Genomic DNA, 111365 nt, shown 5'->3' on the forward strand with positions numbered 1-111365 from the left:
GCGGCCTTACCACAACCGGCGGGTTTGGGACCAGGTCCGGTTCAAGTCCCCTCTTCGGGGGGTGCGGCTCCAGGATGCAAGACTTCAGATGACAGGCCTGCAGTTACTACGCAGCCCTCGGACAAGCCGACTCAATCAGTTAGGCGTTCCACGGCCTCCAAGGATCACCGATCTTCAAAGTCATCTTCGGCGCAGCGGAGCCGGGAACGGAGCCGGGCTCGTAGCCGTTCCCCACGACCTGCACGTCTCCCTACGGGTTCCGTGGATCGGCAGCGCAGACCTTCTATTGACGCTTCAGAGGGTTCTCGACGGGACCGTCCACGGTCCGGTTCACCAGTGAATTCTGTTTCGGCGGATCGATTAGCCTGTGCTCGAGTGCTTCGAGACTTTGGAGATGCAGCGCCTACAGCGGTTTCCGTCATTGATGAGACTGAATCTTCTGATCATATGAATATGAGGGATTGCTTGGCGGCAGTCTATGACATGTTGCCGTCCTTGCCACATCCACCAACGCCGTCCAAGAAGGGACCGACACCGATGATAGCGACTGATGTCCCTCCGGAAGATGTGGTGATCCGTTCCTTGGCTGCCGGTACACTCGTATCCGAGGTGGCGACGGATTTAGACCGCACTTTTAAAGACACAGCGTCTTTCGTCGCCTTCCCGACTTGGGGTCACCGTATGTATCCGGTATTTGACATGACCTTTACAGATGTAGCTCCGTCCTTGGATGAAGACGTTCACCGTCTTGGGAAGTCGTCAACCGTGGATTTGACAGACAAACAAGTACAAGCCATGGATACTGCCCAGAGACGTTGCTTGTTTGTATTATCTTACTTGGACGTTTTCCTTGCGGCGATGGCCACCCAGGCAAAAGATGCACGGTGCTACGCGCTATTTCAGCAATCAGCGCAGATGCTAGCTTTCCTGACGTCTTCGGTGACTTCGATGTCCTCGATGTTAATGCAATATCGTCGCCAGGCTTATTTAAAGAAATCCACTTTGGATTTTCAGCATAAGAAGGAGCTGTTAGCTCAACCGTGGTCAGCAACTAAGCTTTTTGCAGGCAAAATTTCTGAGGTGGTGAAGGCCAATGATAAGGACCAACAGTCGACAGCAACTGTCAAAGCGTTGCAACTTATTTCAACATTGGAATCTACAAAGCGGAAGTCTACATTCACACCACAACCACCATCTAAACGCTGGAGAGGTTCCTTTCGAGGTCAACCTTCTCGAAGGTTTCCGGTCAGACGACCATCCGGTCCGCCAGCTCGGACCCAGGGGAAGCCTGGTCGACGTTGACGCCAGCCAACAGATCGTGGACTGCTCAGATTGCTTCAACCTACGCCTGCCCCTGATTTTGAACCAGAACAACGATTCGGTTTTGACGCTTCCGGTGTGTACCACACCGGTCGAAAGATCCATGGTCGGAAGTCGACTTCGCCGTTATTGGCGAAACTGGCAGACACTTTGCCAAGATCCGTTTGTCACGTCGATCTTGAAGACAGGGTATCGTCTGCAATTGTCTGCCATCCCTCCATTGACCACTTCACCTCGAGAACCGCGGCATTCCGTTGCGCAAATCAAGGTTCTACAGGAGTCCGTCAACAAGCTGGTGGAGAAGGGAGCCGTTCGCAGCATTTCGGAAGTACAATTAACACCCGGATTTTACTCGGACATCTTTCTCGTACCAAAGAAAGATTCTCCAGAGCTGCGAATGATTCACAACTTGGCGGTCTTCAACGACCGCTATCTGTCTCCTCCTCCGACCTTCAAGATGTTAACGTTGCGAGATATCATAGCCGTGATCAGACCGGGGGATTGGCTTGCCTCGCTAGATCTCAAGGACGCCTACCTGCACGTTCCGATGCATGCCGATTTCCATCACTACCTACGGTTTGTGCTACAGGGTCGGCATTACGAATGGAAAGTCCTGCCCTTTGGGATATCCATAGCGCCATGGCTGTTCACCAGAATCACGACTCCGATGTCACGCTTCCTGCATCGCAGAGGTATATCCTTTTACCCATACCTCGACGATTGCCTGATGAGGTGTCACAGCAAGACAGGGCTGACTGCACATGTTGCCTTCATCATGGACTTTCTCAAGCAGCTGGGTTGGATTATCAACATCGAGAAATCTCGACTGGCTCCCACACAGTCTCTACAGTTCATAGGCGCTTGGCTTCGACCCGACCTGGGCCTCGTTCAAGTTCCCTTAGACCGTTGGGAGAAGATCCAGACCATGATTGTCATAGCCCTCACCGCTCCAATGACCTTCCGCGGTTGGCAGAGTCTCCTGGGTCTCCTCACTTCTGCCCAGGATTTGACACTCAGAGGTCGTCTCCAGTTGCGGCGCTTGCAGATGTTTCTCAACCCGTTTGTTCGTTTCAACAATCCGGACTTGATCATCTCACTTCCAGACGATCTACGCTCCAGCCTGCAGTGGTGGCAGCTCCGATCGAACGTCTTAGAAGGTGTCTCTATGCGGGCCTTCATAGCCACTCATCACCTATTCGTCGACGCGTCACTGGAAGGTTGGGGAGCCCATCTAAGCAACCAGACTACTTCAGGGCTGTGGTCTCCCGTCGAACTCGGACTCCACATCAACCTGTTAGAGTTGTTGGCAGTCTACTACGCTATCCTTCATTGGCGACAGATGTTGACGGAAGCCTCTCTCATGGTGGCCACAGACAGTACGACCGCGGCGGCTTACATCAATCGTCAGGGCGGAACTCACTCCAGCAGTCTGCTGCAGTTGACTTATCGTCTCTACAAGCTGGTCGACGAAATTCCGTTGCAACTTCGGGCTCGTCATATTCCAGGGGTTTGCAATGTACTAGCCGACACTTTGTCCCGGCCGTCGTCTCCACAGCCGACGGAGTGGATGCTCCATCCGGAAGCGTTTCGATGGGTGTGCGACAGACTTTGGACACCAAACATCGATCTTTTCGCCACACGATTCAACCATCAGCTGAGGGTTTACGTGTCTCCGGTGCCGGATCCCGAAGCTCTGGATCTCGACGCATTGGCCATCAGCTGGGAACAGATGGACGCGTACGCTTTTCCTCCACCAATCCTCCTTCCAAGGGTGCTTCAGAGGTTTCAGCTGTACCATTGTCGCCTGTTGCTCATTGCTCCGATGTGGCCATCCAGGATGTGGTATCCAGATCTAATACGTCTTGCCGATCCACATCCTTTACCGCTGCCAGACTGGGATCATCTGTTGCTGCATCCCACGTCAAGACTGTACCATCCACGTCCGCAGTTGTTCCAACTGCACGCGTGGACTTTATCTCCAAGAGTTTGAGGAAGAAAGGTTTTTCTTCACAGTCTACGGCGGCCATTTTGAAAGCGCACAGATCATCTACTACTGCGGCTTACAACGTCAGATGGCTTTGCTTTCACCGATGGTGTGTTAGAAAAAAGATCAAACCTCAGACGATACAGATACCTCGTCTTGCTGATTTTTTGCTATATCTGCGGACCACTTTACGATTGAAGGGGTCTACCATCGCTGGGTACGTTTCGGTCATCGCTACTGTTCGTGATGTAACTACTGGAACGAAGTTATCGGGTATTCCTGAGATCCATAAAATGATCAAAGGTTTTCGCCTTGAAGATCAAGTACACCGGTTTCGGCCACCAAGATGGGACCTGAATTTGGTGTTACGAGCGTTATCGACTGCACCTTATGAGCCGATCGAGTCCTCTTCCCTGCAAGATTTGACACGGAAGACGGTGTTTTTACTCGGTTTCGCCACAGCTGCTCGTGTCTCAGAACTTCATGCTCTTGATGTCGATTTGGTACGTTTTCACCGAGATCGGCGTGCAGTCAACTTGGGGTTACTCATGAACTTTATTGCAAAGAATCAGTTACCAGACCAAGCGCCTCGCTCGTATGTTGTGCAGGCCCTCTCCTCTATCGTTGGTCCGGCGGACGTTGAGGACTTGGCGTTGTGCCCTGTTAGAGCCTTGCACCAGTACATCGAGAGGACCAGATCTTTTCGACAACATCGTAAAAGACTTTTCCTTTCCTGTAACCAGAGTCGGTTGAGGGATATTACCAAGAACACGGTGGCCACCTGGATCCGGTCTTCTATCCTGACCGCGTATCAGAAGGAGGGTTTACCTGCTCCGTCTGCTTCCAATCCGCATGAACTTCGTGCCTTGGCTGCCACGATGTCCCTGCATTGCAACACATCCATTCAGCACATCATCACTGGCTGTTTCTGGGCGACGGACTCCATCTTTGCCAACTATTATCTGAGGGATATCTCCACAGAAGACGTTGAGGGGTTCCATCATCTGGGTCCGGTTGTTGCTGCACAGACTCTGTTGAATACAAGCCATCCTCGTCGCCGTTGATGTCTGTCTGATTCTGGGCTGCATACCGAGATGTCCACCGAATCGACAGGTGAGGATTGCTTAGACTTTTGTTCTTTTGCACAGTTCACGCACTGGTGCCGGAACTTTTGTCTCGATAACCTTAACCCTTCACTGCATGTGGTTATTGGCTGTCGTTATTGAACTAACAGATCTTTGGTGTACTAGACAGAAAACATTCGGGGGTCTTGTTTTGTTCAATGTTCTGACGGATGCACCTCATTAGGTTGTCGCTTGTTATTGAAAAACTATAACACTTCAATACGTGAGGGTTACCTAACACCTGCATCCCTGGTGGCTACGTCTTCCCACCCTGTCAGAACCAGCATAAGATGTGGCTTCCGCCTCCTGGTTCATGTGTTCTAGGAGCCGTACCGCCACTGCTGACGGATGCCACCATTCTGGTTGTTGTTACTAACATCACCTGCATTGGTCTGTGACGGGCATCCCTAGGAGGAGGGTTTACCAAGGTTGGCCTTATTCTTCCACTAGTCAGCCTCTTTCCGGTTGGGGAGTTATCACAAGCATCTACGGATCTCGGCACCCACCACCATCTGTTGAATGCTGCACTTGTTTGAGGACAGGTAATGTCTATAGAAATGGAGAAAACTTGAGTGTTTTCTCTTTTATAGATACATTACCTGTCCTCAAGATTCATCCCGCCCGGGCCTCCCCGCTTCCTGTTCTCCGTGCGATGCGCTCATGGAAAAAGAAGGAAGTTACAGTCATGTGACCGGAACTAGAGAGCAGTATACAGTAGAAGAATTTAGGCCATCCCATTGGCTGTTGGGATGTTCGGACCAGACCACTTGCGTGGGGGGGAGGTGCACTTGTTTGAGGACAGGTAATGTATCTATAAAAGAGAAAACACTCAAGTTTTCTCCATTTGATATATAATAAAATACATAGTGTTTTGGTTGATTGACACACTAGTTGCTCACCTGAACCCGAGTACATATTGTTTCAAAATGTATAATAAAACTGTGCTGAAATTAATTTTTAATACATTATCAAAACTCAGAACCATAGGCCAAATAAAAACATTTATGGGTGTAAAGCTTGGAGAAGCCTATCTTACATTTCAGTGGAATTTTATTGAAACCTGCCAGTCTTTAGTTCAAATTATTCATCATTAGGGCTTGGAGACATCTATCTTACATTCCAATAGAATCATATTGAAACTTGACAGTTTTATTGAAACCTGCCAGTCTTTAGTTCAAATTATTCATCATTAGGGCTTGGAGACATCTATCTTACATTCCAGTGGAATCATATTGAAACTTGACAGTTTTATTGAAACCTGCCAGTCTTTAGTTCAAATTAGTCATCATTAGGGCTTGGAGACATCTATCTTACATTCCAGTGGAATCATATTGAAACTTGACAGTTTTGCTGGCATACAGGTCTAGTTGGGGCTTGGATACATCCATCTTACAATCAAGTTGAATCATATTGAACATCACATTGATCAAGTCGTTAGGGCTTGTAAGTGCATCTCTTCCAATTTAGTCGAATCATGCTGAAACGTTCCATACATAAGTTAAGACATTAGGTTTGATGATAGATACTGTAGTCCTTCCCACATGAAATGTTGTTTTCTTACTATGCTATTTACTATAAGTTATTTATTTCTAAGCAGATGGTTTTCTAAACTGCACACAAAAATAGTGGGGTTTTGTTTTGTTGTTGTTATTTCCAAAACACTTTTACTTTCCTTCTTGTGTTAAATTAAATAAATAATTTACAAACAGCATTGTTCGTGTGGTAGTGGGAAGAACTATACATGTAGGTTTGTAAGCCAACACCTTAAAGGTACGTTACTTTAGTACTGTTTGTATACTCTATTATCATTTATTACCCGTATGGGCAGAGAGATGTGGGGAAAGAAAAGTGATCTTTCCCTAGCAGGGCTAGCTCTGGCACTTGCCAATTGCGAATTAATACCGAATTGATGACCATGAGATTGATGGCCTATTTGTTGCACTGGCCAATCTAGTATTTGGTGGTATGGTAAATACTGAATTGTTGAACCATGAGATTGATGGCCTATTTGTTGCACTGGCCAATCTAGTATTTGGTGGTATGGTAAATACTGAATTGTTGAACCATAAGATTGATGGCCTATTTGTTGTACAGGCCAATCTAGTATTTGGTGGTATGGTTAATACCGAATTGTTGAACCATAAGATTGATGGCCTATTTGTTGCACTGGCCAATCTAGTATTTGGTGGTATGGTAAATACTGAATTGTTGAACCATGAGATTGATGGCCTATTTGTTGTACAGGCCAATCTAGTATTTGGTGGTATGGTAAATACTGAATTGTTGAACCATGAGATTGATGGCCTATTTGTTGTACAGGCCAATCTAGTATTTGGTGGTATGGTTAATACCGAATTGTTGAACCTGAGATTGATGGCCTATTTGTTGTGCAGGCCAATCTAGTATTTGGTGGTATGGTAAATACCGAATTGTTGAACCATGTGAGAGTTTGCTATAATATTATTTGTTGCATTGTTATCAAATTTGTATAAAATGTTATTTATATGATAAATACTGTGGCATGTGTAATTTTTTTTATATGAAATAAATATTGTTACTAAATTATAAATAATTTTAACTTTTTTCTTATTCAAATACATAATATGCATTTTCCATCGGAGCAAAACAAAGCAAATGCTCTTCTCATTTTAATGAGGAGTTGAGTCACTGTGACATACATGACTTCTATATTAAATGATTTCTTGAATCAATGCTCAAAATTCAGATTCTTTTATGGAATGGTATAACCCCTAGTTCATGAATACCTGTATATTGAAACCTAGTCATCCACATTCAAACTGTGTTCTACAATAACGATAAGTTTGTTTTGTTTAATGATACCATTAAAGCACAGTTTAACGACACCACTAGAGCACATTGATTTATTAATCATCGGCTATTGGATCTCAAACATTTGGTAGTCTCAGAGGACACCCGCTATATTTTTCCATTAGTAGCAAGGGATCTTTTATATGCACCATCCCACAGACAGGATAGCACATACCACGACCTTTGATATACCAGTCGTGGTGCACTGGCTGGAACAAAAAAATTACCCAATGGGCCCACCGACATGGATCGATCCCAAACCGACCATGTGTTAAGCGAGTGCTTTACCACATCCCGTACCATGGCAATGAAGCATATAGGCTATATTAGTGAAGACAAGCAGAAGTGTTTGTATTTTGTCTTAGTAAAATGTTACAAGATAGTGACTCAGGGATGAAAGTGACTTTTCCCAAAAAGGGCTGAAATAATTTTACCAAATTATGGATATGTCTTTGGCCGAGGACGCGCTGGCGTAGACAGCGCCGGGGGGAGTTCGAGGGGGGTGCCCGCTGACCGATCAAGAACTTTGTACAACATCCCATTGAAATCACAAAATCCCGAACAATGGACAGATTTTCAATGCATTCGCAAACAATACCACCATTTTGTCCAACATGACGCGACCAATGTATACGATCTGCGCATTGGTCTCGCGCCCTTGCGCGTGCTGTAACCTCGCCGTGGTGCAGGGGTGTAACATTCTCTTTGAGAATGGCCAATACAGCACAAATTGAAGTTTAGAGTAAAATTCAGTATCCGTAAAATTCTGTGATATTTGTATTTGTATTTTTGCACAGTTCTTTACACTGTTTTTGTGTAAACCTTGAATTTTTATATTGATGTTGATCATCACTTTATTTATTTGCATTACCATAGTTTAACACCCAATAGCCGATGTATTTTTCGTGCTGGGGTGTCATTAAACATTCATTCATTCATTCATTCATGGTCTCGCGCAGATGATACTTCGCGAGACAAATCTGGTCAATTGGCGAATAAGCAAATATGGCGGCCACAATGGGCGCAGCCATGTTAGATCTAAAGTTGAATCTAAACTCCGGAAATTTTAGGCGGAACGAATGAAAGTTGAAAAGGGGCGGATTTGTTTTTAAAAAAATTTGGCGTAACAAAAAGGCGGAATTCCACCGAAAGGTGGCGAACTTTCATCACTGGTGACTAGACCACAGCTTTAAGTCTGTAGGTGTGATGCTTTGGTTGGCATTGTTTTGGGGTGGGTTTTTTGGAAGTTTTTGTGTGTTGTTTGGGGTTGTTGGGGTTTTTTGGTGGGGGGGGGGGGGGGGTCATATTTCAATCCATGTTTCATAAATGATATATCAAAGACTATACAAAACACAAAAGCAAACAATTATTACAACATTATAAACAACTCCAATGCAGATCTTCAGTTGATATGAAACTTGTATTTCACATTATACATGGTGGACAGTGATGTATAGCAATACAAAAATACAAAACCAGTGATTTCTTTTAAGATAATGAACATTTATGTTTCTACATCATTTAATACTGACAATAATTCTACTCCAAGACTTCAGCTGGTTGTGTCAACAAACTTAGCTGCCATACTACAGATGGATCTAGTTTGAACACTGGTCAAATAAAACAAATTATGGTTATACATATATGTAGGACTTTGATAAGCTCATCTTCATACCAGTTGTGAGGTCACATTGGTCATCATTAGGGATTGGAGATGTCCATCTTACATTCCAGTGGAATCAATGGGTCAACATTGTCATCTTTATTCTCTTGATGCTATTTATCAAAATTATATTATTGATTCGTTATGTGGTTTACAATAAATTTGTGGATTTGTTGGGGGTTTTTGAGAATAAAATGATGAAGTTTATATATTAAACAGTAAATATCATGATTGTTGTTAAATATGATTTACAACAATTATTTCCTTTTGTGAAGTCTGCAATCTATATAAAAAAACTAACAAGAAAATATTATCCTCTATTGTGTACTTTTGCAATCATTTGTATTCTTGATAAAGATAACATTCATAAAGTCAACATTTTATAATTCTCATAATTTCATATGCTTTTATCAATACAGCTTAATTTGTTACACTTCGCTCTGTTGCATTTCGTAGAATAAGGATAGGTGGTCAGCATGTCGCATGCATGTTTTAGCACACACATACATACGTACATGGTTATACCACTAGTTTTCATTAGGTGCAATTATTAGTGTGCATTCATTCATTAAAAAAACCTACAAAACCCCCCAAAAAACAACCATAGGTAATATATAAATGAAATATAAAAGAACAAAAAGCAATGAAATGAATGCACTGTCATTTTGCATAAAATTCACCATAAATGTTACTTAATCTAATTATGTTTGGTGTAATCTTATTAATCAGAATATTATGCTGCCTAATAATTGTTGCGTTGATGCACTGATCACATTTTGTTTTTACCTCCAGGGTATTCATTATGTAGGAGGCTATTCTGACTAGCCTTGCAAGTGAATCACAATAAGTCAAGAGTGGTCATTCAGGTTACCATGTCACCACATATCAAGAAAGTTGACAATGGTACTTTGTTCTCCATAATACATATTTTTAAAAACAAGAAACCCCACCATTACCACTTAAATTTTGGTCAGTTGTGTTGTTTAAATATAAACATACACAGAAGTATTAGTACAATGAGGACAGTGGTATGAAGAACAAATTATCAGTGTGTTTGTAAATGATGGAATAATAATGAAAACTGTAAACTTTTTTTCTTTGTTTTGTAAACTTCATGTGTCATTACCAGGGCCCCATTCCATGATGCAATCTTAGTGCTAAGATCACAGGGAGTGGATATATGCACTTACGGTGATCTTAGTGCTAAGATCACAGGTAGTGGATATATGCACTTACGGTGATCTTAGCGCTAAGATCACAGGTAGTGGATATATGCACTTAAGGTGATCTTAGCGCTAAGATCACTTCATGGAACGGGGCCCCGACCCATAATTTATTTTATTACCCTAGCAGGCACTCAAAATGGGAAAAATAAAAATCATAATTTCTCACTGAGAAATTATCATGCATTGGTCTAACGAACAAATACTATTGGATGATTTGACGCTTACAAACCAATGACCTTGTCAGTACTAAATGACGTCATCACGATATGGCAAACACACACAATGACGTTATGTAGTTTAAAGAGTTTGCATTTACGGCTGTCTGTTTTTCATGTTAAATTTATAACAAAATGTCATTTTAATGCAATTCATTATAGATTTTGTACCAGAATAAAGAGAACTTTGTTTTTAAAAATTATCTATAAACGTGATTAAATTACAAAGTCATAGCAATACTCAGAACAGTGCGTAAAGTGGTTTATATCATTACTATTCATACACGTGCATTGCATGTGTGTCGAAAATAAAGGCTTTTAGAGAAAAAAATAGCTCAGGTAATAAATAGAATAACAAATTCGGTACCAGTTATTATCAAATTTACGTCCCGCATGAAATAATTTTCATTTGTCACTCGCTAAAGCTCATGACAACTGAACATTATTTCACTTGGGACAAATTTGATAATAACTGGTAACTCGTTATTATTCTCTATAGAACTTGCACATGGGTTACCAGGCTCTATGATTATTTCGATGTCTGTTTGCACATTAATTGTTTGCTGGTATTATAGTCAGGATATCTAGTGTCATATTCGGTGGAATCTCATACACTGCAGTCTAATTTGTCCGGTTGTTTCCACATTATGAATCGAAGACACTGTCTATCTGTTATTTTCTACCAGGTCGGATCTCCAAATCTCGTTATCAGTTTATCTTGATCGACAAGATCCTTCTGAACCTTCTTCCTCATGTAGAATATTGGGCAGTCACGACTGAAAAGACAATTTTATAGCTTTAGAAAACTTCTGTGTTTGAGATAATATTTTAGGCAAATATTTAAAAAATAAAATGTTTTTGTCATGTAAAATATCACAACAATAAAACACCAACAGTTGTAACTTGTTACGTTGAGTGCTGTTTTATCATTTTTTTTAATCCTGCAACCACCGTTTCTATTGAAAGAATATGAAAGAAAAAAAGAAATGTTTTATTTAACGATGCACTCAACACATACCACAGCCTTTGATATACCAGTCGTGGTGCACTGGATGGAACGAGAAATAGCCCAATAGGCCCACTGATTGGGATCGATCCCAGACCGACCGCACATTGAGCAAGCGCTGTACCACTTGGCTACGTCCCACCCCCGAAAGAATATGATGACAGATAAAGCAAAGTCATATCCGGCTACTAGCAGTTCCGGCTACTAGCAGGATATGACTTTTGATGTCATTCATGTGACATCACACGCATAGATGCATTACAAAATTGCTCATATGACCTCTACATGTAGGTCATCGTACAATGTGGCTGAAATAATAACTTTTCCCCTTAATTTTTATAGTCTGCAGGATAAAGATAATAACTAGTTAATGACAATGGGTATCTGCTTTATCCTGTTCAGGCCAAATGAGAAATTCCGCTCGGCAGTGCCTCATGTAATTTCACAGGATAAAGCAGATATCTGACATCATTAACTAGTTATTCTCTATATATTATATAACAATATTCTGTCTAAAGCAAATGTACTATTACTAAGCAAAGAAAAGGATTTTTTATTTTCAACAGCTCAGCACATTTTTTTCTACAGACTTATCTCCTAAAAATGACAATACAGGTACATGTATGATATAAACAAAAGCCAGATGAACATACCACCAAAACAGTGGTTCAGAATACAGGAAAGCAAACATGTTAAATTTGACCCAATCAAACCATACGCACTATTCCTACAGGGCTAGCTCTGGCACTCGCCAAGTTCATGTGATACTTGTTATTTTATTAGAAAATAACTGTGTTTCAATGTTTGAAGTTTAAACAGATGATTTGGCGAACTGTTTTTACGCACCCAGAGCTAGCCCTACTACTACAGTCTGTCCCACAGAGAATGACTTTTTTCATGCTATGGAATTCACTACAACTTATTTATTTCTGAGCCAATTGATTTGTACATTGTACACAAAAATTGTGTTTTTATGTTATTTTCCAAAACACTTTTACTTTTCGTCTTACGTCAAACCAAACTGAAATTATTTACAAAAATAATTTTCATAGACTGATGGGATGGACTATAGGTAAAACGATCTACCTTGTGCACAAGACGTCTTCGTGCAGACTGCCCTGACAGCGCTGACACTGTGTCCAGAGTCGCGAGAATTTCTCCTCCAGTCCCTGGAGCTGCATGATCTCCTTCTGATAGAGCTCCGACTCGCGTGCCTTACAGTGCTTACACACAGCAGTGCCTGGAAGTAGAACACAAAACGTGCCGGTCATTTGAATAAATACCTCGGTCAGTATCAATTTCTTCGGTCCATAAAGCCTGATATTGCCCTCAATGACGGTCAATAAGAATATAGAGAATAATACATGAGTGGTCGTTAGATACCATTTATCTCATGAGTTGTTTTAAAATGTACCTAACAAGCGAAAGTGAGTTTGATATGTTTTTAAACGAGTTGTGAGATAAATGTATTATTCTATTTCTTACATATCCTCAAAAACCAGGTTTTAAGCAAATTTTACCATCTTTTTCGACTAAAAGTTATTTACAGCTGTTGTACTTGTGTCACAAACACATGAATGTCAGGTTAACTATACATCACAGTGTAATCAATTTCAATCGTGTAGTTTTTCATTGGATGCATGGCATTGGTGACCTGGTCATCACCTAGCAGCAGCCAGTCGTATGTCTTGAAATTGTTAACACAAGTACATGTGTTAACAACCATGTGTAACCAAAAATTACGCATGGTGTTCTCACCAACGGGTGTGTAAGAAAATTATTTTACTCCCACCCATTCAACAAAAACAAACAATGTTGTATAAATGTCCAAAAAAAATAAATTCTTATTTTTTTAAATTAAATAATCAGGGAACATTTTGTTTTCAAAATCTTGATTAGCGATATTTCTAGTCAGTTGATAATTGATTAGCAAATAAACTGTTTTAAAATTGTGTAGCGATCTCTAAAACAAACTGTTTCCTGATCATGAAATAAATAACACCATAACATACCTGAAAATACTTTATACTAAAAGTATACACTGAAAACAACAATATACATGTAGTTTCTCTGTTTTCTTTGTTTTTGTGCATAGCTAGGGATGGGAGAAATCAATATTCTAAACAAAATGTATTTAAAATGTAATCACTAGTGAAGATAGGCCTACAGACTATTTTTTCCTGAATAAAACAAAACTGCCCGAATCTGGATTACAACGTTTATTCATATTAGCATTGCTGCCAAACAGCTATATAGGGTTGCAAATGAATCGCCACATATTTTTACATGGATTATTATCAATTAATGACCATCACTGAGGGCAACACCATGTTTTATGGACCGAAAAAAATTGATATTGACCAAGGACAACAGCCGAGGTCAATATCAATTTCTTTGGTCCATAAACATGAAATGTCCGAAATGTGGTCAATAAACATGAAATGCCGGAAATGTGATCAATAAATGTTTTATTACATTATGTCATCCATAAGACTCGTACATTCCTGCTTTGTTTATCAGAATCAAAATATGTCAATGCTTTCAATTTCCCGCAATGCGTTAAAACCGATGGGATTTAGTGACGTCGCATAATTCTATGACAATGTATGACACGCAGAGGAATGCAGAAATAAACAGTTGAAACATTACCAAGACAAAAATTAAATTCGAAACATTATAACCAGCAAGTGTCAAAATCATATTAATAGCAAAATAAAACACAAAATGTGATAAATATGAACATAAATTTATACTGAACAATTACCATTTTTTATTTGTAACATAAAATCCTGAGAGTGCCGATTCCAAATGCATTTTGATGTATCATGTACGTTTCAAAATCTGCCAGATATTCCTTACACAATTCGACGATTACTGACCTTGTCTTTGTCGTATTTGTGGAATTAAACTCAGTATGACTAAAGATTTGTTGAAGGACAGCAAAGCGTTTTGTCACAAGTGTGTGCTTGTTTACATTAGAAGTAGCAGTTGACGTTGCATTACGTTAATTACTCAATAATTGTATAGAATTTTGCCTCATCTTTATTTTCATTGGTTAAATCTCCCAGGGCAATATCACTTTTGATGGACCGGTGGGACCGTCTCAGGGCAATATCACTACTTACGGAAGGTCATGTGACTGGTTTTTGACCAATAAGAATACAGATATATTTTCATTATGTAATAACTATTATTGTTGGTAGAATGATGAAAATACATGGTGAAAAATGTTCAGGCCAGCTCATTTTGCCTGAATTTCTCTATTATTTTTGTCCGAATTTGAGGATTTTCTCCATCTCGTACACTTACGCTAGTGAATATTTAACAGACCCAGCAGATTTAAATTGTATGTGAGAGAAAGCATGTTATACCCTTAATGTATGTACAGTGAAACTTCTCTAAACCAGACCCTCAGTAAACCGGAATTCCCTCAACACCGAACTTTTTTCACGGTCCCGTGTTTTACGCAGCTTTAACCACTGAAATAAACACCTGAAAACCGGAAAACCCCTCTACTCTGAATACCGAACGAATTTCCGGGTCCCGTTTTGTTTATTCAATACAAATTTTACCTCTGAAGACCGAACAATTAAAAACTCTGAAGGAGCATCACCTGTCTCGACCATACCAATTAGTTGTCAAAGTCGCGGTGTTACTAACTATACCAGATGGTATGCGCATGCTCGGTGTAGCGTGTCCGGGACGTGTTTGAGCGTTTGTCGAACAATGCTCTAATTAGTCTCTGTTACCTAGATTTCGGTTAAGCCTTGTCATTCAATTAACACCTTTAAGTTTGTAACAGGAATAATCATGTGCACTGTGTTTATTGGGAATGAGATTATTACCTCTTCCAAACAAATTTATCGCTGATTATTTTACACGAGGACCCGACAAAGCAACCATAAATTTAATTCATTGCATTCTCATTGTCTCTGTTCCACTGTTTATTTAGACAAATAAGTCGGCTTCTGTTTCCGATATGTTTCGTAGGTACGTCAATAGCATTTCATTTCCATATCGATTGTCAACATGTCCGAACGTCCAGCAAAACGGCGTTGTGTAGAGTTAAAATTATTAACAAATACAAAAGTTTACCCAAACCAACATTACAGTCACTAAGCGATTCATTTGGCATTGGGAAATCGACTGTATCTGACATAATCAAGAAAAGGGACACCTATAAATCGCAGTACGAGAATAATGCAAATGGAAGTAAACGAAGGTTTAATAACGCGTGTAAATTTGACCGACTCAACGAACTCGTTTGGCAGTGGTTTTGTCAAGCATGTGCGAAAAACATTCCGGTCAGTGGCCCAATAATTCAAGAGAAAGCAAGTGCATTTGCGAAGGAATTGTCAATTACGGACTTTAAAGGATCTAATGGTTGGTTGGACCGATGGAAAGCGAGATATTCTATCAAAGGATTTAAGGTTAGCGTTGAGAGTGCAGGCGTTGACGGTGCAGTGGTAGAAAACTACCGCCAGAGAATTCCAGAGATTGTTGGGGATTATTCACCAGAAGATGTGTTTAATTGTGACGAAACTGGTTTGTTTTTCCGTGCCCTACCAACGCAAACGCTTTCAGTCAAAGGTGAACCATCCAAAGGCTGTAAATCATCAAAAAGAAAGAATATCTGTGATGTTTGCCTGCAGTGCTATTGGGGAGAAACTAAAACCGCTCGTGATCGGTAAATCTCAGAAACCACGCTGTTTCAAGAATATCAATGTGGGGCAACTACCGGTGACATACGCTGCTAACAAGAAGGTGTGGATGACAACCCAGATATTTACTAGCTGGATAACCTCAGTGAACAAGGTAATGGTGAGACAGAAGAGAAAAATTATCATGTTTCTTGATAATGCAACTTCACACGGGCCTGATCTTCAACTGAATAACGTGATTTTAAAGTTTCTGCCTCCAAACACCACTTCGCACCTCCAGCCGCTTGATCAAGGGATTATCCGGGCTTTCAAGGCTAGATATCGGAAACACATGCTTCGGTACCTGGTGTCTAGGATAGAGGTCGCTGATAATGCAACAGAACTTTGCAAACAACTAACACTCCTGGATGCTATTAACTGGCTGGCAAGTGCCTGGGATGAAACCAAGGAGAGTACAATTAGTAAGTGCTTTGTTGGTGCAGGATTTTCGGCAACCGGCTCAGTGGCAGAAGACGACGAAGAAGATGAAGACGACATTCCTTTAGCACGTCTGGCACGTGAATTAGATGCTAACATCGATACAAATCGTTTGGATCAGTTTGACAATGATGCTCCCATTGAAGACAATTCGGATAATTGGGAAAACGAGTTACTGATCAACTTCCGTGATGGTGACCATGATGAATCCGAAGATAATCGCAGTGATAACGAAGTTGAACCCGAGATTTCTCTGCTACCTGGAAGCGACATGACCTATGTCGAAGTGTTGGAAATGGTCAGCAAATTGAAAAACTTTGCTGTTTATAAAGATGAACGATTCCTAAAACATGTCCAAGATATAGAATCTTTAACACAGGCTACAATAGTTAAGCAACGATGTGTTCGTCGGCAGGTAACAATGGAACACTTTTTTAAGCCCGACTGTTAAAAGAAAAACTCAGAACATTTCTTGATGTTTCAATGTGTTACATGTTCCAAATGTATTTGTGTTATTTGTTCACAAAAGTTCAACAATCTACATAAAGAGTTTCCACTTTAATTTGGTTATTGTTGGTTTATAAAAGCAATTTAACACACGTTTGTACCTTGGTAATATTAATAGTAAAAATTAAAAAATGGTTATCAAGGCTGTTTCTTAAAACCTGAGTAAACTGAATACCCCTCTAAACCGAACATTTTATTCGGTCCCAAGGGTGTTCGGTTTAGAGGAGTTTCACTGTAGGAGGAAAATGGAGAGATACAAACCTTCGTGATCCAAAGGTGTCTTACACCCAATACATGTGCTCTTCTTCTTGGTGAATGCAGACAGACCTCCGACCTTCGAATGGACCACTGTTCGCGTTCGCGTGTGGTCACCACCTGTCACAGAAACCAATAGTACAGAAAAGAAAAAAAAAAGGAAAAAAAAGAAAAAAATGGAAATGTATTTCCTTAAACTCATTGTTAACAAAGAATTTAAAATAGAAAGACAATATATTGGATGTGCATTTTCTGACTACTTTAGTGACATGGAAAAAAATTTTTGTAGGTTATTTAAATGAGCAGAATACTTGGGCACCTCATTAAATCTGGTACCGATATACTGTAAATCATAAAATTAATAAAAACAAGATATTAATGTGAAAAAATATATCTGATGTATGCGTTGTGTTTTCAACCACTATCACCACCAAGTACAATGGCAACATAACAGCTGTGTGCATGGATAGAAGGAAAGTACTAGTTTATGTCTATCATGTAATGATAAAAAAAAATACAAATGAAAAAGAAATGTATTCTGTACAAGCAAAATGAACAGTTCATGAAATGTTGTTGTTCTTGCTTTTCACACTGAACAGATTTACTACTTTAGCTCCACACCTTGTCCTTTCTGTGGTGCTCTGCGTAAGAGGTGGAGGAAATTACTACCAAATAACACAAATGGTTAGCTTCCACTAGTTTTATGGTCTAAATAAATACCAATCGATATAAAATAAAACCAAAATAATTTAATGAAAACTTTGCATTTTTTTTTTTGTAAGTTGCTTTTTTCAACATGCATTAATAAAATGACGCATTTTAGTGTGTACCTGTCCCAATGTATTAATATCACACACAAATCTGATTTTGCATAACCTATTTTTGTCGACATAACTGGTTATATATATATGGACATAACAGGTTATGCAAAAAAGGATATGGGTTACATGAAAAAAAATTGTTTGGCATAACCTATAAATGGGTTACACAGATTTTCTATTCCCAGGTCTGATTAAACATTATTTTTCCCAGAATCCTAATTTATAACATCTAATGTTAATACACATACGGAGTAACACTGATTCAGCTTTCTTTTCTCCCAGGATGGGTTCAAAGATCCTCAGTAGCGGTTTAGAAAGCTGGTTCTCCAGGTAGTACTGGGTGTCAATCGGGATGTTGTTTTCCAGCACGTAAATAGGATCCTGATGAGATTAAAAAACAAAATACATTTAGCATGCTCCATTTAATATGTGTATATTAACTCCATCCCCCAACCTACTTTCAATAATACATTAATTTAACTCAAAACCAAACTTTGATACTAGTCATACATGGTGAATACTTTATCTGTTTATTGTTTGGAAAATTATTTCTCTTTTTTTTTTTTCTTTTTTTTTTTTTAGAAACAAATGAATAAACAAGAATTTCGTGGAATTAAATGTGTCATCTACCCATACACTTATTCAGCATCACTGACAAGAAAGTTGCATCCACAAGATGTTCATCTTAATGAATGTTAAAAAAAATTCAATTAAAAGTTTTTTTATTTGTTTTCACATGCATTGTGATGGACATCGCTAGGTGCCACTATGAACTACCCGTAAGTTTCATTCATCTAGGACTAAATGCAAAACTTTAACACAGAGTTAAATGCAAACATTGACACCGTCTTACCTATATCTCACCGTTTTACTTTGTAACAGCGAGACAACAAATGATACATCGACACAAAATTAAAAAACCATTCATTTGTAAAGCATTATGATCATTTTTGTAATTCTGAAATGAAAACAATTGCTACATTCCTCACCTCTGATTTCATATAAGCTGCTGTGCCCTTGGGAGCTGCAATGATCACGTAGGGAACTCGGTCTCCTAACTGGGGTGCACTACCGGGGTCCCGTTTCCTCATTCTAGAACAGAATGAGTACACATCTTAAACACCAAATCTACAGAATATTTTTAATATTTGCACAGTTAGAATAGTGTGTACAGACTAACAATAAAGCCAGCCAGGCATAGATGACCAAGTACAAGTGTTGCTTTCTGTTTCACTAATTCCCAGTGTGAATGATGTCACTACAATAAGTGTAAAATAACTTTGTTAAACCAAAATAGAGGGATCTACGAGTGACAGCATTATCATATTATAACAGTACTTTTGGGGACAAATTAAATTTATATATTATTCAGTTGATACTTTCTCGGTCCATTTAATAGGTCAGCTGTCTATGCTATTGTATTTGCTGTATCCAGTCTAGGTTAAGAGTCAGTCTGTCAAAGGACAAAATCAGACATTCATACTGGTATGCCCCTCATTTTAATCTGAGGGGTGCAAATTATTGTGCAACCTAATTTCAATAAACCACACTTCTCCTCTATCAATAATTATTTTGAGAAGTGTGATTTCCCCTTCCTCAGTGGTTTGAAGAGACAAATTTTTACGTTCCTGGGTTTTTAAAAAAATTAACGTCTGTTAAATGACATTTAACATTTATAACAATTGAATTTATCATACTTGTTGGCGAGTTCGACATGTGCCTGTTTCCCCGAGTAATCATCGTCCGTCTTGGTGAGCTCCTTGGTGATGACGAGCTGAGATATGTCGACCCGGTTACACAGCAGGTCAGATATCATTTGCTTTGTGTGCTCGATAGCTCCAGTCGGATCTCTACAAAGAAAAGAAACAAGAGATGTCATGACATACATGAATATTTGGTGTATTGAACAGCTCGTTGTCAACCAGGCTTCAACTATTTCCACTGCCTTCGGCATCAATTTGATATACAGATATTAAAAGTATTCTCGCTATCCCATTTAATGTGGGTGTTGCATTTTCCAACCCTACTTTTACCCCCAGCCACCAACCCTATTTTGAAATGAGCTTACAATGAAGATAATTTTAAAAACTGTTAACCATTTAATGTAACTGTCAACCATGTAATTTAAGTGATACTATTTACATCCTAAATCAAATACCACACCAGGGTAATAATGGTCGAAGACGAGGTTAATTTAACAATTTGATAATTTAGCAAAGAGCTTAAGCAAGTGTAATTTAATGGCAAAACAGATGTTTTAGCCAAGAGATATGACACTCATAATAGTTAGGATCAATGCTTGTAAAGGTTATGAAATCAACTGTCCTGGCCTCCACAATGATCGTTTGTGCATCAGCTATGCAATTTTTTTCACATCACTGATTTACCATTTGTGTAAAATTTACTGAATCTTCAATCTAGCAGTATATCTTTTATTTGGTTTTTCAATAATAACCAAAAACAAACAAAAAAACCCAATAGAAAATGCATACTAAAATAGGTTATAGAAATATTTTTTAAGATAAGAAACGTTTCAATCTACTTATGTCTGATTGTCTATTACCTGTCTATGAGTAAGAGCTGTAGACAGGTGTTAATGAGGTTGGCTACCAGGGGGCTGTTGTCACGGCGAACTGTCTCAATTCCCTTACAGTCCATCTTGTCGTGCTTCACCGGGTTTGTCCAGAACAGACCGGCGTAACGCTTCTTGTTGATCAGCAGGTATGGGAAGTAAACCTGGAGATACATCGCATACAAACATCATTAATAAACAGCAACAAGGGATCTTTTGTAAATACTTTGATACAGACAAGAGAGCACATACCATAGCTTTTATATATGACTTGTCAAGGTTCAAATTTGACAGGGGACAGGCAGCAAAACACTTGAATTGTCTTCTCTTTTCACGAATACTTAACTTCACCTCTAACCTGTCACTCCACACACACACACACACACACACACACACACACACCGGCACACACACACACACACATACAGGCACACACACACACGCACACAGGCACACAGGCACACACACACACACACACAACTGCTTTACAATGGACTGTTCTGAATATTCCAACATTCGATTGGCTAGAAACTCCAGTCACATGATATTAGTGATAATACAGGAACCTGAATTGAAATACATACCACAATGTATTGCGAAGACAAATTCTCTAATTTAAGTTCATTTTGTATAGATTCGTCCCGAACAAGTGAAGGTATTGTTCCTTTTTAAAACTGATAGTTTTTGTTTGGATATATATGTGTGACTAACACACATACAAAATATATAAGCGCAATATACCGGAATGCTAGAAAAATATCACGATATGTATTGTTAAAATTTTATATTGCAGTATACTGGTATACCTGTTAAACAGCGCATCTCTACATGATGTATTCTTCCTGAGCCATAGGTCAGAGGTCAGGTTATAGTAGAAAAGGGGGGAATTGCAACAAATCTACTGGATGGGAGAGAGTCAGTGATGTAACATCGGACATCTCAAGTGTATTTCAGTGTAATTACATATTTTCTGAATTTATACGATTTACTGTATTCTGATTGGCTGACGTCACTAAAAAACCAAGTGTTATCCTTCCATAAACCTCATAAAAATACGTCATCACGGAAGACCAAGATCGAAATAACCGCACAACACCAACAGTCACTACACGTAAACAAAAGTTAATATCAAGGTCACTTTGCGATAGAAAAAAACAAGACAAATCTGCACATGAAATTGTTTCATTTTTTAAAAAGAAGTTATAATAAAGATATATACACTGTTTTTGTTGATTCAATACTTATTTTTATTTTTAGCGGACAATTTCCAATAGTATGTATACATGTATTCCTACGCTTATTTACAGAACATGGTTGACGGTAAGAACGAAAGAAATTATTTTTGAGTGTTTTAAGGTACACTTCTTGTACTGTTCGCTACGCTACGCGATTTTATACCATTTGTGACTTTTATACATCGATAAATTCCTAAAAAATGAGAAACAATTCTTATATAAATGACACAAGCATATGTCTACATGAATTACTGATATAATACAAGATACCTTCTCAAACTCCAGCTTGATTGGCTTGACAAACTTCTCTGATATACTCGCTGCTGCCTCTTGACCCAGCTCCATGGCTTCTGCGACTGTCGCCACTCCAAACCGGCACATCACCGAATCAGTGTCGCCATAGATGACCTTCAAGAAAATTAATTTATTTCATTCTTCTATATTTTGCAGTAACCAAGTAGAACACGTTTGAAGACAATACAACTTACAAAACTAAATGGTACATATAGAGTATACTACATGTGTGGCCTTTAGATACTATTTATCTTACAAGAAGTTGTTTTAAAAAGTATCTAATGAGCGAAAGCAACTATTTCCTACAAATTCTAAAAAAACTAAGATTTAAAATATATTTTAACATCTTACAGACTTTGCTTTTTAAGGTGCGCAGGTGCGATAGTGCTCGTACGGCACACATAATTTCAATCTGACGAGTGTGAAAAACAGCGCATGTTACACTCAAAATAGATGGGTATATTTATTTCCACCGTTTACAAAAATAAACAGTTTTCATAGTTCATTTAGCTGATAGGAAGGTCCTTTTATTAAAACAATAAAAATTAAAAACATGGCAGTGGCTTCCATGCAGTCGTTAAACTGGTATTTCTCTTTGTTGAACACATCGAGAAATACTGGTTTAATAGACAGTTTTGTAGACGTACCAGTCAAAATGCAATCGGAGTTACACTGCCTATTTTATTTATTTTGGAGAGTGATTTTTTTTTCACTCGCCTTAGCAGTTATACTGGTCATATATTTACAAGTGTGTGTCATCTATTTCGCAAAGAAACTTACATCATTAAGGAAAATGGAGCATTTTAAGGACAAAAGAAAATGAAATATGTGTATTTCTAACTATATTTGCTGTACTATAATAGTAATAAGAATTGTGGTTTGGTCGTAGATTTATGTTTACATGCAAAACTAGGCTTACGATGTTTTGTGAAATTGGGCCCTAATTGTTTACGTTTTATGCCCTTTCATATAAGTTATGTCTTTACACTGTGATTTACCAACTATGAATTAAAGTGGAACATAGTGAACATACTTTACAGTATTATTTGCCAAAAAGCTGAAACCGTTAAAAACAATTAGTACTGGAAATAATATTACTGTCAAAACTATAAACAATATAACATAATAAAATGAAAACTAAACAATGGCCACTAAACACTAAACTAAAATTAATAACAAACCTTGGCATTGTGTTTGTATCCGTTTTCAATGGTGTACTTCTCTTCTACATACTGCTTTGTCTGCTCAATCATCATTCGACCAAATGCTGTCACACTCTTTTAAAAAAAAAAAAAAAAAAAAAAAAAGGACTTAGTGTGGAAAGAATTTTTTTAATGCATTGTAAGTTTGACAGTATATTTATAACATTTTCTAACTATAAAATTGAGCATTTTCCCAATAGATTCAATTATATTAGTAACTTACGATCGATATTACATGTCCAGCAGTCAATGATTTATTACCTCTTGGATTTACAAATAATAATTACAAGTTATAAATACACTATAAGTTATGCAGCATGAGATGTATGCAAAAAGAGTACTTCATATCATATGATACTAGTCATTACTAACTGTTACACAATGAGAACGCCATTAACCCATTTACTACAAGTTATATTTCTCCTCTGTAAGTTATTTACTGCCTGTGAATTTCTAAGAAAGGTAGTCCTATATGCTATTCCTTTGTAATCTACCTGTGATATTCCTTAGCAAGGTAGTTATGTATATAATTCCTATGTAATACCTGTGCTATTTCTTACCAAGGCAGTTATGTATGTAATTCAAATGAGATTTCTTAGCAAGGCAGTTATGTATGTAATTCCTGTGTAATAACCATGATATTTCTAGGCACGGCAGTTATGTATGCAACCCATGAGCAATACCTACAATATTTCTTAGCAAGGCACTTACATATATAATTCCTGTGTTATTTCTAAGCACGGCAGTTATGTACGCTATTCCTATGTAATACCTGTAATATATCTAGGTACGGCAGTTATGTATGCTATTCCTGTGTAAAATGTGATATATCTAGGTATGGCAGTTATGTATGCTATTCCTGTGTAAAATGTGATATATCTAGGTATGGCAGTTATGTTTCGGATTCCTATGTAATACCTGTGATATTTCTAGGCAGGGCAGTTTGCCCACTTGAGCGCCAGTAAAACCGTACACTGAGTTAGCACTGATCTTCAGAGCCAGCTGCCGGCCATCCAGCACCTTCTTCTTAAATGGATCCGTTTCCATCTTCAAGTCGGCTTTGGCTCTGAAAACAACACAGCAATCTCATATATTTAACCTTGCTCGGTAACAATGGCTCTGATACAGAGAAATAATAGAATACAGAAGGGTGCTGTTATCTCTGTTTGAAGTCACGATGCTCAGATCAAAGATGCTATTCCTTCGGATGGTGAAAACCTTAGCTTTACCAGGCTAAACATCTCTGGCCTTCTGGATGGTGTTCTCGTTGTTTGAAGGGTTGAAGTCTCGGACTTTCTCAGAGTCTCTCGTTACTGTACATCAGAAGCAGCTCAGCAAATCCTGTCAACCAAGGGGAGATATGCGCTTCAAACTGGGAAGGTGTTGACTTACATCCACTTGTGAACCAAATGGAAATTTCCATCATGCATTTTTCTATAACTATGCACCCTCTTCCCTGAAGAGTGTAGAGGATTTGAGATCATAGGCCTAATACATAATGCTGACTGACACGTGAATAGCCATTATACTATGTTCTTATAGTCATTCCTTGCTACTTACAAACACTTAAATTTTATTTTCTCTTCATGTCAGTTGCTCCATGTTGTAGCTGGTACTGTGACAGTATCTCAGCATCTAACAGCGGAAAACCTGATTACACCATCGACAGACATTTTCATAACTTCTAGGTCCTGTTTTACAAAGCAATCTTAGTGTTAAAATCACTGTAATCACCTAACTACCTTACACACTTAAGGTGATATTAGCACTGAGATATATTGTGTCAATTCAAACTGTTTTTAACTTACTTCTTTCGTGCTCCAAGTAGATTCTCTAGGATTTCTGGCAGAAGACCTTTTCGTTTGGTAGCCTTGCAGAAGTAGTTTCCAGACGGTGTCTTTATGTACTCTTCTGGACTCAGACTAAAGAAAAAATGTAAAATAATCACAATAAAGTAAACAATTGTTTACCGACACAATTACAACCCCAACTCCCTTGCTTCCATTAAATCAAATGAAAAATATGATTTAAAAAACCCCGTCAAAAAGCCCCCACATAAATCTATGAACCCGTTGAAGATTGACATACCCTTCTTTCTGAATTGTGGTTGGATTGAGCAGTGATGTGTAACACAGGTTGTGAGCCATCATGATTGATGGATACAGAGATGAGAAATCCAACGTTGCAATGGGAATGTCATAGTACCTGAAATGTAAACAAATTAAAAGTATTGTTTGTTATTTCTTTTACATTCATCGGGTATGAACAAACAAAATTATCTGCAAACTGTGTGAATTTTTTTTTTCATACCCAGATGAACGTAAAAGAAATAACAGACAATCCTTAGAATTAAATTTGAATCATACATGCTAATAATAACACTAAAACGTCATACTTTATTTTGAACTATTTTTTATCCATAAACAATAACACTCAGTAAGACAACTTACCCATATAAAATAACGTCATCAGATATGACGTTCCCTGATGACGTAATTTTTACATTCATTGAAAAATGAACAAACTCCCGTTGCTACATCTGGATCAATGGGATGACATTACGTTGTAATGAATGTAACAGAAATTTAATTATTGTCTAATAAACAAACTGTTACAGACATATGAAGGTTGAACATAAGAAAAGCAACATATTTGATATTTAGTATACTGCAATGTAAATTTAATGTTTACACACCCTTTCTCTGGTTCTATAACAGTAGCACCTTCAAATTCATCCCCTGCATCAACTTTGTGTGTGGGCAAAACCAAATCTTGTTCCTTAGCCTGGAATAAATAAGAGTTATCAAAAACAAAAACAAAATGATAATTTAAATAATGATAATAATAATAATAATAATACATTAAACTAAAATGTTTTAAATTAAAAAAAAATTAGGTTTTGTTTATTAATCATATGTGGTTAATGACAGAAGTAACAAAAACAACAATTAATATTTATATAATTTTTTTTATAAAAAATAAAAATAAAACATACTGACAGTTTATTATCTGGCCTCAGATTACAGTTATCTTCCCATTTGGTTGTCCAAAATCCGGAAATTTGACCGCGCAAGTAGTCTGCTGTTTGACTGTGATTATTTCATGGCAGACAGCTATGAAGTGGCAACTATTTGACTGAAGTGACAGGGGATAGCATATAGTTTGTAAACATGTGTAACTTGTTGACATTGAAGACTTGTTTGTGGTAATTCCGGCCCATGCAAAAGTAGTGCTTTTTGTGTAAAATGGGAGTACTCCGGCCTGGTTTAGAGGGTGTGTCTGTTTAAACCAATATGCTGGGAGAAAGAGCTGGACAACAGGGGTTGTCCTTTTCAGGGTATGTGTCCCCCAGGCAGGCAAAGGTACATACAAAACGTCACGGGCCTGCTGATATTAATAAAAATGTTATAGCCACTAAGCCTATATAGAAACATATAGCGAAATTAATTGTGGTCTGAGGCTATCTGCAAGAAACCAATCAATTCTTAAAGGGAGATAATTCAAATGATGAAAATCTAGAGGGTCAAACTGAGGACTTGTGTACCTTTCTGAGAAGTTGTGACATGACCTTGATCTGCTGTCCGCGAGACAGGAGGCAGGAGAAGGGTACGCCCGTCACTCGCGCCATCTCCATGTAGTTGATCACACACATCAGCTTCTCCAGCAGACGCAGTGGCAAGATGGCGTCCTTCAGGCAGTACACGGCCAGACGCCGTCTCGTCTGGTCATTTCCGTTCTGAAAACACACAACCAATACAGCAACATGGATTACAATTTAATTAAAATTAGCTCCACTATTACATGTGGATTTAACAGAAGCCCCTTGGAGCTCATGTCCAGTTGACCTTTCATTCAACCAATCAAAACCTTACTTGCAAAATCATGCCAGTGATTTGAAAAGAATTTTAAAACATTTGGGATTATGCCGAGGGTATACAAGATTCGGGTGAATTATGAAGTATGCCGGAAACTAATTGCAGTATAAAATTTTATATAAAATTTGTTTCAAGACAAAACAGCAAAAAAACACCCACCGTGATGGTATAGCCATAAAATCTGTTTATACTAGTATACAATCCAGAGTTTATTGATGCACTTTCCCCCCTGTTTTTTCAATGTTGAAATAGACCAACAAGTTCGCATATTGCATAAATAGTCTCACCCGATATTTTTAGAATTTGTATGCTCCCGAATAATTCTACATAAGGCAAAGTGTAATTGGTCGATATTTAAATTGTTATTTATAGATGAAATGTCACCTGGACATGAGAATCCACGCAATGCTGTTAGATCTACTGGTAGACCCAGTAGAGCTAATATTAATCAGATTGCATGGATCAGTCAGGGAACATTTTCTTCAGTATGGCATCACAATTCACTACGGAAGTTTCTGAGATCGTTACGCAATTTCAAAACATTAAACAGTAGTTGTTAATCAATTTTCAATTGACTAGAAAAATCACTATTTTGGAAAACATAAACTTTTCTTTTCCCCAGTAAATTACACCCTGTACAAAAAAAAAATCTACATCACTAAAAAAAACAGGTATCAGGGATTGTGCTTAGCAAAGGCTCCAGACTTTGAACTGCATTCTGTATGTATTGATGACGTATTAAAGGTTAACTTTACAATAAAGTAAAGTTAAAACAAGATGAACAAGAGTACCGGTGAAGTACATGATACGCCCGTCAGGAGTTTCATGGAAAACCATAGATATTAATGAATATGTTACGGGTATTATTCAATTCTAATTATGTAAAATGTTTGCAATGGGCTGGATGAAGTTTGTTTTGGACTAACTACTGATGATACTGTATCCATGGGAGAAGGTGCTGTCTGATTAATGAAGTTGTTGTTCTTTATTAAAAAGGGAAAGTTTGTTTAGCATGGGTACTCTGGTGACAGATTTATATTGGCAGAGAAACAGTTTATGTATGTAATGTTAACAATATAGACCTGCCAAGAAATTAGCCTGACAAGGATTTACTGTTGTGTGCAGTAGACCATGAAAAGTAGGTCACAGTGACCTATTAATAATACACAACACACCACCATCCCAAGTTGTTCCTACATGTGAGGTTTGATGGTCCTGACAAGAAAAGTTAACAGATGGATGAACGGACAGACAACACCATACCATAATACGACCCATCATAGACAGACGTGTAAATATATTTTGCCAAGTGGTAGTTAAGTATCAGGAGATGGAGTTAGTTACGGTATTGTAACGGAAACTTTCGCCTACGTCTCGGTTACCGTTACGGATATGGATGTCACTTCTTCGCAGCAGCGCCGCCACGGATCACAGCGGCACATTTTCCGCCAATATTATCGCACGTTTTGTTCAAATAAAGTTGTAGTTGTATACATAGTTAAGTTTCTTCACGACTGACACGCATCAGGCGCCATAAAGATGTCTTATGTATAGGTAAGCCCTTAAAATTCGCAATGTACAATGTCGTCTGGCTATTCTTATCCCTCGACTGCCATGTTGGTTGTAAGTAGTTTCCTCCGCTATCTTCTTAGCGTCGAGAAACCGCGTCGAGTAATATATATATTTTTTTTTTTACATACACAAAACTATTTATTAACTGTAGGTATTTTAAAACCATATACTGTCCGAGATGAGCTCATGAGGAATATTTGGCGATCACTAATAGTAATACAGTGTTAATAATAACAACAATAAATTGATTAATTAAAGTCTAAGACTACACTACTAGCTCAAAGTTAACATTTTATTTACAGTTCTTCATCTGAGATCTGAGATAACCCACTACAACAATGCACAAAATACACACCAATATTAAAATGACATTCTACCACTACACTATTAGCAAACGGCTAGCACTGTAAGTTCTTTAAAAATGACTACTGTCGACGACGGTCACTTTTCACACCCTTATTTTGGCTTTGCACACAATAAATATCCTACAGTAATGTCACTTGAAATCTATATTTCGTAGATAGTACAGGTTTTTTTTAATCACAAGATTTTTTTCAGAGTGAAGTGCATTAGTAATGTTAAAAAAAAACATTAAAAAAATTCTATAGCAATTTTGCATTGAAATGTTTCCAGCGTTCTTAAAACGGAAACGTCATTCACCCAGGTTATTGTTCTTGTAAAGAGATGTAAAGTGACGTCATGCAAAAATTTTTTTAAAAATCTATATTATTGCAATGCTTCTCCACATTAAAATAAAAACTGGTCTACTTACCTTGACCTCTGTCAAAAAAGTTCCGAGAGCAGACAATGCAGTTTAAATGTGGGTATGTTTTTATTTTTTATAATTTTAGACAAACTATTAAGTTTAAGTTTTAAAAGATAAAAGAAATAAAAAAATACATTTCGTCAAATATATCATAAAACAAAAATTACTCTAGTAGATTATATATTTTCATGTATGGATATTTCACATTCTCACGAGATTCTCGTATTATCTGTCATGGCTGCCGAAGAACGCGTTTAGTCTTGATAATTGTTAATCTGCATTGTATTAATTATATTTGCAACAACAATTAATTTAATATATATCAACTATATCGAGTAAGTGTTTCCAACAAAGTGTGAATGTTTTTTTTACACAACACTGAAGTTTGTTTTTGCTACACATGGGGTATATGCCTCATCTCGTAGCGCTGAACAGAAGACCGTGTCGACGTCAGCGCTACGTTATCGATCTAGAGATGGAGTATGTTTTAATTTCAAATAAAGGCTATTTCAATTATATAAAAATTGCTTTTGGCTAATAGGAAAAAGGACCCAAGAGTTAATTATTTTTAATAGTTACATAGTTTGCAAGGTTTTTTTCTTGAATACTGACGCAATTTGTTTGATTTGCAGTATAGTATACGCACTGAAAATATTAGAATGATATCATGTATAAGGCATGCTTGTTTTTGGATAAAGTTTGGAATGTTTAATGTAGGTATTTTCAATTTTGTGAGATGCTTAGCACCTACAAGAAAGCAAAATTAGGACCAACACTTTTCACTCATTATTGGGAATACACAGTATACAGTTCATAATTTCATTATAATGTTAACCTTTAAAGTTTTATAAGCTCAGGGTATGACTTGAGTCCTAAACTATGTTCCTTATGTAGGATCTCTTTTCTTCTCTTTATTTGGAATCAGGACTGAGACAACTGCAGTTTTTTGTTTAAGAGCATTCTTCAACTCCTGTTTTTCAACCAAGACTGCTGTCTCCGGAATTATTTCTGTTTGTAATTATAGTTTAGATTGTTTAACCTTAACTAGTAATTACCTATTTACAGAAATCACTGCATCAAAGTGCAAAGCAGAAACAGTGAAGAGTTAAATTGCAGAATACAATCCCAAATAACCAATGTAGTTAGGAGATGGGAGGGTGACAGCTTGTCTCTAATCCACAGTTTTACACTGACTTTTATCTTTAATTTGAAATCTTTTCATACAATCTAACATTATAGTAAAATCATTTACATTTTATTTCATGTTTTTCTCATAAAACACAGAGGACTGAGGAAAGAAAGCCACTTCAAACCCTTCCCTCTCCGGAAGATACTCATGACCTCAAATAATCCTTAATAAAGCAGTATTACCTGAAGGTCGGTGATAATTGAATGTTGGACATCTTCCTTCTGTTCTTGTAGAAAATGGAATGACACGGCATTCAGTGTGTAAGATCGAAGCTTATAATCACGCAGCAAAATCTGCAATCAAATAAAAACATTTAAGATAACTTTGCAAAAAAGAAAAAATTAATGTGACCCAATTCACAAATCTCTCTTAAGCAACATCACAACATCCTTTCATGTCTTTTTGTATGGCACTGCGAGATCACAAAGATGCGAGTGTTTAGAGAAATAGGCTCCAGATAAAGGTAAATGCATCAATATTGAGAGGTCAGGTCTGCCTGCAGACAGCAAACATTGCTAACACTCGTGGTGTGGTCATTTGGTTTAAGCACAAAAAACCCCAGTTAAATGAACTTTTTTTTACTGGGATTCTTGTAATAAGTTGATTTGAAAATTCATTGGCAGTGCTAAAAATTCAATTACCTAATTTTAACAATTGATAAAAACAATAAAGGAAGGAAGGAAATGTTTTTTTTAACGATGCACTCAAGATATTTTATTTACAGTTATATGGCATCAAACATATGGTTAAGGACCACACAGATATTGAGAGAGAAAACCTGCTGTCGCCACTTCATGGGCTACTCTTTTCAACTAGCAGCAAGGGATCTTTTATATGCACCATCCCACAGACAGTATAGCACATACTACGGACTTTGATATACCAGTGGTGGTGCACTAGCTGGAGCAAGAAAAGCCCAATGGGCCCACCGACGGGGAAACAAAGGAACAAAAAAAAACATTTCATTAATGTGGCATTGATTTGTTTTCACAGGACACTGGGTTCTTAGACTCAACCATAGTAAGTAGTTGGTGATTCGAATCTGTAAAACAGTGGCCTCTGGCCCCGTGTTTACAAAAGTCTTAAAGGTCTGAACTGAAGACTGTAACAGAGTCTGAGACTTTAACGTCATGGCAACGCCATACAAATTGTATGTGTGTGACATCATTAGAGATGGAGTCTAGACTCTAAAGGTTTTATAAGCATGGGCCCAGGTATTGGGTTACCGAAGTCTGCTTGAACTCATTCCATGTTAATGGATAAAAAAAAGAAAAAAGGAAAATAAAATTCAGTAAAACAAATAGGTGGACGCTGTAAACCAAATGTTCATATCTCAAGGGCCATAACTCTGCGAAAAACCTGATCTGTAACAGTACATGATAAAATTATATACAAAAGATCAGCTCAATATCTTAAGGCACTGAGAAAAAAAGGTCCTGAAAATTATATGAGGGACAGACGAATAGATACATGTAGATAACTCAGACGGACGGAGACGAAGCTTATAGACCTCTTCAGTTGGACTGTTGGGGACTAATAATATACCTGTAAGAGATCAAACTGCACACGGCCTTCGATGTTGATCGATTTGTTTTCTCTCTTTCCCATCTGACGACTCTGGAACATGGCCTCTTTAATTACCGACGACGTATCTTTAATACGACCCAGATACGGAAAGTCCTTGACCTTGAGTTGGTTTGCACGATTCAGCAGATAGGGGAAGTCGAAATTCTGAATGTTGTAGCCTGTGATGATGTCGGGATCCACCTCTCTCACAAATGCTGCCCATTTCTGGAAAGAGAAGAAATAGCATTCTCTTGTTAGAAATAAATCAGTGGAGCTCATCAATACTAAATAATTTTGGTCTTAAACATGTGAAATTTACAACTGTATTGCTAATTAATATTTTTTTAAATCAGAAAACCATTGACTGACAGGCAAACGTATTCAGCAATGTGTCCAAAACTCACTTTTAAAAGTTCATTTTCGCTTTGAAATGACAGGACTTCAGATCCAACGACTGCAGCACAGGTGTTGAGTGTGAAAACATTGCGGACAAATGGATCAGCGACTCCTTGTTTCAACACCATGTTGGCAATCTGAATCACAGGATCCTTGTCGGCTTCAGGAAACACACCTACAATCACAGACAATATATATTTTACTATCTGAATCACAGGATCCTTGTCGGGTTCAGGAAACACACACACAATCACAGACAATATACATTTTACTATCTGAATCACAGGATCCTTGTCGGCTTCAGGAAACACACCCACAATCACAGACAATATACATTTTACTATCTGAATCACAGGATCCTTGTCGGCTTCAGGAAACACACCCACAATCACTGACAATATACATTTTACTATCTGAATCACAGGATCTACAATCACAGACAATATACATTTTACTATCTGAATCACAGGATCCTTGTCAGCTTCTGGAAAGACACCTACAATCACAGACAATATACATTTTACTATTTGAATCACAGGATCCTTGTCAGCTTCAGGAAACACACCTACAATCACAGACAATATACATTTTACTATTTGAATCACAGGATCCTTGTCAGTCTCAGGAAACACACCTAAAATCACAGACAATATACATTTTACTATTTGAATCACCGGATCCATGTCAGCTTCCGGAAAGACACCTACAATCACAGATATATACATTTTACTATTTGAATCACAGGATCCTTGTCAGCATTGGGAGACACACCCACAAACAGAATCACAGACAATATACATTTTACTATCTGAATCACAGGATCCTTGTCGGCTTCAGGAAACACACCTACAATCGTAGACAATATACATTTTACTATCTGAATCACAGGATCCTTGTCGGCTTCAGGAAACACACCTACAATCGTAGACAATATACATTTTACTATCTGAATCACAGGATCCTTGTCGGCTTCAGGAAACACACCTACAATCGCAGACAATATACATTTTACTATCTGAATCACAGGATCCTTGTCGGCTTCAGGAAACACACCTACAATCGCAGACAATTTTACATTTTACTATCTGAATCACAGGATCCTTGTCGGCTTCAGGAAACACACCTACAATCGCAGACAATATACATTTTACTATCTGAATCACAGGATCCTTGTCGGCTTCAGGAAACACACCTACAATCGCAGACAATTTTACATTTTACAATCTAAATCAAAGGATCCTTGTCGGCTTCAGGAAACACACCTACAATCGCAGACAATATACATTTTACTATCTGAATCACAGGATCCTTGTCAGCTATCAGTTTAATGACCCTCCTGCACATTATTTAATCAGCAGCTAATGGATGTCCAAAAGATGGTTAACTGCAGGCCTAAGGATCTCAACATTTAGGGGAAACACTTTTTTGATTCTGTGCCCTGTGATCATTGGATTCTACAACCGATGGTACTTCAGGTGAATGCTCTATCATGTGGATATGCATGGTGACATCTTTTGATTTGATCACCACACTATAATGCCATACTTTAAATAAAAAACACCCTTTCTTCCAATTACTATTAAACATTAAAGTTATTTTATTTTTAAGTGCTTACTTTAGCATTTATTGAACACCTGTTATTTGTAAACAGTAAGAGATCATGTTGACCATTTGTCCTTTAATTTCACCCTGGTTGAGGACAGGTCTATCTCTAACAGGGATACTGTGAATTAAAAAAATAAACAAAAACACAACGCACCCTTTCTGCCAGCACATTCAATGTCAAAGCTGAGAATTCGAACAGGAGCGATGTGCGACCACTCTCCTTCAGTCGGGTGCGATATGAACTCCTCCCATGAGATGTCCACCTCTATCTGGCAGCGAGACGTTGGCTTGGGGCGCCTCGGGTCCTTCGCATCCCAGTTGTGTTTGTCACGGATGGTATATTTCTTCGCTGGCAGCTCAATCCAGTTGCATCCCACCACATGAGTGTCAACCATAAACCTGCAAGAAAAAAACAAAACAACCAGTAACCAATACGAGTTTGTTTTAATTTAAAAATGAAACAAATAAGCTGCTATAGAAACACTGTGTAAGCTGCTATAGAAACACTGTGTGTATATTGATGAGATCTGAACACAAGGCACCAAAGTCATTTGACAGGCCATGGCATTAATTTCACAATCATCAAGGAAAACCATAAAATTGAGTGTTCAGCTAACTATATAATTCTGATACGTACTGTCAAACGTTTGATTCAGGCAATGCAATATTAAGTATTCAGTAATTTATTAATGGTATCAGGGTTTATGATACACTCGCAGACATCGAAATAAGCATTGTGTCTGGTAACCCATTTACAGGTTACCACAAAATATAGCCTGATAACCTATAGGTTACCACAACTATATGAAAGTTAGAATTGAATTCCTGTTACTACTACTTTTAATGTGGACATTCTGAAATTGTCGCGGTGCGCGCAAACATCGGTACGAGAAACGAAATTCGGAAGTAAATTTATCTAGTGGGTGCTGCATAAACGCGATTACCGAGATTGCTTGCAATTGCACAAGTGCGCACGAACACTGGTGCAATTTTGTACGAGAAAACGAAACGCAGAAGTAAATTCATCTAGTGGACGCTGCTTAAAGGAAGGGACAATCAAGGCATTTGGTCTGGTATGCATATTCAATGATATATAATGCACATTATTGCTTAATATCAACAAGTATAATCGCATAGTTAATTAATAAAACGGTTAAATGTGACGGCTATTATATACAATAGGCGCAGCCATTTTGTATCATCCCAGTGAATACGCCCTCTGGCGAGCTGGTGGTTACATAATACCTAACGTGTCACGTCAGGAATTAGTCTTCGAACTGAAGAAACAAAATATACCTGATTTTTGCAGATGCATCGCAATATTCTGTAATAATAGTCATCTCAGTAAGCTAGCAACAATTATATACTATGTTTAATACAAAATAAACCACCATTGTCAAAATGTTGAAATAACTGTATTATGGTTTGTACATAAATTAACCCACGTACTGAAATAATAATCAGAGTGTTTTCTTAGTTAATTGGTCTTTTCTTTCCGTGGCTTGTACCTGTGGTTCCTGATTGGCAGGTGTATATTTAGACGGTCCCCAGACACTGTGTCTAGACACACTAAAAAGATGTGCCTCTTTTATTAAGATCACAGGGTATTGTGTGTTAACCGTACGGACACCTCTCTAATCGTAATCGATCAGCCGTCCTGCTTTATTACTGTAAGTAATTCTGTAAAACCCTTGATTAAGTAAACTTTCCCATTTAAAATCACAAAACTGACCAATTACGTAGTCCCAAAGAAAAGAAAATTATCACTTGGGTATCGTGAGTGGTCGTTTTTGCTCGAATGTAGCATACCAATAGGCCTAATAATATGCATTTTTTTCTTTGGTTTTTTACAAAAAGAAAAATACTATAACTCCATTTCGTTCTATTGATGCAAATTGAAATATATTTAGTTAAATAGTTTATTATACTATCAAGTCATTTATGTTGTTTTACAAGTCAGGTTGATGAAAGCGAAGCGCCTTGTCATAAATTAGAGCGTTTGTTTACACTGTGCATAGAGCAGATGGACGGAGCTGACGTCACTTCGCCCCAAGCTATACCACTAGACGTCACAAAAACAAAACACAATGGCTGCCTCAAGTTAGTAGGAATAATCATGTTTTTTTATTAACTCTAAAATTACGCGTTTCTCATTTGTTAAAGTGTCAGTATGTGTTGGTGGTCCGGGTATGCATCTTTCCAACACATAAATCTTGTTTGAGTTTACACTACCTTTAAACGCAGAATGACTATAACTGCTTGCAATTGCACAAGTGTGCGCGAACATAGATGCAATTCCTTAAGAGAAAATGAAACGCGGAAGTCCAAAATGCATTGCCTGGTTTACGATCGGAAACGTTGAAATTTTTGTCGAACAAAACACCGTTCTTGACTTTTCTTACATGTGGTAACCTCCCGGTAACCTGAACGACCGTTCTCGACTTATTTCGATGCCTGCACTCGGGGACTTAGCAATAATTTTATCGTCCATTTTCAAACTGCACCACCTGATTCTTTATCATTTTATCCTGGGACTTATCAAATATCTTACCTTATGAGGTAATATATATTTTAAATGTTACCATAACCTGTACAAAGCTCGGATATGTTATCTTGGGTTCTCCTTTTCAATTACTATCATTCTATTAATATTAATATTAACAATTATTTTGTGAATTGGTATAAGACCATGTACATGTAGATAACAGTGTCCTCTATAAGAGCAGGGCTAACTCTGGCAGTCGCCAAATTCGCCACTTGCAAATTTTAAAAACAATTGGTAAAATTTTATTATAATTTGGTGAATAAATTGCATGTAATAAATGTTATTTTATTATAAAATAACTGGGTTTTTGCAATTTTTGTAGTTTAAAATGTTGATTTGGTGAAATGTTCTGATCCTCCAAAGCTAGCCCTTATAAGAGGAAGCAATAAGCACCTGCAGACGACAATCTGTATCAATATACCAATGTACTGCATGAAATTATACATTTCTCTAATATTAACTTCTATCAATCCTAAATACCAACTTGAACAAAAGTAGGATCCAATCAACACAACCCCCCCTCCCCACCCCCACCCCCCAACCTAACAGCAAAAACAAATAACCTTTAGCTGATAGAGGTCATATAAAGAATTAAACCCAACTGGCTACCTGATTTCAAAGTCAATGTTGCTCTCATACGCTTGGAAGCCATACTGCTTGTAGCCAGGACACACAAATCCACTTTCCAGCAATCGTTTAGCCGCTGCTATCAGCCGCGGTAGTGCCATCGTTATCTTCAGAAATGGGACCTTCCTGTTGCCATGATAACCATAAATACCTTTGAAAACAAATAATAAAAAAGGAAAACTAAAATCTTTTAGTAACATTTGTGATCATCTTATCATACACCTGTACATGTATGTTGAAATAACATTTTAATGTGAACATGTTAAAAATAAGACTACAGATAGCAATCTTGTTTATGTCTTTTCCCAAGAATTCAAGAAAAGTTGAATTGGAGAACAAAATTATTAGAATTATTTATAAACTGTAGCAATGACAAATTGGAAAGGAAGTTTCAAGAAAGGAGACGAGGGACGATCCACATACATGTAACTGACCATCATAAACTAGAGAAAACATGGAGTGTTTTCTCTCTTAATAATACTTCACCTGACCTAAAACAATGGCTAATAAAAAAAAAAAGTAATAACTGGTGGCCTGGTGCCTGTTCCAGAAGCACTGTAAATATTATTTTCCATTCGATAGTATGTTTCCTTTATGCAATATGGTTTAAATAAACTTTTATATTGTAGGTGGTGAGTACGTTAAAAAAATTAAAAGTTTAAAATTTGTCTCCCTCCCTCTCCTACCATCAATACTGGAAGAGTCCTTACTTTCTTTGTAGACATAATCAACAGCCAGAACACAATGCACCACGCCCTCTCTGTTAGACCGCATGTCGTTCTTCACCACAGACTCAAGAGCATCCTGAAAGCATAAAGCCAAACTAGATATTGAACTTGAGCCATTGGACTACAAGTTTCCTCTTTTTGCCAAATCCTGAAAATGCAGTTCCTTCTAATAATAGATAAGTAAAAGCTGGCAAAATCAAGACTTTATTGGTGTAGAGTTCAAGTTGTAGGGTTGAAATTTAAGAATGTGTCACCAATGGCAATTTTGAAAGATTTCTGCCACAGGAAAACTGTTCACCTACAGCAATTTACAGGCTGCCTAAGGCAATTTTAAACTATTAACTTTTGCAATAAATAAACACAAAACCAAATATTATCCCTTTAACTGACTAAAATAATGTTTATCCCATGGCAAAGCACTGTCAGCAGTAAAATCCCTGACCTAAGGTAATTCATATTGCAGCTATGGCAATTGTGTCGGTTCTCTTAAGTTCGAACCCTGAAGATTTGTTTACAATTAAAAAGTAAACAGAACAAACTTTCACCTGATGTTTTTGGTTATTCTTTATTTGCATGTAGTTTTCACTTGCCATACATGTATCTAGAACGGAACGGAATCCCTAGCTGTTTATTATGCATTATTAAAACGGAATCCCTAGCGGTTTATTGTACATTATTAAAATGGAATCCCTTACTGTTAATTGTACATTATTAAAATGGAATCCCTTGCTGTTTATTGTACATTATTAAAACGGAATCCCTTGCTGTTTATTGTATATTATTAAAACGGAATCCCTTGCTGTTTATTATATATTATTAAAACGGAATCCCTTGCTGTTTACTGAAATTATTAAAATGGAATCCCTAGCTGTTTACTGTACATTATTAAAACGGAATCCCTAGCTGTTTACTGTACATTATTAAAACAGAATCTCTAGCAGTTTACTGTATATTAAAACGGAATCCCTAGCAGTTTACTGTACAGTATTAAAACGGAATCCCTTACTGTTTACTGTACATTATTAAAACGGAATCCCTTACTGTTTATTGTACATTATTAAAACGGAATCCCGTACTGTTTATTGTACATTATTAAAACGGAATCCCTAGCTGTTTACTGTACATTATTAAAACGGAATCCCTAGCTGTTTACTGTACACTATTAAAACGGAATCCCTAGCAGTTTACTGTACACTATTAAAACAGAATCCCTTACTGTTTACTGTACACTATTAAAACAGAATCCCTTACTGTTTACTGTACACTATTAAAACGGAATCCCTTACTGTTTATTGTACATTAAAACGGAAGCCCTTACTGTTTAATGTACATTATTAAAATGGAATCCCTAGCAGGTTACTGTACATTATTAAAACGGAATCCCTTACTGTTTATTGTACATTATTACAACGGAATCCATTACTGTTTATTGTACATGATTAAAACGGAATCCATTATGATTAAAACGGAATCCCTTACTGTTTATTGTATATTATTAAAATGAATTCCATTACTGTTTATTGTATATTATTAAAACGGAATCCCTATGGATCATATCAAGAGTGCCATTTTTCTTGTGTTATGCGGAACATGGCAGATTTCATCAGATCACAACTATAGCATTAATTTGAAGTGAATTGCAGCATCAATTAGAGATGGGTTTTTCCGGACAGAATTATTAAGTCCTTCTGAAATGGTTACATGTACATGTATTTCGTTTTGCATTGCAGTACATGTGTATGATAAATTAATACTCAAAGTACATCAGTGTCTTTTTTGAAGGAGAACAACAAATGCTGAATTCATTCCATCATTTATAATTTGTCAAATCTAAAACATTTTTAATTTACGAGTACTGTGATAAATGTCTGACATTTAATAAATAATGTTTTTGGCTTAGATAATTAACAAATCATAATAATTATTACTCAATTAAGGATTGACTTTTATTTCTTTTACGTTCATCGGGGTATGAACAAAAATAATCATCCACAAACTATGTGAATCGGTGAAGCCAATCTCACATAAATTTGCAGATGATTTAATTTTTTCATACCCATATGAACGTAAAAGAAATAATAGACAATACTTATAATTAAATTTGAATCATACTTGCAAATAATAACACTAAAACTTCCAGGGCTTGTAGAATTTTATAAAAATCCACTAGCCATGGAATCAGTGATTTTAAAATTGTACTAGCTATGATTAAAAATTCACTAGCCCTACTTTAAATAAATACCATTTTACTAATAGTAATAATCAGATATGTCACCTAAAGAGTGGGGCTACCATAATCTAGAAGCCCTGACTTCATACTTTATTTTGAATTATTTTTGGTCCATAAACAATAACACTCAATAAGACAACTTGCCCATATAAAGTGACATCATCAGATATGACGTTCCCCGACGACGTGATTTTTACGTTTATTGAGAAAAGAATAAACTCCCATTGCTACGTCTGGACCAATGGGATGATGTTATGTTGTAGTGAATGCAACGGACATATAATTATAATTACCTTGAAGGCACCACAGTGTTCCTCTTTGAAGCCAGGCTGTGCAGGGACAAAGAAGTAGGGTGCAAATCCATGGATGTGAGCCAAAACGCTGTTGCCTTCCTGCGTCACGCCGTACATCCGAATAATTGGACCGGGGCCCATTGTTGCACCTGGCATTCCAGGTAAGTGTTTACCTGTAATGTAGTAAAGGATGATAAATTGTAATTTATTTAGACATGCATGTATTAAAAGACAGGGTTAATACACTTTGATATTAATAAAATTCCTTAATTTTCCAAGCCTTTTTCCCCTCATGACCTTTATCCTGGGATCATGAACACAATCTAATAATATTACAATACATGTGTATATAAAGGTTATTACCAGTGTGCATTTCGGTACTGTCAATATCATACACATGGAGAGCCTATGGAGAGCATAATACAATATTTTTATTCCTAATATACAGTGTATGATACTGACAATACCAAAACAAACGAGGATAATACTAATAATCTCTTTATCATAAAATCTCAAACTCAATACGTGTTTTTGTAAACTGTGTACACAATTTTAATTCCAGTCAGCCATTACTAGATATTCAAATGATGTATGGATATGTGACGCAATTTCTTTTTTCATGGAATTGACATCAAACTTTAATGACGTCATTTTGGATATATCCTTACTTAAAAATAAACTAGAACATGATAGAGTTTTTTGGGGGAAGTTTTCAATATAAAGTCGCTATTGAAATGTTTTTGTTTGATGCCTATGAATGCATATGTCAGTTATGGAATGTAGTATGTTTGCTTAAATGGAGTGCTGTGACCGTATTAATGTAATTTGTGAAGCTATTAAATTATGAAAGTATGTGGACTGAAAAATATATACTTTGATTACACTGGATACGCTACTACCTATTATATGATAAATTTGGTAATCTCATCTAATTTTTTTTTTTAATTTTACATCAATGGAGAAAACTTAGTAATCATCCAATATTTATTTTTAATAACTTCCCATGACCAAAATCAAAATTCACGGCGACACAGCATTGAAAACAAAATGGTCAGTTTTCATGACTTTCCAGGCCTCTAAAATTACATTTTCAAATTCCATAAATTTTCAAGATTTCCTCAGCTTGTATAAGCCCTGCAAGCACAGGTTTCTGAGCCAGTATACCAAACAATTGCAAGCCCCCCAGCAAAAAGTACACGTAGTTGGTCAAATGGGTCACGTCAGCAATGCATCATTAACTTGATGAATGGAAACATCACTAATCTGTGGACATCACTAATCTGTGGCCATCTCTTACCAGTGTAGAAATCTAAGTCGAGCTGATTGAACACCAGTTTGTCTGTGTTGGGATCAATGGGTGGCACAGGGGGTCGAGCCCACTTGCTACTGGTTGCAGTGTCATCAGGTCCTGCACCTGAAATTAGGAAAATAATATATTTTCACTGTGCTGTCAGATCATAATAATTATTTATAAACAATAATTTAACTCAAAAAGATCATAATAGTAAGTCATACTATGAGTTCACACTGCAGTACTGGTTCCAAGCCAGACCATGTTTTCCCTTCCTCAGATTGAAGGTGTAGACCACAGACTGACTTCTCTCCCATTAACCACTAACAACTAACCATTAACACATGTTCCAGCGTTCAAAATAAGCATTTGTCCATTTGTCCTGACAAGCAAAAATCTGCTTGGACAAACAAAATGCACCTCAGTGTTTGTCCAGTTAACAAATAAAAATGTCCAATGCAGTTTCTTTTTGAGCAGTCAAAAACATCATCCTTGTACTTGAATAAAACAAATAATACATTTGGACAAGTGAAAATATTGGTGGACAAGTAAATTTCTAGATGTATTTGTCCGGTGGACTAGTAAACATATAGAGACTATTATACGAGCTTGTGTGTCATACTGATTTTACGAAACAAGTGTCAGGATTTTTGTATTGCCCGAGCGAGAGCGAGGGTAATACATAAATCCTGACACGAGTTTCGTAAAATCAGTACAACACACACACATGCGAATGTAATAATTTCTTTATTATCCATATTATTATTCTTTTTATGAATAACAAAGGCCATCTCAAAATATTTCAGCCACAACTGGAAGGAGACGATTTAATGACGTCATATTCCACATGTAAAGGATTGGAGAAAACAACGTCATGTTATGACGTTGCTTCCCAAAATTACGTCATTACACTGTTATTACGAATGTGTTTTGTATGATTATTATTAACTCGGTTATATTGAACCATGTGGATAATAATTCTGCTTATTTCTATCACTGATGTTCTAGACAGACATCCCAGATAGCTGAAATGCCTGTGCCAAAAACACTTGAACATAAATTAGATACAAGTTAAAAAATAAAGTGAAAAAAATACTACTTCACGTCATATATACCTTTTGGTTTCTCAGCTCTCTCTGGCATGTCCATTTCTTCCCTGAAATCTTTTTCAATATCATCCATCAGAGCCAGCTCTGCTTCGAATGAAGAGGGATCATCATCTTCATCAATGCTATTGTTATTTAAAAGAAAAGCAGCCTAATTCACGCAGCTTCAGAGATCTTACAATTGTAATTATATATCCCATAGTAAAGTACAGACAGTGCTCTGAAATGTAACATGAATATATTAATTCCTTTTATCTACCTGTATATATACTGTAATTTTTTGTTTCATTAGGTTTGTTGTCAAAACAATATATACTTGTCTTAACCCTAAAACCACATATCCCAGGCAAATGGACAAGAAGTAAGAGTTAAAGTTTGCTTTGTTTAACAACACCACTAGAGTACATTGGTTTATTAATAATCGCAGGGATTCTAGAATTTTTTTTTTAAATCCACTAGCCATGGGATCATTGATTTTTTTTAATTTCTAGCCACGATTAAAAATTCACTAGCCATACTTTACTTACTCCAATTTTACTAATAGTAATAATCGGATATGTAACCTAAAGAGGAAGAGAGAGATTAAAAGCACTAAGATTGGGGGTGGGTGGTGTGGGGGCAGGATATTCATATTTTTATAAAATAGACTTAAATGCAGCATTTGACAACTTGTTTTCACTAGCCATCAGGCATGACAATAGTAGTTATTTACTAGACCAATATTGAATATCACTAGCCATGGAAGTGTTGCTACCATAATCTAGAAGCCCTGCATCAGCTATTTATTTCATGTCCAGGGATTGGAGTAGGAAGTAAAATAGGGCCTGCTGGGTTGTTTTTTAAATAGCCACATAAAAGAAATATGTCCTGCTAAGTCAAAATATGGCCTGCTGGAAATAAGACAGTGAGGGGAGGTTTCAGTATAGTATGTGCATGGGAAAATAATGTCCTCTAAGGTATATTTTTAGCATTATGGAATTAAAATATAACAGGAAGGAAGGAAGGAAATGTTTTATTTAATGACACACTCAACACATTTTATTTATGGTTATATGGTGTCGGAAATATGGTTAAGGACCAAACAGATATTGAGAGAGGGAACTCGCTGTCACCACTTCATGGGCTACTCTTTCCATGGGATCTTTTATATGCACCCATCCCAAAGACAGGATAGTACATACAATTTTTTTTTTTTTTTTTAAAGTTAACTTTTTGACAAAATTAATTACTCTTAACATTACTGTATGATTTTCTTAACCCAAACCCTCAACTTAACCCATTTTCTTTCTGGGCTAGGCCCCCATACCCTCTGTTGACTGTGGGTATGGCGTTATGGAATTGAATGGAACTTCCATTCAATTCCTTAACGCCATACCCAAAACTTTCTTTCTGGCAGAAACACCGACATATCATGGCTGTTGTTACACCAGTTGTGGAGCAAGAGCTGGAACGAGAAATAGCCCAATGGGCCCACAGACATGGATCAATACTAGATCGATCGTGCATCAGGTGAGTGCTGTACCATTGAGCTATGTCCCGCCCCAATATATAACAGATTCACAAGGTAAATTTTATAACAGATGACATAGTCGTATATACATCTGTCTCTTGAGAACTGGTCTGCAATACTGCAGTACTTTTACCAAGTGAATTTCTATTTCACTTGCTAAGTCTAAATAATGGACTGCTTTTTGCAAGGCCGCTATTTCGAGCTCTGATGTCAAACATCTCAAATGGTAATTCAGAGCTTCTAGAATTTTTATAAAATCCACTAGCCATGGGATCAGTGGTTTAAAAAATTTACTAGCCCTACTTTACTTTAAGTTACCGGTAATACAATTTTACTAAATAATAGTAATAATCAGATATATATATATGTCACCTAAAGAGGGAGATAGAGCTTAAAAACACTAACATTGGGGGTTGAAGTGGAGGCAAGATATTCATATTTACAAAATAGACTTATAACGGCAACACATTTTTTTCCACAATCCGCCGGGCATGGCACTAGTAGTTATTTACTTGTCCAACATTAAATATTACTAGCCACGGGAGTGGGGTTACCATAATTTAGAAGCCATGGATAATTTTGACAGTGTTAGAGAGGAAAACTGATATACTTTTTCAATTAGTAAAGTTCTCATTCTACAGACAGGACAGCACATACCATGTTATTTCATATACCAGTCAGAGCCAGACTAAATATACAGTGTTCAGTAAGATGATATGTGACAGGGTGGTTTTACATATAACTACTATACATGTACATGTACTTATAACACACCTTGTGTTTTAAGATGGGCTGATATTGCCCACGCCTGCCATAGCCCAAGCAAAGTTCTAACCAATCAGGCTATAAACTGCCCATCTAGCCCAAAATAATGTTGAAAAATCGCCTACCTACAGAACTGAGAAGTACCTGTGTCGATGTGTAACATGTAAGTCACACATAAAACGTGACAATCAATGTTACATGGGGTTTGTCATGCCTTTACCAGTGTGATAGTTAAAAATATTTAAGTTCTCTCAAACTTCTTATCAGTTACAAATGTTTGTAATGTTTACATTTCTTCCATTTTTTCCAACACAAATTGTATATATATAAGGTCGATTAATCACTGTGGAACATTATTTCTGTCAATCGTTTTCATTCTGTTGATCATACAGTTGTTATTGTTTTGTTTTTAGTCATTTTTATTGTTTGAATTTGCGATTTACTGATCAATAAAAAATGTCAACTTTCAAATTTCACTTCTGATCCCAATCGTCCTTCAAGATCTTTGGTGGTCATAAAACCTACTGTAATACTGAACTACCGGTTGTAATGTTTGCCCAATTAATTCACTATTATCATATAACCATTCCCCACAGCTAATATACCTTACAATTTTGGCAATTGTTAATTCTTATTAGAGTTCCCCTACTTTTTTTGAAGAGTATATAATATTACACAATTTTTTATTGCTTTTCACTACATTCTGTTACCTATTAAATTAATGCACCACACGCAAAGGTTGCAGGTAAGAAATCATTATACATTAATAAAAGGGTCAGTTTGTTAATGTCTAATGACTGAACAAACATGGTGGCAGATTGTCAGAACTGCTCGTCTGACTAGCAGCAATCATACACCTTGGAATACAATACCTGTCAGTGTTGACGAGTCGAATATATATTAAGTTCAATGCAAGCCTTACTTCAACCAATAACAAGTCACCTTGTAAATTAAATGACCAACCATATCATACAGATATTACGTAAATACAATTAATGTTGCACTGGAGCATCATCATGTATCCGTTTTATTTCAACTTAAGTAAAACAATAACTTTATATTGTGACTGAGCAGGTCAATATATGCATATATCTTCTGACCGTTATGGCAAGTTCAACTGTTCTTTTTGGACAAAACAAAGTGGTCATTGTAATTTTATGGCCATTATATAGCAGGTTCAACCATTCATTTTAGTCCAAAAACAGTGGAAGTTGGCCGTATTGCACAGGTGGCCGTTATAAACAGGTAAAACAAAGAAGGAAATGCATCGGGTGGAATTTATGGTGGCCATTATATACAGGTGTAGCAATCTGAATTTTGCGTAGCGAATTGCGACACAATACTGTTCAACAAAATGTTCTCTCTGGGAGTCCCACATAGAGTGAGTTGTTTTCAGTCAATTGAAAACAGCAAGACTAGAACATAAAAAGCTAATTTTGGCAGGCTGTTTTTAGCCCACTTGATAATTTTAAATCAGAAGGCCTGTTACAAGTACAAATACATCATTGTATGCAAATGTTTTCTTACTGTAATTTTTTCTTCGGCACAGGTCCTGCACCTCCAGTGGTATTCTTCCTTTTATCCATATCAAACAAACTGGAAAAACACAATTTTCAATATTTAACTAATAGTAACTATATGAGTACACACATAATTTTTAGGAATGTTCACTTGTCTTATTTAAAGGTACCACATACATACGTGTATAAGAATTGGTTCCCCATACACACAAAAAAATCCCTATTAAAATTTAAAGAAAAAACAAAAAACAATAACAAACAAAAAAACAGGTACATGTAGATACATAATCTATATTTTATCCAATGGCAATAAACTGTACCTTGAGTATGAGTTTGATTTAGTCGGAGTACTCTGCCATTCAAGAATTAGTCGAACATTTGGATGGTTATGATCGTTCTATCAGCTAGAGTAGAGATAAATATATTTATAACGAAAACACAGAATAGACCTCTTTCACATTCCACTGCGTGTGTGCCCGTTGCGAGGTAACTCGAGGACGCAAACCGCGAACTCACGTGAGATCTCGTAAAAATAGACCTATGGACAAGTTGGGGGGCATAGACAATGGGAGGCCACGCAATAGGAATGTGAATATCTCCATGATTAATTATTCTATCAGTAGGGAACCCGAACATTCTGTCGACATCCAACAAGACTTATTGGAGACATTTGGAATTATTGCTTATCACGAAATAAAAAATATTTGGTTGTTAACGCCCGACAAACCATCGGTTCGGATTCGTACGCAATAAATATCGGATATGGGCTGAAATAATATTGTGTGCGCACTTGTATATATGCAGATATTTATTGTATTTAACATGATTTAAATATTTATAAAGCAGTATACAGATAAATACATTCAGGATTCTTGTCAGGATTTCTTTTCACCAAGTTATTTAAAATTTTGTTCAGTATTTGAAATAAAATTAAATGATACATATAAAATTGGAGCTATGGTATATAAAACATTACAATCAAGCCCGTATGAACGATATCTGGAGTTGGGGGAGGGGAGGGGGCACAATCTATAGAGGAGGTGGGGGGGAGGGTGGGGAAAAAAGCCAGATCGGGGGGGGGGGGGGGGGAATCGGATTTTACATCTAAAAGTCCTTGTCCCCAAATGACCAGGATAATGTAGCAAGAACGTCTGTCTGAGGTTCCATTTGCTGAAAGTTCGATCCTCCTCAGTGGGCCCGCTTGATTATTTCCCGTCCCAACCAATGACCCATCAAAGGACGTCGTCTATGCTATCCTGTTTGTATGAGAAGTATGCCATGTATCATTTATTATAAATACATTGGTACGACTAAAAACAAACGGTTTCTTGTTGTGGCTCTGTGACCAGGCCATTTTACATGCATACCACAACTTAATGCAACTTGTTAACATATATTTCGCAACAAAAGTTTGTGTATTATTGTGTCACCAGCGTCATCTCATTGTTTGGCAAGGGGTTATATGTGTGTGTGTGTGTGTGTGTGTATGTATGTATGTATGTATGTATGTATGGTATGTATGTATGTATGTATATAAATCTGGGGACCCCTCCCTCCCCCCCCCCCGTCTACGGTTCCGCGTTTGATGAGTTCCGTTTACATGAAATTTTGACACCCCCCTCCCCCGCTAATCATGCTGGCTACGGGCATGAAGTTATATACAATATTCATACGTTATGTACGTTATAAAAACGTGTGATACTTGCATACCATATCGATATATAGGACTTCTCCCTATGCTTGTAAATGTGTATCAAAGTACTGATGGTATCGCTAACGATCTCAACCAATGTTCTCAGGTACGAAATACAAAATAGTAACCAAACACTATTGTACATGTATACAGATATATGTTTACTTCAAACTGACCTTCATGTAAAGAAGAAGATGTCATCTTCTAAATTCTTCAAAACAAACAGCATGTCAACCTTTACTTCCATGTTTACATGTGACGACAAACTTTGAGCCGCGTTTACTCGGTTTCTGGCGTCATGCTAAGTTGTAGCTTTTCGCGTGTGACAGCTCATATATGTTTTAAAACTTCGTAAATATCAGATATTATTTCAAGGTAAGTTGTATGTATCTGATATAAATGATAGTGAAAATAAAATAAAATAAAATAATATAAATAAGTAAGTAAATAAATAAATACATAAATAATTTGTGGATAGACATGTAACATTGATTAGTAGTTGTACGACTGTCTTTTTTTAATGAAACGATAAGGAGAAAATAGAGCTGTGATAAAGGTCTATGTGAGGTAGGGGTTTTGTTGGGGGGTTTTTGAGGGGGAAGGGGAGGCATAGTTTATTAAATTTTAAATACTGATACATGTGGAGAATTAAACATCACTGGAAATCTGCGTGAATATTCAACTATAATTCTAATTTATTAAAAGTAGCAAACACATTCCACTAAAGTTAATTTTATTGTATGAATCTTTTAATTTTGCGTTGTTCAAATACCCTTGACAGGCGGCTCCAGAGACTTCGTCTAAGTTAATGTTTCACTGCTTTTGGTCTTAAGCCATTCGGATGTAAACTTTAGTAGACCGTTTTTCACAGCCATTTTAACATCTTATACGAAATATGTACGTTAGTCGCTAGAGATTCACAGCTCCTACGAAGCTACTCACGACGCTCATGACAACTGTCGATCATGCCCCCCAATTTGTATATATAGCCTCAATACCGCCCAATTCGGCAAGGGATGGTACTCTTCGCGTACATGCGCAATGGGAATGTGAAAGAGGTCTATTGCTGCTTACCACTGGGTAGGCAAATATTCCCACTCTTAATACAACAATACCCTATGTTTGAACTTTGACATTAAATACCATTACATTGTAATTTTCAAGTTTGCTGATAATTAACAAATACATGCATATTTGACATATTAAAGGGATGATTGTGCAAGGCTTTTGGACTGGTATGCATATTCAATGATAAATATTGCTTAATATCAACAAGTATAATCATATAGTTAATTAATAAAACGGTTAAATGTGACGGCCATTTAGTACCATCCCAATGAATACGCCCTCTGGCGAGCCAGTGGCTATGCGATACTTACAGTATCATGTCAGGAATTAGTCTTATAGCTGAAGAAACAAAATGTACCTGATTTTTGTGGATGCATCGCAATGTTCTGTAATAATATCCATCCCAGTAAGCCAGTAATATATAAGTATATATATTATTTTTCAGTACAAAATAAACCATCATTGACAAAGTGTCGAAATAACTGTATTATGTTTTGTCCATAAATTAACCCACGTACTTGGCAGTCCCCAGTCAATGTGTCTAGACACACTAAAAATATGTGCCTCTTTTTATAAAGATCACAGGGTATTGTGTGATAACCGTGCTGACATCCCTAAAATCGTAATGGGCATTATTAGTCGTCCTGTTTATTTATTGCAAATAATTCCGTAAAACCCTTGATTAAGTACTTTCCCATATAAGATCACAAAACTGACCAATTACGTAGTCTCAAAGAAAAGAAAATTATCACTTGGGTATCGCGAGTGGTCATTTTTGCTCCAACGTACTCTACCAACAGGCCTAATTATATGCACTTTTTCTTTGGATTTTTTAAGAGTTAAATACTATAACTCCATTTCGTTCTATTGATGCCAATTGAAATATATTTTAATAGTTTATTATACTATCAAATATTTAACCTTCTGACTACTGTCACTGAAGTCGACTTTGTCGACGACATGCATGTATTTGAGTACGACTGAAGTCTTTTCAAACCCTATGTCATGAACAGCCATATCCCCCAACGTCACGTTAATAAGAGACCCTACGATAATACATGTAATACAGTCAGAATACATAAATTTATGATCGACCAGCAAGTGCATTTAGCAATTAATCAATAGAATTATGTACAGCCGATTACTGACCCTATTGTTTCATCCGTATGGTATGAAGGTTAAATTTAAAAAGACAATAAAATACTTTTTTTTATAAATCAAAATAATCTTGTCATCAACTTCGCAATTCCCGCAAAATTAGTCTCGATCAGTCTCTTACTTTTAGTCAGCCGATCGAGACTACTCTCAAAGTTTGGAACCGGAGAAGAATCTCGTCTTGTCGAATTTGAAATAATCAGTAAGCATATATAATATTATTAGGATTCGACTTACATGTAGGTCAGTTCATCGAGATAAAATTTTTTGGCCCGTTATTCAATAATATTATTGTGACGTTTATTGCGGAAATTTACGTGCATTGATTGGGTTGCCAGTCAATTCGTACCATGGTTATTGCGTACCTATAGTCCGTCCCATTCTCCTACAAAAATTGTCAAAAAAAATTTTTTTTTAAAATAATTTCAGTTGGATTTGACGTAAGAAGAAAAGAAAGAGTGTTTTGGAAATATATAAAAAGCTATCTTTGTGTGCAATTTTAGAAAACAATAGGTTCAGAAATAAATAACTTGTAGTAGTAAATTTCATACTATGAAAAAAAGTCGAACTCTGTGGCCCCTGTGGGAAGGACAATATAATTTGGTCTTTTTGTGCTGTAGTCAGGGCTCACATTGGATAGAAAACAAAATAGCCAAATGGGATTTTTATTAGCCGTAATAGAAATGTTTTAGCCAAAATTGTTTTGTGCTATACTGTATAGAGTATAAAGTTTATATATATATATATATGAATATCAAAATGCATCTTTTTCAGCTAATTATGTACAAACTGCAATGAATCTGAATAACAAAACCGTATTTCCTAATCAAAATCAAAGACAGCAATGAGGGTTGGGGCAATTAATATATTACTTTGATTTTTCAGCAGGTGGGGGTGGGAGAATATGCACTATCTTCAGATTGGAATCTGATTAAAATTAGTTCTACATAGTAATTAACCAGTGGAACTAATTTTAATTAGATTGCCAGTGTCCCCTGTAACCACTCATCTCCACTTCTAAGACCTATGATATTAAATCAACAAACGTACAGAAGTATTCATTGATGCGAACAGCTGTTTATGTTTTATTTTATTTATTTATTTATTTATTTATTTAGCAAATTTACATCAAGATTTATTTGCTTGTAATCGTATTGTTTGGACGTAGCCCAATGGCAAAGCGTTCGCTTGATGCGCGGTCGGTTTAGGATCGATCCCCGTTGGTGGTCCCCACTGGGTTATTTCTCGTTCCAGCCAGTGCTCCACAACTGGTGTAACAAAGGCCGTAGTATGTACTATCCTGTCTGTGAGATGGTGCATATAAAAGATCCCTTGCTGCTAACCGAAAAGAGAAGCCCATGAAGTGGCAACAGTTGGTTTCCTCTCTATCTGTGTGGTCCTTAACCATATGTCTGATGCCATATAACTGTAGTGGACGAACATATGACGCAACGTCACGATATAGGTCGGCGAACTTAGAATTCTGCTGTCCGGAGTTTGCCGAAGCTTAGCTGAATGTGGGTGCTGTCGGGTTTCTTTCTGTAGTGTGTGTATTAGTGATTAATATCTGACTTTTTTTTAATCAAGTAACTCTAAAATGGTCGATGTAAATGTATTTGACGTCAAACATAGGATTGTTGTGGTATTAGAGCGGAAGTCTTTGACAACTGTTTGGTTGTCGGCAGTTGCCAAATTTTTTTACATAGCTTGGTCTCTGACTGTAATGAGAGCGTGTTTATGTCCAAATGTCCGTCTAGCTCTCTTACAGTCAGAGTACTCGGGCTAATTCATGTTCGAATCCACAATGCAATCCCAATAATTAGGTTGGCTAGTGTTAGGGTTGTATCGCGTTTTGAATTTTGACCCGTCCCCAATGTTCCGAAATAATCATAGGTCTGATCATAGGTTTAATTATTCCAATACCCGTATGAATAAAGCATAAAATGATTAAAACTTACTTGGTACTATTTTTTGCTATCTGGTTTTCGTTTCGGGTCGTTCTGGAACACCTTGATTAGACTCACCTTAAGGTTTGCTGTAATGAACATTATCTTACATACTAAATAAAAGTGCGGAAATGGTGCAAAAACACAAACACGTGATCAATATGTAGATTTTATTATGGTCGCTGTACAGCCTGTAGTGCTTCCTGTTCACTATCAGTATCTGGATGGGTCCACTTGGTGGTAGTGGAATGCGGAAGTGTTCTCTGCACTCAGGTCATTATCCGTCGAGGTTAGGTACTGTCAGCACCTCCTTTAGGGCTACCAGTGCACTCGAACGTGGTACATGTACATATAATTGTTAAAAGGATTTGTTAATTAGTGCTTGCATAACATAGTCTATATACATAAATTAATTAAACATTTAAATATAAAATAAGTATATGTAACATATTAAGATTATTATGATTGACTAATCAATTAAATTAAGCTACAGTTATATACTAGCTTAAACCTGGGTTGTCAGGAGCCCGGTTGAAATTTAATTAAATGCTTCCGGGTCCACCCCGCTATCTGTTCCGGAGTTGGAGTGCATAATCGTGCGGATGAGTGCTTAGGATCGCTACTCTGGAACAATTAGGTAGGGCAGGGCTCATGGCATTACTATCCTAATTTAAGTGTGGAGTCGCCCCCCCCCCCCCCCCCCCCCGGAAATGTATACCACCAAGTGGCGAGCCAACTCCACCGAATGTGTATTGCTAGTAGTAGTTAAATTGGCCGGGCCGTCCAATGTGGGGCGTACAAGGCCAGTGAGCCACCGTGTTCCAGTCGTGAGTGCATAATCGGTAAGCAAGTTCTCAGTAGGGCTACTCACGGGCTGTAACCCAGTTGCTGGGCCCGCCGCCTATTAGTCCAGTCAAAGTAGTCTTTTACCTTAAACAAATTGCAACACAAACATTTTCAACTGAAATATATAGTACATGTGTATATTAATAACATACTAAAAGTATAAGTTCGTACTCCTAACGATAACGAAGATATTTGAATATCCGTAAACATATAGAAATACGCAAATACAACAACAATTATAACGTCACTGTCGAGTTACCATACTTGACGTCATGTAAACAAGGTCAAACCTGCCGTTCAGCGTTAGCGATCTACAGCTAGTCTATAACCAACTAACTACAGGTATTTAGGAAGTTATGCGTAGTAATAAATATCATATGTATATATAAATATGCATTGCACAAGAAAGGTCATACACAAGGAACATAACATTATACATATTCTGGCATTATATTGAAAATTAACACGTAACATATTCATAATTTGTAACGTTTGTGATTTCACAACTGTTTTTGTATCGCAGTTGTGCGTATTGCTCATAAATGCACATACACATACAAATAATAAATGTCCACCTTCCTAAAAGATTATACAGCAATCATTCACTCACAGAATAAGATAGTTTGAGTCTAAAAGAGTAAAGCTACAGTTTCAATTTCTTGCTGAAATGTAAAACTATGAAAGCCCATTTTGGACGTAATGTACTAATAGACTGTGCTGTAATAACAGGTTTATGATGACGGTCAATAAACTTGGAAATTATGGTATATGAAATACGAATATTATTAAAAGTTAAACTGATTATTACAATAGTAAATTTTATTTACATCTAGGTAAAATGGAAGCATGCGCAATATGCAAACACAGAAGGGGCAACTGTCAAATTACGAAGAAAAGGTAGTGACAGTATAAATGCTGCAAGCATCTCTCGTGGCGACGATGTTAATACCGTGGAAGGTCAGGTCGTTCATCAAGAGTATAGAATGAAGTATATTAATCCAAACTGCATTGCTTCTGCATTGCGTAGTCCTCCAGATAAAGATGTAAACACACAGGCACGTGCACTTCGATCATCTGGAGACGCATTTAATTTTCGCACTGATTGTCTTTTTTTGTGGCCAAAGAGACCAAAAGGACTGGAAAACTGGACATTCTACTATGATTCCCGTAAGGACAGAAATTCAATTTCAAGATACAATCCGGAGTATTTGCCACAGGCGAAAAGATGAATGGGGTCTAAAAGTGCTATCCAGGTTAGAATATGCAGGTGATTGTTTTGCAAAGGATGCCATGTACCATCGCACTTGCATTGCTAACTTTAGAACATTGAAACGGATTCCTAATTATGCAACTGACGATGCTGAACCCGTCAAGAAGTTACGTAAACTAGGAAGACCAGAGGATGTCCACAGAACAAATGCCTTCCTGAAAGTTGTTGAGTATTTCGAATCCAACGATGCTGACCAAATGACAGTTTCTGAACTTGTTAACAGAATGAAATACTACACAGATGACCCACCATACAGTATACCCTACATGAAAAAGAAACTATTAGACCATTATGGCCAAAAGATCGTCACAGCTGAAGTTAATGGAAAAGCTGACGTTGTTACTTTAAACGAAACTGCATTTTCAATTCTCCATGACTTCTATAGGTTACCCAAGCAGCAGGATCAAGATGAGGAGAAACTCCGCATAGTTGAACTAGGAGCTAAACTTCTATGACAAGACATAAAGTCCATCACTGTTGATGATGATGCATATCCATGTATTGAGGACTTAACTTCAGTCGAGAAAAATCTTGCGTTCCTGCCCAGTGCTCTATTGTTGATGCTAAGGAAGCTATTTGGTGGAACCAATACTGATGTGAAGATAGCCTCAATAGGCCAAGCCATAATGCAAGCATGTCGTCCACGGCATTTCATATCACCATTGCAAATTGGCCTTGGAATACAAATGCAACATCATTTCGCCTCCCGATTTCTGATCGACACGCTCCATAAACATGGATTTTCATCTTCTTACACAGAGGTAAAAAACTTCCAACGCAATGCAGCATCTACAAATGGCATTGACGTAAAGGGATATGAAGAGGGAGATGTGTTACAATTCATTGCGGACAATGTAGACCACAATGTCCGTACACTGGATGGTTTCAACACATTCCATGGGATGGGCATAGTAGCGGCGTCGACACCTGGAAGAAAAGTGTACACACGTGTTCCGAGAGCAACAGATACTTCAGACATGTCTGAATGGAATGGATTATCTAGCATTACATATGACAAGCTGTCTAACGTAGAAGCAACACTGGACCCTACCTCAAATCTTGACATCTTGTGGAAAGTCTCCTGGCCCTTGAAAAACCCTCGCCCTGCATGGTCAGGTTTCATGCAAACGGTGCATTCTACAGGACAGCACCCTGGACCATCATCAATAACATTCCTACCAATGATCGATATGAGCTCTAGCGATCCTTCGTGTATTTATTCGACTTTGAAATTCATTTGCAAACAGTCGGCTAAGTACAACGTGACGGCTGTCGTTACCTTTGACCAGCCTCTTCGGTGGAAAGCCCAGAGCATCATTGCCAGCTCTCAATTTGACAAGGACCTCCAGGCTATTGTCTTGCGCCTAGGAGCATTTCATACGGAAATGAGCTTCTTGGGATGTGTAGGACACATAATGGCTGGATCAGGGTTGAGAAAAGTCTTTGAACCATCTACTCACCAAATGCTGTTTCTCACATGTTGACTGGAAAGGCTATTTCTAGATCTATTCGAGCCCATTTCATTACTGATACAGCTTTACATGCTATTTTGATGGCAAGCACTTTTGGACAGATGAGGCAAATTGAAATTGAAGACGGACCAAGGTTGAGAGAAGATACACACACTGAAGATGATCTGACTTTGAGAGATGGAGGCAGAGGCGAGGAAGCAACAGTTGACGATACACACACTAGAGATGAGGATGAACGGACTTTGAGAGGTGTAGTTGACAAGGGACCACCAGAAGATAGATGCCTGGAAACCACAGTTGGCGACACACACACTGGAGATGAGGACACACCTAGAGATGTTCAAGAGGATGACCTGAAGCAGATTGTTACAAGATTGGGGTTGGGAACTTCGGAAAGACCGCCTCATTCCTATTCGAACTCACTTAGAAGCGGCACCAGCTTGGCTTCTGCGAGTGATACGATGTAACTGTAAATCTGGATGTGCGTCAGCAAAGTGTACGTGCAAAAAACATGGCATGGAATGTTCATCTGGATGTGGAGGTTGCCGAGGACAGAGTTGTTCAAATTCCCCTACTATCGACTTTGGAGATGAAAGCGACGTATAATTGAAACATCATACCTTGTACGTAAATGTCATCTAACAATAATTCATTATAAAACTAAACTATGTATCCTTTAAAAACAAAACAAAACGTGTATTACTAGTAATAATTTCTCTATAATGTTACGTATGGTTCATGACACTTAAATATGGGGCAGCCATCTTGGAAATGGTGGCCATTTTGAAATTTAACTAAGATATTAATCCATAACCATCTGAAATTGGCTTGCTTTTACTGTCAAAAGAATGAATATATTCGTATTCGTATATGGCGACATACCTGTAGTGCATTAAGAAAAATAAACTTCATAATTTAATGACAGCCATCTTTAAAATGGCGGCCATTTTGAAATTTTACTAAAATATTCATTCATGCTAATCTGACATTGTCTTGTTTATAATTGAACCAGAACGTTTCAGTTTCATGACAGAAAATCACGAATATTGTGAACTACCATCCCTCCAATGAATCACTAAATATGTGTATTTTTTTCTTCTAAATACCTCTTAGAAAATTTCAAATAAAAAAATAATCGTTCTCTATACTTTTCTATACTTTTGATATGTTATTAAGATGACTCTGTAGAATAGAAAACAGTTAAATTTCTTCGTGTTGCAATTTGTTTAAGGTTATGCCCTAAAAGCGACTAAAATGACTGGACTATATCTCCAGACACCCCAATGCGTCAACACAATAACAAGTTTTTATAATTTTGGTTTGGTGGACTGAACGAACTGGAAGATGGCTTCGCATATTTGGTGTTTAATTTTTTTTTTTATCTGGTTCTAGTAACATTTTAGGAGTAATAGAAACGGCAGGTGGTACATCTTTGATCATCTTGTCCTTGGTGATGGAGAGGGCAGTCTTGGCTCCGTAGTCTGCAGTTTCGTTTCCAATTACTCCTACGTGGGCTGGGACCCATTCAAATGTTACTTTAAGGTTAAGTTGTTGGATGACAGCAATAATATCTGGCCTTGTTGACTTATTGGTTTGAAGTGATTGAATAGAGCTTAAACTATCAGAAAATATTTATTATTTAACAATTGTTTATTTTATTTTTTTAATCCAGACAAGGGCATGCTGAATGGCTGTCAGTTCTGCTATATATACTAATAAATTATCTGGCAACCGTGCATATTTGACTACTTTAGGATGTCTGGAGAGTTTTTCTTCTACTACGGCGAAACCAACCCTGCCATTGTCGGGATTTTTAGAACTATCCGTGTAGATATGGATGTGGTCCGGATAGTTTTCATTAGCGGCAGCTTCGAATAGAATTTTCTTAAAGTTAGTGTCTGGTTACTATATAATAATATCATGCACAAATATGAAATACAAGTTCAACTGCACTTTTAAAAAATTCGTGTGTTCGCTATGAACGGAGAACGTCAAAAGTATACGCTCGATTCGTCGCCTGTGCGGCCATTGCTCGGCAAACCACAAACGACAGCCTATTGTCAATTTCAGTTAACAGGTGCGTTTGCGGATTTGAAATTGTAGGGGTCGTCTCAAAAAAATGAAATGAGAATTCTTGCGCTGTACAAAGAACGTTCGGTTGAGGATACATACTATTCTTTCGTTAAAACCGGTTTTGATCTTGACAACGTACTATCGACAATCGTGCATTCCTATTTAAGAATTAATATTTTATAAAGTGTTAGTAGAACTTTCAAAGTTTAGTTTGTATAATACATTGATCATGTATATATTTTTAATAAAATATACTAAAGTAGAAAATGGCCGTTTTCACTTTTTAAGTTTACGTGTGGTAAAATCGCCAAATTCAAATAAATATTATTTCGTTTGGAAAGGGTAAAGTTAATTTGCTTTGTTTAACGACATTAGTGTTAGAGCATATTGATTTAATAATCATCTGCTTTTGGATGTCAAACGTTTGGTAATTTTGACATATAATCTAAGAGAGGAAACGGGTGCATGTGCAGGGGTGAGAGTATTGGGGGTCGAAACCCTTCTCTGACCAAAATAAAAACAAAAATGAAATATATTTTCTGGGGGAACATGGCCCCATATAAACTTCGCTCAACGCAGTCTATAACCCCCAACCCTGCTGAAATCCCTGCACACGTGCCTTGGAAACCCGCTACATTTAAAAAATATATATACTCTTCAAAAAAAGAAACGCAAAAGGGTACAAATGGGTTATAACTCCGATTTTATGTTTCCTACCGGTTCATGCTTTGTGAATATAAGGTCAATGCATGTCCCAAACACATTCCCACGGTTACATTCGATAAAACGCAGCTACTGTACAGTAAAGTTCCAAAATGAGAATATTCGCAAAAACGCAGCCACGTGCAAACCATGTCACCACTGCACGTGCGTTGTCTGCACGTGCAACATGAACACCGACAGTATAAAAGTGCAGGGTGTTCGCTTGCCTGGCCTCTGTATCTGGCCGACAGTTGACAATCCAGGACATGCCACGTCTCAGTGAACCGCAGAGAAACAATGCCATCGGCCGACTAGACGCAGGCGAATCCAGAACGGCCGTTGCCAGGGCATTCCATGTGTCCCCAAGCACCATCTCCAGACTGTGGGACCGTTACCAGCAACATGGATCAACACGTGACCTCCCTAGATCCGGTCGACCACGGGTCACTACCCCCGGGCAGGACCGCTACATCCGGGTACGCCACCTTCGGGAACGATTGACTACTGCCACCTCCACAGCCGCAGCAATACCAGGTTTGCGCAGGATATCCGACCAGACCGTACGGAACCGCCTACGTGAGGTAGGAATTCGTGCCAGACGTCCAGTTCGAGGTGTCATCTTAACACCACAACACCGTCGACTCCGACTGCAGTGGTGCCAGATTCATCGACAATGGCCTCAACTGCGATGGAGACAGGTGTGGTTCAGTGACGAGTCCCGATTTCTACTCCGACGTCATGATGGAAAATGTCGCGTGTATAGGCGTCGTGGTGAACGTTATGCGGCAAACTGCGTGCAGGAAGTGGACAGATTCGGCGGGGGTAGTGTCATGGTATGGGCAGCCATCTCACACACTGGCAGAACTGACCTGGTCCACGTGCAGGGCAACCTGAATGCACAGGGCTACATTGACCAGATCCTCCGGCCACACATCGTTCCAGTTATGGCCAACGCCAACGCAGTGTTCCAACAAGACAACGCCAGGCCTCACACAGCACGTCTCACAACGGCTTTCCTACAGAACAACAACATTAATGTCCTTCCTTGGCCATCGATATCACCGGATTTGAACCCAATTGAGCATCTATGGGACGAGTTGGACCGACGCCTCCGACAGCGACAACCACAGCCCCAGACCCTGCCCGAGCTGGCAGCAGCCTTGCAGGCCGAGTGGGCCACCATCCCCCGGGACGTCATCCGTACTCTGGTTGCTTCAATGGGCAGGCGGTGCCAGGCAGTTGTCAACACACGCGGAGGCCACACCCGGTATTGACTCCAGATGACCTTGACCTTGGTGGTGTGTCCTATCACTTACTCACAATGGACTAGAGTGAATTGTGAACAATCCTGCAACATTTGGTAATTATCGGACTTACCATTCAATAATTAAATCAATTCTCCAAATGTTACGACAATGTGGTTTTGCGTTTCTTCTTTTGAAGAGTATATATATATTTTTTTTTTTAGCAAGGGATCATTTATATGTACCATCCCACAGACAGGATATCACATACCATGGCCTTTTATATACCAGTCATGGCGCACTGGCTGGAACAATCCCGCCGATGGGGATCGATCCTAGGCCGACCGCGCATTTAAAAAAAGACCACATTTGTAGGTCTAAGTAATGAATAGAAATAACATATAGTCTTCATAAATGTTACGTATATCGTACATGCCCTCTTCCTCTACCCCTAGAGCGTTACGTAATTATTAACACCCCCTTACATGTAACGCGTATGCCAACCGCTGGTCACTGTCAAAATTTCAAGGCAAATCCCCCACCGACCCCTGGAAAGGTATTGTACCATATACCTCTATGGATATAAATATATTTTGGAGGTATGAGACGACCCCTCAATCAACACAGTTAAATTTGTTCAAAATCACGTGAGAAGCTCGGCGCCTGCGCAAATCGCGTAAATTCCCAGTTCTACTGGCGTCCCGCTAATTGAAGAAAAACAAGCTGGCCATTGGGTTTGCAGTTGACCTAGATAATGTAGATAAGCGAGCATTGCGAAACTATAGCGATGTGGTGGGCCTTTTATGTACCAAACAGAATTGGATCATCTATTCTAAATGCTTAACTAATAAAAATATTCCACACTGCAGCTTTAAAGGGTGGAAAAGGAGTTTTATCATGTGTCTGTTTAATTAAATATGGAGTATGGCAGTCGATAGGCTGATTGACATGGTACATTGCCACTGGCGTATTGTCTACACCTACTTGTATTTCTATTTTACTGGCCTGGGTAGCAAAATAATCAATGAGGTTGAGGTTAGGTTTAGGAGTTTGGTCGGATCGGCTTTCTTTTGGCATAAGATCCTGTACTGGATGATTGATATTTAGGAATGGAGTTTTAAGTGGTATTTAAGAAGTTGAAGTTTGCGACGATATTCTAATGGCATGACGTTGAATTCTACTTCTAAACTTTTCCCACTAGTATTACCTGGTACCCTAGCTATTATTCTTAGAGCCTTGTTTTGGATAATGTCTAGTTTATTTAACAGCGCTGGAGAAGCGCAACTATAGGCCTGGGCTCCATAGTCTATCCTGGAGAGAATGCATGCTTTGTAAACCATATAAGCATTGCCTCAGTTTGTACCCCGCAGCTGGTATCTGGGATGGCTCTAAGTAGATTGAGAGTTTGTTTTGTATTTTTAATTATACTAGTTCTATGACGTTTAAAAGTTAGTTGAGAGTCAAATAATACACCTCAAATCAAAATTGTGAGACTCGCGGTATTAAGGTGTCACCTGATTTAAGTAGAAATTTATCTGGGTTTTTTGTTTTATCAAAGAGCATATAGACGGTCTTCGTTGCTGAAAGCTTAATGCCCCAGTTTATAGCACATTTATTTAATCTATCTATATCTGATTGCATTTTGGGTTTTTTAAAGATGAGAATTATCTTTACCGGTTCGCCAGAAAGCACAATCGTCAACAAACAGAGCAGTATTTAGTGGAGATGCCTGACCTACTTTTTCATTAGCATTAAGTGCAGTAGTGATATCATTAATGAAGATATTAAACAAAGTTGGAGAGAGAACTGAACCTTGTGGAATACCATTTATAATTTCTGTCATATCTGAATATTGACCATTAACTCGTAACTGAAATAGATATATTATGAATAAAATTATTAATGAAATTAAACATATTACCTTTAATACCTTTATCGTTAAGCTTAGTTAATAAGTCTTGGCGCCACATAATGTCAAAGGCTTTCTCTGTCGACAAATACAGCGCATACCGGATGTGATTTCCTAAAAGCATCGTTAATTGAATTTTGTAACCGGACTATTTGGTCTATAGTTGAGTGTTTGGTCCTGAAACCACTCTGAACATTCGTTATTAAGTTATTTTCAGTAAGAAAGTTATTCAGACGTTTATCGATAATTGTTTCTAAAGTTTTACACGTCAGACGTGAGTGTTATCGGTCTGTAACTATTTGGGAGGAAGTGTTTGAGTAAGTTATAACTAATTTTATCTGGGCCGGTGGCCGTACTTTTCTTAGCTTTAAGTGCTGATTTATGTTCTATTAGCGTTAGTGGTTGGTTATAATTTATATTCTAGGTCATTATTATCTGGTTGGTTTTTGACTGTTGAGTTGTTGGTTGGAAGAGAATTATATTTACGGTAGTTAATTTTTCTGAAAATTTCTTGGGGGAATTTTCATTACTATTGTTTTTGCAAAAAGTTGATCTAAGTAAATCTGTTTTATGTTTATTAGTAATAGCTGTTTTATGTTTTTGAAGGACTGGGTCTAGCGCGGTGTTCTTGTATAGCCTTAACTTTACCCCTACATTTCTTTAATGGAAGTTCTATTATTAATATCAAATTTTAATGAATGTCTCACCGTTAGCCAGTCGCGAATGGAAGATTACATCAGTAACGTTTTTGTTTTGGTTGTTTTTCTCCTGTATGGCCTCGATTGCTTGTTGCCAGTAGATGTACTAGTACAGGGTTGGGTTTGTACCGTTAAACAACACTTTTTCTAAGTCCAGAAATCCTTTCAGCCATGGGTGATGGCGTGGGTTTATTAGATTTTCTAGCTCTTTTAAGTGCCCAATTTAGACATGTTTTTGTTTTGTTTGTTTGTTTTTGTTGTTGTTGGTTTTTTTGCTAAACCCTAGAATTTGTTTTTTTTAAGGCTACCACTGGGTGGATTTCCCCGTCCGAACTAACTTCTGCACTAAGGTTGTGGGCCCCTTTCCTTTTAGACGAGCTTCTAGGGGTGTTGGAGTCTCCATCCCTAACTGATTTGAATGTCAGTTTAATGGCATGATCTACGACCCTAAGTTTTGGGCATGTGGGTATAAACTCCACTCGAAATCAATGGCTATGTTTTTGGTAGTAGCCGTGCCAACGGGGTTCGCCTCCAAGTCGGCGTCCCGTGGTTTGGTGGTCGTGGGTGATGGTGGGGGGGGGGGGGGGGGGGGGGGCAACCCAGGGGAGTCCGTTGCTACATTGCTATACTTGTCTCTACTTCAACACGTATTTTATTAAAACTCTCGGGAATGTTTGGGCTAAGCCCTTGTTCCTGGCTAACGTTAAGACTCGAAACAATGGATTCCATTTTTTATTTCAGTTGTTTATGAAATGTAATGCAAGTTTAGGAAGAGTTGGTTTGACTAGAGGGATATGTTAAATAACTACTATGCAGCGTAACACCTAAAACATGGATTCAATAACAACAGAAAACTACAATGCAATTACGTAGTAAATTAAATGAAAATACAATATCTCAAAATTAAATGCTAACAAGAAAATTATTTCACTTACCTTAGTCCACAGTACAAGCTTGCTCCAACGTCTATCCTGATCCGGGTCCTAGTCGAGAGTGGTGCTCGGCTAACTGTCAAGCACACTGACAGCAGTTCTAAGTTCAGCCAACGAACGTATTCCTAACGTTCGCGAACTGTTTGATTGGTTACTGACGTGGCCATTTGGTTTATTTGGGACATTCCTGAGTTTGCTGCATTGTAAGATATTTCCGACTAATAAAATATTGGTACGATTAAACGTGCATATTAGATATATTTTCTAGTTTATAATATTAGTGTCTGTGTATTCAATGTGTTTCTGGTCGTTTTAATATTTGTAAGAAGCCCAAACTGGATTTTGTCTTCAAATAATTTCGTACGTACGAAAAAATTAACTTTTTTAGGAAATAAAATGAAATTTAACCTAGTACAAATATTAGAACGACCAGAAACACGTTTAATATACAGCCACTAATATTATATGCAGAAAAATATATTTGATATGTAATTACAATCGTTAAAAAGTCTCTGTTAGTCAATAACAGCTTAAAACTTGCAGTAAAATCAGGAATGTCCCTTTAACGTGAAGCGCATAAACCAGTCTAGCAGACATTTCGTTTTGCTCGGTTTGGCTGAACTCGGCCAAGGATAGCCTACTTATCTTCAGGGCGACCAACCTAATAGAAATATTTTTCCGGAATTTTCTGATATTTTAATTTTTATGTGCGCGAACACCCTTTTCAGAACAATAATTTAAAGTGAGCAAAAACGTCATTTTTATAAAAGTAATTTTAAACAGTGTGAAAAATGTCATGTTTGATATATATTTGCAAAATGACAATACAAATGAGTATATCGTTATTTATATGTGAATTGGAACTTCCTCATAAAAAGAACCACCACCACCCCTTTCACCTACACACACCAAAAATCATCAATAAGTGCACACCAAAAAAACCCACTTTATTAGCAAATATTCTATTACAGTTTAAGACTCCCACCTACAGATTAGCAATAAAGTGACAAACAAACTTGGGACCTATGTTATTTTTATGTAGGTACACTGCCATATATGCACTATTTCATCATATGCATGTAGTGGGGTCGAATTGATTTGTGGCGAACTGGTTCGGGAACGAAACGTGTAGAAACCCACATTAAGACTGGCTGCTGTTTTGCATTACGCATACATTACTATTACAGTAAGGTCTCACTACACAGATCACTTCCGGGTGACAGTTCATTGATCACGGTCCACTATAGTTCCTAATTGGGACACATGTTATGGTTCACATATTCACTTCTAGGAAATGGTGAAGAATTAAAACAACATGTATGTTTAATGGTAAGCCTTCTGGCTGTATTTTGCCCATGTTATTTTGTAATATTGTGCATCGACCTTTTGGGACATGGGTATATAGCGCAAGTGACAGCCGGAGTGAATCGGTTAATGAACCACCTGTTCGGACCAGTACTACAGCCAGATGCGGCCATATAGCAAAAAAATGAGACGGAAATGTTCTCAATTTTGGAGTGAAAATAAATGCTTATATAACGTATGTTTGCAACGGTGTATGTTCTATAGGCAATCTTCGCTTGAAGTTGGGCAGTTTAACATGGGTTTCAATGGCAGATGACATCTGTGTAGTGAGACCTAACACTTTTGTGGAGCCAGTGTACAATTTTTGTTTGTGTTATTAAAGCCGCACACCCTAGTTCCATCCATAAAATAAAATAAATTATAATTTGGTTAATCTACAAACCTTTAACACACTTAGATCAAGTTTTTTATCAAATGGAGTGAAAAAGCAGGTCTTATATCGATAAATACCATGGGAATCCCCATGTCCCAATTGCTTGAAATAATTTTGAAAGTTAGTATTCTGATGTCACCGGTAGATGTCGCTCGAAGCACAACAATGCCTACGTCACTACAAATTTCACAGAGTGCGCACAGACTTGGGGTGCGTTCTTTTCACCTCTCCTGGACATGTTCCAACTGTTCTGTTCTGGTTGTATCCCCTCTCCAGATATCGTAAAACTTAGCAAAATTATTGGTTTTAAGGGTTTGTAACGTTTTGTATTGAGACACTTACTTGTCTGAACTTTATTGTTACTGAAAATGTTCACGAACTGCGAAGAAAAATCTCACAAATGAACAACAACAAATCGGATGTTGATTGCGCGAACTGTGCACGAGAAAACAAACCGAACCAAAATGATAACGGTCACGTGGTATACCAACATCTGTGACGTTTACACAGGAAGATTCCCTCAAAAAATAGATTGGACCTCGCTTGCTTAACGGTTTTTTCTCGACAGCACGTCTTGTGAAAAAATGCAAAAAATGCATTTCGTGGTTTTACAAACATCAGAATTACCAAAAAGCACTTCAGGTGAATGGAAATGTGTATTCTAAATAATAAAATGTAAGTAAAGTGCAATTTTATTTGTGAAAAATGGGGTTTAATAGCGAAAAACAACGCCGTAACTAGGGTGTATCCCTTTAAACTTACGTGAATAAAATAATATCGGTATGTATATTAATGTCATGGATACGTCATATAATGGATTAGTGGTGGCCAAATATTATTTAGTCAAATGTTGCACGTGAAAGCCAATGGAAAGAAGACAACTGTCGGTTCGGGTTGTGGGGTTTTTTTGTACGATCGTAGCGTTTCTTTATATATTCATGTTTTCATCCACGGTGGCAAAATTGCAGAATGCCAGACAACTCGGACCCGTGGACAACTCGGCCCAGACAACTCGGCCCACGTCGAGCCAGCTCGGCCCATAGTTCTGAGACAACTCGGCCCACCTCAAGACAACTCGGCCCGGAGTCCAGAGACGACTCGGCACATGCACAATATTGTATATTGTTGAAAAATATTGTTGAACAAGTGTTGTTTTTTAAATTAAAGTATTCTCACAGAAATAAAAGAGTGTTTTTTTTTTTAGTTTTGAATTAGTCTCACCTTAACATAAACGTCCCGAAACGAAGTGTCATGTCGGATTGATAAATTGCTGATCCATTTATCTTTGAAGATAGTTTCCTCTGTTCGAATAATTTGTTTTTGTTCTACAATCAGTGACCTAAACATTGGAGATGATCCCAGAAAAAACATGCAAAAGTTATTTATCGTTGTAACAACACTCGCGGATATAGCCTCCTGACTTCTTGCTTTTAAGAAGTAATTCCAATCATACCCAAGCTGACTTTCGAACAATGAAGTTGTTCTGCGAGAAGGTGGTGATTTTTCTCTCCCCCCCCCCCCCCCCCCCCCACCCTGGGAGCTGTACTGCGTGAATTTGGCTCATTAGCCAAATACCGCATCGAACACAACGGGGACAACGCTACGGTAACACTATGTTACGGAGCTACTTCACCTACAGCGTATGGAAGACCAAGGAGGCGGCGACCGAAGACGTCTCAGGGGGGACCTAACTTGGCGGCTCAACCGCCAGGGGCAGTCCCTCCTGTTTCAAAACAGCGGACGAGACCAGCAGGAGCGACTCAGGGTGACCCAAACCCGGTGGCGGATCATTCTGTACAACAGCCCGCCGTGACTCGACCCAAACACTCGCCAGGAGCGGACCAGGGGGAGTCTAAGCTGTCAGCTCAACTGACAGTGGCGATTCCTCCTGTCGACCCACCGGTGGATACGGACACAGGACATGTGGTTATCACTGAGCCCCCTGCCAGTCCACTAGCACCTCCGACTGTTGTTGTTGCTACAGCGACCAGGCGACCTGAAAAGGTTTCGTCGGCGCCCGAACCGGAACCGGAACCGTCAGACTCCTCTAAGTGGTCGCTCGTCTGCAACCAGCTACCAGCCAAGTACCGGGGTGCGGTCATCGGAGACTTCTCTGACACCTCACTCCTGATGTCGCAATGTTGGTCAGATGATCACTGGCGTCATCTACCCACGGGACAAGGAAAATACCAACTGCAATATGGCATGGGCGAATACAGCAAAGACCTAATTGTGATTGCGCAACAGGACGGTCTCTACAGGCAAGGTCACCTGACCCGAGAGATGCCCAACTCTACGATTCATCGCATCCTTAAGATCGTACTCCGGGGAATTTACAAGGGAGCACTCAAAAGAAATCTCGACCTGCTACAGGACAACCTTCCCCACTTCAAACCTGAACCGACCATCAACTCTCCATGAGTCCTGCAGCGCCAACCTTTCCTAGGACAGGTATCAACCTCTTTTTTGGGCTAGTTAGACTTTAAACGTTTTGGAAGCAGTTCAAAATTCTTATGTTTATTTTTTTATAAGTAGTCTAACGCATTTTACTTTGGCGCCCGTTCAGTTGCTCAAAATCACCTTAAAAACCTTTTGGCTGAGCAGTCTTAACTATTTTGGGTTAAATTTTAGAGTCCGGACATGTATTTGGATGCAGTTACTCTTTGTAGACTTAGGTAAAATACAGGCTTCACGAGGAATCGAAATTCAGCCAATCAGAGCACGGCTCCCACTCGGTGTACTTCAAGTTTGCGAAGTGTCTGCTATTTGGTCCGCGCTCGCGTTGACCTTACTAAATGGCTTTTTTCCAAATTCCGCCCACCTCAAACTTACCCCCCCCCCCCCCCCCCCTCCTGCTCCGGAGTTAGTCACTGGCGAAGTCAGAGGCTAAATCCGTGGTGGGCGTGCCTGAACCTTCGTGGATAGGGGCACGTTAATAGAGTTTCCAGTCCAGTCCAGTAATTCCAATTGGTGAGCATGATGCCATTTTCAAATAATGTATATAACCGTCCGAATTATTGGACTTATCACTTTCTAATATTACTTTCCAACAAAATGCCGACATATCCGTGTTCCTTTTGTTCCAATGAAGTTCGACCCAGACAACATGCATTACGCTGCGACGTTTGTTCACGATGGCAACACCGCACCTGTAATACTGTCGTAATTTTACTGCTTTGGCATATGAATACTGTATTGATTGAGAAATACTAGGATAAACTGTTCAATTCTGCTACTTGAAAATCTGATTTCGACATATAGCCGCTTTCCGCAAGTATCAATGAACCCGTATCAATAACTCGGGGCCGATTTGTCTCGGACAGCTCGGCCCCGAGGCCGAGTTGTCCATGGGTCCGAGTTGTCTGGTCCCCAAATTGCATACGTCGCCATAGAACCGATGCCTGCTCCGTAGGAATATAAGGCAATAATTTGATATTTAAAATATCTTTAAAATTAATACATAAACTATTCGAGTATAAAATATAAGAAACAAAATATTTCATATATTGTTTCAGTTTACTCGACATTTTCATTGGTCGGCTGTTCACAATAGACACGCCTGCAGCCTTTGTAATGACACAAAACTAGACAAAACGGAGCTCAGGTTGAAATGAGTGATACAGATATTTAATTCTAAGAATGTAGAATGTAATAAGAATTAGTTGCTTAAAAAACCCCAAAACACTTAGAGTGAATTTGGAAAAAAAATCCGGATATTTGGCATCAATTCCGGAATTCCGAGTACATGATGAAAATTCCGGAAAGTTAGTAGGCCTGTGTCTTTTGGCCCTGAACTAGCATGTGTATTTAAAATGACACGCATTATTGGTTCTGGTGATGCCACGACCAGAAGCGGTTAGGCTCTTTATAAGGGCCCTATGGGCAACCTAGGGACCCCACCCGCCTGCTACCGATTTGATCGGGCTGCTGGTGCTCCCTTGCATCTGCCAGTGCAGGCGGTCCCTCCTCTCCCCTCCCCCCACCTTTCCTGTCATGGACGGAGGAGCCGGCCAAGGCCGGCTGTTCTGAATGTGCACGTAAAACCCTATGACCTGATCGGTTCGGGTTTTTTTTTTGGTGTTTTTTCACTTTGGTTCAAAAACTTTATAAAGTTAAAATGACAAGCTACAGATCTTTCAGACTTTTCTTTCATGAAATAAGCAAACATCATTACGCAATAGGCCTATTCTGGATGACACCGTTTCTCATTATCGGTCGCGAGATCGCCTTTAGTAAATTGAATATTTGGTATTATTGTTTGAGGTGTCGTATAGATTATGTAACCGTTTGTTCACATTAAAAGATAGAAAATAGCTTAGCCATAATTTTAGCCACTTGCAAATTTTATTAGCCATTTTTTGTAAAAAAACAAATATATTCATTTCGTACCCTTGCAAAAAGTCATTTCGTACCATCATTGGAACTCATTTTGTACCATAACATAAAAAATTAAATTTATCTTGCATCTTGGGAAATAAAAAATATTGAAAGAAAATATGGCGGAACAACAATTATTCGTATTACAGCTATAGGCGTGCAGATTGAGGCCAAGTGGCAACTACCAGCTAATTTTGTTATTTATTGATAGCATATGTCCTAACTATCTAACAGGTTAAAATCGCCAAGAATTCTAGTGGGGGAACATGCTCAAATGACGTCATTAAAATGACGATCGTATTGAGTATATCTTTCAAGCAGCCCAGTAAACGATGTAGACGTTCCAGATAAAAGCATCAAATTCCAACCACAAGTTGCCCAGTGCCACAATTTTCAAGTTTCAATATGAACCACTTGCCCAAATTACATTATGGTGCCTAAATTGGATTTTCAAGATGGCCCCCATAAAAATTATTAGTACCAATATCTCAGCACCCATGCGACCTAGGATTGCAATTCTTTGGTCTAAACTAACATTTTTTATGTGCAAGGAATGCAATGATATAATTACCAATATTACTAGCTAGATTTGTATAAAAGGAACAAAATATAGAGAAATATTATTGAGGAAAACAAACATCTATTGTGTATTACCAGCTTCTTGCTGTATTATCATGTTTTAGATAGACTTTAAGTAGAAACTACAAAGAAAAACAGAAATGTTTTGTTTAACGACGTACAAAACATGGCTTCGAAAATATGGTTAAAGACCACAGAAATAATTAGAGAGGAAACCTGCTGCTGGCTGCATGGATTACCCTTTTTGATATGCAATCAATTAATTCACGAGAACGTACTTGAAAATAGATACGGTAATATATTGTAGTCATGGCATAGATTAACACAATTAATAATTGCAGTATGCAGAGGTATATATTATTGTAATTGAAGATGCTTTGCTGCTATCATACGCCACTGCACAGGCATTGATTGTTTAAAATTAAAACTATAATTATCACAGTAACAAATACATTTCAGTACATTCCAGTGCAGCACATCTGTTACCGTATCACCCCGGACTTGAAACTACACTTAACGGTTTACTTCCATTTGGTTAACATGTCATTTGGTCAAACAATAAAATTATAAAAAATAATGAGTGAATCGCTAATCATCTCACGGTTACATCCATTTGGACTAGTCAACATTTCTTTACCATAATAACAAGAAAGATATAACAATAACAGTTTATAAAACTATTAGAAAATATTACATTTTAATGCACATTTTAGTGAATAATACTTGAGGAATAGTTTAAATGTCATTGTGTGATTAGTGTCAGTGTTATCCAAGTTTAATATTAATATGAGTTAAAATAGTACTGGAATACTTAACATCATTATTAATCAGTCACAAGGTATTTTAAACAAACGCAAAACAAATTAGAGATATCTCATTTAATATATTAGTTAATATAATTAAACACTTTACGTATTTTATTATTATTACTAACAGACCCAAACGAATAAAAGCTTGGTCGTGTAATTCTAAGCAGATCCATTTATTAAGCACCCAAACGTCCCAAGTAAAAATTGTACCGACTTGTCCATTATTATGCAGGTAATGCTGTGATCTTTAAGACCAATTGCAATGGAGATGTAGACATAATGGGATGACACCCACTTAACTTACTGCAGGTCTTGGAGGCTACAGGTGGAAAGGCGTCTAAGTTACCAAAAGTCCATCCCAACCCCTCCACCGAGTGGGTGCATTTTGGTAATTGTTCACTGGTGAGCCATAATTCATCTTGTTAGGCAGCCTGTTTTGAGTGCTGCAGTTGGGCATCCTGGTGTAAATGAAATGGTTTCTATTATCTTCCCCTTGCTTCGTTGACAATTGTCAGGTCACTGAATTTATCATACAAGATAACTGTAATGCGTTTCAGTAGTGGGAGATGTGGACCATCTGTAGGCCTATGCTTTGGTTTAAGAGTTGAGTGCCATATTGGTAAAAACACAGGTCACATCAGGGTAATAGTTCCTCAAGTCACATAAGTAAAACTCTTGTTGGTGTGCCCATTGGGCTATTTCTCGTTCCAGCCAGTGCTCCACAACTGGTGTAACAAAGGTCGTGTTATGTACTATCCTGTCTGGGATGATGCGTATAAAAGATCCCTTGCTGCTAATCGAAAAGAGTACCCCATGAAGTGGCGACAGAGGGTTTCCTCTCTCAATATCTCTGTGGTCCTTAACCATATGTCCGATACATTATTTATAACTGTAAATAAAATGTGTCGAGTGTCGTTAAATAAAACATTTCTTTCCTTCATAAGCAAAACACCCTGAAAGGATTAGATATAACCCTATTAATAACATCATTTGACATTAGGGTAATTCCACGGTTACTCATGTTACATTTTTACCATGCTAATTCTTTGGATTTGCTCAGGATTAATAATTATACATTCAACACTTATTTTCTTTATTACATTTTATTAGTTAAATAATTAAGGTACATTATTAAAAAAAGAAAAAGTAAATATGATGATTAGTTTTCATACTGTGAATGTGTAAACATCGGTTACTCGCGTTACATGTACATGTGTACTGTACAGCTATGATAAAAGTGGATATATTGGTGTAGAGCTATGGTGTTTAGGTTAATTATGATAAATAGTTTTCATACTTTCAATGTGTAAACATTGGTTACTCGTGTTACAAAAAAAGGACATTACTAAAAAAGAACACACTTAAAATCCAAAGTTGTCTCATACAGTAACAGTTGTGATAAAATTGGATATATTGGTGTATAGCTATGGTGTTTAGGTATCTTTATATGATAAGAGTTTTGAAAGTGTATAATTAATACATTTTTGGTTGTCAAAATAGTTGGTTACTCGTGTTACGGTTACTCGCGTTACAATTTGTCCTCTATATGGTAATGGCTAAAAACCATAGATTTTAAAGAAAAATAAGTTTTTAAATGTCAAACTTTTATTGAAAGAAACATCAGAAAGCCACACAAATCAACTGGGTAAATATTACCAACAAATTTAAACTTACAACAAGTTAGAATAAATTAACCATTTTCGGGAATTAATGTCAATTTTTACAAAATTGAAATTTGAATTAAAACACTCAGAAAAGAAGTAGAAAATTTGAAATGTCCATGACTGTTGGCAATATCAGGTTTGTCTAGAGCCTTATTCATGTAGTAAATGCTGTCTCTCTTGTTTGGCCATTTCAAATAACATCCTGCTGGTTCCATCACTGATACCAGATAGTCATTTTCCTGCAAGCCGATGTCAATCACTTCTGGGAACAATGTCCTCTTGTATTCAACAACATACTAGTCGCCAACCATGATTTCAGAATCTTGCAAATTTGGTACTGCATTGGGATTATATTCCACTCTGTACTGTCCTTTGAAAGGGTGAAGACATACTCATTCAAAAGTGCTACTACATTCCCTGGAATTCGACATGTGCACCACATGAAAACAAATGATTTCAATTCAGTGCCATTCACTCTTTCAAAGGACAGTACAGAGTGGAATGATATTGCTAACAGTCATGGACATTTCAAATTTTCTACTTCTTTTTAGAGTGTTGGTTTAATTCAAATTTCAATTTTCTAAAAATTGACATTAATTCCTGAAAATGGTTAATTTATTCATTGTTTAACTTGTTTAAGTTTAAATTTGTTGGTCGTATTTACCCAGTTGATTTGTGTGGCTTTCTGATATTTCTCTCAATAAAAGTTTGACATTTAAAAACTTATTTTTCATTAAAATCTGGGGGGTTTTAGCCATTACCATATAGCGGGCAAATTGTAATGCGACTAACCAACTATTTTGATAACCAGAAATGTATTAATTGTATAATTTCAAAACTCTTATCATATAAAGATACCTAAACACCATAGCTCTACACCAATATATCCACTTTTATCATAGCTGTACAGTACACATGTACATGTAACGCGAGTAACCGATGTTTACACATTCACAGTATGAAAACTAATCATCATATTTACTTTTTCTTTTTTTAATAATGTACCTTAATTATTTAACTAATAAAATATAATAAAGAAAATAAGTGTTGAATGTATAATTATTAATCCTGAGCAAATCAAAAGAATTAGTATGGTAAAAATGTAACACGAGTAACCCTGGAATTGCACATATATACATGTACTTAGGCTTATTAGCCGGAAGTAGCAGCTAAAACTAACTTGGTGTTAGTGAGAAGTATGTTGGCATAATTATTCACACACTGGTATTGTTCTATTAAAATAAAATGTTGGTAACTCACATTACATATTTTTCGGTTACTCGTGTTACAATTTTTGATGTATCCGTGTCATGTTGCATGTCACTATTGTGAAAAATTTGTGGTTTCACTACCTGTAGTATGTATTAGTGTAGGAAAGTATCAAGTGCCATTGGTTAGAAATAAGAAATAAATGATAGAGAGGAAAAAATTTGCTATTTCGGTTACTCGCATTACATTGTGCCAGGTGGTCTATTTGACCAAGAATTACAAACATAACATATCATATTATGTAACTGCATTGGGTGTAACATGTAGGTATTAGATATGCTATTACATATATGCAACCTGATTTGATTGTATAAAGCATAATTTATGTATTATGGCCTTAAAAAATATGCTTTTATTGTATTTATTTGTTAAAATAATAGGCGTCTATTCAGCATGTGATATCTTTTTGGCAACAATCTCAATGACAATTTGGCTTTTTTATCCATGAACCTTAGCTTGTTGATCACAAAACACATTCATTCATTAAAATAATTGATATTTAAATTTTGAGTCTTTGTCCGCTTCATCATGGAATTGCCCATTACATACATCCTAATATGCACTATTCCAATTTACACACAATTATGCAACTATTATGCAATACAAGATTGCATCTAATTTATACTTACACTGTTGTCAGACAACTGTAAAGTAGAGATGTGATATATTTTGCACTCCTCAGATTGAATTTAGGAGCATGCAAAGGGCCTTTCAAACATGAAAGTTAGTTTGTTTTGTTTACAGCACACCACTAGAGCACATTGATTTATTAATCATCGGCTATTGGATGTCAAACATTTGGTAATTTTGACATTTAGTCTTAGACAGGAAACCCTCTGCTACATATTTCCATTAGTAGCAAGGGATCTTTTATATGCACTAGCTATCCCACAAACAGGATAGTAGATACCACAGCCTTTGATATACCAGTCGTGGTGCACTGGCTGGAACAAGAAATAGCCTAATTTTATGGGCTCACAGACGGGGATCGATCCTAGACCAACCACGCATCAAGATTTATCAGATAGCTGTACTTTAATATATGGTGAGATGTAATTTAACAAATATTCCTAATTCCTTTCCTGTATGACAGACTGATTGCATCACTTCTTTTGTCCTGAACAGTGATACATCCTGTGCTAGTATCTATAGACAAGGCACTAGATAGAGATTGATAGAATCAGTCATTATTTTGCCATATGCCAATTTGACATTGCTTTGTGCATAGATCACAGATAACAAGTTTATCATCCATTATCATTCTTTTCATTTTAATAAGAATGCAGTGATAAAATTTGACCAATCAAGATTATAAGAAGCAATATCTCCTGGGAGAATGTCACAGCTGAGGAGATATCGCAAATTGTAGTGCCAGCAATATCTCCTACAAAAGCCTTTAACGGATGTTAAATGTACATACTCAATTTAATATTATAATATTGCACATTACCATATAATCTGGTGTCTATAAACAAAGATAAGAATTATATATATAACATCAATTGAATTTGAAAACAACAGTAACAATAATAATAATAATAATAACTGTTGATGCAGATCATAAATTTATAGATGCTTTCCATCACTTTCTTTCAGGTGAAATTAATTAGCCATGTCTGATCATCAGATGTTTGACGTTGACTGTTTCTTGAAGCACCTGACAACAGACCACATTGGACGAAATGTCGTCTACAAGCAAACCACTGAGACTACAATGGATGACGCCCTGCAGCTTGCAAAGTCAGGTAGTATTCTTAGTTCTGTAACCATTGATTTCTCATTGTACCAAGCTATAAGGCTTATAAAGGGATTTTGTTTTATTAAAATTGTAGTGTGGCACCTTCCTGCCAAAAGTATGTGTTCATTTTTGTTTTAAAATTATAAATTTATGAATACCTTTATTTACTTATCACTAAAATGTTAGAACCAAATTTTCATCTTTTAAAAAAATAAATAATGATTTTTAATAATAATAATAATAAATCCAAAATCTGTTGCACTGATGACCAAGTAAAGTTTGTTTTATTTAACGACGCCGCTAGAGCACATTGATTTTTTATCTTATCATTGGCTATTGGACGTCAAACATATGGTCATTCTGACACTGTTTTTAGAGGAAACCCGCTGTCGCCACATAGGCTACTCTTTTTACGACAGGCAGCAAGGGATCTTTTATTTGCGCTTCCCACAGGCAGGATCGCACAAACCATGGCCTTTGTTGAACCAGTTATGGATCACTGGTCGGTGCAAGTGGTTTACACCTACCCATTGAGCCTTGCGGAGCACTCACTCAGGGTTTGGAGTCGGTATCTGGATTAAAAATCCCATGCCTCGACTGGGATCCGAACCCAGTACCTACCAGCCTGTAGACCGATGGCCTGCCACGATGCCACCGAGGCCGGTTGATGACCAAGAGGCTAAACACATATGATCACAGTGTATGTATTACCAGTTAGGGTATTCACGAGTACTCTGGCATGGGTCGAGTCTAGCAAGACGAGTCCATTCACAGGACTTGAGTACGTACCTGTACAAGGTAGAATACAATGAGAAACTATAATACAGTGGACAATGTAGGACAATCATTTCAGCAGTAGATAATCAACGATATAAGTTACACAATAATTATGTGATCATGCGCTAGTTTCTCTTTTTAAACTGGCCATCCGTCCGTCACAACTCTTCTAAATACAATATAATGGCATGATTTTGGCATCCATGTTAAGTGCTGGAAATATGATGCATAATGCTATTTTACTTTATTCCTTAATCTCATCATCATCTAGTGTAAGTGTCAGGTACTCGGATCTGGGTCGAGTTTGACCAGTATTTTGGACTCGTGGAGGCCCTATTAACAGTATATATGTTGCCACACAATGTCTACCTACTCTTCTTTGTGGTATATACAGGTACATTCATTTTAAAAATGAGGCCAAAGTACCATATACATGTACCTACAGTAAGAGAAGGATAGTGGTAACTAGTCACCATGGATTCAGCCTGAAATGACAGATAGTTTTGTGCATTTTCTATTGTTACAAAAAGATTCTTGGGGAAAAAACACTATTTATGCATTGTGACGTCACATTACAGATTTGATCTTATTTGGGTTAATAATTAACTGACTTAAGTTATCAAAAGAGTATTCATGAGTGAAATCAATTAATTTATCTCAAATGGATCTCAAAGATAATAAAAAAAACATGACACTGGCAGTGATTGTACTGGATTGCATAACAGTGATAGATTCTGAGTTTGTTAAGTGGAAGGAAAATGTGAAATGCATTTGGATCTCTCTCGACATTTAAGTGCATGCCAAACAAAAGACTTCTCAATGCTATTCAGTATGGGGAAGGGCATAGCCTAGTGGTATAAGAGCTCACATGATGTACAATCAGGCCAGGATCGATCCTCATCAGTGGGCCTATTGGGCTATTTTTAGTTACACCTGGTTCTCCACAACTGTTGTAACAAAGACCATGGTATGTACTATCTTGTCTGTGGGATTATATGCATATGTAAATAAAAGATCCTTTGTTGCTAGTAATAAAAAGAGTGTTGGGATCAAATGCCCATTCTAAAATGTGCCAATAATTAACTAATGTGCAATAGCCTCCTAAATATGTTTTTTGGACAGATGCAAAAAAGTTAAATAATCCCCATTCCCTCAGTTTAAATATACACCAATCTAAATTGCCTCCAATATTCAAACCACCCTGTTTCTGTCCTGATTGATATAACCAACATTTGTCGTCGGAGGTAGCGATCGGGATGGATGTGGCTGAACCTTCAGTGGATTTATTAATCATCGGCTATTGAATGTCTAACATATGGTCATTTTGACACAGTCATAGAGAGGAAACTTGCTTCATTCATTTAGTAACAAGGGATCTTTTATATACACCATCCCACAGACAGGATAGCACATGCCACAGCCTTTGATATACCAGTCGTGGTGCACTGGCTGGAATGAGAAATAGCTCAATGGGCCCACCGATGGGGATCGATCCTAGGCCGGCCGCACATCAGACTTGCGGGTTATCACTGGGCTATGTCCCGCCCCCGCATTGTTAAGGAAAACATTTCTCTTTTTTTTTCTTTTTTCTTTGCGGGAGTGGGATTTAGCTCAGTCAGTAGAGTGCTTGTTTGAGGTCCTAGGATCAAATCTACTTGGTGGACCCATTCTCTGATTTAGGGGTTTTCCCATCCCAGCCATGCAGTGCCCCATGACTGGTGTATCAAATGGAATTTGCTTCCCAGTTTAAAAATATCTCTTTTAAAATAAAGAAATATATACAAAACTGGACCCTCAGTAAATTGGAAGTTGCCACAAAGCCAGACATTTTTTTCAGTCTCTATTTAAAACATCAGTTCAGCATGGGTCGAAATAGTTTTTTTTTTAAGGGGGCACGGCAAGTGTTGCCTTTGGTTTAATAAAAAAAATTAGGGTACCAAGACAAATTGGAAGGGCACAAATGCAATCTTTTCCTTCAAAAGAGGGGCACGAAGGCGACTTACTTTCTATCAAGTTTCTGAGACTAAAAAAATTATTTCACCTTATTGTCTTGGACTTTAATGTTTATTTTTGATACAGATATATGCCATAATATTTTACAAGGTTAATAACATGTAGCATACATGTATATATGCTACATTTTCCTTATATCCCCAATGTAGCAGATATGCTACATATCATCTTGCCAAGTCGAAAAGATATGATATGATATTATATGATATTTAAAATCACTAATGAGTAAATCACGAAGAATATATTTATAAATAAATGTTGTCAACTTAAACTGCTGTAAATAATGTTATTTTTATTGTCATTTTAGCATGTTTTGTTTTACATCCTGGTATAACTGACCTATCACTTACTGTGCCAACAAGCAGCCTGACTTCGCTAGATGTGATTTTTTTCATGTTACATTTTGTGTCATTTCTGAATAATCAAATGCAGGGTTTTATTTTTTTAAATAAAAATGCCGAAGGGTGCAGTGGCAAACCAGGTATGACAGCACAGCATTTTTCTTGCCGTTGACACCGTAAGATGTTAGGGGCATAACAGCAAGTAAGGAGGGCACCGACGGCAATTACCGTGGTGAAATTCAAACCCTGAGTACAGAACAGAACCTCTCTAAACGAGACGCCTTATTAAAACCAAACGTTTTAGTTTGTCACATGGGAGTGCAATTTAGAGGTGTTTCTCTTTAGGAAGGGGTAGCTTGTAAAAAATTTTTTTTGATAAATATAGAATATCAGGTTAGTACGTTTTGATATCGTGGTTATTTGGCGAGGTTTAGATAACGGTGTAACAGGCGAGCTCCAGCGAGCCTGTTATACCGTTATCGAACCGAGCCAGATAACCATGATATCAAAACGTACTAACCTGATAATTTTTTTTATCATGCAATCCCTTTCAAGTTAAATTTTTGTAATATGTTTCAGTCAAAAGCGGTATAGAAACTATTTGTTTTATCGTTTAGAAGCTACTACCAGAAGTCGGCCAATAGCAGGTGCCCGAAGGCATCATGGGATGGCATAGCCCACCTAAAAGTTATGTGTTTCCAAATTTTAAATAAAATACTTTGATTATATTTCAAAGTCTGTTGTGTGACCTGAAGAAGATCTACATCACTGGCTGCTAGTGACTGACGTCATTCTTTGCAGGAAACTACTTGCTTTTTTGTTTCATAATGTTTACTTCAAAACATTGGCTATAGTTCTGAATGGGAGCGAATAATGGAGAATTGAAAAATAATGCTACAGGAAGTGTAAATGTTACATTTAATCATGCAGTTCAAAAATTATTGCCGTAAATTGATGTTTGAAAATGAGAAAACATCTACCTGAAAAGTGAGCAAACATCCGTCATTTCCTAGTGACATGATAACACTTCAAATTATCAGGTAGGGGTTACTGGGTCGATAGGAAGCATGATTGCATAATAATAATTGAGAGGCTTTTTTAAAATTATTAATACTCCATTAGGTTGCAGCTTAACATTGGTTTGATTGTAAGATTTTCTTTTCAAGGTGCATTGCATGGAACACTGGTATTGGCTGAAGATCAGACAAATGCCAGAGGGTACAAGGATCGTGGATTTAATGCCACAAATATAGAAAATATATATGCTTCTTTGGTTCTTCACAGGCCACTTGAAGACAAGAGTAACAAGGTATCTGTATGAGTAATCTCTTTACAATTTCAACTTTAATATCATTCAAGTTATATTAATGGCTGCTGTAAAGTTTACATTGTGATTTACAGGCCCTTTGATTTCACAAAAACCGTCAGTAAAATCACAGATCCAAAATTTTGTTTTCCATGATTATATTATCGAGTATGACTATTAATAATAGTAATAATAATAAAATGCTTTATTTTCAGAGGGTAAACACATTCAGTACAAGGTGACTGGTCTCACATGAGGCCCTCTCTAATCTATACTATACATACATACATTCAAAAAAACAACATCAACATACATGTAATATGTATAGCATGAGGAACAATAGCACATATTATGAATATATAAATAATATTTAAATCAATTTGTTAAGAAACTTGAGTCAGTGATAACTCAATACATCATAACTATTCAATGAAAATAATATATATATATAAAACGGTCAGTAAAATCACGGATCCAAAATTTCGTTTTCCATGATTATATTATCGAGTATGACTATTCAATGAAAATAATATATATATAATTTATATATATATAATCATGGAAAACGAAATTTTGGATCTGTGCTTTTACTGACCGTTTTTGTGAAATCAAAGGGCCTGTAAATATATATATAATTATTTTAGAAAACAGTTTCCCATGAAATCTGAAATCCTATGGCTTGGATTTATAGATGTATTGATTTATAGATGTATTGATTTAAAGATGTATTGATTTATAGATGTATTGATTTATAGATGTATTGTATTGATTTATAGATGTATTGATTTAAAGATGTATTGATTTATAGATGTATTGATTTATAGATGTATTGATTTATAGATGTTGTTGTCAAAGTTATATAATTATATAATTCTTATCTTTGTTTGCAGACACCAGATTATTTGGTAATGTGCAATAAGTTGATTTGAATTGAATTGAGTATGTAGATGTATCTGAATGACAACACCATGACTGGTATATCAAAGGCCGTGGTATGTGCTATCCTGTTTATGGGATGGTGCATATAAAAGATCCCTTGCTGCTAATCTAAAAAAGCAGCCTATGAAGTGGTGACAGTAGGTTTCCTCCCTATATATCTGTGTGGTCCTTAACCACATGTCTGACGCCGTATAACTAAATAAAATGTGTTGAGTGTGTCGTTAAATAAAACATTTCCTTTCCTTTCCTTTCCTGAATGACAAATTTGTTAAATTGTTATCTGTGATCAAGATCACATCTCTGTACAAAAACAGAGTCAAATTGGCATTTGGCAAAATAATGGTTGGGATAGAGTGTGAAAAATTAGGACATATATTAGAGAGCAACATATTTGAGAATACATAACTGATACCTGTATATTTTCATTAATTAATATTATTTAAGACACCTAATAATACATTCCAACACATTTTATTGCTGTCTTTTGTTGTGGGCTGATATATGATTTAATGACTTGAACTTCATGAGATTTTAAATTGCTAAAAATACATGTAGACCAGCTAAACACTTCAATTTATAAATCCAACCCATGGAAAGAAAAGTATTTTTATATAATGACACATTTACAACCATGGCTATTTGTTCTGTAACATATGGTTCTTTTGACACCCAATCCAGAGAGTGATTCAGAAAGCCTAGGGACATAGCCCAGTGGTAAAGCCCTCACTTGATGAGCAGTCGGTCGGAAATGTTTTATTTAACGACACACTCAACACGTTTTATTTACTGTTATATGGCGTCGGCGGTTGGTTCGGGATTGACCCCATTCAGTGGCCCATTGGGCTATGTCTCGTTCCAGCCAGTGCATCACGACTGGTATATCAAATTTAAAGGCTTTGGTGTGTGCTATTCTGTCTGGGATGGTTCACATAAAAGATCCCTTGCTACTAATGGAAATATGTAATAGGTTTCCTCTCTAAGAATTACCAAATGTGTGACATCAAGTGGCTGATGATTAATAAATCCATGTGCTCTAGTGGTGTCATTTTTTCACACATCGCTTGTACAAGTCTAAGGTTGCATAACCCATTTTTCATTCGTACATTGAATTTAGGACTTTACATGATCAAACCATTGCACATTTTAACTTTCCAGGACACAAAATACTAAAAACATTACTGGTAAAAACACAACTCCAAATCAACATCTGAACACAATATTTCAGTTAAGAGTTTTTCTTTGATTCAGGGTCACAGTGGAGAATTCAATCCAGAAATTGCAACAACTTTGGCAGCACGAGGAGCCATTGCCGAAATGGGAGTTCATTCCATTCAAATCAAATGGCCAAATGACCTTTGGGCCAGAGGTCACAAAATGGGTGGTTTTCTTGTTGAGCCTTCTGACTATGTGATTCCAGGTTGGTGATGGTTTATTCAGGGTTCTTACGTGTCCTGGAATGTCCTTGAAATTTGTGATTTCAAAATCCAGGCCTGGAATGCCCTGGAAAAAGTATTAAATTTTAATCTGTCCTGGAAATTTGGTGGTTTATTTTTTTTTTGCATCTTTATTTTTGTTGTCCTCATAACCTGTCTAAATTCAGACAACATTCATTGATTGAAGATTTTATGTCCTATAGGTAGTACAATACCAAATAACTTCCGGCTGGGTCAAAGTTCGAGGTGCACCCAACTTTTGATAGAGAAGTGAACACCACAAGTCCTGTGATTGGTTATAAATGTGAGTGTGTTGGTTGTAAAAAAATAATAGTTTCATCTGGGTAAAATAAATGTGCAATTTTATTTCATCTAGTACCAATGTGTCAAGTAGCCTTGTGCTTGAAACATGTATGGGGTACCTGTAAAAAAAAGTACTCAAATTTTGTGCGAAACTAGGGTAGTCATAGACGCTACCCGTTATCTCAGAAACGAGCAGCTTGACCCCCATTTTTTTCTGATTCACTTTAAGTGTAAGGGGTGGTAGTATTTATATCCGTGGCGTTTATGTCGGTTGATACGTTGCAGGTAGGAGTTTTAGCCGTATATGTTACTATTGTCGTCTGTGGGATTTGATTTGGTAGTGTACACCCTATAGCACATATTCAGTGCATAATAAAAAATATTATGATTTTGTCATTTTATTTAATTAAACAATACTGGTTGATTAATTAGCCATCACTCGATCATGCAAGTTCACAATGACCTTGACCTTGACAATAATCTCTGTACATGGCTCTGAATGGAGTTTGAATCAAAGTTAGCACTGAAGAAAAGTTGGTTTTGGCCTATAATTCATACTGTAAAGATTTCAATAATTTCTTTTTACATGGTATTTGACTTGCCATATACAACTGCTCTTAAATATGGTATTATATATAGGCAACCTGAACTAAGATTTTAATAGCAATTTATTTTTATATTAAAAATAGCATGTGCCAATAGTGGGTTAATGTCTTTAGTTTCCATTAACATTGTTAATTTTTTATGTATGAAATTCTGAAAACTCAAATTTGTAAAGAAGTTGATTTTTATTGTCATTTTGACATATTTATAGGGTGCTAAGTTATATTTTAGACAAATTTGTAGTTTTATGCAAAATTTAAAGTAAATTTGAAGAAAAACTTTACCAAAAACATAATTAAATTTGTTGTCACTATTGTGCCTTCTGTTCTTATTTGTACATAACAATAAGGTTGTTAAACATATACTTAGATCTCCAGATCATTTTTGTTTCTTAATAATCACTTAGTTAGCTCTCATGAAAAGCATTTTTAGTTTATACTAGATTCAGAACCAATTTTTTCAGATTTGATTATCTGCCTTGGATTAAGTTGATAATTTATTTTATTGTTAAAGCTGTATTACCTAATGTTACTAGCTAAATAAAATGCTGGATTACAGATCGTAGGAATACATCTAATGTACATATTGTATTCATCCGGATTAGAAAATAATGCAAGAAAATAGATGTTGGGGTAATTTTGTCATTTAAAAATAGTTTTTTTTTCGGTAATTAATCAAAAATAAATATGTTAAAGCTGCATGATTATTCCAGATATCACAACTATTAAAACCTCCAACTACAGTAGGCTATAAATAAAATATAGTCAGGAATACTGGTGGCTGCCATTGGTTTTGATGGTTCATTATGAAAATCAGCATGGCCGATGGATTTGAAATTCCCACACCTGGTAACTTGAAGACACCCACACCCAGCATACAGGATTTCCTCCCAACACTAATGTTCAGGACATTAAGTCATTACTTCATACAGGTACAGTCATGTTTGTGTTTCCTTCCTCAGACAGTGTATTTTTTTAATACTGATATTTCTTTGATGTGCCTGTTAAGGTCTTCATAATCTAGGGGTCAATCAAGTGCATGTGTTTTAATGGAATTCTTTAAAGGGGTAGAGGTACTCTGACTATCTTTGTTGTCTCTACATATATACCTGAGTACACACACCCAACTGAAAGTAAATATCTTCAGGAGTTTTATTTTAAAACGTTTTGTTGTTTAATATGACATATTGCATTTGTACAAAACTATATGCATATATATGCTTTTTGAGGGGTACATTATATTAGGTTGCACTGTAGAAACAACAGTTTCAGTGAGGTTGTCAGTTTATGTCAGAATACACCAGATCCTGGTTGTCATAAAGACACATAGCTGGATACGTTTTGAAAAATGTATGTTATCAGTATAGGTAGTACAATACCAAATAACTTCCGGCTGGGTCAAAGTTCGAGGTGCACCCAACTTTTGATAGAGAAGTGAACACCACAAGTCCTGTGATTGGTTATAAATGTGAGTGTGTTGGTTGTAAAAAAATAATAGTTTCATCTGGGTAAAATAAATGTGCAATTTTATTTCATCTAGTACCAATGTTGTCAAGTCGCATTGAATTTGCTTGAAACATGTATGGGGTAAAAACCTGTAAAAAAAAGTACTCAAATATTTGTGCGAAACTAGGGTCACAGTGGAGTCATAGACGCAACCCGTTATCTCAGAAACGAGCAGCTTGACCCCAAATTTTTCACAAAATGATTCACTTGACTAAGTGTAAGGGGTGGTAGTATTTATATCCGTGGCCTTTTATGTCGGTTGAATCCAGGCCTGGCAGGTAGGAGTTTTAGCCGTATATGTTACTATTGTCGTCTATTTTTTTTTGGGATTTGATTTGGTAGTCCTCACACCCTAAATCAGAAAAGTCATTGATTGAAATTTATGTCCTTAAAATCCTTTATGAATTTTATGTTTTTCCAAGTGTAAGAACCCTGTTATTGAAGACAGCTAGCACTGTGTTGATGAAATTCGGAGACTTGGAGAGCAGGATATGGTTAGTACTTCCCAAGCGGCAGTCACTGAGATGATGCCAACTTTGCTTTTCATCCTTGGGTCATATAGTTGTACTGTTGGATGTTTATCTCAGTAAAAAAAAAATCTTATGAATTAATTTTTTTAATTTTTAATTTTTAATTTATGTATTTTTGTTATTCAAGGCTCAAAATAGGAATTAAAATATGGCCTGCTGTTACTTTAACGTAGCAGGCCAAAACAGATATGACTATACGGTCGACAACAGTCACTTTTCGGACCCTTGTTTTGGCTTCATACACAATAAATAAAACATATCCAACGGTAATATTTTGATATGATATATTTGACAAAAAGTACTTTTTAAATTCACAGATGTGGTCTCTGGTCCTCGACTTGGACTGTTTATTCTTGGGATTGGTCTAAATGTCAATTACGACATCCGACGTGATCAAAATCTTTCAGCGATAGCCACAAGTGTTGCATGTGAACTGGGTGGTGCTACGGTCAGTCGTGAGATGCTGCTAGCCAGATTATGTAACCAGTTAGAGATTAATCTTCAGAAGTCACAGAAAGAACTTTATGACGAGTTTCTTCAGTATTCCTTATTTAAACCTGGCGATCCTATTTTAATACACGACAAACATGGAAAAATCTTTGATGCAGAAATAATTGAAATTCAAGAGACTTGGAGAATGCTGGTCAAGTGTAAGTTAGTTTTGCATATTTTTGTCACCGTCTTAACTACAGTCAGTCCCATCCTCTTACAAATATGTTTTTTGTAAATAATTTCAGTTTTGTTTGACATACCCCGGTAAGAAGAAAAGTAAAAGTGTTTTGGAAGTAACCAAAAAAATACAATTTTTATGTCCTATCAGCTCAGAAATAAATAACTTGTAGTCAATTCTATAGCATGAAAAAAGGTGTTCCCTGTGGGACAGACTATAGATGATATTCTATCTAGTATTTATTACCAAACCAAACAAACAGAAATAAAAACAGAAAATCCTATAATTTTGTTATAATGCAGGCATGGGGGTATTGACAAATGTTACCTAATTTTAGAAGGGAGAGTGGTCTAAACATGACAGTGTTACATGTGGGGATGACACTATAAAAAATAACAATTTTGTATTATGGTACTCTCTGGAGTGAACGGGAGGGGGCCAGAAGTCCTATTTTTATCTTAAAGTTTATATTTATAGAAGTACCAAAAAACCCATATACATTTTCATCCTCACTTTGGCAGGCACACAGGCAACATTTTGTTTTCAAAATCTTGATCAGCAACTACTGTTTACTGCATTAAAATTGTGTAGTGATCTCTTAAACTTGCGTTCGAATCGCGATGCAACACTGAACAAAATGTTCCCTGGCACAGACTCCACTCATGGGCCTGCATGCATACACTGAAAGCATAGATGTACAGGCTCCCATTTTTGTAAGGGGGGGGGGGGGGGGTAGCAGGCTGGCTTTTGCCCAAATTAAACGAAAATGCCCAAATCTTGATAACAACATTTATTCATATTAGCTAGCATTACTGCCAAACAACTATATAGGGTTGCAAATGAATCACTATGCATTTTTACATGGATTACAACTAATTTTGAACCTAGAATGGTGGAAATACATGGTAAAAATGTCTCAGGTTAGCACATTTTGACCGAAAATATGTATCATGTTTTCCCAAATTTGAGGTTTTACCCACCTGCCTCCCTGTCTCGTATGCTTATGACTGTAAAGATGGTCTATCTTTGAGACAGATTCCGATGGAAGCCAACATGAATTGATGTCATCTGGAGTATCGCTGCGACCCAAGGTGTGGCAGACTGTTTTGGTGCTGGTTCGAGGAGATGTGTTGGAGAACTCGTGTAACACAGTGTACAGTTTGTTGAATTCGCTCGTCGACAAGGTCACCACGGCCGTGGAGTACGTAAAGATCAGAGAGCTCAACAGTGGTAAGATCAGCCTAGAGTCGCAGATCCTAGTTTCAACCCGTGAAAATGAACACTAAGTTTGGTTATTATCCATATGGTTCAAGATAACCGAGTTAATAATAATCATACAAAGCACACGTGTAATAACAAGAATAATGACATAATTTTGGGAAGCGACGTCATAACATGACATTGCGTCTACAGTCCTGGCTCAGACTGTGCATTTGAAATATGGCGTCATATCGTTGTCTCCTAATTGTGGCTGAAACATTTTGAGTTGGGTATTGTTATTCATAAGGAAAACACCAATAATAATATGGATAATAAAAGAAATTATTACACTCATGTGTGAGTCATACTGATTTTACGAAACTCGTGTCAAGGTTCATGTATTACCCTCGCTCTCACTCGGGCAATACAACAGTCCTGACACTCGTTTCGTAAAATCAGTACGACACACAAGCTCGTATAATAATCTCTATTTATCCTACAAACATGTAACACATTTGGATGTTGATGTGATGTTGAAATGGAGAAATATCCTTAAAAATATGTTACAACTATCAGGCCTTCAAATTTCATGGTAATTATTGTTTCCGGTACCGTCACGGTAAAATCACAGAACCTAAATTTCGTTTACCATGATTATTATATTGAGTTCAACTATTCAATGAAAATCATATATTATATCATTTATTTTTTTTAAATTATGTTTCTGATATCACACTACTGGAGAGAGTGTTTCACACAACCACAAGACCCGATTCGGATTATTGTGTTAACCAAATTTCTCAGTGTACCAGTTCAGGTAAACCCGAAACAGAGTTCCAACATGTGCTCAAAGCAAACGCGTTACACATTTGATCAAAAATCACTAGCACTAATTATTTATAGTGTATCTCTTAAATATAGAGGTTAAGAACTAGTATTTAAATTCAAATATAATTTTGTAGATAATATTTAACCTTCTGGCTACTGTCACTGAAGTTGACAAAAGTTGACATCATGCATTTGCTCGAGTACTGAAGATGGCAATAGAATAAGCCCTACTATTTCCTGTGGTTTCATTATGGGATGAAATGACGTAACCCTAAACTATTATTTTTATTTAGCTATCAAAATCACAACACCATGTTTATAAAGGTTGAGGGTGTGTCGAAAATCAGCTTATATTGAGGATGAAAAGGTGTCTGCATGGATTTTTGCGATAATTTAAATCATTGGTATTAAAAATGGGTTCCCATGACTTGTTTTCACAGAACCTAAAAACAGTTTCCAATGGGTTCCCATGACTTGTTTTCACAGAACCTAAAAACAGTTTCCAATGGGTTCCCATGAAATTTGAAATCCTATGGCCTGACTCTACTCCATAATCATTACTTCTTACATGCACGTGCATTTTTATAAAAAAGCAAAAATACATTTTGTGGTTTAGAAACACTAGGATGACCAGAAACACTTCGGTTGTATGGAAATAAATAAACTAAACAATAAAATATATGTAATATATGATTTCAGTGATCATAAATGGCTCTAATAGTGAATAATATGCTTTATTGTTTAAAAACTAGGCTCTGTCACTTTAAATAGACAATATAACTAGTTAATGACGTAGGATATCGGCTTTATCCTGTGAAGGTAAGAATGGGACATTTTGCTTTCTGCAGGGGCGGGACATAGTCCAGTGGTAAAGCGCACGCCTGATGCGCGGTCGGTCTAGGATCGATCCCCGTCAGTGGGCCCATTAGGCTATTTCTTGTTCCAGTCAGTGCACCACGACTGGTATATCAAAGGCTGTGGTATGGTGCATATAAAAGATCCCTTGCTACTAATGGAAAATTAAGCCAGTTTCCTCTCTATGACTGTCAAAATGACCATATGTTTTACATCCAGTAGCTGATGATTAATAAATCAATGTGCTCTAGTGGTGTCATTTAACAAAACAAACTTTTTCCATTCGGCCTGAACAGGATAAATCCAATATCATATTTCATTAACTAGTTATTATTTTTATTCTGCAGTCCATAAAAATTAACGGGAGAACATTATTTCTGTTATTTCAGCTACATTGTACAATGACCTAGAAGTCAAATGAGCGATTTTGTAATGTAATGTGTCACATGCATGATGTCAAAAGTCATATCTGCTTGTATACGTTTATGACTGCTTTAATCAGTCATCATAATCGGCCAATAGAAACAGTGGGTGCATGATAAAAAAAATTCTATTGTTTGTTTTAGTGACGTTCCAATAATCAGTTAATATTATTGAAAATTTATCGGTTTGGTTTAGCCGTGCCGATGTGAGGATTGATTTTAAAAATCCATAACAGGGCTCGAAAGAGGAAGTAAAAGATGGTCTGCTGTTATGTGTTTTTTCAAAACAGCAGGCTACAGGAAATATGTCCTGATGAGATAAAAATATGGCCTGCTGGAAATAAAGACAGCACGGACAGACGTGGGGTGTGTGTGTGTGGAAAATAGGACCATTGAGATGTTATTTAGAGTATTATGGAAGTGCATTATAACAAAATCATGAGATAAATAGCACATGAGATAACTGTACATACATCTGTCTAAAAATGACCTATTTTTGGGTGGTCCAGGTGTTAGCAGGTGAATTTCTAGTGAGCCCATTGGGTTAATTCTTGTTCCAGCCAGTGCATCACAACTTGTATTTCAAATGCTGTGGTATGTGATATCCTGTTTGTGGGATGGTGCATATAAAAGATCCCTTGCTAATGATGAAATTTTTGTGTGCCTTTCCTCTCTAAAACTAAATGTAAAACTTACCAAATGTTTGACATCCAATAGCCAATGATGGTATTCTGCCCCTAAAATGTTTTTGTTTTTTAAAATAACCGGTGAGTGTAAGTATTCCAGATATCCAGTGAGGCAATAAACATTGGTTGATACAATGCTGTAAATAATATACTAGTCCCCTTAAAGGCAGTGTTTCTGCCAAAAAGAAATTTTTGGGTATGGCGCTATGGAATTGAATGCAACCACAGTCAATGGGGTATGGGGGACCTCTCCCAGAAAGGAAATGGGTTAAGTTTAGGGTTAGAGTTGAGAAAATCAGACAGTAATGATAAGAGTCATTAATTTTCTCAAAAAATTAACTTTAAAAAGTTTGGGTATTGCGTCATATGCGTTTTACCCTCTGGCAGAAACCATGCCTTACCGGTCCAACCGGAGGGGACTATAAGTTTTGTCTCAGTCTTTTTGTTGGTCTATCTGTCCATCCGTCTGTCCCACATATAGTTTTCCAGATGTTTTTTCTCAATGCCTCGATATATTGAGCTAAAATTTTTGTATAGCTTTATTATGTACTTTTACAGATTAAGATAGACGTTCATGGCAATTTACCCATTTTTGACAGTTATAGCCCTTGAACTTAGGAGATATGAACATTTGTTGGGCCCTGCATGTAGGGAACATGTATTGCTTTAGCAGTACTCTCAGAATGGTTGTTATATGTATTTTATACAGGGAACCCATATCGCGATGCAATAATTCAGAATTCAAAATAGCAGCTTGCGAAAAGCAGGTAATTTTTAGACTTATTATCTAGGTGATATAGAAATTCACTTTCTGTACTTGTTGCAGCCATCTTGCAGAAAGATGTTCAAGTTATCGTTGTCGACAGGGATGTTCATTCGGATGATGTTGACTGGGTGAAGACTGTAGCAGAAACAGTCCGCACTTTTGTGAAGAATGGTGGGGGAATCCTCTGTATTGACAAGACAACAGAGTTTGCTACAACATGGTTTCCGGAACTCAATCTGAGAGGTATATACATAAACATGTATACAACCCTGGCAATGAAGAAAATGGCCACAGCAAAAGTTAGGCCATGGAAAAAATAAGTCTTCATGGCATTTACCACAGCAGTGTAAGAAAGGCCATTTACCACAGCGGTGTAAGAAAGGCCATTTACCACAGCGGTGTAAGAAAGGCCATTTACCACAGCGGTGTAAGAAAGGCCATTTACCACAGCGGTGTAAGAAAGGCCATTTACCACAGCGGTGTAAGAAAGGCCATTTACCACAGCGGTGTAAGAAAGGCCATTTACCACAGCGGTGTAAGAAAGGCCATTTACCACAGTGGTGTAAGAAAGGCCATTTACCACAGCGGTGTAAGAAAGGCCATTTACCACAGCGGTGTAAGAAAGGCCATTTACCACAGCGGTGTAAGAAAGGCCATTTAAAAAAATAAATAATAATAAGTGAATTAAATGTAAGTGACAGAAAATTGAAAGTTAAATTTCAAAATAAATGCTGCAGTGTTTTCAATTTCCATGGCATTGCATTAGGCCTACTATAATAATTATTAATTGCCAGGGTTGTATATATATATATATCAGACCTGTCAACCCTCCCGGATTCCGCGGGAGTCTCCCGGTATTTGATCAAATCTCCTTTCACCTGTGCGGGAAACAGTTTCTCCTGTTAAATGACATTTTTGTAAGCATAAAAAAAAATCGATCCTCTTTTGTCAAAATAACAGAAGGGAAGTAACTCTGCCTTTTTTTCTCATTCGGAAAATGTCGACTACTTTCGGTTTCTGAGAATGTAACAGGCCGAATTGTCCCCGACTGTTTAATCTTTGCCGAAGTGAGAATTGTGGGATAGCCTATTTATATTGTTAAAAAAGCGCATGGAGTTTATAAAATGACGTGTTATTATAATGTTTGTTGTCATCGTAATGGCTACGAAGCGTGTTGCCGCTAATTCAACAGGCTGTGTATTGACATTCAGTGTTGCCATATAATATATGCCAGGTGATGCGCCAGTTCCGGATCACTTCAAACAAAATTGTAAATTCTGTCAACATGCGCGCGTATGACTTTAAAAGAAATTCTTGGTAATAAAGATAATCAACCATATAAATAAACAGTGATATAAAATGTCAATTTAGGTAAACATTTGGCACCAAAAACAGTGTTGTTCGAGCTGGCGTACTTACGCCAGTTGCGGATCACTTTGTCCAGTTCCGGATCACTTTCGAAAAATAGATGCTTACGCCTTCAAAAACACATTTTCCAAGATGTTAGCAATTTCAACACGTTCGTGGATCCTGCCGGACATATTTTATGATCATTTGCAACTCCATAGGGTTCCCATCTCCCTGATTACGCCCCTAATTAGCAATTTCTAAAATAGATTGAAAATCAACGATGGCGTCCCATGACGTCAGCTACACGGGGCGTGTGTCAAAAGTAAAGGTGCGCGATCCTTATTTTCGTTGTGTACTTTCAACAAGTTGAATTATATTTGATTTCTGGCATTCTAGTATATAATAATAATAATAATTAATATTATTATTACTAATAATAAATAATTGTTTTCATTTATTATCGTATATATCAATAATAATAATAATGATGATAATAATAATAATAATAATAATAATAATAATAATAATAATAATTATTATTATATTGATGACTTTTAAAAGTCACATTTTCTTTATGAAAGGAACAAAGGCTGGAAAATAGAAAGAAATGACATAGCAAAATATCAACTTTGGGACGGTTTAGTATTTATCATAATACAGGGGTGGATTATGCTTTAGGTGGGGTGGGGTGGGGGGTGGGGTGGGTTCCGAAATTATAAATTTTACAGGTTATCTACGTGGTGGGTGCCGCCCGTTTAAATATTAAAATTAAGCAAATAATTTTGAAGCAGGACGGTTAGAACCCTTGTTAATAATGATATATATTAATATAGTGACACACACTAAACAGTCACAAAAGTGGATTATTAATTATTATTTCTGACGTGTTGTTCCATTTGCCCTTTTCTGGTTAGTCTCCCACCCCCCGCAAAATAATTCCTGGATCTACTCCTGAATACAGAATTATTTTCAAGGACGGTCTAAAGGCTAGGGCTAGCTCAGATTGACCGTGTGAATACACAGATCAGTGGCCGACTGACTCTCCTGCATCAGAATGCGATTGTGTAAAACAAAAATTCCACTGAAAAAAAATAATCCACCCTATAGTGGTACAGACTGTTTAAATGCGAATTATAATTAAGCCGAATAAGAGATTTTCACTTCGTTGACAAAACCAAATAGAGGACCCCTTCCCCCTCTCTCCCAAAGTCGAGCAGTCGAGTAGTCGAGTATGCGAAAAGCACGTGCAATGGCACATGCGAAACAGACCACTGGCGATGGCATGGTTTTATAAAGGTCCTCATGTCAAACTTGTGCCGATTCTTTTCTTTGTACAGTAAACCTTTTTCTTTTTTTTCCAATCAATCAATCAAGCAAGCAATGGGGTCGACGGCTCTCACACTGAGGGGGGCAGACAACATTACTGAATCGTCTTATGGGGCAAATACAAAGACACGTGTGCAGCGATTTTCGCGATTCTAGACTGGCGATCTAACAGGTCATACTAGTGAGGTGGCTTAAGGGCAAAAAATGGAAGAATAGTTACACGGCGGACAAAAGTGCCATTTTTTCGCCAAACTACCACATGGATATAAGGATTGAAAAAAGGCCATGCTCCAAAAAATCTGGTAACGGGAACAGGTCCCTATGACGTCATAATGAAGTGTTTAGTTCTTAGACATCTGGAATGTGGTCAAATGTGTGTGTTGTTAACTAGTTGCTGAATAAATGCCGGTTATGTAAATAGTTTAATAAGAAGTGATTGCAGAGTTCATTTAGTTCTACAGAAGAAACACGCAGTTAAGAAAATATTAACTGAACAGAGACAGAGAACCTAGTTAAACAGGAAAGTTGTTTTCCCTTATTTTAGTCTGAATAGTTACTATGTGTATTAGAGGGGAAACAAATATAATTAAATTAATTTGCCGGGGGCAGGCCGTAGCCCAGTAGTAAAGTGCTGGCCTGGTGTACGGTCAGTCTAGGATCGATCCCTGTTAGTGTAATCATTGGACTATTTCTCGTTCCAGCCAGTGCTTCACAACTGGTGTTACAGACCATGATGTGTAGGCCTACTATCCTGTCTGTGGAATGATGCATATATTAAAGATCCCTTGGTGCTAATTAAAAAAAAATAGTTGCTCATAGTTTCCTCTCTAAAATATATTTGTGGTCATTAACCACATGTCTGACACCACATACCTGTAGTTGTGTTGAGTGTGTCATTAAATATAAAATTCCTTTCTTTCTTTCTTTCTTTTTTTAAACATGGCTCCCATATGCAACAACCTTAGTTAAATATTATGATCTAGTTATGTCTGTATTTTGTAGACAATTTGAATATTATATATAAAAAATTAATTTAAGTTGCAATTTAAATGAAATGCCTGGTATTTGTTTATTGTAAAAAAGATGCCGGCCCAAAGATGATAAATGTTTTATGACCATACGCAATAAAATATTTTAATTTACTTAGCATAGAGGGAAATTAGTTTATATTATTTCAAAGGCATCATCACAGGATTGTAACTTTTCTAGTCATTGTATATTTTATAGACATTATATAATATTTGACATAGAGTTGAACATGAATTAGTAGATACAGGTCAAGTATTTTTCTTTAAATCGGGGTCCGTATATGGTAGTTCATATTATAATTAATTGGTTAGAAGCGACCCCCTTTATATAAATGGCATAAAATAAATATGCATACTAATAATAAATATTGTTCATTGTAGTAGTTGAAATGTATGCACATTCATATTTTCTGGGCTAAAATATCTAGATATTACTACATTAACTGGAATAACTAGCATTTCAGATGTTCCAATGATGAGATATCTCTGGTCATTATAACAAAGTGGATACTGCTATAGTGTGTTTAAATAAAATGTGTGTGTGTACATGTGTATCATTCTGCGAGCGCATTAGACAAACATTATACTTAATCACGCACCTGATCAGTGCTGATGACGAATGCATTAAACTGTATTTAGATATGTTTTACACCTGGTCTTATTGTACTTAATGGCATTCACTGGTACATTAAAGATTGTAATAGGTACTTTCCTGTCAATGGGGGAAATGCATATAAATGATACCTTGTCGCTGTTTTGTTGCAGCAGCCACTATGCCGGTAACAATTTTCCTTTTGCATTTTACAGACCAGTGTCGAAATACCTCACAGAGAGGACATATGATAACTATGGTTTAAACAACTTCCAGATCAGGTTGCCAGCTTTGTTTTGTAGATCCACATAGTCATGATCACGGGACACACACACCTTCCCACCTGCGTCATAATGAATTCTTAGGGGAACAAAAATAACAGTTAAAACTTGATACACAACTATCCACAAACACCAAACGCCTAGAGTTTGAGGATTAAAAAAAATATGGAACATGGAATAGGTGATTTTAACAATTCACTAGCCATATATATATATATATATATATATATATATATATATATATATATATATATATATATATATATATATTAGGGTAGCCAGGATTGTTTATTGGGGGTGGAGTGGAGATAGAGGGCACTGCTTTTACACATTTTTTGGGGTGACATGCATTATAAAAGTTGGCATTGTGAAAAAAGAGGTCCTCTTGTGCCCAATCCCTGGCTACCCGGATACGCCAGTGCATATATGTGCAATTTAAAGTATTTCAATCAATAGATTTTGGTTTCAACACCGGTACCTTTAGTAGTATTACTTGCATGGACAGTAGAATTGTGGAAATTATTTGCTAATTTCATATTATTTTAGTAAGTTTTAATCACATATAACTTCTAAACATTGTTTTAGTAACATATGACCCATGTTGCATGCAAACATCTTACACACGATGAGATTTTTGTGCATTTTTGTAAAACCTACGAAAATGCGCATTCTGCTAGGAATCATTACACATTGATTGTAAATATATTTGTCATTTTATTCTCTCTAAATTGCTGTTTAAATCATTAAGTTGAAGAACATAATTTTGTTTTAGAACATGTCAAAACGTAGACTTTAGAACGAGTGAAAACTTTTAAAGAAAAATGCCGAATATAGTTACTGGCCCTGTATTCATTTTGTTTCGTTAAATTACTGTGTATTAAAAATCATTAAACGTATTAACCTTATCTTAACGGTTGATTATTAATTCAGTCAGTACCTCAACACTACAGGTGGTGCAGTTTACTCTGATAGCTTACATTTCGTGTTTAATTAGTGTAATAAATATATCTGTTATAACTGGTACGATAGCTTACATTTCATGTAATAATTAGTATAACAAATATATCTGTTATAACTGGTTTTAAGGCTTTGCTTTGTTTGACAAATTGTTTTTCTAAAGTTGTTAAGAGCTTCTAGCAACCTGCTACAATACCAGGGAGCACAATTACCATTTCAGTGTAGGATAAGGTTACTGTGCACACAGCTGGAAACACCCATGACCCTTTCCAGTGTCTGCCATCCAAAGATAATTTGTATTTAAGACACTGCCTTTGTTTTATAAGAAAATCAACTTCATGACGTTATAATGACGTCATACTTGACCCTTCCGGTCATCACAATTTTTGGAGCATGACCTTTTTTAAATCTACAGGCCCATGTGGTGCTTTGGTGAAAAAATGGCACTTTTGTCCGCCGTGTAACTATTTTGTCACTAAGCCACCTCACTATACGGGCTCTTATTTTTGTAGTGGGCAGGGCACTGATTTTTGCCCGAATTAAACGAAAATGGAATTTTAAAAAACTACATTTTATTTATATTAGCCATATTTGTGAATGACTGCGGCTGGTATTCGTACGAATGGCTAATTACATGTAAGCTTACAAATATAACGTGAGAGACAAGTGGACAACACTTAAAATCGTAGTTTCAGTTTGTAAAATACGTGTCTTTACATTATATACATATTGTCATTACCTGTAGAAAACAAAAATAATACAAGAAACATAGGTGGAACTACAACGATTAATATAATATTTTGTAGAGGATGACTGGCCATGGGACGAACAGTCTAGGGCTACTATGACATGGGCCCCGAGACATACAGAGTCGAATTATTATGAACTAGTGGTTAAAATGACGAATCAAGAGAGGTTTAAGAAGAAAATAATAATGATAATAATAATAATAATAATAATTATTATTATTATTATTATTATTATTATTATTATTATTATTATTATTATTATTATTATTATTATTATTATTATCATCATCATCATTATTATTGTTATAAGGAAGGGGGGGGGGGGAAGTGGGAGAGAAAAATTCCACCGTGTTCAACGTTTTTGAGTCTTGAGATAAACCCTGCGTTCATCGCCCCATCTAGCAGCAGTTACAACGTAAATACTTCCGTTTTGTGAGTGATCAGCAACTGGCCAGGGGGACGCGTCCCCCAAAAAAATTGTTCAAGTGCCCTCAAAATGTCCAAGTGCCCTTTTTGTTTGTAGAATTTTTTTTTTTTTAAGTAAACAATAATTATATTGTAGATAAATGAAATCAAGATTTCCGTGTACATGCGCAAGCTTGCAGATATGTGTCTGTGTTATTGAGTCTCAATGGGGCCCCATTCAGGTTCTAACGTGAGTGACGCCAATTTACTTCATTATTGCTAGTATATTATGACGTAGAACTGTAGGAATTCATATTAATTGTAAATATCAAAACTTGTAGTAAGGTGCCCTTTTGACGAGTCAATGTGCCCTTCTTTTTTGGTCCCCCCCTAAAAATATTTCCTGGATCCGCCCATGCACACGATGTCCGTAATGAGGTTTTACTTATGATTAATGAAAATACAATGTTTATTGCATCATTATAATGATTTTAAATAAGTACCACGCCACCGTTCCTCATTATAGTAAAAACTGAATATTAATTTATAAGATTTATATAAATTTGTCTTTGGTACTTGGGTACACTAACCACAAATGATAATGTAACGCAACCTGTAAGGCTGTAAGTGTAATACCGTAAATGTACTAATTAAATTTTTTATTTCTTGTTCATGTTCTTAACATTTTTGGATAAAAAAAAAAAAAAATTTAAATATGTATTAAATCATAATAATATTTAAACTTAAAAAAAAAAAAAAAAAATTAAGATGTTTTTTTTTTTTTTAATGCCAAGATCTAAGGTTAAGAAGTATATATGACATTATAAAGTATTCATATAACTTATTGTAATAATGTTTTTTTAAAATCTTGCGATTTTGAGTTTAAATTGTGTGAATTTAAGAAATCTCCTGCTTTTTGACAAATTTCCTGCTTTTTGAACACACACCTCCTGCTTTCTCTTGACTAAAGGTTGACAGGTCTGATATATATATATATATATATATATATATTGTATATTTGTCTTAAACTTTCAAGGCGTTTTTGACAGAGTGATTGCCGTTTAACTGACATAAATGAGAATCCTCCGGATTTATCCGGAATTCCAGATTTTTGTGCTGCCCAATTTTGATCTGGGTTTTGTCAAAATTTGCTGTTTCACCCCAGCAGTCCGGGTTTTATAACAACACAGCAATCCGGATTTTATACTTAATGACCGTCTCAAAATTTCATTACTTCTCCCTAAACAAATAACCCGCGGAAGCGGGGTGTGTGTGTAAAACACTCAAGCTGATAAAAAAAAAAAGTCGAAAATGTAAGTGTCGTAATGTTCTTGTGTGTTTTTTATTTATGTACTTATAAAGTGAAATTCGAAACCACAGTTAACGTAGAATTTCATGAACTACACATGAACAGTATAATTATTAGTCTTCGCAATTATGGTTTGACAAGTTGGAAATTTCCTGTTTCTGAGCACATCCGAATGCAGTATAAGACTTCTCAATTGGCACGCTTTTGTGGTCCCAAAAAAATTCAACACCTTTACCTCGACTAAATTCATTTGGAGGGGGGAGGGTGGGGGGTGAAAAGTATTCGAGGGTTATTCGTTTAGGGAGAAGTGATGAAATTTTGAGACAGTCCCTTACTCAGTAGGCCGGGTATTATACCAACCACCATATCAGCGATCCAACATGGCCGTGGTTATGTTATCCACATATGCTTTCTTCATAACCATTGGTCCATTTTGATCTCACGAAATCTGTGAGCAGTGTAAATGTACATACTTGTTTAGACAAAAGCGACGTACACCTGTCGATGCACCCTCACGTAATCGGCATATTACCTGCCAGCCAAACGAAGTGACAACGGTGAATTTGTTGGCAAATTCCAATAAGGCAGCCGTTGTTACATCTGCATCTTTTAAACATAATATTGAATAATACAAAGTCAAGGACGAAAAATACTTCCAAAAATTAATGAATTTTTTTTTTTTTTAATGTAAAATTTTCAGTAGCCTACAGCCAAAGACTTGACATAAAAGAAAAAAGAATGGTAGAAAATGTTTTCTGGGTACACATTTTTAACAAAATGATTAATAACACTATATACAAGATAATTAGATTATTTGGTGCAAAATGCAATCAGTTCTTAAATTGCAAAGTTATTCGATATGTCGGACAATGTACTCCACATATTCTTTAAGGTGGACATTATGACAGCTTAGTAATAACTGAAGTCAACAAAACACTTAAAAAAAAACCCACACCATACACAATTTAAAGATGTAATCTGCCATGATGTGCCACTTTTCGTTAGTGTTTTATAACCAGCGTCCACCGCTCAAAAAAACCAACAACTTAAAATGATCTCAACTAATACTTAGAAAAGGATTAATATTTTTACTCAGATGCTAGGAAATTGTCTTTCAGGCCATTATATTTTCACCATATTGTGGGGAGAGCATGCCCTCGTACCCCTGGAGTCTTGATTGACTGCCTTGCAATATTATTTATAACCTGCTACAAATTATGTCCTTTAAACAATTTTTCTAAATTAACCACTGTAATGTTTTTGATTTTTTGGGATGGGGCATTCTCATCTTTGAACTTAGGAGATGCGCTCTCTCTCTCTCTCTCTCTCTCTCTCTCTCTCTCTCTCTCTCTCTCTCTCTCTCTCTCTCTCTCTCTCTCTCCTCTCCTCTCTCTCTCTCTCTCTCTCTCTCTCTCTCTCTCTCTCTCTCTCTCTCTCTCTCTCTCTCTCTCTCTCTCTCTCTCTCTCTCTCTCTCTCTCTCTCTCTCTCTCTCTCTCTGACAATATATTTAGATATATTGGTGAATAATAATATACAGTTATTTCTATGGTGTTTTTTCAGTGAATCCAGTGAAGTCAAATACTACTGATTGTTTAAACCTGGTTCTACAGACAGACACAACATCAGATAATGTCATTCGTGGTTTTGCCAACAATGGACACAGCAAATGCTTTGACCTTTTGTCAGGGGAATGTGTGATTGCATGTTACGCTCATGACAACACCCCTGCTATCATTTCTAGAGAATATGAAAAGGGAGTCATTTGTCTTTGTGGAATCCACATTGAATTTTTGCATACCTCATGGACAAATCTGCTGGATAAAGAGTTATTCAAGAGGGATCTCTTGTTACAGCATATGTTACAGAAATGTGGCTTGAACATAATATTATAGACTGAAAAGAGAGTTTATTGGATATTTTGCATTCTTTTTACGTGGTTTGAGATTATCAGATATCTATACAAGTAGAATTCATTGTGTATATATACTCGTGGAAAAAAGTTCCTGTGCACCAAATAATTGTATATGGAATATAATTTACTTGAAATCTGATCATAAAAAATTCAGTAAATAAAGGTGTAACCACTTTCTTCCATATCCCAGCAGTGCCCAGTCAATTGCACGAGCTATTCATGCTTTGTGATCATAAGTTGCATTACTAGCATTCTTGGTCACGTGCTCCTCTTTGAAGTAATTTTTCTTATCATTGGACTCTAAAATGTATGGATTCTCATCACTCAGAAAAATACTTTTGTTGGCATCTGATCGATGTCAGTGTGATGTCACGCCTCCAAGAAAATTAACTTCATCGAAAGATGGGCATGATTGCAGTTAGAATGGCACAAACGTCGTTGCTAGTCATTTTGGTGTTCATCAGAAAACTATGCAGTGTCTGCGGAGATGTTCTCGACAGTTTAGGAATACTAGGGATCTTCCATGTTTAGTGAGTCGACACGTGACGTCACGTTAACCAGTCATCAATATCAAGTGGGTACACATGTGGAATCATTTGGAAATGACAAATTTAACATCCCAATACATCCCTGTGTTAAGGCCAGTCAGTGGGAGAACTTTACGCAACCGATTAGATGATCACAAAGTATGACCATGACATGACATCAATATGTTGTTCTGTTATATCGTCACCGACGGCGCACCAAGCATTGTGTAGACCGTATTTCAGGTTCAGAAGACAGGATGGGATCACTGTACTTTTGACAAATAAATAGTACATCTATGTAAAACACAATATTTAAAATTTTTATAAATATACGTCTCACTGAAATTTTAATGATGCACAGGAACTTTTTTCTGCGAGTATATATATAGATAGAGATAGATAGTTCGATCAATAGATCGATCGATAGATAGATAGATAGATAGAAAGTTTGTGTGTATATATATTCAACAACGAAAGTCTAGCAAATATCTTTTATGAGGTCTAAATTTGTCATGGTTGAATAAACTTAAAAGAGAACCAGGTCCTTCTGTTGTGTTAAGGCAAAGGTTGATGAGTTTATGTTGTTTGTAAATGGTAAACATTTCACATGTGAATACTAATTAATAAAAATAGGTTAATTTATAAATGTTATGCCATTTCTTTTAACATTAGCCAAACTTTCGTTGTTGAAAATATATATATATATATACAGGCCCCAATCTTGCTGGTGAAATAAATGTTTTCTTCATCGAAAGTCGGCTCAAGTTGCAAAGTCATTAGCGGTAGTGAGATGTTGAAGTTGCTGTAATATTTTGGACCTAATCTGATTTAAAAAAAAAAATCACACAACAGACGTCAAGTCCCCGTCTTGTTTCGTGTCATAGCTCATTTAGCACATTGTCGGTCCATGTTTTTACTTTGGTGCCAGACTGTACATCGATGTATGTCGCTACCATTTGCAGTAACTGGTCAGCATTGTTAATGCCACAAAATACAAATTATTACTTTCATTTTAACATAACAAGATATTATTAACAACTTAATACTATAATTTTTTTAATGAAACACATAATTGTTTGGGGATTTTTGTTTGTTTTTTATTACCGGAAGTAGTAGTATTTTATATTGAAATATTACGATTAAAACCGAGTGTATAATGTGAATTTTTCTTGGCAAAACATTACAAAATATACTGATAAATGTTCACTTCTGTTTTTATCGAACCTCTCCCCTTTCTTCTGGGAAAGGAGTAGTCACGTCCCCTTCTTTTTCAATTCTAGATTAAGCCTGGTATACAGGCAACTTTTAGCTTTTAACATTAATATATAAGAAGTCAGGGGGGTCACAAAATACTAAAAACAGTAATTTTGAGTTTGTTGAAGGCATGCGAACCGAACTCCGACATGGAAGTTTTTTGTTTTTGTTTTTTTTAACGACACCACTGGAAGAGCTCCGATATGGATCGAGATTTAATGGGGATTTAGGGGCATACTTACTGGAAAATTTTGAAATAGAGATGCTCAGATATACATTTTCATGGCAATTTAGTGTTGTATATTGTGGATGATTTTCCTAATTAATTAATTAAAAAGGTGGCATACATCAGAATAGAATGTCATGTGTATGTGCATGCATGCGTGCGTGCATGCGTATGTATGTATGTTTGTATGTATGTATGTTTCAGAGATGGGGCGATTACTTGAAAAAAGTAATCGATTACGATTACTTTAGAATGTCACGATTACGATTACGATTACAAGATAATTGAAAGTAATCGATTACGATTGCGAATACATTGTCTAGCAATCATGATTATATTTCCACAAATCTACACAAATACTGAAATCGTGTTACCACCATGAAGTTATGCACTTTATTTTACAACCATACCGATTTCATTCATTGAAAGACATACACTGTAATGGATAATTTTGTATTATTTATTAATTTTTTTCATATATTTATAAATGTATGTATACTGCAGGGAGGGAATCAGTTTCCAAAACCAGATTTATTATTCTTAAATTTGGATTATTGACGAAAAGGTACCCATAACCATAGGTATAATTATTGTATCATGTCTAATGGTCTGGGGCCAAAAAAAAATAATTAAAAAATTAAAAAATTGTAAAGATAGTATTGTTTCAAGAACTGCAAACTTGTGATTTGTGACATAGCCAATGTCAGTGTATAGATGCCTTGTTTGTATGTTGCATTCAGTAAGGATAATTTTAAAATAATACTTGTAGTAATAATCATGCTTGATGTTCGTGAAAACAATGTTGACAGTTTATGGATAATAAACAAATTACCACATTTGTGATAGTATCACACAAAATGTATGGTAATTGTTCGGGGGGGGGGGGGGGGGGGGGGGGGGAATTAATTAAAAATGTCACTTCAAATGGGCCTTGTGGGAAGGTCACAGGACCTCTTTCATGCCTTCTGGATAAGCCAATGGGAGTTATTATTTATTGGGGACTAGTTAAAGACATTGATCATAAGTTATTAGGCAGTGTAAAATATCCAGCTTTTTTTAAATGTTATTTACCGATTCATAATTTCCTAATGTTAAAATTCCTAATTTTGACAAATCCATCATGTTTTTAGTCATCTTAGTGTTTATAGTAATTTAAAATTAATTTTATGTTAAACAAAAGTATATGCATACCTTGAGATAGTGACATAGATTAAAACAAATGGGTGGGTGTGGGGACTGGATATAGCTCAGTGGTAGACTGTTCTCCTGAGGTGCATTGAGTCGTAGGATCGATTCTCGTCAAGATAATTCTCAAGTTTTCTCATCCCGATCAGTGCTTATTGACTGCTACATCAACGGCTGCATGTATGTACTGCCCTGCCTATGGGTATATGCATGTTAAAGATCCCCATCTGCTTTCATCATTATAGGAGTCGCCCGTGTGGTGGCAACGGGTTCCTTCCTTTCTTTCTGTTGACCAAATGTTGAAATAACCAGTATATTAGATACCAAATAGCCTAAGTGTAAAATGTGCTGAGTGATGTGACATTAAACAGACATTCGTTTGCTTTCTTTAATTATAATTGGGGTATTAACAGCTCGCTTCATGCGCAGTCGGTTTGGGAACAATCCTAGTCGGTGGGCCCTTTGGGCTATTTCTCGTTGCAGCCAGTGCACCACAGCAGGTGTATTAAAGGCCGTGGTATGTGCTATCCTGTCTGTGGGATGGTGCATATAAAAGATCCCTTGCTACTAATGGAAAAATGTAGTGGGTTTCCTCTCCAAGACTGTCAGAATTACTAAATATTTGACATCCAATAGCCAATGTGCTCTAGTGATGTCGTTAAACAAAACAAACTTCTTTTTGTTGTTGTATTAACAAGTAATATTTAGTTTTGTGTTTGTGTGCATATACAATAAGTAACAAAAACATCCTATTAACTGATAATTTGTGGCGGAAAGTAGCTCAGTAGCTTATGGTGTTTGCCAGATCTAGGATTGATCCTCGTCTGTGGATGCTGTGGGCTCTTTATCGTGACATTCCTGTCAATAATATATCAAAGACAGTGGTATGTACTATTCTGTATATATAAAAGATTCCTTTCTACTAATCAAAAAGAGTAGACCCTGATGTGGTGGTGTGTGTGTGTGTGTGTGTGCGCGTACATGTGTGTGTGATTCATATATTTGCTCGTAACTGGTTGTATGCATATATTTAATGAAATTGTCATATGCACCCTGGTGATTATTTTTGAAGACCTTCAATTGTGTATTTTGTAAGTACAAGAAGATACATTAAAATATATGGATATTTATTATTTAATATGCTATTTGTTCGTTTTTGTTAATGGGCATCATACAGGCTTTTTCTGGGGGGGGGGGGCAAGACGTGTTGGCACGTAATAAAGTATAGGCATGGTCAGATATACACAGGTATGACGGAAACATTGGAGGTGGCCTGCCAGGAAACCACCCCCTCACCGACACCCCGACACCAGCGCATCATCAAAATAAGAGTTTTGCAGGACTCTTAAGGACGCTATAATAAGGCCTGTATTGTGGAATGAAACCCATGCTGGGGAGAAGTCTCATGATGTGGGTTGCAATTGTACTGAATAATCGAAGTGGACCTGTCAGTCGTCTTTTAAAATGTTGGCCAGGGAAGGACATCACTGTACAACAATACATCAACGAGATCATTCAACCCTACGTTGTGCCATGTTTTCTTCATCACCAAAACCACATGTTTAAACGTAATTGTAACATTTTAGGGAGCAGGATGTAGCTCAAGTGGTAGTGTGTCCACCTGTGAAGCGGTCGGTCATCGTCATTGACTCCTATATCATCCAGCTGATGGTCCAAATAGAACGTTCAGGTTGAATAGATAGAGGTTACAGAATTACTATACACAGGCAGGATGCATTATAGTGGGTGAAAGATCAGGGAAATATTAACACATGGAATAGTTTTGTACTACAAAATATTATAGTATTGTACTAAACTAACAAAATGAATTGTTGACAACTTTCTATAACTGTATGTCTCTGAGTAAATCCTCAAATTCGGGCAAAAACGATAGAGATATTCGGTAAAATTAGCTGACCTGAAACACTGGAGGTGACCAGCCAGTGCACCACGACTGGTACATTAAAGGCCGTGGTATGTGCTATCCTGTCTGGGATGGTGCATTAAAAAAAGATCCCTTGCTACTAATCAAAAAGAGTAGGCCATGAAGTGGCGACAGTGCTTTTTTCTCCCTCGATATCTGTGTGGTCCTTAACCATATGTCCGACACCATATAACGATAAATAAAGTGTGTTGAGTGCATCGTTAAATAAACCATTTCCTTCCTTCTACCCACACTATTTTTAGTTGGATGTGATCCATGTGAAAATTAGTAATGATTCATTTGCAACCCTATATATCTGTTTGCCAGTAATGCTAATATGAATAAACAAGGAAGGAAGGAATGTTTTATTTAACGACGCACTCAACACATTTTATTTACGGTTATATGGCGTCAGACATATGGTTAAGGACCACACAGATATTGAGAGAGGAAACCCGCTGTCGCCACTTTATGGGCTACTCTTTTCCATTAGCAGCAAGGGATATTTTATATGCACCATCCCACAGACAGGGTAGTACATACCAGGGTCTTTGATATACCAGTCGTGGTGCACTGGCTGGAACGAGAAATAGCCCAGTGGGCCCACCGATGGGGATCGATCCCAGACCGACCACACATCGAGCGGGTGCTTTATACAATGTCCTACAGATTTGGTCAGTTTCGGACAAAAATGAACCTGCCCTCATAACACCAGTGGGATCCCGTAAACCGCTGACAAAATCAAATCCTGAAGTCAAAAATCATTGTTTGCAGTCGAGATCTGAATATACATATTGCAAGCAATGGCTCATGTGAAAACGTTCTTCTTTAAAGTCATGCAGGTATATATCGCATGAGGCATATCATATGTAATATTCCGGGAGTATGATATCTGTTATGAACTTCAACAATATCGACTTGTATACCGGCATCGATAGTGTCGTGGTTAAGCCATCGAATATAAGGCTGGTAGGTACAGGTTTCGCAGCTTAGTACCGACTCCCACCTAGAGCAAGTTTTAACGACTCATTGGATAGGTATAAGACAACTACACCCTCTTCTCTCTCGCTAACAACTAACTCACTGTCCTGGACAGACAGCCCAGATACCTGAGGTGTGTGATCAAGACAGCGTGCTTGAACCGTAATTGGATATAAGCACAAAAATAAGTTGAAATGAAATTACTTGTATCTTAAAATCTTTTATGTGTCTTGTATGCAATATATAAATCACGTTTGTATTATTTCGACTGCTGTTCAGTATATTTCGGGCCATTCGTAAAACAAAGTCCCGCATTTTCAAATTACGTAAAACATGTGCAACACAATATTGACAAAAAAAACTGTTTATTATGTTGTCTATTAATAATTACAATTTTACGTTAGCTGTGGTCTCTAGAATATGTTTAATATTTAAGCATTTAGAATAAATGACCTTATTATGCTATCATTTCACTAAGTTCTCTTATACATCCCAGACTTGTGAATAAAATTTACTCACCTGTGTAAATTTATTCATGAATAAGTTACTCACGTAAGTAAAAATAAAACTGCTAAGCATGCGTATAATAATAACAAGCATTCTGAAAGTACTGCTAAAGCAATACATTTCCCCTACCAGACCAAACACATTTTTGTATCTCTATAAGTTCAAGCGTCACAACTGAAATATGAGTAAATTGCCATGAAAATCAAACTTGATCTGTAACAGCACTTGATAAAGCTATACACAAAATTTCAGCTCAATATCTCAAGGCATTGTGAAAAATAGTTCGGAAGAAAAATTTTCATATCTCCTAAGTTCAAGGCCCACAACTCTGTGAAATTGTTATATAACAGAATATGATAAATATATACACAAACGATCGATCTAATTAAAATTAGCTCCACTATTACATGTGGATCTAACAGCAGCCCGTTGGAGCTCATGTCCAGTTGACCTTTCATTCGACCAATCAAAACTTGACTTGCAAAATCATGCCAGTGATTTGAAAATAATTTGAAAACATTCTTTATTATGCCAAGGGTATACGAAATGATTCGGGTGAATTATGAAATATGCCAGAAACTAATTGCAATATAAAATTGTATATAAAATTCGTTTCAAGACGAAAAAAAAAAAACGTGATGGTATAGCCATAAAATCTGTTTACACTAGTATACAATCCAGAGATTATCATTGCATTTTCCTCCCAGTTTTTTTAATGTTGAAATAGACCAACAAGTTCGCCTATTGCATAAATAGTCTCGTCCAATATTTTTAGAATTTGTATGCTCCCGAATAACGCTATAAAAGGCGAAGTGTAATTGGTCGATATTTAAATTGTTATTTATAGATGAAATGTCACCTGGACATGGGAGTCCACGCAATGCTGTTAGATTTACTGGTAGACCCAGTAGAGCTAATTTTAATCAGATTGACAAACAATCAGCTCAGTCTCTTGAAGCTTTGCAAAAATGGCCATAACTTGGTCAAACATGGGTAAATCGCCATAAAAGTCACTTGATCTGTCAATGCATGATAATACAAGCTCAATATATCGTGGCATTATAAAAAAAAAAATAATAATAAAAAATAAATTTTAAAAACCCAACCTCATCCGCAGAACTATATGTGGGACAGATCTAGAAGGACGGAGATACAACCTATAGTCTCCTCTGGTTGAACCGGTAGGAGACTAATACAAGTAAATAAATGTTTTTTTTTTTTGTTTTTTTTTTTACAAGTTTTATTGCCAGCCCCTTGTTTACAATTAGAACAACACATGCCAAGGGTAAAACATGGGTTGTGTACATAAAAATAATAAAACAACATAATATAATACTTTAGAGTACTGGCTTGCAAACCCCATCTCACCCCACCCCCACCCCCTCTCCGTCCCCGCGTCTCTCTCTCTCTCTCTCTCTCTCTCTCTCTCTCTCTCTCTCTCTCTCTCTCTCTCTCTCTCTCTACATATCTAATCAATGTAGCTATCCATTTATCTTTCTCTCACGCAAAAAAAAAAAACAAAAAAAACACTTTCATCACTTTTTTTTCCATTCTATGAATGACGTACATAAATATTTAAAATACGCACATGATATATATATATATATATATACATGTGTATATATATATAGATATATATATATATATTATATATATATATATATATATATATATATATACACACACACATACACACACATACATATACATATGTATGTATCTACATGATTAATGCGTGGACCGCTGGGAACAAGACGATGCACAAGGAAAGTTACAAAAATCTGTTCAAAGAGAGAATAATACACTGACCACTTGGTGAAGAATTTATTAAGAGTGTTCTTACTAAGATAAATACATTTTTTGACTTTATATCTTTGTTTAGCTTCGTTTTGGAAGTGTATAATATTTAATTGGACCCTTTGCACTTTACATTTATATATAAAATATTTAGCTAATAATAGTAGCAGGTCAAAAACATTATCTGTTTTAATATGATCTTTACATCCAAATATCACTAGATCAAGAGAAAGCTTTAAATTACATATATGCTTACATGAGTTTGATAACCAATTTAAATAATCATTCCAAAAGTTCTGAACAATTTTACATTCCCAAAATAAATGCACTATAGATTCTTTTCCTTCATGACAAAACGTACACGTTTCACTGTCAGTTAATTTTAATTTATATGCGAAACTATTAGTAGTTAATATTCTATATTGGAACCATCTAAGTTTTTTTCTTGCGTGGTTACAAATGGTTTTAAATAAATAGTGTGCCAATTAAGGTCTGAAATAAAATAATTTTGCCATTTTGATATTGCAGAGTTTGGCTTTTCAGAAGTTACAAGTGTGTAATAATATAGTTTTGAGCCATTTCTGATAGAACAAAGTTTTCGTTGAACAGGAGAATCATCTAAAGGAATATTTGTTTCTATTATATTCAGTTTCGTCTTCCTAAGGTAAGCCTTAAGTGAGTTAATAACTCTAAAAAAGATGCATTTAATTTGTATAAATTATTAAATGCGGTTAAAGTTAAAAAGTTGCCGTACTCATCAACAAGATCACAGATTTGAGATACACCTTTCCCAAGCCATTTCTTTTTTAAAAAAGATTTGCTGTTAATTTTTATATTGGAATTATAAAAAATTGGCTCTGATAAAAAGTCTTCAAAATTAATAACGAGAAGTCACGGAATGCAATGATAGTCTTTCCAAAATAGATTTTTTACATGTTTTAAGCACAATTGGGGGAAATCATTACCAAATAGAGATATGTTACGGAGTTGTGGAAAACATGCAAAAAGAATAGGTTTCCATTTTGGATCTTTGGTTTCCTATTTTCGTGGCCATGTAATTTTTAAAGCTTTAGCATAGTTAAATATGTCTATCATTCCGAGACCTCCCTCATTAACAGGTTTACACAAAGTTATTCTTTTTATCCTGTCTGGCTTTTGATTCCATACAAATTTAAATAACATCGTGTGCAATTCTTTCTGAAATGTTTCCGATAGATTTGGTAATGTTAAGTAGATAACTAAGCTTAGATATTAACAGAGATTTTATTATAGCTATTCTTCCAAGTGGTGTTAACAACCTTCTCATCCATGTATTTATAATTTGTTTAATTTCAAATAGTTTAGAATTATAATTAAGTTTGGTCATTTCATTCAAGTCGGTACTAAAAATAATTCCAAGTGCTTTAAATGAAGGAGGATTCCATTTTAGATTAAGATTTTGTAAATATCGTATTGGACTATTCCTAAGAGAGCCAATACAGATTACCTCTGATTTATCATAATTAATATTGAGTCCTGATAATTCGGGAAAAATATTCAAGGTATTTATTGCTTCTTCAAAGGACGTTCTACTACCATCAAGTATAAAATCAGTATGATCGGCATACTGTGAAATTAGGTATTCTTTATTGTTTATTGAGATGCCTTTAATTTTCTTATTTTTACGTACAAGTCCTGCAAGAATTTCTACACAGAGAAGAAATATATAAGGAGATAATGG

The 111365-nt window shown here is 36.8% G+C and overlaps 2 protein-coding genes across 4 annotated transcripts; one reads left to right on the forward strand and one right to left on the reverse strand.

Annotated features, from left to right (window-relative positions):
- Positions 1–10513: 10513 nt before the first annotated feature.
- LOC121382242 (DNA polymerase delta catalytic subunit-like) lies at positions 10514–64080 on the reverse strand. 3 transcript variants are annotated; one of them, XM_041511769.1, is made up of 25 exons: positions 63987–64080; positions 46983–47051; positions 43190–43305; positions 42081–42197; positions 40784–40956; positions 38243–38336; positions 37515–37683; positions 34515–34759; positions 32764–32930; positions 32339–32584; positions 30976–31086; positions 26936–27127; positions 26087–26175; positions 25480–25596; positions 25200–25313; positions 24310–24457; positions 23371–23466; positions 22166–22303; positions 20652–20824; positions 19786–19938; positions 19078–19180; positions 18337–18469; positions 17274–17387; positions 12454–12607; positions 10514–11137 (listed from the first exon to the last, which is right to left on the reverse strand). In XM_041511769.1, the coding sequence occupies exons 2-25, from the start codon at positions 47039–47041 to the stop codon at positions 11041–11043; spliced, it is 3318 nt and encodes a 1105-aa protein (XP_041367703.1). In that variant the 5' UTR covers positions 47042–47051; positions 63987–64080; the 3' UTR covers positions 10514–11040. The 3 variants fall into 3 exon arrangements, with proteins under 3 accessions (XP_041367703.1, XP_041367705.1, XP_041367704.1); XM_041511771.1 differs by lacking the exon at positions 63987–64080 and adding an exon at positions 51129–51160; XM_041511770.1 differs by lacking the exon at positions 63987–64080 and adding an exon at positions 50886–51004.
- Positions 51041–102153, forward strand: LOC121382246 (bifunctional ligase/repressor BirA-like). The gene is made up of 8 exons (XM_041511777.1): positions 51041–51093; positions 76016–76164; positions 80455–80597; positions 82782–82950; positions 86225–86557; positions 87613–87807; positions 91395–91577; positions 100893–102153. The coding sequence occupies exons 2-8, from the start codon at positions 76032–76034 to the stop codon at positions 101222–101224; spliced, it is 1488 nt and encodes a 495-aa protein (XP_041367711.1). The 5' UTR covers positions 51041–51093; positions 76016–76031; the 3' UTR covers positions 101225–102153.
- Positions 102154–111365: the final 9212 nt, after the last annotated feature.

This window comes from Gigantopelta aegis, chromosome 9 (assembly GCF_016097555.1).
Source record: "Gigantopelta aegis isolate Gae_Host chromosome 9, Gae_host_genome, whole genome shotgun sequence".
In the NCBI taxonomy this organism is placed as follows: Eukaryota; Metazoa; Mollusca; class Gastropoda; order Neomphalida; family Peltospiridae; genus Gigantopelta; species Gigantopelta aegis.

Excerpts from the sequence above, each read along its gene's own strand:
- LOC121382246 (XM_041511777.1), top strand. The coding sequence starts at position 76,032 with ATGTCTGATCATCAGATGTTTGACGTTGACTGTTTCTTGAAGCACCTG. Across the intron at positions 80,598-82,781 it reads TTGAAGACAAGAGTAACAAG|GGTCACAGTGGAGAATTCAA; the intron begins GTATCTGTATGA and ends TCTTTGATTCAG. Across the intron at positions 87,808-91,394 it reads GATCAGAGAGCTCAACAGTG|CCATCTTGCAGAAAGATGTT; the intron begins GTAAGATCAGCC and ends TACTTGTTGCAG.
- LOC121382242 (XM_041511769.1), bottom strand. The coding sequence starts at position 47,041 with ATGGATAAAAGGAAGAATACCACTGGAGGTGCAGGACCTGTGCCGAAG. Across the intron at positions 25,314-25,479 it reads ACCACAATTCAGAAAGAAGG|TCTGAGTCCAGAAGAGTACA; the intron begins GTATGTCAATCT and ends TTTTTTCTTTAG. Across the intron at positions 18,470-19,077 it reads CAGCTTATATGAAATCAGAG|GATCCTATTTACGTGCTGGA; the intron begins GTGAGGAATGTA and ends TAATCTCATCAG.